The 121,896-nt window shown below is 40.2% G+C and overlaps 2 protein-coding genes across 3 annotated transcripts in view; one reads left to right on the top strand and one right to left on the bottom strand.

Annotated features, from left to right (window-relative positions):
- Positions 1-288: 288 nt before the first annotated feature.
- Positions 289-80,977, bottom strand: tgfbr1.S (transforming growth factor beta receptor I S homeolog). The gene is given in 9 exon segments (NM_001090615.1): positions 289-859; positions 1,705-1,835; positions 4,870-4,994; positions 5,898-6,054; positions 12,356-12,523; positions 25,361-25,591; positions 39,029-39,271; positions 44,236-44,478; positions 80,833-80,977. Coding segments are annotated over 9 exon segments (1,503 nt in total). The 5' UTR covers positions 80,912-80,977; the 3' UTR covers positions 289-733.
- Positions 80,978-120,830: 39,853 nt separating this feature from the next.
- The window catches only part of LOC121395076, a 15,247-nt gene continuing 14,181 nt past the window's right edge, over positions 120,831-121,896 (top strand). For both annotated transcript variants that reach the window (XM_041567617.1, XM_041567616.1), the window contains exon 1: positions 120,831-121,896. This exon is cut by the window's right edge and continues 870 nt beyond it. In XM_041567617.1, the coding sequence (XP_041423551.1) occupies positions 121,208-121,896 (689 nt within the window). In that variant the 5' untranslated portion in view covers positions 120,831-121,207.

The following is a 121,896-nucleotide window of genomic DNA, read 5'->3' as shown; positions in this document are numbered from 1 at the left end:
ATTTCAGTCTCCAACTTGTGTAATATTAAAAATAATGTACTCCCAGTTGTAAAATATGAGGGTATTAAAAGTCACCTTAGAGCTCCATGGCCTATATAAAAGCAATTTTGATATGGACTCCTTTTAATATATGTAAAATGTTTATATTTTACAACAGGCGCAAACCTTATTCCCTATATATTTCAAGGTTAATATTTCTTTTCAAATACAAACACAACTTGTACAATATAAATTGTTGCATAACTCTGATGGCTTATAGCTATATAAAACAGACCTGCATATGTCGTATTTCCAAAAACTGTGGTATAGGATTTTTTATTTTGTATGCAAGATATGTATATTTACACAAGCCTTTCAAAATATATTTCCAAAGGCTCTGAATATAATTAGACAGCATTGACAAAGGAACATTAAGAATTTCAGAAATGGTACTAATAAAACTCTTAAAAAAAAAATTATATTGGTAACAAAGGGTTTAAAAAAAAAAAATGAACAGAAGGCCAGCATTGGTGGCATTCTATTAACAGAAATACCTATAAAAAATTTACAAAATTTCCTGGGAAGATGTTGACCCCAATGCAAAATTATTTTGTATATTATATGCACAACACGGCCTACAACTTTTCCTTGAGGTTCCTATGATGTTTTAGAAAGGCAGTTCACTTGGAGAGGTAGAACAGTGTAACTTGGGATGGGGTAAATAAAGGACTAATGAATTTAGTTCAAAGACTTGTTACATTTTAAGGCCTTCCTGTTGGCTTAGTTGTGACAAAGTTTTCTTGATTCGTAAAGCTGTTAGACGTGCTGCTCCATTGGCATACCAACATTCACGCATTATTTTGGCCATCACACGCAGTGCCTGCCAAAAAGAGATCATTTTATTACTAGGTTCTGTTCTCACCAGACTCAGAATGTGGAAATAAAACATTAACAAAGTCTCAGATAAGTACATTATATTTAGGACTCAAAAGATTTAAGTATTAAGGTTAAAGGGAAATGCTAGGCTAAAAAAATTGTAAATATTGTTGGCACGGAGCAGGTTATTCCACATATTTGCCAGCAGTACCTCAAAAAGATATTTCAGCAAAAGAGTTAAAATAAAAGTTCAAATGAGGGAAATGTTTTAGCAGTAAACATAAGAACACATACTCCAGAAAGCTCCAAATTACAGGAAGGCCTTCTCCCATAGACTCCATTTTATTAAAATAAATAAAAATTTTTAAAAATGATTTCTTTATTCTCTGTAATAATAAAACAGTACATTGTAGTTTATCCCAGCTAAGATATAATTAATCCATATCAGAGGCAAAACAATCCTACTGGCTTTAATTCATGTTTAAATAATTTTTTAGTAGATGGAGATCCAAATTATGGAAAGATCCCTTATCTGGAAAACCTCAGGTCCCAAGCATTCTGGATAAAAGCCATATATTCTGGAAAATACCATACCTGTATTACATAATATAAAACAGAAAGGTAGAGCTCACACCTCCCTCCATAAACTGACAGGAATGGTTTGTGTTCAGATCTTCTATTTCATTCACAAAGAAAATATAATCCCCTAAATGGAAGGTGCCAGAAAGCACCATTTAATCATTTCCTAATGCTGGTAAAAAAAAAAAAGTTGTCATAGCTTTTTGAATTAATATATATATGTGTTTTGGATGATAGCATGCTATTTTATTATTGATGCCGAATACTTACTTCACAACTTTGCCATCTGTTTGGAATGTTCGGTCTTAATTTCTGTTCGCAAACCACTTTTTTCATTTCTTCAACAGATGGGTCAGAAGGTACAAGGTCATAATAAGGTAACTGATAATCTTCATGGATTCCTATTAAAAAATTGAACGTCAATCATTTAAAACAAAACACTCAATCAAAATGTTAACAGTTATGACCTAGGCTACCGTGTACGTTTAATATTACAGAAATACATTTTTAGTAGTTACTGACTACTATTCTTACTTGCAAGTTATATTTAAGTAATTGCACTTATAAGGTAGTGAAAACTACTGTAACTAGCAGCACTTACACTGCTATTGGTGTCTGTAGGTTACCCACCCAGTTAAATTGAATGCACTACAGGGCAGTAATCTCATTCCTCTTGTCTCTAACACATAGCACTTAAAGGAGAACTTAACCTCCCTTCTATATGGAAAGTCCCATCCACTAGCCCCCATTGCTTCCCCCTGTAGATATTTTTTATTATTCAGGCCTTGTTATAAATCAAAACTCAGAGAGAAGGCTATTCAAAATAAGTGAGGTCTTTTATTAGACAAAGAAAAACAATACAAGAATTTTGCTTAGGAAGTTGTCACAATCACACCACAGTGTAGCACTTAAGTGTGACAGAAGGGCTTCCCAAAGACACTCCTCTTACAACAAGCTCTTATACCTTTTACAGGTCATTTACCATAAATAAGAGCAAAGGGTACACGGATATACCATACATGCTGAAAACCCTCCTTCTATATTGGAAGGCATGTACGCTTACTATAGTAAATATTGCAATACCTATTGCACAATTTTATGGTTCCTCGATTCCAACATACACAAACCATAAAATATATGTTTGAGACAGGCTGGGCGTCAGCAGTTAGAGAAATCATGCAGTTTCAGAACTGCAGTTAACCCTTTGACTTCTGTCTGCAGAGTCTTGACATTTTGGTCAACATGCCATTGTATGATTACCTGAGACCACCATCTGCCCCCCTTTCACCTATCTGCCTGGGGTTCAGCCTCTGGGTATCAGGGGGGGTCTTAAGACTTGATATTTTATTTATATTATTAGACCCTGTATACCAGCTGTTACCCGTCTCGGATAGGGTGTTCTTATTATTTTATTGTCACCCCGCTCACTTCCTCCCTGCACAGCCCACTACGAAAGTGTCGCTAAATGTCACACAGACCTCTGCATGCAGCACAGCGGAGCTCCATGATTCCATCTTCGGTAACGTCAAATATGCTCAATAAAGGACCACAGAAAAAAAAATTTTTGTGCATGCGCAGTTGGAGCCAGTTTGCTGTTTGTGCTTACGGTGTATGCACCAGATAGCTGGAGAAATGAAGAAGAGCCGAAGATGGTGCCTGTGAGCTCCACTGCCCTACTCTGCATACATTGGTCTGTGTGACATTCTAATAGTAGTGAGATATGCGGGGTGGAAGTGAGCAGGGAGCCAATGAGGCTAGTGGATGGCACTCTCTCTCTCTCCTTAAGAGGGGGTTTAATTCTCCTTTAAAAACTTTAATGGAGCGATTTTGTATTTATTTATAATAAACAAGATCCTTGAATATCCTGTAAAATATATCCTTACAAACAGTGCGTGAATTTTCCACAATTGGCTGTGGTCATAACTTTTATGGTGTAGTTTTTAATACTATATTACACAAAAAAAGGTATATTATTTTTAAGTTTTAATAATAGTGTGTGGGCAGCCATCGCAGTATTTCAAACAGCTATTGCCCAGTAAATATTGCTCTTTAACCTTGAACCATAATATTGTGATGGGCTATGTGCTCCACCTGACAGAAAATAATGATTTTGTAACAGGACAAAGGGTGTGTATGTGTGTATGTGTGTATAAAAGACAACTGTATCCATTCATTGGCCGATGTAGCCTAGCATGTATCATAAATTATCAAATGGCACATACTACTAGAAAATTGTATTTTAATAAAAAATTGTTTGTTTAGAAGAAGCTGTGTTATTTACATAATGAAACTATGTCTGCATTTTTTTACAAACTCAAACATTCACTGTATAAACTGAAAAATATTTCAAGATTTTGCTTTCCTTTGAATCACTTAACTAATATCTAGTTGTATAATCACTTTCTGAAAACTGTTTCTGAGAACTGCTGCACATCTGTTTTACCTGCAGGCAACCACTTCTGGCACCTATTACATTTCACAATTCTTCTGCATTTCTTGGTTTTTCCTTGGAAACAGCATTTTTTATGTCACCCCTCAAGTTTTCTATTGGATTAAGGTTTGGGGATTGGGATGGCACTTTATAACGTCAATCTTGTTGGTCTGGAACCAACATGTTGCTTGTTGTGGCCCATAGACCCAAAAAGAGAAATCTTGCTTTCATCAGTCCACAAAATGCTGCGCCATTTCCCTTTAGGCCAATCAATGTGTTCTTTGGTAAACTGTAACCACTTCAGCACATCTTTTTCAACAATGGGACTTTGCAGGAGATTCTTGCCCGAAAGCTTGGCTTCACATAGCATAGGCATCTTCTAATTGTATATTTTCTACCAAAAACTGATTGATCAGGTTCGTCATGTCAGACTGCTAATATTCTGAACAAAACTATGTGGCATGAAAAGGCGCCAAAATGAAAATACCCCATGTGATCTTTTTCAGCCACTGCTTTACCTTTCCTAAATCATTCTCCCACTTTTCATTGGATAGCTGTGGCCTAAAAAAAGTTCCCATGGAGTGAAGCATTAGGTGAAATATTACCATTTGACAATTGGACACCGCTATATATTTTTCATAGTTTTTCTTTAACCTTTTCTATATCTATACGATTACCAAATCTTCATCCCTAATTGTATTAACATTTTTCTCATGATCTTAAGTCTAATACAGTACTGCATGCCTATTTTCACCAACCATGACATCTCATCCCACATTCTTCTTCTTGCGGGCCCACATTGACTGTTTACTTGGCCCTCCAGGCTAGGAACTAGATTTTCGGATTTGGTTCTGTGTTTAGTGGTTCCACTTGTTTGGCCACCTCACTTAACAACCAGATCTCAAAGTGTACAGCTATCTCTGTTCTGATAGAATTAAATGTCCCATAAGCTTTCAGTCTTACAATATAAGCCTTTATATAATAATGCAACAGATATCACTTACCTCCTACAAAACATCGCCGTGCGATTTCCCAGAAAACCAGGCCCATTGCATAGATATCAGCACGCTTAAATGATTCAAAATGTTTCATATTAATAGAGTCATCCAGAACTTCTGGTGCCATATATCTGAAACAGAAAAAAATTTGCTTTTCAATCATTTATGTAACAAAAAAATTTTAAGTATAGCCTTGCCTCAAATTCCTGGCATTGCCACTTTTGCAACCGTCTTCCAGTCTCTGACATGACCAGGAGAAATTTTTTCTACTCTTCCTTGCAGAAATATTTTAGCTGTGCAAAAATGAATGGTTTCATTGAATGCTTTTTTATATCCACACACAACATCTAAATGGGTCTGTCATTTCTTATTTTCAGCCATTTCTTGGTGGATTTATTCAAATGTAATCACTGTAATGTTGCAAGGTCCTCAGTCAGATTAAACTTATAGTTCTTACAATTTTCTTAAGAACCATAAGGTACAATTAAGAACTGATAGTTTTTTAGATAGGGTCAGTGACCCCAATTTGAAGGCAGGAAAAAGTCAGAAAAAGTAGTCAAATAATTTAAAAACTTTAAAAAATAAATAAAAATAAAATGAAGGCTAGTTCAAAAGTAATTTACAAATAGCCAGTCTATAACATAATAAGAACTTAAAGGTGAATCAGAATGACAACATTCTGACTTAATTCTTACTGGTTGCAAGACTGTACCTCTACAGGGGGTTGAGTAAGCAAGCAATGACTACCTGTATTCTGTAAGTCTAATAGAATTGTTTTGCCATCAATATGGACTTGTACCATCTCAGGATCAAAGTAAAAGTCACTATTTAGTACTGTAAAGGGAAATATTGAGAATTAAAAAATATATATAATTATTTGCTTAAAATAGACTCTCCGAGATGGTCTTCCTGTAAATGGAAGCTTATTGGATAATGAGTTTTTAGATAAGGGATCTCATTTTAACAACAACTAATCTTAATATATGTACCTCGAGTAGCAGCAAATTAACCAAAACTAATCTTAATATATGTACCTTTTTGTTCCAACTCTGTGATTTGGTGCAATATCTATTGTATCTGTAGCAGAATCATGCCTGACAGCCAGGCCCAGGTCAGCAATACAGCAAGTTCCATTTTTCTTAACCAGTATATTTTTGGACTTTAAATCTCGGTGGGCAATTGCTGGTTTACCTATTAAAAGATCAATTCAAAATTTCAGATTTAAAATGAAAAGTACATATACATAAAAATCCAAAAATGATAACGAGTTTAAATAAAGATACTGTAAATAACTTTTATAATAAGTCTCATACTAAGCAAATGTAGGGGTGATAATATAAAAAAATATATATATAAAAACTACATATGCATTTTGACCAAAAAAAATTCATCTAGATTCATTTGAACATTGTTATTAAAAAAAAAGTAGCCAAAAAGTATGTAGTCTCTGGCAAGTATTTTCTTATTATCATACTCTCTGTAGTTTAACTGTGTGTCAAAGAGTCGTGTTGCTTAAATAATATTTTCAGAAATATCTGTGGAGGACAGCACTTTTTTCCATCTTGTGTCGTCTTTTTTATTTTGCTAGCCAGCACAAACACAAAGATGCACTTCTTTATGTATTTTCATTGTTTCTCATTCATGTCTTACACAATTCTCAGAAATGAAACACATTTTTAACCCCGACATCGCAACAACAGGGTTAATGGTGGAAAATGGCGGTTTGCAGATCTGAAAAGCTAAAGCATCTAAACACTTGTTGTTTCTATTAGGAATTAACATTTTAAGTTTAAAACAGTTTTTACAGACAGACAGATGGGATAGATGGATGTATAGACGGGGAGATGGATGGATGGACAGACAGACAGATAAAGTGATGCATATACAGACAGCTAAAAATGCTTTTTCTAACTCCTAACGTTTTTTTTTAAATGCTACTTAGTAAGTAAGTGAAGTATAGAGTTGGTCTATGATAATTAACATTAAATAGATCATTACCATATGGACTGGTTACTGTTCATTGTTAAATGTATTATTTTGAGAACCGAATTGTAAAATGGAAATAAAAACAATATAAAAAAATCAAAGTTAATAAAATAAAGCTAAGGTTAAACAATTGAACTTGTCAGTAACATGCTATTAAAATCATTTTGGGTAAGTATACACAAACATATTCTTGAGCATTCATAAGTTTGAGCATTCAAGAATGTAACACACATTACATATCTTCTGTATACATTATGTATCTCACGTTCATTTACTTCTAGTGTACAAAACGGGATATTTTTTTTTCTGGGCGTTCTGTGCCAGCTATACAGTATTTCTTGGGACACTGTCTGTTTGACCAACTGTTTGCAGCTCCCCATTCAAGATTTTCAGGCTATCCCTTGCTATTTCAAATAAGTGGTTGTCTACACTGTACTCATATATTGGTTTGGCAACCCAATCTTTTTTGTATTTTGGGAATACAATATTAAATCTCTTCTCTCCCTGACAAAGAGTGGATTTTTCAGGAAATCGGATGGTGGCTTGGGGTCGGTTTACATTCCTGTTGTATTATATGATAGCCAATTCTTTGCGGGCGTGCATTACATCCATTTTGAAGGTTATCCTTTTCAGGCAATATTTGAGAACCTTACTGTAAAAATTCTCAAGATGTCCAGTATGGCAAAACTTTTCAATTTGTTTCATGTTTTAAAGCAATTTACGATCATTGATGACATTTGAGAAGGTGTTGTGTGCAGGATGTGCAGTAGTAATCTAAGTGGTATCGCTTTGCTGTTCCCTATTCATTGTTCCTGGAGAAATTAATGAACATTTGCTACATGATTAATGACTGATTTCCATTTAGCTCACAGGTTTGGGCAGTCTACCACAAATGGTTACAGACAGAAGGTGTCCACTTAGCAATATCTCTGTATTGTGATTTACTACTGGCTGCCAACCAACAACTTTTACATACATGCCACACGTCAAATTGGTGGTCTGTGTGTTTGTACTTTGTTGATATCTGTTTTCTGACAATCAGTAGCAACGATTGTAACATTAAACTTATTGGCCAAAAGGTTGTCTAAGCATACTTGAAAGGCTTCTAATTCCATACCAGGTGAGCTTTTACCAAGGCTACTATTTTTGCTCATTACCTACATAAAGGAGGAAATACAATATTTGGCTGAATGGCCCAGGCTGTCGAACTTCTGTCTCCTGCAATTACCACATCACTTAAATTCTAGCTCCTCTATATTGTTTTCTTTTTCAAGCTTCCAATGGAAATCAATAGCTGGGAAAAGATAGCTACGCTGATATGAATAAAAAGTTGTATGGGAAATGATATTTATTCCAAAGATTTTAAACATTTCCTGTGCCTTTGTAAATGGAGACTCACTCATCAAAATTGAGGAGGCCAGCATGAGATTGCCAATAGAAATATTATTACAGACAGGTTGGCTTTTCCACACTAAGGCTTTATGTCCATCCATACGGGTAAGTGTTACTATAAGCATGCTGCCTTCCAGTCTCTTTAGCATGTCAACAACTGAGGCTTGACAAAATACATTACCCTCAACAAGGCATTCCTCAAACACTATATATTTCTTCTGGCTAACCTAGTCAATTTGATTAAAAGAGTGCTGTATTTAAGAAAAGAGTCCAATGACACTCTAGTCTGCATGGGTCATAGGTGTAATCTTTTGGATTATCGATGGAAGGGCTGTCCAACTGGCGGCCCGCGGGTGGCCCTCCACATGACAGTCTGCCTGCTGTGTCTTCTTACCATGTGTAAATTTTAAAAGGTATCACTACAGAGATTAACTGGCCCCTGCATTGTTTAAACCACAAATTCAGACTGTAATCTCCTGTATTGTTCACTTGTAACACCTCTATTGTTCACAACCTAAAGCCCTGTACTGTTCACACCTGGGACCCAGACTAAAAAATGCCCACATTGTTCACCTTCTCACACCTTGTACAAAATGCTAATGTGGCACCAGCGCTGTGTCACTGTATGTAGTACATCTTAGAGTGGTCCTGATCAGTGGAAACTGTCTCCTGCCCTGTTCTGCATTCCCTATGCTCACTGTTTGTGCCATACTCTGTCTGCTCTATTCTTCTTAGGTTTGCCATACTCTGCCTTCACTATGCTCCCTGTGTGTGCCCTACTCTGCCTGTGAAACATAAGCCTGGTATTTGTTCTGGGGGTTTGTTAGCATTTGGAAATTATTGTTAGGGGTCCCTAAGGTGTTTAGTCATGTGCTGGGGGAGCTGTGTTATCCACAGGGGAGGAGACATATGGATTTTAAAGGAACAGTTCAATGTAAAAATAAGAACCATAAGACCAAATGATTGGTGCTCACTGCACGGATATCATTTTTCACTCATACGTGAAAAAAAATTCATATCAAAAGAATAGTTCAGTATAAAATAAAAACTGGGTAAATAGATAGGTTATTCAAAATAAAAAAAAAATCTAATATATTTAGTTAGCCACAAATGTAATGTATAAAGGCTGGATATCTAACAAAATAGAACAGAACATGACATCCTGCTTTGTAGCTCTCTAACTCTGAGTGAAAACCAAGAGAGCTGAAAAGCAGGAAGTAGTGTTCTGGCTATTATGTCAGACATCCAGTCATTCTAGCCTTTATACATTATATTTTTGGCTAACTATATTAGAAACATTTTTTATTTTTACAGCCAATTTACCCAGTTTTTATTTTTATACTGAACTGTTCCTTTAATATGACTTTGCTTTTTCAGATATCCCTGCAGCGAGCACCAATCATTTGGTCTTTGGGTGTGCTACCACAATTAATGTGTACATGGTCTTGTGGTTTAAAGTGTGTGTGGTTTAAAGTGTGTGTGGTTTAAAGTGTGTGTGGTTTAAAGTGTGTGTGGTTTAACGCGGGTGTGGTTTAACGCGGGTGTGGTCTAAAGTGGGTGTGGTCTAAAGTGGGTGTGGTCTAAAGTGGGTGTGGTCTAAAACAGGGAGCGGTCAACACTGGCTTCCATTATCACCCTCAACCATGAAGGCCAGAAAAATTGCGGGCCTCGGTACCACAGAAGTTGGACAGCACTGATCTATGGTATGGAAAGAGTTAAAATTTTCACTATCATCTCTCAAAGAAGACCGAGGAAGAACAGGTGATAATAATCTACGTGGGGTGGGGTTTTTTGGCTTTTTCAACGGTTGAATTCTCCTTTAAACAGTCTATAATTGGATGTTTTCTTCCCTTCCAAAATTTTAAAGCCATTGCATCCAAATCATTGCTAAATTGTCCAGATTGACCAAGCCAATTTTTGATGGTATGTACATTTTTAGGGAATGGATGCAATGTAACATCAAGGAATATAGATTTCTGTCCTGTTTTGTGATAACATGCCTTTACTATAAAGCTTGGCATGGTTGATTAACCCTAAAGTGATAAACAGATGGTTATATTTGGTGCAAACTGAATAATTGAGTATAGAATTGTATAGGTTTAAATAAGAATGAATCCCCAAGAAAAATATAACTGCATGGAGTTAACTATTTTTAGATTTGGTTAGTGTGTAACTGCCTATCCAAGTATACAGATGTGTGTGCTTCAACCACCTCATATAAGTTCTTTTCGGTCAGAGTGCAAAGCAGCGTACAGGCCCTTGCCATGGGCCAAATATATAGCAGAAGAGAAAAACTGCAGCACCTCTTGTATGCAAAATGTGAGAATTTATTACAATTGGTCAGTAACAGGCGTGTAACTGCCTATGACCAAGCTCATAACTCCCTGGGCTGCTGTTGATTTGCTCAGAGTTCATTGTAAAACATTTACCAGAAATTTGGGCTACTTTGGGCTTATTCTGAGAACCAGATCTTCATTACTAGACTAAACACTTGTAGTGAATCACATTGCACTTGCCTGTGTAAATACAACATGATAAGGAAGAGTAGGCTGTGTTTAGTCCTGCACTCCCCTCCAGTGAAATACATGCAGGAGAAAGCAGGGGTGTAAGGGGTCTTACAGGGGTTATTCACCATTGAGTAAACTTTTAGTATGTTGTAGTGTGATATTGTGAGACAATATGCAATTGTTTTTTTTAGTCATTATTTGTGGTTTTTGAGTTATTAAGCTTTTTATTCAGCAGCAGTTTGCAATTTCAGCTATCTGGTTGCTAAGGTCAAAATTACCCTTGCAAATATACATTGTTTTGAATGAATGACTGGAATATGACTAGGAGAGGGCCTGAATAGATAAACTGAGCAAAACAACGTAGCAAAATACATTTGTTGCCTTACAGGCATTTATTTTTTAGGTTGTGCCAGCAAACACAGAATGAAGAGAGTCAGAAGGCACATAATTCATGAAAAAAAGATACAATGAAGGCCAATTAGACATTCTGAAACATATCAAAAGTTAACTTAAAGATGAACCACCCCTTTTAGAAAGCTATAAGATGTGCCAATTGTTGGTTATGCTTTAGTTCTCCTTTAAAATGCATTTTGTAAATGTTTATGTGAGATACTTTGTATGTCACAGAATGTAATGTTCTTAGCTATTTGACAGGTGGTTTTGTTCTTGAAAAAAGAGACAGGCTGTGAAAAAAAAAAATCATGTCTTTAAACTGTAAATCAGTCAACGACTTTAAAAAAAGAGTTTGTTCAAAAGTTGTTTGTTCAAAGAGTGTCTACAGATTATAATGCATGTAATGCATAGTTAACATATAACTTAATGGAAATTTATACAATTTAAATCCAAGGACTGGTTAAGATTATAATGTAATACTGAATTAATTTTAGTATGTGAAAACATAGTAACATAGTAAGTTAGGTTGAAAAAAGACACATGTCCATCAAGTTCAACCTTCAAACTCTATTTTAACCTGCCTAACTACTAGCTGATCCAGTATAAGGAAAATAAAATTAAAGAATATCTTGATCTGATGGATGATTGAGAAGGAAAAATAAATTATAATTTCATACATCTATTGAAGAGCCTCAGCAGTAGAAAATTGTGCTCATACAAATACAGGAACACAGCAGCACACCTGCCAAATGAATCAATGTGCACGTTTAAATTTTACAGAGGAAGAATTTATTTTAACTTCATACGGGTTGCCATGGCAGTACTATCAAGAGCAACTTTTATTGGACATATGAAGAAAGGGGCAGGCAGCTGTGGGATCACCTATGAAGTTAACTTAGAGGGAGTCATTTCAGTGTTGCGGAAAAATTTCTCGACTGGGCATGCACGAAGTTAACTAAAAAGCTTAGTGCGTATGACCTAGTGTCTGGGACATGAAGACAAAAAAAACTGAAGTGGCTCTACATTGACAGAGGTACGGGGGTATTTGGAGAGGGATCTAGTTTCGTAAAATGTTTTGTGGTCATTGAGATCGCTCATTATACATAACTTGCCTATAGGTTGTTCATTAAAAAAAAACTTGTCCTTTAATAAATTTAGAAACAACAATCCTGTAATGGTATTAAAAGATGTAACATTTGTTTGTTGTAACATACCTTGTGTTCCAACTATCTCCATATGAAGATGAGCTAAACCACTAGCAGTGGATAAAGAAAGCTTCAACATTCCTTCTACGTTCACTGTATACCGATTTAGGTAATCAAATAGTGATCCATGTTCATGATAATCAGAAACCAACCAAAGCTGAGTCCATGTGCCATTATCTGTATTAAAAGAAAAAAACAGGAATTGTGTGAAATTTGTCTAATTCCTATTTCTTGTCCCCCTTTATTTTTATGGAAGATAGAGACATCTGAGGCAAATTTTATAGAAATTGTTCAGACAAAAATACAAGCAAAAATCTGCTTTCATAAGCTTTAGGTCTTTTGAAACATGTAAGCAAAGTGGTACTAAAGTACTAAAATATGTCTTTTTTTGCACTGGAAGTAGAATCTTGTACATAAGCGTTTCTTCATGCAGTTCCTTGTGGTGGATCTGCATTCCAGAAACTGACTGTTTTTTAAACTCACTTTGTCGCAGGTAAGTGCCAAAATTCAGGTGGAAGAATTCCCTGAGGCAGAGTAGAACCACATTGAAAAGTACAGGTTGTGTTTCTTTCTCCAGTGGAAAAACAAATGAAAGATGCACCGCAGGAAACACATCAAGAGCGTCTGGGTGCATGAGGCCTTACACGCCTGTAAAGAGACCGACCAGCTAAACAGCCTGTATAACATATGTTATGGTGCTGCTTCGCAAATCATGCATTGTTAGCCAAACAGAATGATCTGTGTTAAGGTGGCCATACATGGGCTGAAAAAACCTGTTGACAAAGTCGTCAGCTTGTTGCCTAGTGTATGGGGCCCTCAGATGGCCTTCCGTGATCAATATGTCGATCAGGCAGGCTTAATTCCTGTCGGGTCAGGAGCACATTGGTTTGTTGATGTGACCCTTGATCCCACCGCTGCATTACCAGTTGTGTGATCCAATAGGATCAGTCCGATATAGCTCGGCTCAATGTGAGATCCACTCATTTGCTGAGCTTGCAAAGTGAAAAGCAACCTTTAGGAAAAAAGACAACTTGTGGATGTGCAGTAGGGCTTGCTCCTTTCTTACAGACTTATGCTCTCCCTGCTGCTTATGTCTGCATCTACCCTGAAGCAGAACTGGGTAAGTGGTTTGTTTTAATTGAAAACAGAGCAATTTTTTAAAATTCATCACAATTAGAAAAGTTTGCAAAACTCTACCACTGCTGTAAAAGGTTAACATGCCATTTAAAGGATGAAAAAAGGTAAACAACGTCATAAGCAATGGCTTAGTAGCGTGCATAATCCTGGTTGATATGTATTAAGAAAACACAAAACTTGAAGTCTGCAAGCTCTGACTAAGTGTCTGTGAAGCCCCTTCTTCTTACTGACCAGACAAAGAGAAACAGAAGAAAACACAAGCTGCAGCCGTTAGACAGCTTGTCAGAGGTCTGAACTTAGAGAAACCAACAATTAAGGTTTTCACGGATTAATATATTGACAATAAATCTTTACCAAAAGCATGCACAGTGAAGCAAGTACCAGACCAGACTACAAATTTAGACTGTAAGGCCTACGGGGTAGGGTCCTCTAGCCTTTTGTTTCCTTGACACTGAGCACTTAATCTGTATTGTAATTATATATTTATGTGAATTGTATTTCTAATAATGCACTTACTGTTACTTTTTATTCCAATGACCCCTTGGTTGTTACTACTAATTTATTGTTTTGCTATACAGTGCTTTGCCCTTAAGGAGCACTTTGCAAATAAAAATATACATACATACATACATATACATAAATACAATATCCAATTCATGCGTAGATGGAGCACCAAGATGGCCAAAAATCGATTAAAAACTTAGATTTTTATTTCATCATATTAAAACAATCGACAAACAGCATGCCCTTGTAATCCCCTGGGTCATGTGCTCAACGCGTTTCGTGACAGCTCGTCACTTCCGTACCTTGGAACGGGAAATGAAACGAGAAATACGCCTATGGTGGGATATTAGCTCACTTGAGAATTATATTAAATGTGAGCGGATACCCCGCGGTTTAAGGATTAAGAAATATCCTACCTTTTCAGAGGTGCCGGCTGAATTCATTACGGCCTGGAATGCTGCACTTACAGACTGTTCTAACAAATTAATGGATCTCATTATTTCATTTAATAAACAACAGCTGGTGAAGGTGCAGAAAGAAGTAACTGAGAGCCAAGTATTGTTACAATCAAAGAAATGCGCAGGTTTTGACAAAAGTTTATTGGATACACTGAATAGACAGATGCAACAATTTGAGTATATGGTTAAGACTAACAAGAGGGACAAATTTCAACGAGATAAACGTGACTACGATAGTGGACAGGTGTATGTTTGGAGATCCAATAGTGTGCCCATGCGCTCCCCACATGGGGGAGGGGGACAGAATTCTATGCTCTCCGGCTCAGGACCTCGCTCAATACTTAAGAGGGACCGAGTGGTGCAGTTCGTGGGACACGAAAGCGAGATGCGGGGCATCCGTACACCTTCCCTTTCTCCTTCTTCTCCTTTTTTAAGGTCGGACCCGGAGGCCATGGACAACGACCGGATGGCGAGGCCGCAGTTATACAATCCAAGGTATCAGTCGACTCCGAGGATGGATCCTATGAAGACCCGCAGCTTTGGAAGGGGCAGAGGAGGAGGCGGAGGGGCGGACGGAGATACAGATCCATACCCCCAACAATGGTACTCGGGGAAAGGAGCACGCACCAAGCAGCGGTGAGTGGGCTACCCGACGGGGTCTCGTTTGGGACCGACGGGCAGATAACATCGGCTCCATTGGATGAGAGGGGTAAGCCTATTTTTGATAATATAATTAATCTGTCATCTAAGACTTTGACTTCGGATGAACTGTCAGTACTATCTAAGGGGCTTAACTTTATCCCCGATCTAAATTGCGATGATTTTTCTTTGATACTGGACTTGAATAGGTTTATACGGAACCTTACCCTGAAAAGACATTTTGCCCAAGAGGATACCGCCAGGGAGGACAATGATGATGTGACTCTGTCAGGGGCTGATACGCTGACACCTTCAGTTTTAACTGAATCGATGATTTCTTTACAGGATGGGGACTATAGAGTGGGACAGGGGGGTGATATTCATGATTTTGGTGATTTATGCACATTAAATGTCCTAAATGATTTATTGAATGAAAACATTGATGATGCAGATTTGGCAGTGAGACATTCAGGGATGACGAGAAAGTCAGACTTCTATCCAGTTAATTCTAAGAGCCCACAAATATCTATATTTCAGAAATTGGTCCAATCGGACATTGAAAAGATGGTAGGTACCGTTAAGGGCACAAGATGTAAGAATTTGACAATAAGAGAATTTAAAGCACTACGGGGATTGAGTAAAGATAAAAGCATTGTTATCAAGCAGGCAGATAAGGGGGGGTCTGTTGTGGTTTTGGATGTGGGAACATATGAGAATGAGATTTTACGTCAGCTTAATGACACCGATACATATTCACGTATACAATCAGACCCCACAAAAAAGTTCATGAACCAATTGGATTCGATTCTACTTGAAGGGTATGATAATGGGGTACTGTCTAAAAGAGAATGGGAAGGCCTTGGGTGCAAGTCCCCTATTATTCCCGTCTTTCATGTACTACCCAAGGTACACAAGTCCTTGACGGAGGTTAAGGGCCGGCCCATTGTGGCAGGTATTGGTTCCCTAGGTTCTAATTTGTCAACTTATGTTGATGGATTATTACGACCTTTGGTTGAACAACTTCCAACCTATCTAAGGGATACCACGATGTGTATCGATAAGATACAAGGTACGGTTTGGCGTCCGGGATATAGATGGTTTTCCATGGACGTTGTGGCCCTCTATTCTTCCATCAACCATCAGTTGGGGATTGAGGCTATAAGTTTTTGGCTACAGAGAGAACGGGTTTTTCCAAGAGAACAGTCGGAGTTTTTATTAGATTCTATCAATTTTCTTCTTAGGACAAACTATTTTCTTTTTGATGGACGTTTCTATTTACAGAAATGCGGGGCGGCGATGGGGGCGTCGTTCGCCCCCACATATGCCAACCTTTTTATGGGGTGGTTTGAACTACTCCATATTTTCGTCCCTGAGAACCCCTTTAAAGGACAATTAATCCGGTTTTTTCGCTACATTGATGATTGCATTGGCATATGGGATGGGGATGTAGATTCCTTAAATAAGTTTGTTGGATATTGTAATGAGAAGGTACAGGGATTGACATTTACTATGGATACACACGAAACTCAGATTCCTTTCCTTGACGTGATGTTTTATGTAAAGGAGGGTAAGATCGTCACTGATCTCTATAGAAAGCCTATCACACGGAACACTTTGTTACATTCAAGTAGTGCCCACCCCTCCAATTGCTTGAGGGGTATACCGGTGGGACAGTTCATACGCCTTAGAAGGATATGCTCTACATGGGAAACCTTTAATAGTCAGTCTATGCAACTTTGGGATCGGTTCCTTGAGAGAGGATATGATAATGAGGACATTAGGTCAGCCTATGAGAAGGCGGTGTCGATGGATAGAAAAATATTGCTACAAGGGAGTAACCATAGAGGGAAAGATAGGGGATTACAGAATAGACCCCTGAGATACTGTACTACTTTTGGTAAGGGAACAGGAGCAGTAACAAGGAGTATCAAGAAACACTGGGGGATTCTCATGCAAGATCAGGTGCTGGCAAAAGTCTTGGATGCCCGTCCATCGTTTGTATATAAGAAAAGCAGAAACATAGCGTCCTGGGTTTCGAAGAGCTTATATAGCTCCAAGGAGACGGTGGACAACAGCGTTTGGCTGAGGTACAAGGGTAACTATGGCTGTGGCAGGACCAGGTGTAAGGCATGTTCGTTTATACAGGTGTCTAAGGAATTTTCAGCTACGTACACGGGTAGGAGGTATACTATTGGAAGATATTTTAATTGCTTGTCGACGGGAGTGATCTATTTGATAAATTGCAAGTGTGGTGCCCAATACGTAGGCAAAACTATAAGAAAAGTGGGCACACGATTCCTAGAACACCTATCAGCGGTTAATAGAGGGGATTATAGATCAGCAGTAGCGAAGCATATTTTGGAGAAACATGATGGGAAGATCGGGATATCCTTTCAGGTTATAGATAACATTAAACTGGGAGTAAGAGGAGGGGATCTAGATAGGAAACTATTGTGCAAGGAAGCATATTGGATTTATCAGTTAAAGACTTCGGAGACCCTTGGGGGAATGAATAGGGAATGGGAATTATCTTGTTTTTATTAAATTAAATTAAATTAAATTAATTAAATTATAGTAAATTATATATGTACTCATGTTCTATTAAATCATTTCAATTTAATTATTCCTTTTCTAATTGATGAATTTAATGTAGATTATCCCTGTGGTTTCTATATATAAGTACTCCCGCATTTTGCTACATTTGATGTTTAGGGAGTTTTTGTTTCATTAATGTTACAATTTTTGTGGCAGTTTCTGAGTGATCAGATAATAGTAATAACATAGTATCTTTACATGTTCAGTGAGCTTTATTCTTCTTTTTTCCTTTTTTTTTTTGTTTCTTTATCAGTTATGTTTTTAATTGTATATATGTTTTAGGTATTGATTTTGTATAGACATTGTTGGGCTATGGATTACCTGTTGTCAATTGTGGGAGGGTGTTATAAACATACAACACCTACCTGGGTTGGTTGATTTTTTCACCCAGGTGTGCTGTGGAGTTCACGTTCCCTTTATAAATTGGTGTGGGTGTGTGCAGGGGTTAGCTCCTGAGGAAGTGACGAGCTGTCACGAAACGCGTTGAGCACATGACCCAGGGGATTACAAGGGCATGCTGTTTGTCGATTGTTTTAATATGATGAAATAAAAATCTAAGTTTTTAATCGATTTTTGGCCATCTTGGTGCTCCATCTACGCATGAATTGGATATTATACTTTCACCGATGGGACCTCGGTCGGATGTGCAGCACAAGCTGAGCCAGTGATCGGTGAGTGCTCCCACTACTTACCTTGTTTTGGACATATACATAAATACAGACTGGAATTTACTGTGCATGCTACTACCTGGCAATGGTGACCCAGAAGCAAGAAACCAAAATTGATGGTGGTTGCAAATCCAGTGTCAGTACAGGGTGACCCAGGGACTAATCAAAGAAGGCACCAATTTAATTCAAGTGACCAAGGGCAATCAGTTAAAATCTTGGGATGGGGGTTTCATTTTCCTTTAATTATCCAGACAAAATCTGAAGGGTAGACTCCAATAACAGCAGATCTACAGATTGTTATTAGAAAGTAGATGGAATGCTAAACTGTGGCTACTTATAGGCATCTTAAGTTATCACTGCTACTAATTTTCTTTAACAAAAAAAAACCTGTTTGTAGTGATGCTAAAAAAAAAAAGAAAAATTTCAAATTATCTGTAAGAAATTAATTTGCCCCTATGAGCAGGGTATTCTGATCCCATTTTTATTCTGTAACCTATTTTGTAAATATTTTAAGACCACTGATATAAAGTACTGTGACACTTGCTGGTGCTATATAAATAGCCCAGGAAAAATCTCTTAACAGATCTTTTAAGTTGGCCATCTACCATGTGGATGCTTAAAAACAACATCCTACACTGGTGTCTACAAATACTCCTGAGGAAATACTGTACACTTCACTCTACGGAGTAACCTTTAAAACATCCCCTTTAATTTTGACAGGTTTATCAGGAGGAACAACTGATTGTGTTTAATGCAATTATTAGCTTTATTTGGTGGTTCAGATTTCTATTTTTACCATTGTCTTTAATGGCACAGGCAAGACAGCCTAACATCAAATGGAGAAATCACCTGATCTGGTAGAGTTTCCTGATTAAAAAACACAGCATTATTTGCTGGAGAAGTTGTTTGAAGCTCTGTGATGTTACTTGTTTAGTGACATCAAAAGTCTGAATCACGGCATGTTATACTGAGTAAACAGATGTATCTTTTTTTTTTGCTCAAATTGGGTTTTATTAAAATAAATAAAAAGTAATACAGACATGCATGCATGTATTCATACAATTTGTGGTAAAATGCTTTGGTAAAACAAAAGGGAGTTTGTTACCTGTTTACATGGTTAAAAATTCCATAACATTTGACACTGGGTTATGCTAGACAAAGGGGCTGTAGGGTTTACCATAGTGTTTCCTCTTAACTGCTTAGCTGCCACCCGGGGAGGAGGGGACAGTGCCATTGAGACTTCCAGTCCAGCAGTGCCAGATTTGTATATATTTCAAGATTTGCCCTTTTTTGCCGCTACCTCATCCATAGCTGTGGTACATTCGTGGAATGATGGTGGGGAGATGTCCTTCCAATGAAGGGTAGCCTTCTGGCCTGAAATAATGCTTTTGCAATAAAAGTTGTGGTGTATTTGTCCAAGCTGTTGTCCAGGTCTAGTAACAGGAGACAGGCTCTGGCATTACATGGGCTCCTCCCCGGGATGGCATTAGATAACCAGGAATATATCTCCTCCCAATAGTTCTGGAGTTTTTCACAGCTCCACAGGGTATGAACCAAGTTAGCTACCTCAACATTGCATCTTTGGCACAGGGGGGATTGTAGGGCTTTCATTGCATGGAGTCTTTGGCCCGTGCAATAAGCCCTATTTATCAGGTATAATTGTAGTAACTTGTGTCTTTGGGAGATAGAGACTAACATGGGTGTAGTAAGAATCTGTTCCCACTGGTTGTCTGCAATTGGACTTATGTCCCTCTCCCAAGCAGCCCTAGCGGGTACCTTACGCTCAGTGTGCGTTGCTTTGTGAAGTTGCCTATAGATCAGTGAAAGTTTACCTTCCTGGCTAGGGCTCATCAGCATGTCTATAATAGAAGAGTTAGTGAGGGTAATAGTGAGGTTTTTTTCTGGGATTGTTTAGTCAGGACTTAGACAACCAGTGGTAGTACTGTGTACATTGCTTGGGGACTAACCCTTACGTGTACTGTACAAGGTCTAGGGGGAGGATATACTCACGGCTGGTGTATGGCGGGCACTCAACGTGCTTGGCCTGCTGGTATTCCTCTTGCATTCAGCCCTTTGTGGAGATCTTGTGGGGGGATAGGAAAAAATATGAACATGTACAGCACTTCGTAGACCATTCCTGCCGATTAGAGCCTGTTCTTGCCGCTTGGAAACCAGCCAGTTGCTTTTGGACCTCCATGGAGTAATCCGCATAGATAGATACTGTATGTTTGATGCTTGGTATTTCAGCTGACCCATTGCTCTGGCTAACGACAGGATCTTGTCGCAGTCCCGGGCATTCAGCAGCTTGGCAATCAGCGATCTTGGGGGGCACCTGGCGGGGCTTGCCTCAATGGTAAATGTGTTGGGAGAGTTGACTCAGGGAACCTCACAAACCTCAAGCTGTTACGTCAAAGTTGGTTCTCCGAATCGTCCGACTTATGCTGGCAGTCTGTGAGCAGCTTGCGTACCTCCCGGTACTGTTCCGGTATGTCACGGCAGGCTACTCACATGGGCTTCCACCTCAGTAGTTTTTGTAAGTCGCCTTTAATTAAAGATAAGTCGACACGGAATCCTCGGTCTTGGATTGTATCAGGGTTATGCAGGAGGTATTGGCTGCTCGTATCTCCGCCATCACGACGTGCAGTGTGGGGTCTGCTGGTAGTGTAGCTGGATCTTGCACTTGTGAGCTTAGCGCCGGAGGCTCGGTATCTTCCGTGGCTGCAGGCAGGCTGGGATTATTCTCTGCATGGTCTGAGGAGCTGCCATCTTTGGAGGCTTCCCGGGCAAATTTTTCCAACCGGGGCGCTGCTTCTGGTGCTCACTTTTGTGCTCTGGGGTGCCCCATTAGATGTCTCTGGGGTAGGGGTCACCAATCGGGTCTTTCCGATTGCAGATATATCAGGATATTTGTGGGTTTTTTTGGCGGACCACCTGAAAGTGTGTGCGTTCACATCAGTGGTCAGACCACAAAAAAAAAACTTCTCTACAGCACACAATTTACTTTTGAGGTCAGTAAGGATAGGAGTCTCACAGGCAGTATGTACATGATTGTTTGGCATCATATGAATCATATTAATATCTCCCAAGGCTTGTTTATATCAAAGGAACAATTCACAGAAGGGTCAGCTATCACTAAAATAAATATTACAGCTACGAATAAAAAAGAAGTAAAGTAAATGAGCAGACTAGCATAAATTATTATTTGCAAGGCCTAATTTCTGTTTGGCCCTAGGCACTGCACAGTGACTGTGCCCTATTTCACTAATCAGCTCAATACAGTCTACATATAAGCCAATTGTGAAAGATGGGGGGACCCATCTGTACTTTTGGATTTTGCTGTAAGTCTGGCTGGGGAATTTTTTCTAATTCATTTCCCATAGCCACTCAAAGAAGTGGCTGCCATTTTATGTGGATGCGCATGTGTGAATATAACCTGATTATTTGCAGGATTTACCAGCAAAGGTAAGCAGGGAATGCATGACCATGCTCTATAGAAGGCATGCACCCAGAAGCAGCATGACGCTCAACTGAAAGGCCTCTGCAAAGGCACAACATAACCCAGAGTTCTGCTTTTCTAGCCCGCTGCTTTTCACACTGAGTCCGCGGCAGTGACGTAATCAAAATATGGCAGCTACAGACCTGCGCATCTGGATCAGAGAACTGAAATTTCATTTTGAGAAAGAACATAAATGGAATGTCATGGCAGTCCACTAAATAATCCAGAACCCACCCCAACACACAAAAGCCCAATGGCAGGGATGCAAACCTTGTAAAACAAACTTTGCAATTGTTCTGTGACACAGGAAGCAGGACTTGACACTTCCAGGGAGCACAATCCAAAGAAGTGGCTAATATTTATGCAGCAAGGGACTATTATGTTGGAGTTGATTTCTTAGCAGAGGGGCAGAAACACTCTAGTTAAGGATCCCTGCTGGGATGTTAGGAAAAAGTAACATTAGCTAGAAAGTACATTTAGCAGGGAGGGTTCATAATGCATTTCAACAACATGGGGCAGATTTATTAAAGGTCGAATTGAAAAATCTAATATTAGATTTTTTTTTATTGTCAAAACTATGCAATTCAAATTGTGAATGATCCAAACTCGATTTGCGTTTTAATTCGAATTTCGAGATTTATCATACTCTGGCCCTTTAAGAATTGGAATTCAACTATTTGCCACCTAAAACCTATCGAGTTCACATTTAAATCAATGGGAGATGTCCAGGGATCAACTTGGACATGTTAGTAGCCTTCCTCACATTCAGGAGAAAAAACTTGAATTGAGTTTAGTCGAATTCAATTCAAGTTTTCGAGTTGGTAAAATTCATAAGAGTTTTAGATATTCTATTTTTTTTAATAAATTACGCCCAGTCGAAGTTCAAGTATATTCTAATTTAATACAGTTTTAAAAAACTCACATGAATTCGAACTTTGACCTTTAATAAATATGCCTCCATGTGTTACCTTTTCAATTGTTCAAAACCAAATGGTGATGTCACCCAGGTGGGGCGTTTTGAGGACATAGCGTGGTGTTACGCAGCAAATGAGCAAGGATTTCATTCAGCAAAAGTGACTGAAGGCTGCAAAATCAAGGATATAGTCCAGTTTTCTTGTTCAAGCCAGACAGCTGGCAGATCTATCTACTACAATCTGCTTAAGGGTAGGACTACATGGACGTTTTTGGTGAGACCTGATGCGCTGTGATAAAACGCCTGCAACAGAAATAAGATAAGCACGTCTGCATCTGACAGTCGTGTCGCGTTGGATCAACGCTGCGACTTCATCTGACATTTCTATCTCTTACCTTATTTATGTTGCATGCGACTTGTCGCAGGTGTTTTGTCGCAGCGCGTCGGATCTCACCGAAAACGTCCATGTAGTCCTACCTTTAGGCTACAGTCACGCACGTCTGTTTTTCGGCCTGTGTTTAAACGCAGGCCAAGAAGCAATCAATACACTTTGGCTTAGCCCAAATAAAAGGCACTGCACCTGTATGCAGATTTTTGTGGATGACAAGCTGTGTAACTTGTGGCTACTAAAGCAAAAAGTCTTTTTTTTTTTTTGTTTTTCACAAAATAGTAAATTAAAAAATAAACAATAACATACATAATTAGTAGCTCTTTCAAATTCTATCAACCTTTTAAATGCCACAGAACACACTGGGAAGTGAAGGAGAGGCTTTCAAAGCTGCTCCTTCGCTCCATGCTCATTCCCCCGCCCCTAGGCAACGAGCAGGAGGGGGAAACTAGCGTGCCTTGGGCGCGATTGCACAGGGGCCCCATAGGCAGCAGCATGCACATGCTGACCACGTGCCTGCTGCTGCAGCCAATTCCTGGACCCCCCCACAAGCCCCCCTTACCGGATCAGCGCCAAGATGGACTTCTCATCATTGTGAGACCCTCCTGCCTCTTCTGCAACCTACTTCAGCCAGCCTTCACCCAGGTTAGTGTAACACACACAAATACACAAACACGCACATACATTTACACACATACATTTTTGGGGGATCAGGGGGGTTTCACACATACACAACATTCATACATACTTTTATTGCCATTGTGAATAGTGTATTCGCTAACTGCACTGTGCAATACCTTTTGTACGTTATTCCGATGATTATATACAATTTTTGGTGATTTTGCTGCTTTTTTAGTAATTTTGTTTCATTTTCAGTGCTGTATAGGTTTTGTTCACTTGTTTCTGTCCTTAAAATATATTTGTTCAAGCCGACAGATTTAAATTGTGTTTCTGACTGTTGACTACATAATTAAAAAAAAAAAAGCATAGATTTTAGCGATTTTATTGTATTTCGCATTGTTGTTGGTTACTTGGTTTTGTTTATGGAAATTTTATCTGCTGTAAATCCATTTGGGCCTCTGTATGTTGCATAGTTTGGTAAATGTATGCATATGGGGCATCAAACTGTTCAGTAGACCCTTGAAGTTCATAATTAGGGTGCTTTATGCTGGTACGTTAATGAAATGTGAGGTGTGAGGTGAGGGTAAAATGCAAACTTTGTGACAACTTTCAGACATTTCATAAAAAGCTTTAGGTTTAGCATAGCTTAGAAGTTTTGTAGTTTGCAGTAGAAAGACGTATTTACCTGTTTTAGATTCGTCAGAATGTGAACTTTTGGAAAATATATGGTTTTCTAGGGTCTTCATACGTTTAGGGGGTCTTATGGTGCATAATACTTATATCGAGTGCTTATATTGTAACAGCCAGAGTTTCATACGTCAAAATTCGCATTCACTACTTTCATTTGGGGGTCTCTGTACATCACATTGTTTGGCATATCTATACATATTGGGCATCAATCTGTTCAGTAGAACCCTGGTCTTTATATTTAGGATGCTTTATGCTAGTAGGTTACGAAATGTGGTGTATATAATGGGGTAAAAAGCAAGCTTTGTGACGATATTCAAAAGTTTCATAAAAAGCGTTACGTTTAGCACAGCTTTGCAGTTTGGTAGTTTGCAGTAGAAAGACATATGTACCCGTTTTTGATTCAGCAGAATGTGTACTTTAGGAGAATATATTGTTTTTTAGGGTCTCCATACTGTTAGGTGGTCTTATGGCCCATAACACACATACCAGGTACTTATATTATAGCAGCCAGGGTGTCATACATGAAAATTCATATAGACTACTTTCATTTGGGGGTCTCTGTATGCCACATAGTTTGCTATATTTATACATATTTCGCATCAACCTGTTCAGCAGACCCCTGCTGTTCATATTTAGGATGCTTTATATGCTGGTATGTTACGAGATGTGGGGTATATAATGGGTAAAATGCAAGCTGTGTGACAATTTTCAGAAATTACATAAAAACCAAAAATGTTACCTTAGTATTGGCTGCTATACCTCAAAAATTCACAGCTTTAAAAACATATTATGCTCAGGCATACTTTTAATATACTGTCACTGTCCCAAAACATACAATAGGAATTCATTTGCAGCTCTATGTACAAATAATACTTCCCATTAAATATCAAGAGAAGGATACAAACCTTTATTGTCTGCTGCAATGAAACCAAGGATGTTCTCATGGCGCAACATGACTGTTTGATATATTTCTGCCTCACGGAACCAGGAACGCTCTTCTCTTGAAGAAAATATTTTTACTGCTACTTCCTCTCCCCTCCACTTTCCACGCCACACTTCACCAAATCGACCCTTTCCAATGCTTTCTTGTAAAACAATTGTTCTTGCAATTGTTCTTTGCACAAGTAAAGGTAGACCTGAAAAACCAAAATCAAATAAAAGTCATACCAGTACAATAACCACATTTTTGGGTAGTTAAAAATATGCTTCTGAACAATATACAGTTAGGTACACAAATACTTAGACAGAGACACGTTTCGCCACTGGCAAATAAATTTGCGAAGTTAGACGCCGGCAACAATAAATGGACACCCACTGACACAAAATTTTCGCCATTTTGGCAAATTATGCGGGAAATTTGCAACATTCGTGGCAAAGCGAAACGGGACCAATTTACCCATCACTAATCAGGTGCAGTTGAACTGCAGACTTTCATCTTTAATTCAGTGGCTTGAACTAAAAGATTGCATAAAAACGTGAGGAACAAAAGCCTTTATCACTTCATTTTTAGGAGCACAAAAGTAATTGGACAAATTAAAATACTGAAAATAAAATGTTAATTTCTAATACTTAGTTGAAAACCCTTTGCTGGCAATGACAGCCTGAAGTCTTGAACATTACCAGATTCTGGGTTTCCTCCTTTTTAATGCTCTGCCAGGCCTTTACTGCAGTGGCTTTCAGTTGCCGTTTGTTTGTGGGCCTTTCTGTCAGAAGTTTAGTCTTCAACATGTGAAATGCATGCTCAATTGAGTTCAGATCAGGTGACTCACTTGGCCATTAAAGAATATTCCACTTATTTGCTTTAATAAACTCCTGGGTTGCGTTGACTGTATGTTTTGTGTCATTGTCCATCTGTATTATGAAATGCCTCCCAATCAATTTGACTGCATTTAGCTGGATTTGAGCAGACAGTATGTCTCTGAACACCTCAGAATTAATTTGGCTGCTTCTGTCCTGTGTCACATCATGGATAAACACCAATGGCAGCCATGCACGCCCAAGCCATCACACTGCCTCTGCAGTGTTTTATAGAGATGTGGTATGCTTTGGATCATGAGCTGTTCCACACCTTCTCTATACTTTTTTTTTTTTGCCATCATTCTGGTCATCTGTCCAAAAAATGTTTTTGCAGAACTGTGCTGGCTTTATTAGATGATTTTTTTTTAGCGAAGTCCAATCTAGCCTTTCTATTCTTGATGCTTATGAGTGGCTTGCACCTTGCAGTGCACCCTCTGTATTTACTTTCATGCAGACTTCTCTTTATGGTAGACTTGAATATCGATATGCCTACCTCCTGGAGAGTGTTGTTCACTTGTTTGGCTGTTGTGAAGGGGTTTCTCTTCACCATGGAAATGATTCTGCAATCATCCACCACTGTTGTCTTCCGTGGACGTACAGGTCTTTTTGGTTGCTGAGTTCACCAGTGCTTTCTTTCTTTCTCAGGATGTACCAAGCTGTAGATTTTGTCACTCCTAATATTGTAGCAATTTCTTGGAGGTTTTTTTTTTCTGTTTTTGCATCTTAAGGATGGCTTGTTTCACCTGCATGGCGAGCACCTTTGACCGCATGTTGTCTGTTCACAGAAAATTCTTCCACATACAAGCACCCCCCTCAAATCCAGGGCTTTTATCTGTGATAATGACATAAAGAAGGAATTGCCCACACCTGCCTATGAAATAGCCTTTGAGTCAATTGTCCAATTGCTTTTGAGCCCCTGAAATTAAGTGATTTCTCCTCACGTTTATGCAATCTTTTTGTTCAACCCAATGAATTAAAGCTGAAAGTCTGCAGATCAACTGCATCTGAGTTATTTAGTTTAAAAGTCATTGTGGTAATGTACAGAACCAAAATTAGAAAAAAAGTTGTCTGTCCAAATATTTATGGACCTAACTGTACCTCTACCTGTATTTAGCATTGTACATAAGGAAAGCCAGAGCAAAAAAAAAAAAAAACAAACACTATGGCTTGAAAAAAGGATTGAGATTAATAAGAAAAGCATGCATTTAAAGGAAAACTATACCCCCAAAATGAACACTTAAGCAACAGATACTGTAGTTTACATCATATTAAGTGGCATATTAAAGAATAAAGTAAATAAAGAATAAAATAAAGTAAATCTTGCCCTTTTACATCTCTTGCCTTGAGCCATCATTTGGTGATGGTCTCTGTGCCCTCTCAGAGATCACCTGACCAGAAATACTACAACTGTAACTGGAAGAAGTGTTGAAGCAAAAGACAGAACTCTGTCTGTTAATTGACTCATGTGACCTAACAAATATGGTTTGTTGGTATGTTTGTGTGCACAGTGAATCGTACAATCCCAGGGGGTGGCCCTTATTTTTAAAATGGCAATTTTCTATTTATGGTTACCCAACGGCACATGCTTCTAGAAAAGTATATTATTATGAAAATGGTTTATTTACATGAAGCAGGGTTTTACATATGAGCTGTTTTATGCAATATCTTTTTATAGAGACCTACATTGTTTGGGGGGGTATAGTTTTCTTTTAAGTAATTCAAGTTAGCTCAGGGTCAGAGGAAACTTTTCTTAGGTACGCAAATGCCAATGGTGCATGCAAAAATGCAAACAGGAAAGATAAAATTGATTAAAGCTAAACAAATCCCAAATTTATTTTTAAATATATCAGTTAAAAAAACAAACAACCCCAAATAACCAGAGAGTATCTCCCCCTCAGTAATTTGCCTTTGTTCATTTTCTTTTCATGTAGGAGTCACAGTCTGATTAGATTTTTATTGACAGGTAAGTCTAATACATCTTTGGGGAGGGGGGAATCCCTTTTCCTAGATAATGTGATGGAGCCAATTGAAATAACCAACAACAAAACTACTGACTGGAACACATCCTGCGTGTAGAGAAACAGGATTTTTGTCAGAGTTTTGTTAACATGATTTCAAATACATCTTCTAGGGCGAAGTAGTAACCCCCACCCTAATTAGATCTGTCTATCAAAATCTAACTCAACTCCAGTATGAAAAGGCAGATGCGGAGAGGAAGATGTGAGGAACAATTGGATTATTTGAATAATAGTCAATCATTTTTAATGGATTACAATTGTAAAGTTTTTTTTTTATAGTGAGATGAAGCTTATCTTACATTTTTATTTTTGCAATAGTTCCCCTTTAAATGAAGACATCCTTTTTAATGGGATTCAGTCATGATTTTCACTGTGTAGCTTTTATTACAGTTATGGGATCCCTCATCTGGAAAACGATTATCCAAAATGGTGATCCACGATACAGAAAGATCCCTTATTCGGAAAACCCATCGAAGTCTAGTAAGACCCACCTTGGCTACATATTGTGGCCATGATTTGAAGCCTATGTGAACAGGTCTGTATACTTATTGTTTGATGTCTCCAACTTGATTCATATGTCAGAGACCATTTAGATGTGTGAAGTTACAATCGGCATCATCATACCCAGGGTCTTGGTTTGCATAATGTGGTGTGGAGGATTTTACTTATCTATCCCACACCAATTAGAAATAAGGTACTAAATAGTAATCTACAGGTAAATTGACTTTTGAATTTATTTTGACTTTGCTGACAGTTCCTCTGTGTGAGGAGGAACTGCTAACACTTATAGGCTTATTTATCAAAAATCTAATTTGTAAGGTTTGTAAAGTTTGTTCTACTTCGATTAAATGCACAATTTTTAAAAAAACTCGAATGTTTGCTTATTTATGAGAAAATACGAATGTAAAAAATTTAAAAAACATGAATACCTAAAATTTTACGAGCATATAAAAAAACTCAAATTTGTGAGTTTACAAACTCGAAAAAAATTACTTGAATTTTGCCTAAGATAATGCCCATTAAATTCTACATGACTGCACTAGCTTTCAGATTTTTTATTTTCATGTTTTCAATTTTTTTTGCTTAATAAATACCAGACATCAGAGTTTTTGAAAAAATAATTTGAATTTGTTCGAGTTTTTGCGCAAAAAATTTAAATTGTGGCAAAAATGTAAATTCAAACCTTTACAGTCTTTACAAACTAACTAAATGGTTTAGCGAAAAATGACAGCCATACAATCCTCAAAAAAAATGCCAGAAGAGGGTACTCCTGAGTGATAGGGAACAACTGCTGCGGCCTCGAGACCAGGGTACAGAAAGACTTCAAGATTTAAGGTTGGTTACTAAAGGGATCCTGTCATCGGAAAACATGTTTTTTTTTCCAAAATGCAACAGTTAATAGTGCTACTCCAGCAGACTTCTGCACTGTAATCAATTTTTCAAAAGAGCAAACAGATTTTTTTATATTCAATTTTGAAATCTGACATGGGGCTAGACATTTTGTCGATTTCACAGCTGCCGCTGGTCGTGACTTGTGCCTGCACTTTAGGAGAGAAATGCTTTCTGGCAGGCTGCTGTTTTTCCTTCTCAATGTAAGTGAAGGAGTCTCACTGGACATGGGTTTTTACTATTGAGTGTTGTTCTTAGATCTACCAGGCAGCTGTTATTTTGTGTTAGGGAGCTGTTATCTGGTTACCTTCCCATTGTTCTTTTGTTTGGCTGGGGGGGGAAGGGAGGGAGGTGATATCACTCCAACTTGCAGTACAGCAGTGTAAGTGATTAAAGTTTATCAGAGCACAAGTCACATGACTTGGGGCAGCTGGGAAATTGACAATATGTCTAGCCCCATGTCAGATTTCAAAATTGAATATAAAAAAATTGTATCTGTTTGCTCTTTTGAGAAATGGTGCAAAATTCTGCTGGAGCAGCACTATTAACTAATTCATTTTGAATTTTTTTTTCCCATGACCTCAAAACTTTTTTCCCTTTAACTTCAAAAGCTAGTAGCAAAGGATAAATATGATGGAGAAAATTAGGTAGTTTTAACCTTTGATTTTTCCTTACAGAAATGGCTTTCATCATACACATTGCATTATTACAGGATGATACTGTATATTGGGGATTGGCTAATTTCATTGAAGAGAGTATTACATTTTAAATGGGTTTTTCACCTTTGAGTTAACTTTTAGTATTAAGTAGAGAGTGGTATTCTGAGACAATTTACAATAGTTTTTCATTTTTTATTATTTGTGGTTTTTTATTTATTTAGCTTTTTATTCAGCAAATCTCCAGATTGCAGTTTTCTCACAGTCTGGTTGCTAGTGTCCCAATTACCATAGCAACCATGCATTGATTTGAATAAGAGACTGGAATATGAATAGGAGAGTCCTGAATAGAAATATGAGTAATAAAAGTAGCAATATCTATAAATGTGTAGCCTTACAGAGCATTTGTTGTTAGGTGGGGTCAGTGACCCCCATTTGAAAGCTGGAAAGCTTGAGAAGAAGGCAAATAATTAAAAAACTATAACATATAAATAATGAAGGCCAACGGAAAAGGTGCTTAGAATTAGTCATTCTATAACATACAGTCATATGAAAAAGTTTGGTAACCCCTCTCAGCCTGCATAATAAATGACCAAAAAAAGATAACAGTGGTATGTCTTTCATTTCCCAGGAACACCCGAGTACTGGTGTGTTTTCTGAACAAAGGTTTTTACTGAAGCAGTATTCAGTTGTATGAAATTAAATCAAATCTGAAAAACTGGCTCAGCAAAAATTTGGGTCCCCTTGTAATTTTGCTAATTTGAATGCACGTAACTGCTCAATATGGATTACTGGCAACACCAAATTAGTTGGATTAGCTCGTTAAGCATTGAACTTAATAGACATGTGTGTCGAATCATGAGAAAAAGTATTTAAGGTGGCCAATTGCAAGTTGTGGTTCTGTTTGCTTCTCTTCTGTAGAGTGACAGCATGCGAGCCTCAAAGCAACTCTCAAAAGATCTGAAAACAAAAACTGTTCAGTATCATGGTTTAGGCGGGGAAGGCTACAAAAAGCTATCTCAGAGGTTTAAACTGCCAGTTTCAACTGTAAGGAATGTAATCAGGAAATGGAAGGCCACAGAACAGTTGCTATAAAACCCAGGTCTAGCAGACCAAGAAAAATACAGACAACCCAAAGATCACCTCCAAAGACCTGCAAGGACATCTTGCTGCCAAAGGTGTATCTGTACATTGTTCTACAATTCAGCTCAATTTGCACAAAGGAAATCGGTATGGCAGGGTGATGAGAAATAAGCCCTTTCTGAAGTCACACCTTATAGAATAGCTTGTTGTATGCAAAAGGCCCCAGGACTAGTCCCTGGATCAACTTGTAGTATGAGCTATCTTACATAACCCTGTATTCCCTAACTAGCTAAAAAGTCATCTAACCCCTTCTTAAACTACCTAATGTATCAGCCAATACAATTAATTCAGGGAGAGAATTCCACATCTTCACAGCTCGCATTGTAAAAAAAACCCCTTCCGAATATTTAGGCGGAACCTCTTTTCTTCGGAATGGGTGACCTTGCGTCAGCTGTAAAGACCTACTTCTCCAGTGTGAACATCCCCAATTTGGCCAGTCTTTCTTTATAGCTAAGATTTTCCATACCTTTTACCAGCTTAGTTGCCCTTCTCTGTACCCTCTCTAATACAATAATGTCCTGTTTGAGTGATGGAGACCAAAACTGTATGGCATATTCTAGATGGGGCCTTACCAGTGCTCTAGAAAGTGGAAGAAAAACCGCTTCCTGCCGTGAATCAATGCCCCCTTTAATACAGCTCAAGACCATATTAGCCCTTGATGCTGCTGACTGGCATTGCTTTCTAAAGCCAAATGTATCCTCTACAAGGACTCCAAGGTCCTTTTCCATAATGGATTTGCCTAGTGCAGTCCCATTAAGTGTATCAGTGGCTTGGATATTTTTACATCCCAGGTGCATGACTTTACATTTATCAACATTGAATATCATTTGCCACTTAGCTGCCCAGATTGCCAGTTTGTCAAGATCCTGTTGCAAGGATGCCACATCCTGGATGGAATTAAAGGAGAAGGAAAGCTACCAAAGCCGTTTATTGCCAATAGATTAGCCACAATAGTGCAAGCTATAACACTATATTTATTCTGCAGAATACTTTACCATACTCGAGTAAACAGCTCTAGGAGCTCTCACTGTTTGTTCATGATAGCAGCTGCCATATTAACTCGGTGTGACATCACTTCCTGCCCGAGTCTTTCCCTGCTCACTCATAGCTCTGGGCTCAAATTACAGCAGGGAGGGGAGGAGGGAGGGGGAGAGGAGCAAACTGAGCATGCTCAAGCCCAAGCCCTGGTGGTTTAAAGGAGAAAGAAAGGTTAAAACTAAGTAAGCCTTATCAGAAAGGTCCATCTAAATATACCAGTAAACCCCCAAAGTAGAGCTGCTCCGAGTCCCCTGTCAAAAGAAACACTGCATTTCTTTCCTTCTATTATGTACACATGGGCTTCTGTATCAGACTTACTGCCTTCAGCTTAAACCTCATTGCCCTGGGCAAGAGCATGCTCAGTTTGCTTGTCTTCCCCCCCCCCCCCCCCTTCTCTACTGTAATCTGAGCCCAGAGCAGGGAGAGACTCAGGCAGGAAGTGATGTCACACCATGTTAATCCTGCAGCTCCTATCCTAAACAAACAGAGAGTTTCTAGAGATTTTTACTCAGGTATGGTAAAACATTCTACAGAATAAATATAGCATTCTAGCTTGCACTATTGCAGCTAATCTATTGGCAATAAAATGCCTCCGTAGCTTTCCTTCTCCTTTAAGGTGAACACAGGAAGTCTGATACAGAAGTCCATGTGTACACAATAGAATGAAAGAAATGCTGTGTTTCTTTTGATAGAGGACTCAGAGCAGCATTACTTTGAGGGTTTATTGGTGTATTTATATAGACCTTTCTTATAAAGCTAACTTAATTTTAGCCTTTCCTTCTGCTTTAATTGGGCTGGATAGTTTTGTGTCATCTGCAAACACTGATACATCACTTACAGTACCCTCTCCTAAGTCATTAATAAACAAGTTAAATAAAAGTGGACCGAGTACCAAGCCCTGAGGTATCCCACTAAGAACCTTACTCCAAGTAGAGAATGTACCATTAACAACCACCCTCTGTACCCGATCCTGTAGCCAGTTTCCTATCCATGTGCAAACGACTTAATTAAGCTCAACAGACTTTAGTTTAGAAAGCAGTCGTTTGTGGGGCACGGTATCAAACGCTTTGGAAAATTCCAAATAGATCACATCTGCTGCTCCCCCCCTACTGCCCAGCATCTTACTTACCTCATCATAAAAAGCAATCAAATTCGTCTGACATTACCTATCCTTCATAAAGCCATGCTGATTGCTGCTCATAATGCCATTCACTAGGACAAAATTTTGATTTTGAATGTGATCCCTTAACAAGCCAAATAATTTGCCCATCACGTCAAACTTACTGGCCTTTAATTGCTAGGCTGAGATCGTAATCCCTTTTTAAATATTATAATGACATCAGCTTTTCTCCAATCCATAGATACCATACCAGATGAAAGCAAAGAAAATCAGAAATAGGGGCTGGTCTAAAACTGAACTAAGCTCTCTTAGAACCCAGGGGTGTATGCCATCAGGCCCTGGAGCCTTGTTTACATTAATTTTTTATTAAGGCAACTTTTATTATGTTATAGAACCGACAATTCTAAGCAACTTTTCATTATTTATAGTTTTATAGTTATTTGCCTTTTTCTTCTGACTCTTTGCAGCTTCAAATGGGCATCGCCCGACTACCTTCTAAAAAAATGAATGCTCTGTAAGGCTACAAATGTATTGTTATTGATTTTATTGATCCTTCTATTCAGGCCCTCTCCTATTCATATTCCAGTCTCTTATTCAAATCTAGGGTAATTTGGACCCTAGTTACCAGATTTCTTAAGATGCAAATTGAAGAGCTGCTGAATAAAAAGCTAAATAATTCAAAAGCCTTCAATAATAATAAATGAAAACCAATTGCAAATTGTCTCAGAATATCACTCTACATCATATGAAAAGTTATCTCAAAGGTGAACAACCCCTTTAATAATTTCATTTATATTTGTTTCAGATCTGTGGCATCAAACTCTTTAATTGCCTCAGAATGTCGTTTCAGTGCACATCAGTCCAACTCGTTTCTCAGTCACTAAGTAATGAGCAGCATGGGGCAAAGAGTGGACAACGTGTGATCATCCCAATGTCCACAGATAATAGCAGACACATGTAAACCACATGTCTGCTGCCGTCTACACATCCTGCACCCTTCTCCTGTTCTGATGTCCCTTCGGCTTCCTCCTCCTGATTGTAAGCCTGCTTGTCTCATGTTAGTGTCATGCATACACAAACTTTTTAAACTAAAAAACACATTTAAAACACTGGTGTGTTTGGTTCAGAAACACTCCTATAGTTTATATAAATAAGCTGCTGCATAGCCATGGGGGCAGCCATTCAAGGCACATGTTACATAGCAGCTAACAGACGCATTCTGCAGAATACCACTGTATTTTATTACAGAGCTGATCTGTTATCTGCTAAGTAACCTGTGCATTTTCTCCTTTTTCAGTCTAAGGGTTAGTTCACATGAGGAGAATCGGGGAGATTGTCGCCTGCCGACTAATCGCCTCTTGTGCTAAAGCACACGTGGCCCTTCGTTTTCCGAAGTCGCCTCACGAGGAAACTTCAGGCGACTTCGGAAAACGAAGTGCCACGTGTGCTTAGCACAGGCGACTTTTCATTATACCGGATGTGAAGGCACGTGGAGACAGTTCGGGGAGATTGTCGCCCAGAAGAAGAGGCGATTAGTCGCCAGGCGACAAAATCTCCTGAATCTCCTTGTGTGAACTAACCCTAAATGGCTGCCCCATGGATACACAATAACCTATTCATATAAACTATAGTAGTTGTCTAAAGCAAACACATAGCTTTTACCAAAGCATTGCAACAGTACGTTATATTTTAATTACTTTAAAATGCTTTTCATTTTTGGTGTTACTGTTCCTTTAACTCCGAAAAAAAAAAAAAGTGGATCTACTATCTTAATACCAAACAGCCAAATAGGATCAACATGGAATTTGATGTTTCTTGTAATACTTGACCTCTATTACCAATTAGAATTAATTTTAGATTGCGATTTTAGCTATTCTCATAATTTTACACTAGAGTCTGCATAATGGAATATACATCTAATATTTTGTGTGTATGTATATTTGTAAAATGTTTTAAAAAACTGAACATAGAACATTTATGTAGTTAGAGACAACATTTTAATATATGTGGAATATTAGCAACTATTGTATCAACTAAATGTCCCAATTTAGAGCCCCCCCCTCCAGCGCTGCATTAAAAAGTGAAAAATGAAAATGCACATTTCAATATTAGAAAAATGATCACAAATAGAAAGTAAATGCAAAAAGTCTTCATTTCTGGTGAACTATCTGCAAAAAGTCTTCATTTCTGGTGAACTATCTGAAAACAACTAACTGCAAAAAAAGTGTTTGAAGGCGAACAACCCCTAGTAGAGTAACCCCAAGTACCCCAACCCCAAGTAAGATGCAAAACAATTTTGAAACTTCAGACGACTTCGGAAAATGAAGCGATACAGTGGGAAGGCATTTGGTGAGATTAGTTGCCTGCAGTAGAGATGATTTGTCACTTGGCGACTTATCTTCCCGTGTGCCACCACAATTAAGGCAATCAAACGTACCCTCTCTCTTGCTTGCTAGTAATGCTTGCACTCCCTTAGGTTTCTTTAAGTCTGTGGGGCACAATAAAGCTTTCAATGCTTTTCCTTGAGTAACTAAACAATGGCACATCGCTAACCAACTTTACCCAATGTTTTATCCTGGAGCACTATGGGCCAATATTTCCAGGGAAAGGGTACTTTTATTTGCCTTAATTTTGTGTGCTGCCCCTCCATTATAAAAGGAGACTCTGTTAACCATCCTTCACAAGGTTATGCCATTAGAGTAAAGGGTTTCTTTACTTGTGGTTTACCTAATAAAATGTCCTTGCGGTAAGGCCTATGTGGGAAAGACAAAACGTAAGGTAAAAGAAAGAATTAAAGAACACAAGGGCAATATTAGGAATTTTAAACCTAAAACGGCAACAGATACTTCGGTATCAAGGCTTTTGTTTTTTTTAAATGGGCCACAATTCAATGCAATTTAAATGGTTAGTATTTGAGCAAGTGAGATTACCACAGCGGGGTGGTGATATCGAATAAATAACTACTCCAAAGGGAGGCCTTTTGGATTAAAAAATTGAATACTCAAATACCAGAAGGTCTGAATGATACATAGAGATTAAATGTTTTCTATAATGTGAACATTGCCTTATATCTCTTTGTTTCCTTGCAGATTCTGGTGACTGCCATAGCCAGGAATAGAATGGAAGGGGTGCCTTCAAATAACAGGTATTCTAGGATAAGATTAGAAAAAATGACTGGCAGTCATATATATGTACATCTTGCATATTGTGTAAATGTTCCATTGTGTTTTTACCCAGGGTAGACCTGAAGGACAGTACCAGAGTAGAGTCCTGCAGCGGGTCGGGTACCTGCAAAAACCCGTGCAGGACTCTATACCAGAGTTCAAGTTAGATTTTGTTAATGTTTGATCTGGATATGCAACACATGTATGACACTTTCGTCTAAAGCTGGCCACACACTATAAGAGCCACTGGTTCGGCGACATCACCAAACAAGCAGATATTTACCTCATATGCCCACCAACGGCAGGGCTGAATGATTGAATTACAACGAGGAGCAATGGGCTCTGGCGGGTCGATCGACTGATATCGATGGGAAGGTTTCATTTTTAAATCGGGAAGACCCGTCGGAAGCCCCTATACACGGGCAGATAAGCTGCCGAATTGGTCTAAAGTGTATGGCCACATTAACAATGACTATTATTTACTTGGTATGATTTGGATGCACAGCTGTAACTAATTGAAGGGGAGGAGTTGGAGGAGGGTACAATGGCGGTGTTGGGTTATTTATCCTCACTTTTAAATTGAAACACTTACACTTGATAAAGGGTTTGACACCCGAAACATGTTGTGTAAATAAACACACTTTGCAGTAATTGCTGCTTGGGCTTGGTCCTTCCTTATGAATGTTATAGTTGTAATTTTCACTATTGTCTATTTTGTAGCTGTGACAAGTAGTTGCTGCTAGTAGCTCTGTGTGTCTTCACCCTTAGGGTGAAAATTATACTTTAATTCGAATAAATGTATTTTGTTAAATTGTTGCATAGGTATGCATCCCATTTACTCATGCACAATCCTGTGCTTTCAGAAACAATCAGCACAGTACAATGCAAGTTCTTTCAGCTCTTTTTTTCAATGTACTGTATGTACAATGTAAACTATAAAACAAAAAACCTTCCCCAGCCTTCAGGTAACCTGCTTTTTGGAAGAATGTGGTGGGGCTCTGTGGTGTCAGGACCCACCGACTCTCACTGTGTATAATGTATGTAGGATTTGAAGACATTAGAAGAAAAATCGCTGTATCATTACAGATATAAGACATATTATCCAGAATGCTCAGGACCTGGAGTTTTCCAGATAAGGGATATTTTCACATTTTGGATCTTTATACAATAAGTCAACTTAAAATGTAAACATTACATGAACCCAATAGGATTGTTTTGTCTTCATAAGGATTGATTATGTCTTAGTTTATATCATGTACAAGGTACTGTTTCTTTAGTACAGAGAAAAAGGAAATCAATTTTAAAAATGTGAATTATTTGATTAAAATAGAGTCTTTTGGAAATTGCCATTGCGTAACACTAAGCTTTCTGTTACGCAATGGGGTTTCTAGTTAACTGATCCCCTACCTGTATTAATATATATATATATATATATATATATATATATATATATATATATATATATATATATATATATATATATATATATATATATATATATATATATAGTCTCAGCATATACCGGCACTCACCATATAGCAAGTCATGTCCCGGGTGTTCCTCATTGTTAACCCCTAACAAATGGCTTTATTCAAATTTTCACAGAATCCCCCACATCTACGAACCATGTAGATGTGGGGGAATTTGTGAAAATTGAAATCAAAGAATCAGCCTGAAGATAATTGCATAGTGGGGTTCTTGTTCAAAAAAAAAAATCACAACTTTTATTAGCAGTATTAGCCACAAGGGCTGTGGCACACAAAACAGAGCAACTATAATGCCTTGGTACCACTCCTGCTAATATTAAAGGGGTTGTTCACCTTTAAATAAACTTTTATTATGATGCAGAGTGATATTTTGAGACAATTTGCAATTGTTTTTTTTATTATTTGTGTTTTTTAATTTATTTAGCTTTTTATTCAGCAGCTCTCCAGTTTGCAATTTCATCTGGTTTCTAGGGTCCAAAGTACCCTAGCAATCAAGTATTTATTTGAATGAGAGAATGGAGTATGAAAAGGAGAGAGACTAAATAGAAAGATGGGTTATTGAAACTAGCAAAAGTAGCTAGAAAGCGTCAGAAGAAGAAGACAAATAATTTAAAGACTAGATATTAAAAAAATTAAGACCAATTGAAAAGTTGCTTAGAATTGGTTAATTTTATAACATACTAAAAATATAACTTAAATGTGAGCCACCCCTTTAAATGAAAAGCACCTATACTTATTTAACATGTATAAAAGTTCCTTACCTGAGCCAGATCCTGAAGTTGTCATATCATAAATAAGATTTTTTAATGTTGTGCCCTCAGATATAAAAGGTCGATCTAACGAAGGATCTTCCTCATTAGGAACTCTATGATGAAGGACTGTGCGGTTATGACAAATATAAAGGGTCAACATCAGTAGAATGCAAACAAGGCAAACTGGGCCAGCTATAATAGCTGCCAACTCCACAGGCCCCAAGCCTTGGGTTGTCCTAGTTGGTGGTGAAGCTATTAAAAAAAAAAAAGAAACAAAATTAATTGTAATTTTGTTTGGGGGAGGGAGGCAGTTATCCACAACAACCAAAGAGTGTTTTAAATTTAAATCTATAACAAAAACTAACTAAAAGTTGAACTACTCCTTTGAACTGGAAAGAAGCATTTGCTTATCTTTTGTCCCATTAAAGGTATTATATGCCTGCATAATTCTAAATCCCAACTATATGACTTGATGGTAAAACTTATGTTCATATTCATACAGTGGTGCATACATAACATTGTAGGATGCGTTCAAGGCTTATCTCATTGGCTAGCTTGGGACTGAAATAAGTACATTTAAAAATAAGAGAATATGCTCAACAAAATCAACTAGAAAATAAATAGTATGGAACAGTATAGTTTAGTGTACGAAGTGTAATGAATATTTGTGTATCCCAAATGTAAAACCTTACATTTATCATATCAACGGAAACTAATCTGACACTCAGCAGCCCAGTCCACCAGTTTGTCCAAATCTTCCTGTAAGGATACCACATCCTGGATGGAAATTGATTTGCCTCATAATTTGGTGTCATCTACAAACACAGACTTATTGCTTAGAAAGTTGTCCCAAAAGTTATTAAGGGAGAAGGAAAGGTACCGAAGCAGTTTATTGTCAATAGATTAGCCACAATAGTGCAAGGTATAACACTATTTAATCTGTAGAATGCTTTACCATACCTGAATAAACAGCTCTATAAGCTTTCTCTGTTTGTTTAGGATAGCAGCTGCCATATTCACTTGGGGTGACATCACATCCGGTCTGAGTTTCCCTGCTCAGTCATAGCTCTGGGCTCAGATTACAGCAGGGAGGGGAGGAGGGAGGGGGAGATGAGCAAACTGAGCATTCTCAAGCCCTAGCCCTGGAAGTTTAAGATTAAAACAGGAAGTCTGATTGAGAAGTCCATATGTACACAATAGAAGGAAAGAAATGCTGTGTTTCTTTTGACAGAGGACTCAGTGCAGCATTACTTTGAGGGTTTACTGGTGTATTTATTTAGACCTTTCTGATAAAGCTTTCTTAATTATAGCCTTTCCTTCTCCTTTAATGAACAAATTAAACAAGAGGGCCCAATACAGAACCCTGGGAACACCACTAAAACCCTGGGGGAGCCAACATATATCTCTAACAAAAGAAACAGCACAGTGATGTGTCAGTAATTTTGATATGTTCCTTATAGTTACAGCATTGCATCAGCATCGCTTTGAATTTCTATTAGGTCAGTTATCCTTCACAAAACCATGCTGATAGTTTTCTTAGAATGCTATTCTCCAGAATAACAGAGTGTGCTAACTTAAACCTTCAAATAGCTTGCCCACAACCGATGTTAGGTACATTTTAGGTAACATATGTTCCAGTTACTTCTCATTCGGAGCCATAAATGCCAGCTCTCCTATTTTACCAGCCAAGATTCTAACATTTACCAAACCAACATTTGGTATACCCCTGAACACTGCAGGTCTCTAGAAGACTATATCACATAAATTGATGCGGAAGAGAGCAGATCTGCTTCTGCCTTCAAAAAGAAACAACACACACACACACACACACTGAAAGCAGAAGAGCCAGCATTCCTTATGCCCTTGGTCTAATGTAGCATGTGGATAATTATCGTTAGATAAGCCCGAGATACCCAGGAAATCTCCACTTTCAACATTTCACCTTTGATCTTAGTTGCTTGCCTATAAGAGTCATTTAGGCATTTAGAGCCCAGAACACTAAACACTTGCTCTTAAATAAATTTGTTACAATTTAAGATAAGCAAAGATACAAATGTAACTGTTTAAAGGGGTTGTTCGCCTTTAGATTAACTTTTAGTATGATATAGAGAATGATCGTCTAAGACAATTTGCAATTGGTTTTCATTTTTTATTATTTGTAGTTTTTGAGTTATTTAGCTTTTTATTCAGCAGCTCTCCAGTTTGCAATTTCAGCAATCTGGTTGCCAGGGTTAACATTACCTTAGCAAAAAAGCATTAATTTGAATATGAGACTGGGATATGAATAGGAGAGGCCTGAATAATAAAAAGTAGCAATAACAATCAGCGTAGTTTACAGAGCATTTGAAAAGCTGGAAAAAGTCAGAAAAAGAAGTCAAATAATTCAGTAACTATAAAATATAAAAAATGAAGGCCAATTAAAAAGTTGCTTAGAATTGGAAATTCTATAACATACTTATAGATCAGGGGTGTCCAAACTACGGCCCGCGGGCCAAATGCTGCCCGATATCCATTTTTAATTGGCCCGCAGCGTGCAAAAATCCCCCCCCCCTAAAAGTCTTTCAGAATCCAGAAAAAATGTTTTCCTACCACACGGCGTCATTGGGGGGGCGGAACCTACAGTGCTTCAGTGTAGACTCTGCGAAGCTTGTCCTAAACTCTGCCCTCCTCTCCCCGTGACTGAAGTTTAGTGTAGTGCGGGGAGGGAGGGGGGCGGTAAACAACTGAAAGCATGGCTCCATTCCCCTTCTACACTGCTGCCTAACCTGGGCTGGATTTCGTGCATCTGATGATCTGTGAGTAACTGGTTTGTGCTTGGCTTGGGGGAGGGGTGGATTTAGTGAGGCTGCAGCCGATCAAGGGAGTCAGTTACAGATCGAGTGTGTGAGTTAGTGTGTGTATCTGTCTGTATGTGTCACTGTGTGTGTATCTGTTTGTATGTGTCACTTGTGTGTGTGTGTGTGTGTGTATCTGTGTGTGTGTGTGTGTGTGTGTGTGTGTGTATCTGTCTATATGTGTCACTGTGTGTGTATCTGTTTGTATGTGTCACTTGTGTTTGTGTGTGTATCTGTTTGTATGTGTCACTTGTGTGTGTGTGTATCTGTCTGTATGTGTGTCACTGTGTGTGCGTATCTGTCTATATGTGTCACTGTGTGTGTATCTGTTTGTATGTGTCACTTGTGTGTGTGTGTGTGTGTGTCTGTTTGTATGTGTCACTTGTGTGTGTATCTGTCTGTATGTGTGTCACTGTGTGTGTGTATCTGTATGTGTCACTGTGTGTGTGTGTGTGTGTATCTGTCTATATGTGTCACTGTGTGTGTGTGTGTGTTTGTGTGTATCTGTTTGTATGTGTCGTGTGTATGTGTGTGTTTGTATGTGTCACGTGTGTGTGTGTATCTGTTTGTATGTGTCACGTGTGTGTGTGTGTGTGTCTGTATGTATGTATGTCACGTGTGTGTGTGTCTGTATGTGTGTCACTGTGTGTGTGTATCTGTCTGTATGTGTGTCACTGTGTGTGTGTATCTGTCTGTATGTGTGTCACTGTGTGTGTGTATCTGTCTGTATGTGTCGCTGTGTGTGTCACTGTATGTATGTGTGTCTGTATGTGTGTTTGTATGTGTGTGTTACTTATTTACAATTTGTAAAATGAACATGGTAATCAGGGGGTGTGGCCACAAAATGGGCGTGGCCACAGTGAGTGGCCCGGCTGTTTGTGTATTTTACCGCATATGGCCCTTGGTGAAAAAAGTTTGGACACCCCTGTTATAGATTATGTGGATTCACAAAAAATTGTATAACATGGAAGAACTTAAAATTAAGGTATGTAAAATGGAGGCTTCGCTGCATGTGTCCAGCTGTAACTAGAACTCGAGGGAATAACATTCTACAAACCACTGGCTAGTAATTGTGAAAAAAGTAGAAAATACCGAGTACTGTCCTGGCAAACAAAGAGCCTGTGTCATTAATAGCAGGCCTGGATTTGGGGAACGTCCACAAAGGCCCGGGCCTAGGGAGACAAATTATGAAGGGCGGCATGCTGCCCAGCCGCTTTATGGGGAGCACTGGAGACACACAGCTCCCTAGTGCTCCGGTGCGTGCGCTCATAAGGGGTTAGTGCGGGCAGGCGCTAGGACCTCACTGCCTAAGGGCACCCCCGCCAGGGAAATCCTGCCCTAAAAGAATGCCAATGCTATACACAATACAGTTACTGCTTAATATATTTATAAAAGCTGTTCTTAGGTTTGTGTGGAAAACAAAATATGGGAAAAAGTAATTTGTGTAATATGTTTTCTTCCTTGCCCCCCCCTCTCTGGAAAATTTTCTGTAGATGCCCGTGTTATAAAGTTTGTCAAATTTTGGGAGGTATTCGGTTACTACTGTTCCTTTAAGGCAGGTGGCTTTGGTGACAGTATGTCTAGTACAGAAGGAACAAATATGGCTAGTGATATTGGAAGGCAACAAATCCCCTAAGCAATAGAGTAGAGGAATCTACCCAAATCCTCTTCTGGTCTCCCGGGCCAACAACCGGAGTACTCAAAATGGGCCCTAGGGGGAAAACAATTGTGGCAGCCACCAACCATGGTCTCCCTACTTAACTACCAGCTCCTGATAGGAGTGGAAGTTTTACAAAAGTCCGTGGAAGCAGACTATGCACACACTGCAAAAACTATGATATGCTTAAAAATGTGGCTACTTTTTATGGTTAAACAAAAGTATACTGCCTATTCAAAAGACAATGTTTAAAGAAGAAATAATGCATTATTTATAAAAAAATATACTAAATATGAATGAATGAGGTTGTATTGAAAAGGGATATATTTTAAGGCTAATAAAAGAATGGGAACAAAAGTTTGTCATTGGCACAGACATATCAACTTACATTAAAATAATAAAAAAAAGCCATAATCTTAAAGATAGAAAAAGCAAATTAGTAAAAAAGTAACTTTTGTTTGAATAGGATGCAATAAGAAATAGAACTGCTGTGTGTCCCATATATGCACTCTGTTTAGCTAACATATTTGAAAAAGGAAAATATATTTTAACACAGAGAAAAAGTACAATTGGTTAAAGAAACACAGACATCTACAAAGTCTATTGAAGTGTTTCCTATCTCTCCCAACACTGAAATCATTCTGTTCCTTATTTGATTGCAATCAACAATTTCCCAAAAGTTAAAAAAAAAAAAAAAAAAAAAAAAAAAAAAAAAAAAAACTTACTTGGAGATGGTAGTTTCTTATTGCAGAAGTCAGTTTCACAGCAGTCCACTTTAATGTATATTGCAGTACTAGGGAAAGGTTCGCACATAATTGGTCTGTCTACAGGTACAAGTTTAGAGTTAGCAACGCATTCGCTGTTGTGGGTTTCTATGCCATCTTTGACGAAAATAGAAACTAAGCACATTCCATCGGTTATGCAGGTATGGTTTTCCTTCACACAGGTCTCGCAATGACATTTTAGGGCTGCAAATAAGAAAAACAATTTTAATCAAACGGTGTTCCTAAAAGTTTGCCTACTTGTATAAAATATTTTAGGATTGCTAGATGCATTTATGTGACAAAAGGAAGACTGTTATTGATTTGATTGATGATCCAACAATTCCTGATCCAACTAAAATGGCAAAGCAGCTAAAATATGCGACTTAAACGGAATATACAATTTGCCTTACACATTCATGTTGCTGTAAAAATGGTGCAACTAAGCACAATACAAACAACCTGCAGGTCTACAAGGTATGGCAGAGTTTTGCAGAAATTCCTTGCAAGTAAGCTGCTACTAAGCAGGCCTGGATTTGTGGCGAGGCCACAATTGCTTGGGCCTAGGTCTGCAAATTTTCACGGATGGCATGTCGTCCAACCGCATCATAGTGAGCACAACTCCCCAGTGATCTGCCACATGCGGGATGAGGGCAGTGCACGACAAAGGAGGTGGGCTCTAGGACCTGGCAACCTAGGGGCACCAGACAAAGTCCAGGCCTGCTACTAAGGTGTTGTTGGAGGGGCCCAATTGTACAAGCAAGTTGAGTGAGGAAGTTCTGCTTACACTTTTGGCACCAATACTATTTAACCAGGCTCTGGCTGTGTGATATAAGTTATAGTAAAAAGTGTCAGCCAGGTGAAACTTTCACTGGAATACAGCAACACACAGATTTCCAGAGAAGTGAATTTGCTGAAGTGCTTATTATTAGCCTCTGCTCTCCAATTATAAGTACATTTGTCGTGCCTCTTTGTGAAATGGAGAACAAGGTACATTGTATATTCTAGATGGGACCTTACTAGTCCTTTACATAGGTGTAGCATTATCCTTCCCTCCCTTTAATCTATGCGAACCAGCTCACTAGTGGACTAGCATTGCTTGCTGCAATCTGGTGTGCCTACTACCAAGTTTATTACCTTAACACAGCCAAACAAAAATTGTGCCTACTGCTTTAAGAAAAACAGTTTTACCTCAATACAGAACCTTTGCCAGTGGCTAATTGAGAGGTTTTGTCATTAACCAATAATTAATTGTCACAACTAGTTGTGGCGGAGAATTAAAATTTACACGGATTAATCAAAGGCCAAAGTAGGATAAGGAGGCATGTTAGTGCTGATGTAACCACATTCAATCTGTCAGAAAAGTTGCACATAAAAAGAAAAACAATGTCAGTTGTTTGGCGATCAACATAACGTCAATAAATAACTGGACAATAGACAATACTATCCACTTCCTGCCAAGCAGTTTTTAGACATTTTGTACTCTTTCACTTTAAGTGCCTTTCCTTGGGGGTCTTTTAGTTTACACAGGAAAACAAAATATTGTTTTTTTCATGACAACTTGAGCTTTCAAAATATGCTAAAATTTTGGTGTAATTCCACTTCTGTAAAAAAAATATAGGCTTCTAAGTGTGTACTAAAATGAAAAAAATCATGTTTCACATAGTACAATCACATATATCAGAAACATAATTTATTTTATGTATGAAAACACAGCTATTTTGGAAAATTCTATGTCTCCTGAACTTGCCAATACCTAATATATATATTTTTATGGAGATGTCTTGCATTGATCAAAATCTTTAAGTGGTACACTACCAAATTTTCAAAGCACCGCTCCACAAAACTGCATACTCCAGATTTCAAGGCCAAACATTCCACTAACAGTAGGTTTACCATAGAAAACTACCCATTATTAGAAAAATCCGATTCTGGAGAATCAAAAATGGATAAATATATCTATGTATATATTTTTTATAGAAATAAATTTTTTGAAAAATGACCTCAAAGCTTCCAATCTACAACATCATATCTCCCACACATCATTAGGTACCAATGTAAAACACCCTAAATATGAATGCCACTGAATAGTTTGATGCCCAATATGTATAGGTTTACTTAAGTAGGTGGCATATAGTGGCCCCAAAATGGAGACACCTCACTCAAGCTATCAGTTCTGTAATTCCAGATACTGCAAAATCAACAAATTTACATCATTGGGGGGGGGGGGGCAAAGGTAGAAAAAAGTACTTTCACCCCAGAAAACCATATATTTTCAGAAAGTACACTGTAAGGACTGCCGCTTACCCTGTGGTCTAGTGGCCGGCAGGATGTTCTCCCCTTCAGCGCTGGTTCTCCTATGGCGCGCGCTTCTGGGTTTATGCGCCGGCGTGATGACGTCACAGTGCATTGGGCCAAAATTTAAAGGTATAAATAGGGATTTCTGTATTGAAGTAATTGCCTGTTAGCTTGTTCCTGGCTGTATATTCCTAGTGAATCAAGATAAATCACCCCAAATATGAAAGCCTGGGGTCAGCTGAACAGCTTGATGCCCAATGTACATAGCTTTTTTGAAGTACATGGCATGTAAAGACCCCAAAATCTACCTTGTGCATACTTATTTGATGGCTTACATTTACACAAATCTATAGTTTTATGTGGGATAAAAAGTACAAAAAATTATGGTGACCCCTGAAAACCATGCATCTTTGGAAAGTGCACATTATAGCGAATCTAAAATAGGTAATTATGTCTTTCTACTCCAAACTACTATACTGCAAAGCTACGCTAAACGCAGTGGTTTTTATGAGATTTCTGAGAATCACCTAAAATATTGCAATTGGCCCAGGCCTGGGCCAAGCCAGCTGGGCGCCCAAGGCAACCCAGCCGGCCGGTTCGCCCCCTTGCCGGCACAGCTTGGACTGCTCATAAGTGTGTCCGGAACTGCGCATGCGCGCCCAATATTTAAATTCGTGGATGGGGAAGACAGCACGCACAGAAGTGCACTAGTGACTGCTAGTAGGAGAGAAAGGGTCCAGACCAGGGGTAAGCTGAAAGAAGAGGTACGTGCTTGGCGCCCCCACTTCGTTGCGCCCTAGGCACGTGCCTCTTCTGCCTACCCCTAGTTCCGTCTCTGAATTGGCTGCATTTATCTCACCCAATTTCTTCCATATAATTGTAAAACACCTGACACCAAGGGTCTACTGAAAAGTTTGATGCCCAGTATGCAAAGATATACCAAAGCAGCTGGCATGTGTGATGGCCCCAAATAAATAGTGCATATGAATTTTCTTAGCTGCCTATTTGCCTTCTGTGAACATAGACCCAGACTGCGTATTATGTGCCACAAGACCCTCCTAACAGCACAAAGACCCCCCAAAACCATATATTTTTGGAAAGTACATGTTCTGATGAATCCAATATATGTAATTATTTCTTGCTACTTCAAACTAACATACTGCAAAGCTAAGCTAAAGGCAGCAGTTTTTATAACATTTCTGAAAATCGCCTACAAATATTGCAATTGGTCGCATTTATCTCAACCAATTTCTTACATAAAATTGTAAAACACCCTTAATATTGACGCCAAGGGTCTACTGAACAGCTTGATGCCCAGTATGCATTGATATACCAAAGCAGCTGGCCCAAATATAAACAGTGTATATGAATTTTCTCGGTTGCCGATTCGCCTTATATGAACATAGACCCCCGACTGTGTATTATGTGCCACTAGATCCTCCAACAGCACAAAGACCCCCCCCCCAAGTGCAAATGACGCTAAAACAAAAACATAAGGAACAAACAATGCAATCATAAAAATTAAATACAAGCAAATCAATGAAACAAAATAGCTGATTTGACAGCGTGACTAGTGGTCAGAATGCTTGATCCAATAGTCACTCTGGGAAATCAACAATTTTTAGGGGAATAACAAGAAGGAAACTGATGAACTAAAAAAAAAAAAAAAAAAGTAAAAAAAACCTACAAGCGTGTGTTTGTGCATACATGTGTGTACAGCTCTAAAAAGTGTATAAATGTGTGTATGTAGATGTGACTCTGTAAAAAGCAAAACAAGCCAGAAAATTTAAAAAACAAAACAAAAAAACTACCTTTAGTTATGTGTGTACTTTGTATGTGTAAATGCATGTATGTATGTATGTATGTATGTATGTATGTATGTATGTGTTATTGCATGGATGTGTGTGTAGATGTGTAAAAAGAAGAGCACTTTCTCACTTCTAGGAGAAGAAGGAGTCAGAAGCAGAGCTGGAGAGTCCAGGATCGCAGATATCAGCAGCAGAAGTGAGTGGACGGAGCTTCACAAAAGGTCGGGTACAGGAAGAAGCAGCACTGGGGGAGCAGCATACAGCCCACAGGATTGGGTAAGAAGTCAGGTCCCGCGACAATCTTGTTGCAGGACCCACGTGGCAGCACCCTAGGCTCGTTGTCTGGGGGGTTGAGCAGCCAGGAGAGCCTCTCTGCACTTCAATTTTGCCAGAAGTGCAGAGAGGCAGCCCTTAAAATAGAGAACGTAGCTCCTACGTTCCTGGCGCTTATAACCTTCTTAGCATTTAAAGGGTTAAAACACTAACTTAATTTCTTAACACTAAAAGACTAACTTAATTTCTTTTTATGAGAAGGTAAGTAGAGACCTCGATTCTGGGATGGCAGTGGATGTGATTTACTTAGACTTTGCTAAAGCATTTGATACAGTGCCACACAAAAGTTTACTGGTTAAATTAAGGAATGTTGGCCTGGAACATAGTATTTGTACCTGGATAGAGAACTGGCTAAAAGATAGACTACAAAGAGTGGTGGTAAATGGAACATTTTCTAATTGGACCAGTGTTGTTAGTGGAGTACCGCAGGGCTCTGTACTAGGTCCCTTGCTTTTCAACTTGTTTATTAATGACCTGGAGGTGGGCATTGAAAGTACTGTTTCTATTTTTGCAGATGATACTAAATTGTGCAGAACTATAGGTTCCATGCAGGATGCTGCCACTTTGCAGAGTGATTTGTCTAAATTGGAAAACTGGGCAGCAAACTGGAAAATGAGGTTCAATGTTGATAAATGCAAGGTTATGCAAAAATAATATAAATGCAAGTTATACACTAAATGGCAGTGTGTTGGGAGTTTCCTTAAATGAGAAGGATCTAGGGGTCTTTGTAGATAACACGTTGTCTAATTCTGGGCAGTGTCATTCTGTGGCTACTAAAGCAAATAAAGTTCTGTCTTGCATAAAAAAGGGCATTAACTCAAGAGATGAAAACATAATTATGCACATCATCTGGAGTATGCAGTGCAGTTTTGGACTCCAGTCCTTAAGAGGGATATAAATGAGCTGGAGAGAGTGCAGAGACGTGCAACTAAATTGGTTAGAGGGATGGAAGACTTAAATTATGTGGGTAGACTGTCAAGGTTGGGGTTGTTTTCTCTGGAAAAAAGGCACTTGCGAGGGGACATGATTACACTTTACAAGTACATTAGAGGACATTGTAGACAAGTAGCAGGGGACCTTTTTACCCATAAAGTGGATCACCGTACCAGAGGCCACCTCTTTAGACTAGAAGAAAAGAACTTTCATTTGAAGCAACGTAGGGGGTTCTTCACAGTCAGGACAGTGAGGTTGTGGAATGCACTGCCGGGTGATGTTGTGATGGCTGATTCAGTTAATGCCTTTAAGAATGGCTTGGATGATTTTTTGGACAGATATAATATCAAAAGCTATTGTGATACTAGGCTCTATAGTTAGTATAGGTATGGGTATATAGAATTTAATTAAAAGTAGGGAGGGGTATGTGTATGGATGCTGGGTTTTCATTTGGAGGGGTTGAACTTGATGGACTTTGTCTTTTTTCAACCCAATTTAACTATGTAACTAACTAAAAAAAAAAGGCCTTTAGGTGATACCGTATGTAGGAGTTAGATCCAGCAGCAGTGTTAATTGTGCTGATAACTATGAAGATTTTCATTCATCCAGGTCATAGTATATCGAGTATAGGTAAATCTAAAAAAACACCAGTCAGTTGAACTGAAGAAGCTGCTCGGATGAGTAGTAAAACGTCTTCATTGATTACTCAGCAAGTCCAGTTGTTTTTAGATTTACCTATACTAGATAATTGTGCTGATGTGTTGGGTGGTCTTTCCAATATAATTTAAGCCACATGGCATTCAATACAGCAAACTACACTTTGTGTGGCACAATAAAAATATTCTTATGTTCTTTGTGAAATCAAAAATGATTTCTTACGTGTTCCTTATTACAAATGTGTGTACATTGCACAATCCACAAGGATACATGCCTATAACAGGAAGAGATTTCTTTGAGCTAGAAAAATGAAAGTAGACCCTGTAGGTTTCTACATCTCCGAAAGAAATAACCTACATTTATTGAAAGGACATTTTTCAGACATGGATCATATAACAAAAGTGGCCAACATTTTTATTAAAAGGACATTTTTCAGACAGATCAAATAACAAAAGTGGCCAACGTTTTTAAATAACTATTATAATCTACGAAGTGCACATGTTATAAGTGGAAATACATTTCACTTTCACAAAGTCTCCTTAGACTCTATATTGGGTTTTGGTATCAATAGAGAGGACTGGTTTGTTGTAAGAGTTCTATGATAAGCTTATTTCAAGAGGTGGTGAGCATAGCCGTTCTCAGTCTAGATTTCAATTCTACGGCTCTGTTCTTGGAATTAAACTCTGAATTCACACATAGCTGAGCAGTTTCTTCTGACCCTTAAAAACTCACCTATTGGTAATGATCGTTTTACTGTGGGATAGTAAAAACTGCTATAGTGTAAGATTGTATGAGTAGCTTTATCTCTATACGTTATAGGTCAGTGTAGATCTGCAGATTTGATATTGATATCGATATTGATCAATTGAAAAGGGCCTTCCCATACGAAGAGGATATTGTCAATATACCTCAACCGTAGAAGTGTAAAGCAGGTATAAAAATACAGGACATCACCAAAGACAGTATCCTACTCACAATGCCCCAATAAGTTGGCATAGATTGGGGCACATGTAGTGCTCATGGTAATGCCTTGTTGCTGCGCAGTGAATATAAAGTAAATTATGTAACACTAATGGGGTTATGTAATAAAAAGCACTAAGTTTGCCCAGGGGCAGTAATCCATAGCAACCAATCAGCATGTAGCATTTACTAGTTACCTGTTTGAATGCAAGCATCGTATTGGTTGTCATGGGTTACTGCTCCTGGGCAAATTTCGTCCCTTATATTACATATGGGGGTATTATTTGAAGGAGTAATACAAACTCATTATTGTCAGCATTATCAATGTCAAAAATTTATACAGAAACACATCGGCACAATTAACATTGTTGCTGTAGATATGCAAAATAAAACACTGAGCACAGAGGCTCGCCATTTCGATAACTCATAATAGCAATACAGAGGTTTGGAAATTTGGGTAGTGAAAAAAATGTAATACTCAAATGTCAGGGGGAATCAAACCCCCTTTCCTTTCAAAGAGAGAACGTTTCGATCTACCTCCTAGATACGTTACCACCTAGAGGACTTAAAGGGGAAGGAAACCTAGTTGGCGCAAAAACCCTCCCCCCCCGTGTGTTGCCCACCCTCTCTCCTCCCCCCTGGCCTACCCGTCCCGCTGGGCAAATGCCCCTAACTTGTTACTTACCCTTCTGCGCAGGTCCAGTCCAGAGAGTTCACAGACGACATCTTCTTCCACACAATCTTCTTCCTGCTTTGACTGGCGCATGCGCAGTAGGAGCATTTCGCCGGTACGATCTACTGCGCATGCGCCAAAAGTACATCGTGACTTTTGGCGCATGCGCAGTAGATCCGTACCGGTGAAATGCTCCTACTGCGCATGCGCCAAAACGCCGTTAAAAGCAGGAAGAAGATCGCGTGGAAGAAGATGTCGTCTGTGAACTCCCTGGACTTGACCTGCGCAGAAGGGTAAGTAACAAGTTAGGGGCATTTGCCCAGCGGGACGGGTAGGCCAGGGGGGAGGAGGGAGGGTTACACACGGGAGGGGGGAGGGTTTTTGCGCCAACTAGGTTTCCTTCCCTTTTAATAATAACTTTGGTTGTTGACGGGTTCCCTCACATGGGAAGTGTTTTGATTTGGGTAAATAATGATACCTATATAACACTCTATGTAGGGCATCCGTTTGTTTCTCCTGCCTTTGGTGATTTTTTATGTGGTTTTTGATTGTGTTTACATCAGTACTAACATGCCTTCCTGCCTCTCTTTGGCCTTCGATTCCGATTGGAAATCTCCACCCCAATTGGTTATGATGTTATGGGAGCTGATTGGACTCTTGGCCGATTGCAAGCTATGCCAAATTTTAGTTGCCTTTATAAGGGAGAAGCGAAACGTGAATCGACAAACTTCATTTTGGTTTTTGTTATCGTATCTTGGTCCCGGAAAGTATGGTGATGTTTTTCATGGTTGTAGGCACACCTCTGTGAAGCAGCAGGTGGTGAAGCAGTTGAAATAATGTGCATCCAGGAGGGAGAGGTCGTGCTTTATATAGAATATAAAAAGCACAGAGGTAAAAACAGTTTTTTCTTAAAGCAGTAGGCACAATTTTGGTAGTAGGCACAATTTTGGTAGTAGGCACACCAGACTGAAGATATTTTTAAACTTTGGTAAATAGCACACCCAGGTGAATACAGATGTTTACAGGTGAACCAAATCCAATGCAAACCTCCCAACATTTGAAAAAGGTAAAGAGGAACAAAAACAATCAGCGAATAGCGCGGAGAGATTTTTGACCACGCAGATTTTATGGCCAGACCCCCTAATTGCCATGTTTATTTTACAAAATTTGTCAGGTTATGAAAGTTTGAACACATTTCTGAAAGTTGTAGGGCAATGTTTTATGTGTTATAACAGTTATTCAGCACTGTATTCAAATGTTTATACTGCAAACCCATGGTCCAAGTTCCTACTTAAAGGGGAACTGTGGCGAAAATGAATATTTAATATAAGCTTCAACATACTGAAATAAGAAACTTTGTAAATACAATAAATGAAATATTCTGCATTGTTTCTTAAATAATCGAGTTTATGTTCACTATCTCTCTCTCAGCATCTGTTTCTCTTCATGCAGCAGTTGTGTGGACAGTTAGATCCAATATATCTTATAGGGGGGGGGCTTCCTTTCCTAGCAGATGTTTTCAAGCTCACGCAAATAACTGATTCCAGTACAAAAACATCTAACAAAATAACTGCCTTTTGCACAAATTCTGCATGTAGAGAGACATAATGACTGGTGATTTTAATAGAGTGAGCTCTAATACATCTTCTAAACAAAAGGATTCCCCCTATAAGATATTTTGGATCTGTCAATGGTTATCTGACACCCAACTCCTGCATGAAGACAGAATGAAGCTGAAAGATGCTGATAGAGGAATAGTGAAGATAAACTTGATTATTTCTAAAACAGTACATCATTTTTTATTGATTGCATATAGAAAGTTTCTTATTTCAGTATGATGAAGCTTATATTAAATTTTCATTTTTACGATAGTTCCTCTTTAATCATAAAGCAAAATGAAAACTTGTATAAAATGATCTGACCTTCATTACATGCTGATTATTACTCATAATGCTATTTTATTAACATGATGTCTTAAAGGGGTTGTTCACCTTTAGTAATATGTTTGCAGTGATATTCTGAGACAATTTGCAATTGGTTTTAATTTTTTTATTTTCAGTTTTTATTGGGTTTTTTAATTCAAACAAAATACAAAAGCAATTATATCATACTACTGTATTATAATAATACTGAATAAGTGAAGCAACAGAATTAAAAAAAAAAAAAAAACTAAAGGAAATAGAGGGGAAAGGGAAGATTGAGTTGAAAGAGAGAGAAGAGAGAAGAGAGAGGAGAGAGAGAAGAGAGAGAAAAAACAATGGGGAGAGTCAAATTAAAGCAAGATAATTATGTCATGAGCAAACAGTTATATATCAGTAGTCAGAATATTACTGCACATAATATGCATTCCATGGTTGCCGATATCTATCAGTTTTAGAGCTTGTTCCATGCCAGTACCGGAACTAGGTGGGAGCGGGCCCTGGTGGGGGCCGTGCAGCCCCCCCCACCCTCGTCCGTGCAAATTTACTTTGCGGCTGCAGCCGACTCCGGCCGGCTGCAGCATGCATGATCTGCCAGGAGCGCCCTGTGGGGGTGCGGGCCCTGGCCCAGTTGCACCCCCTGCTCCCCCTGTAGTTACACCACTGTTCTATGCTTTGTATAAAAGTGTTATACAACGTTCTCCATTACCTGGATATAGCTATTCCAGTTACAAACAAAATGTGATATAGCAGGTACAGTTTTGCATGCTTATATTGTAGTAATAAGGTGGGCTTTGTTATTCCCAGTAGAGCCAAGGTAGGGGGTCAGTGGAGTTTTGCCCTAGTAACAGTATGATCCTGCTGGGCTACTTGTTTCCATAGCAGCTGTAGTCTGCGACAGGACCACCAAATGTGTAGAAAATTGGTTTACATATTTTAATTGTGGTTTTTGAGTTATTTAGCTCTATACTCACTCCAGCCTGCACTTTCAGAAATCTGGTTCCTAGAATTCTATAAGGTCCTGGTGCCACTTGTGCTCCTTGTTGTAGTATTTATATTCTTTAAAAAAATAAATTTACAACATTTTATTATAACAGCACTTTCTAACTGTAATCCATCTGAGGAAGTTATCGGCATTCCTCTGATTAAGGAAGACACAAGAGATATTACATATCTTGTAACAAAATTAATTATAATAGTTAGGGATGCACCGAATCCACTATTTAGGATTCGGCCGAATCCCGAATCCTTGATGAAAGATTCGGCTGAATCCGAATTTGCATATGACGAAAAGTCACATGATTTCCCTACCTGCCCCTAATTTACATATGCAAATTAGGATTTGGATTTAGTTCGGCCAGGCACAAGGATTCGGCCGAATCCTGCTGAAAAAGGCCGAATTTTGAACCCAATCCTGGACTTGGTGCATCCCTAATAATAGTGCATTTTCTACATAGTATCTCAGAATCTTTTTTTTTTATTTTTTTAAATAATGAATGTAAATTTCAGAAGTCATTAAAATTGTAACGTTACTTATTTTCTTTCATAGTATATAAGAAATTCAAATATGGGGAGAGACCTTCCAATAGTAAAGGAGTAGCAAAAGTATTTATAAAATAAAAAAGACTTTATTAGGACATGTATAAGACAAACGAGTTTCGTGCCTATAGTGGGCACTTACTCAAAGGCTAATGGTCTTCCCTTGATACAATATTTTTAAAGGGGTGTTTACCAATTACAATTGACATATATTACTTCATAGTGGTCCTTAATAAATCAATTGGAGACCAGTAGAAATGCATTACATGTGCTGCATCATACTGAGCCGTATCCAATGGAGAAAAAAAGTCTAATCAGACAATCTAGTTAAAAAGAGAAAAGTACATAGTACAACAATCTATACAAAACAGTAATAGAAATAAGGATATGTTGCTCTTAGCTTTTATCACATAAGAAGGGTTGTGTGGGTTAAATTCTACCAATATAAAATATTTAAAGATCACTAAAACACTATTACATGAAAAATTCACCATATAACATGAGAGTATACAGATTCATCTAACCTGTATGACTAAAGTATTTGGCAAAGGTATTTAATAGGAAGAAACCAAATTAAAAAACCACATACATACTAAATAAGTGACATAAGTATCCAGAAAACATAGATGAACACTTGCCCATACAGAGGCTGGGCTCCAGTGGTTGTTATAAAATACTTCTTTTCTCTACACTCCTGGAATTTCGGAGACACTGGTGTTTCACTACCAAAGAGACCTTTAACGGCAGTAGACCACACACTGCCTAAAGACTGTATTCCAATGGGACATTTGGACTTACCACAGCCAAACAAGTAAGGCTACTCCTCCCACTGGTACGGAGCGAGAACCCATCCTGTTTGGTTACACTAGAGCCCCCTCGGTAATTATGTCAGGAGGCCCTTGCACACTACGAGCAATACTGAGTGTTTACTAATGTAGTGTACCTCCACCACAGTACCCTAAATGTAAGGGACTCTTTCCACAAAATAATTTGATATTTGAGTCAGGTCCTGCTGCTGCAGCGAACCTTAGGATCACCTGTTATGACTATATTATTTAGTTACCACGGAGACTCAAACTTTACACCTGTCTTACCTAGTGTTAAAGTTACCTGCCCTCGGTAACCACTCCCCCAGTTACAATGTTTTGGGAACAATACCTGCCAAGTTACTGGGTCAGGTTGGGAGGGAAGGGTTTTATGGGATGTTATTATATTGACTATTTTTGGTTGCTATGGTTCCTGCTTCGGCATATGACAAACGGTACTGTGATGAATATCTTGAATCAGCCCATGTGTACAATAGAATTCACAAATGCTAAACATGGGGGGCCCACTTAAGTTTCTTTCCTGGAACATCAGGGGGCTGAATTCAAGAGAGCCTTAATGTTTGACTATGCCAAGAAATATGCACCTGATGTTCTTCTCCTACAGGAAAAGCACCTGGTGGGCCAAAGATTAATGGATTAAGAAGCCGTGGGTCGCACATATATATTACGATACCTTTTCTACTCATACCAGGGGTACCACCATTCTGGTTCGCAAAGGTGTACAATTTAAATTGCTAGATATTATTACTGATCACTATGGCCGATATGTATTTATGGGGTGTACAATTTCCAACCAATTGTTAACCATAGCTAATGTGTACATGCCCCCCCCCCCCCCTTTGATAGCACGTTATTGGATAATATAATGAGAAAACTAGCAAACTTTCCACCAGCCCCATTGCACTTTATTGGGGATTTCAAAGCTTTGTTGAACCCCTCACTAGACAGGTTGACCCCAAGTCCCCAAACCACCTCTAGACTTTCTCTCTGGACCCAGGCCATCAATCTTATGGATCTCTGGCGCGGGAGTAATCCAGATACAATTGAATTCTCTTGTTACTCAGCTACCTATACCTGTATTGACCTCGCACTGGCTTCAGCAGAACTGCTACCCTGGGTGAACTCGGTGGAGTACTTACCTAGAGCTGTGTCTGATCATTCCCCCTTACTGGTACAACTAGCCCCATGACCCAGAGAATGTCTCTGGCATTCTTAGCCCAATTTGGTTAACGCAACTTAGCATTAAGAAAGCAAATGAAGCAGCCCTCATAGAATTTTGGGACCTTAATCCTGGAACGGCAACCCTGGGAACTGTGTGGGAAGCAGGTAAAGCCACAATGAGGGTAGCACTTACCTCAGCAATCAAAGGAGCTAGAAAAGAAGCTACTCAGGAACTAGAAGAAAAACAGAAAACACTGACTGAGGCAGAAGATAATTTTATTAAAATGTAGGGCCAGATACACTCCATACCAGTACAAATAGCACTAGAAGAAACTAGAATCAAAATGACCCATAAGAGGTTGCTGTATGCTTCCCAAAGATCATTTGATAAAGGGGAGAAGAATTGGAAAATCCTAGCATACCTCTCTAAATCCCAAACCCATCTCCAAAATTGCTTCCCCTTCAGGTAACATAGTAACTAACCCCTCTCAGATAGCGGATGCTTTTGCAACTTACTTTTTTTTGCAACCAAACTTTGTATGCCACCAAAGTCAACTACTCAACAGAACAATTAACAAATACCTAGATGCTATACAATTCCCTCAACTGTTACCACATGCAAATGCCCTCCTTAATTAAGTAGAAACGTGCAAGATGCAATAGCCTCCAATCAATCCAACAAAACACCTCTCTCTCTCTCCCTGGTTACACAAGACTATAATGCATGCCACTGAGGAAGACCACCTTCCCTCCTCCTTCAATGAGGCACTGATTGTGGTCATTCGGAAAGAAGGGAAGGACCCACTTAAGGTGGCCACTAATGGGCATGGCTATATCAGGGGTAATCTGAACATTCGGCCATGGTTCATGAGTAGTAGCATCAACTGGGTGCGGCTAAAGCATTTGACTCTATAGAATGGCCATACCTTTGGGAAATCTTGAGGAGATTTGGATTGGGGGACCAATTCATTAGATGGGTGAGGCTACTATATAAACAACCAGTAGCGAGAGTCAGCAGTAATGGTCACCTATCAGCTGCACTCAACCTTTATAGAGGCACTCGACAAGGATGCCCATTATCGCCATTCCTCTTTGCCCTGGCAATAGAGCCTCTAGCAATCCTTATCTGCCAGGCAAGCAATATCACAGGACTCCGCCTTGGGAGAGTGGAAGAACGCATCTCTCTCTATGCAGACGAAAGTTATATCTGCATGACCCAGGCAACTCCCTCCAGGCGGTCCTGAGTATAGTGAACCACTTTGGACGATTTTCAGGGCTAAAAATCAATTGGGAGAAATCAAGCATACTCTCTATTGACACCAACATTAACCCCAACTTATTCCCTCCCACCCCTCCAGTCTGGGTGGACTCGTTCAAATACCTTGGCATTGTGGTACATTTAGACGCCTTTATACCCTCTAATCTTGAGCCAATCCTCTCCATTTCAAACTGAGGCAGGATCAATCTCCTAAAGATGATATTTCTCCGCAAGTTCCTCTATATCTTCCACAATTCCCCATCCTCCGTTCCTTCTTTACATCTATTGAAACAGCTTTCCTTTGGGCAAACAAGCCCCCCAGGTTTGCTAGAGCCAAACTGCGGGCTCCAGTTAGTGAAGGGGGAATGGGCCTCCCACATTGGTACTTTTACTCACTGGCAGCCCAGATCTAATATATGCACTGGTGGCTTAATCCAGACCCATATAACCAATATAATAACTACCCACTACAAGCCACGCTAGCAAGCTCAGTCACTCTCATATATCCCATTTCACAAACCTCCCAATCTACATACAACCAACCCAGTTATAAAGACCCCATACAAAGTATGGGTGGCAGCACTTAAAGTTTGCAAACTTGCACTACCTCTACTATTGCTACATCTACCCCTATTGGGAAATTCCTTCTTCCCACACCTGCAACACATAGCGGAGCACAAAATATGGCAACACTGGGGCCTTTGCACGCTAGGAGACTTGGTTAAGGATGGAGTGGTATGCCCCAGGGCCGAAATAAAACAAACCCAGGAGGCTCTCCCCTGGTTCTCCTACTTCCAGCTGAGACAGACCACCAATACCCAATTTCAAGGGAAGACTATGAACCTTAAAACCTCAGACAGAATCAGCCCTTAGAGGCACCACCACCAGAAAACTTGTTACCAGGCTGTACTCACTTCTCATAGCTACCATTAAACCTCCATTTAACGCAGCGGGTACAGCCTGGAGTAGAGACATCCCAGAGTTGGAGGATGATGACTGGGAAGAAGCAACGGACAGGGCCTATGACTACCTTGTCTCAAGCAGAGATGGACTGATCCGATTAAAAATCCTACATAGACTCCACTTAACCCTAACTAGGCCGTATGAACAAACTCATAGGACACAACAGTGTCCTAAGTGTACGGTCTCAGAGGCATCTTACCTACACCTCATTTGGTCATGCCCCCGAATCCAAGCCTTCTGGTCCCAGGTTCTCAACTATATTCAGGAAAAAACAGCATTACCTAAACGAATAACCCCTAAGGTATGCCTCCTTGGTGTAATAGATGAGGTCACCCCAAGAGCAGCCATGAGAATACTTTTCCATACATTACTATTCTATGCCAGGAAATGTATCCTCCTGAATTGGATGTCCCCCCAATCCACCACACTTAATGGCTGGTTGAACTTGCTAAAAGCAACACTCACCTATATTGCAAGAGGTTGTCCCCAGAAATATGATTTGATGTGGCGACACCGGCTGGAAGCCACAGAGGAGCCCTAATGTCAGCGATGGCAAGCTAGTAGGAGCATAGCTATACATACTCATTGATCAAGCGGTCCAGGGGTAACAGATACAGAATCATAACTGAACCGAAATGTATACGAATGTACAGGACTCAAAAAATACGTATGCTGTACTGTAATAACTACAATAAGATGGAACCATGCACGTTTTAATGTTTATTTATTGTTATAAAATGAAAAATAAAAACCTTTAAAAAAAAAAAAAGTATTTGGTAGCCGGACATTGTTCCTTTATCTCAATTCTCAGATTAAAAAGCGGATATTAGGCCTTAGGGTTCATGATGTATTAAAGGAAAACTATAGCCCCAAAAGGAATACTTGAGCAACAGATTAATTATCAAATTAAGTGGCATATTAAAGAATCTTATTCAACTGAATCATATATTTGAGTAGATTTTGCTCTTTTCCATCTCTTGCCTTGAACCACATTTTGTGATGGTCTGTGTGCTGCTTTAGAGATCACCTGACCAGAAATACTTCAGCTCTAACTATAACAGGAAGAAGTGTGGAAGCAAAACAAAACTCTGTCTGTTAATTGGCTCATGTGACCTAACAAGTATAGTTTGTTTGGTATGTTTGTGTGCACCGTGAATCATACGATCCCAGGGGGCTGCCCTTATTTTTTAAAATGGCTATTTTCTATTTATAATTACCCTAACGGTCAGTCCACACAAGCAGATTCGGGGAGATTAGTCGCCCCAGCGAGAAATTGCCTCTTCTTCGGGGCGACAATATCCCTGAACTACCTTCCCTCTGTCCTCCGTCAGCTAAAATGAAAATCGCCTGCGGCAATTGACACGGGGCTCTTTGTTTTCCGAAGTCACCCGAAGTTGCCTCACGAGCCTGGGGCGACTATTCTCCCAAATTTGCCCGTGTGGACTGACCCTAAGGCACATACTACTAAAAAAGTATATTATTATGAAAATGGTTTATTTACATGAAGCAGGGTTTTACATATGAGCTGTTCTATGCAATATATTGTCCTACATTGTTTGAGGGGTATATTTTTCCTTTAAGCAGATTTATTGAAAAAAGCATGTTACGTCATATTCCTTATTTAAACCATCTGTATTCTCGTACGTAGAAAGAAAATTCATTTGGTCTCTATTTGCAAGAGTTTGGGGATTTGGTCCCCTCCCCTCAAAAATTTCCTTCTCAATTTATCAATGCCTGTTACCTTTAATTTATGTATGTCATCTTCACTGCATTGATTAAAGTATCTTGCCACATTTAAGTCACATGTCTCGATTTTTTAGGGGTCTGGTGGTTTGCCCACATATTGGATATTGCAATTAGAGCACTCCAAGAAATATACTACAAAAGGAGAGTTACAATTGATGTATTGTTTGATAGTATCGTGTGTGTGTGTGTGTGTGTGTGTGTGTGTGTGTGTGTGTGTGTGTGTGTGTGTGTGTGTGTGTGTGTGTGTGTGTGTGTGTGTGTGTGTGTGTGTGTGTGTGTGTGTGTGTGTGTGTGTGTGTGTGTGTGTGTGTGTGTGTGTGTGTGTGTGTGTGTGTGTGTGTGTGTGTGTGAGGACACTAAACATTTTGTTTTTTGGACATGTTCACAAGAGGTTTGGGGATTTGGTCCCCTACCCTCAGATCTTTCCTCAACATGCTCGCCCAAAGTTGCCTCACAAGGAAACTTAGGGCGGCTTCACAAAATGAAGTGCTCGGAGAACCATCATACTGGCGATTTACATTCTAGTCGGTGGGAAGGCTTTTTGGCCAATGCACTCGCGGCGCATCGATTTCCAAAGTTGCCTCACGAGTAAACTTCGTAAATCGAAGCGCCGAGAGTGCTTTTTCATTGAAGCTGGCTGAAGACACGGGGAAGCAGTTCGGGGAGATTAGTCACCCCAAAGAAGAGGCGTTTAGTCTAGGGCAAATAAATCTCCACGAATCTCCAGGTGTGCCCTTACCCTTAGCGTATGTCACCACCCTAAATCTTTGTTTGAGAATCTCAGACTGCTTAAGGAATTTGTTATCATCTATACATAAATGGTGTACATCAATTGCCCCACATGGCCACTTGGGATGACATGAAGTGACGTGAAGTAGTGAGTTAGCGGAGTTTGGTTTCCTGTAAATTGTAGAAGCTATTTTCTTGTTTATGTTGTAAAAAGTTAGGTCTAAAAAATTACGTTTTTTTCCCGGACGAATGTGTTAATTTTAAACCAATTTCATTGTTGTTTGAAAAGAAAACAAATCTCTCAAAATCATATCTTGATCCTTGCCAGATGATTATGTCGACTATATAGCTGCTGTAGTAGGCCAACAAATATTTAAAGGGGTTATCCATGTTATAGATGAAAAGGTCCTACCACCATCCCATCATAAGGTTAGCGTATGAGGGAGTGAATTTAGCTCCCATTTCTGTACCTTGTTTCTGTAAGTAAAATGTATTGTTGTACATAAACTAATTATGATTTAGTAGAAAAGCAGTGGCTTCTAATAGGAAAGATTGTAGTTGTGTTGGGTAAGTACTGTATTTTTGCAAGTGCTAATCAACCACTTTTAGACCTATATGATGGCATACAATGAGGAAACATTTAAAGAGGCCCATGTAAAGTGATTATTTCATTCAAGGGTAAACAGATTATCCTTGATATGTTGATTGTCCCTAATGTAGCTGGGTAGTTGGAGAACTAGGGGGTGCAGATATGTATCAATGAGCTGAAGGTTCTCCCAGGGACCCTATTCCAGATATTATAGGGCGTCCTAGAGGGGGCATGTCTCTTTGTGAACCTTTGGTAAGTGGTAAAATATTGGTATAGTGGGATGTTGCACTTTCAAAAAATCTATTTGATAAAAAGAACATTTTTTAGACCTAACTTTTTACAACTTTAAAGGACCAGTAACATCAAAAAATTTTAAAAAAAATTCGTTAGAAAACAACGAAAAAAACACCAAGACAAATTAAAATTTCAAAATTGCAAAGCCTTTATTAAGAAATAACTTACTGAAACTCCACTTCCTGTCCTCTTCTGAAACGGCGATATGGCGACCATCCATAGTGCGGTGCTGGATTTGTCCTCCCTGGCTAGCTCCCATAGGCTTCTGACAGCAGGAAGACGGTGCTGGAAAGCAGACGGCTGGATGAAGAGCTGAAGTGCCCGGTGTGCTCCCGGAACATCCTTGTGCAGAGCAGCGCGCCTCTGGGGAGATCTTGCACGGACTCCTACTAATCCAGCCCTGCAGCAGCAGGCGATTCTTATCGAGTGCCCCAGGCGGGTGGCAGGGCACACAGACATCCCCTCTGGGCGCATCTATCAGCACAGGAGCGTTACATCGCAGGAGCGTTACAAGCGGTGTGCGGCTGGTGCCGGCCGGTGTCTGTGTGAGGCGCAAGAGTGAGCGCACACTGACAGCCGCACACTTTTTTCACAGGCAGCAGCAGCACTCGGCCATTCTAATGCACGGATTGCATCGCGCCGCTGCTCGGAAGCCTCCTTAGTCCCGCTCTGGAGAGATGCTGCTGGGATTGTACCGGTTCCAAGTCGGAGCGATAGAGGCTGTCAGTGTGCGCTTACTCTTGCGCCTCACACAGACACCGGCCGGCACCAGCCGCACACCGCTTGTAACGCTCCTGCGATGTAACGCTCCTGTGCTGATAGATGCGCCCAGAGGGAATGTCTGCGATGTCTGTGTGCCCTGCCACCCGCCTGGGGCACTCGCTAAGAATCGCCTGCTGCTGCAGGGCTGGATTAGTAGGAGGCTGAGTCCGTGCAAGATCTCCCCAGAGGCGCGCTGCTCTGCACAAGGATGTTCCGGGAGCACACCGGGCACTTCAGCTCTTCATCCAGCCGTCTGCTTTCCAGCACCGTCTTCCTGCTGTCAGAAGCCTATGGGAGCTAGCCAGGGAGGACAAATCCAGCACCGCACTATGGATGGTCGCTATATCGCCGTTTCAGAAGAGGACAGGAAGTGGAGTTTCAGTAAGTTATTTCTTAATAAAGGCTTTGCAATTTTGAAATTTTAATTTGTCTTGGTGTTTTTTTTCGTTGTTTTCTAACGAATTTTTAAAAAATATTTTTTGATGTTACTGGTCCTTTAATAGCTTCTACAATTTACTGGAAACCAAACTCAGGTAACACTACTTCAAGCCACTTCATGTCATCCCAAGCATGTGATTAAAGCTATCCCTGTGGGGCAACTGATGAGCCCCAGCCGTTTATGTACAGATGATAAAAATTCCTAAAAGATTTGATAATCTAACTATTGCAATTAGAGACCAAATTGATTTTCTTTCTACATACGAGAATACCAGATGGTTTAAACAGTGAATATGATGTAACATGCTTTTTTTTCAATAAATCTGCTTAATACATAATGAACCCCAAGGCCTAATATCAGTTATTTAATCTGAGCATTGCGATAAAGCAGGGGTGCCCAAAAGGTAGATCAGGACCTAACAGAATACCTTTAGCTGATGATCAGTAAATCTCAAGAAACGGTCAACAAACAGCTTGTATAAACCACCCTCCTATTTCATTCTTTTCTTTAAGATATTTATTATAGTTTATTAAAGTTACATAATAAATAGTTGTTAGGTAAATATAGCAATATACATTTGCTCATAAATCTATTTAATATTAAGTAATGTTTTCAATGAAACAGAATGCTAACAATGCTTTTATCAATGTAATGTACTGCAAGTAATCATGTAAAGCATTTCTCCAATTCTGAAACGTCTATTCTGATTTGTTAAGGACCACTATGATGTAATGTATGTAAATTTTAATTGGTCAACACCCCTTTAAAATGATTTTATCAAGAGGAGACCATTAGTCTATGATTAAGTGCTCATTTTAGGCATGAAACGTGTTAGGCTTATACATTTCCTAAAAAAGTCTTTTTAATTTTCTAAATACTTTGGCTACTTCCCGGTGAACCGGTTCACCGGGGTAAGAGACCACCTTATAAACGATATAATTAATATTATTCTATTCCTTTTTTGATTTTTGTTTCAAGCCACACACCAATCTCTATGCGATTATTATTTTTTTTCACCTCTTTATTGTATTCAAAGAAAGCCTTAGCACCATAATTAATTGCCTTTCAATTGCACTTCCTCAAAGGCACCCCTGCACATGCAGTTAACTAGCTTTTAAATGGAAGTTCAACCTAAAAAATATTTTTTATTTATTTATTATTTTTTCGCATTATACATTCATTACAAATTATTTGTATAAGCATTACTATTGAAAGCAGTGTCGCTCTGTCCCTCTTTATTTTCTGCCCTCATGGCTCAGCCAGCTGATTAAAAGCAAGGCCAGACATGGCGTTTTACGCTGCTGAAACCACACTTGACCGTCAACATGCGTTTTTCAGCACGTGGGTTTCTTTTCCCAACAGGCATTTCTCATTATTCTCGTTCCCCATAATTCCGCTGGCTGGAAATAGAAAATAGGAAAGCTATTTAGAAATAGAAAAACTATTTACATGCAAAATGGAGAAGGAATGGTCGCCAATATGCAACACAATTACGTCACCGGTCCTAAAAACGTATATGCGCCATATATCTCGCAAGAATTTGGACGCCATATTTAAAATACACTGCGTATTTACGTAAAGTGTGGTTTCAAACTTGCACATCCCATAGAGTCTATTGATTTGGTAGTTTCTTGACGTATTGGCATTTCTGCTAAAAAAACGCCAATACTGGCGTCCCCTGACCGCAATCGTACGAAAGTTATGTCCAACAAAAGCTAGTGACAGTCTCCCACTAAAAATCTCACGATCGGCAATACATGCTGCGATGTTATCTGCAGCCGACAGAAATCTTTTAACAAGTCAGATCGTCCAAACGACCAATCTCTGCTGGACGAAAAATGACGGGACCCTCCACACACGGTCCGAAAATCGTACGAATCCTCGATTCATACATCAGATCTTTGTGTCTATGGCAAGCTTAAAGGTCACTATTCTTTACTAATCCTTCTAGATCTCTCTGCAGCCTGGACACAGTTGACCACACTCTCCTCCTAGACATTCTATACTCAGCTGGCATTTGTGACACTGCTCTTTTGTGGTTTACATCTGATCTGTCTGACCGTTTCTTTAAAGTTGCCTTCTCTAACTACGTTTCCTCTCTCTGTCTGTTCTAGGCTCTCTGCTGTTCTCGCTCTATACAACTTCTCTAGGAAAACGTATTCAGTCATTTGGACTTCAGGATCACCTTTATGCTGATGACACCCAACTCTACTTGTCTACTCCTGATCTTTCTAATTCTGTCCTTTCCCAAGTTGCAGACTGTCTCTCTGCGGTCTCCTCCTGGATGTCACAGCGCCACCTGAAACTGAACCTTTCAAAAACAGAACTCATATTTCCTCCAAGATCTTCCCCTGTCCCTCAGATATCACTTACAGTAAACACCACCACCTTTCATTCCGCTACACAGGCACGCTTGCCTAGGAGTTATCCTAGACTCGCATCTGTCTTTTTCACCACACATTTAAACACTTGCAAAATCTTGTCATATTCAACTGCGCAACATTTCCCGGATAAGACCATATCTAAGTTCAGAATCAACTAAAATACTGATTCTCTCATCATCTCAGGTATTCCACCAAGTAACCTTTCGCAACTCCAATCTGTGCTAAATGCTGCTGCTAGACTCATTCATCTATCTCACCACCCAACATCAGCTACTCCCATATGCATGTCCCTCCACTGGCTCTCAATCAACTCTAGAATCAAATTCAAATTACCAACACTCACATTCAAGGCCCTTAATAATGAAGGCCCTCCCTATATTACATCTCTGATCTCCAAATACACCCCTTCACGCAACCTTCGCTCTGCTTCTGATCTTCGCCTCGCTTCTCCTCTCACTTCTGCACATTCTCGTCTACAAGACTTCTCTTGGGCTTCTGCTTTTTTCTGGAATGCTCTGCCTCGAGCTGTCAGACTTTCTCCTTCTTTCCAAACTTTCAAGCGCTCCTTAAAGACCCACCTGTTTAAAGAAGCTTATTCACCTGTACCTTCAATCATTGCTGTATCAAAAATCACAATTTTTTTTCTAAAATCCTAAATATCTCAATTGTACCCTAACCTTTAGTTTGTTAACTCTAATTTGTAGGGCCCTCTAATCCTGTCTTATTGTACTCTGTAAACCCTAGTATGTTATCCACCATGTATTCCCTGTTTGTTATAACTAAGGTAAAGCATTTACTAAGGTAAAGCATAATGATTTGCACCAAATTTTTGTTATTTGAGAAAGTTCTACATGTACGCGTGTTTTTACATTTATCACATGCAAAATTTGCATTTATATTGATTTAAACTACACAATGGACTGGAAAAAGGACCAAAGTCCATCAAGTTCAAACCCATATATATTTATACACACACACACACATTAACTGTAAATGCTAAGATCACAATAGCCTTGAATATTATATTAGGTTGTTTCAAATATATATTCTGTTCCTGTAGCCTAGGAGGTCCCCAACCTTTTTTTCCCTGAGCCACCTTCAAATGTTAACAGTTAGGGAGTAGGGATAGGCGAATTTTTTCGCCTTATTTAACCGCGGAAATGACGCCCATAGACTTGTATGGCATAGCGAGTCAAAACAAAATGAAGTGCGTCAAAAAAAAAATTTGCTGCGCCAAAAAAAAATCTCAAAGCGTGGTCTCTTCGCTTGATTTTCTTGTGGTAGGAACACACTTTTTCCACCTGAAACCTTCTTTATAATTGCGTCAAGCTTTTCTTCAAACAACATCTCACCTTCAAAAGGCAACTGACACAAATTAGTTTTTGAAGCTGTATCAGCTGCCCACGTCTTCAGCCATAAGGCTCTTCTGGCTGCCACCTACAGCACCATAGATCTTGCCGAAAAATGCACTAGGTCTATCGAAGCCTCGGATATAAATTCTGTTGCCTTTTTACAATCCGTCAACATCTCCAAAAGTCTTGGTCTCTTCACATTAGAAGATATTGCTTCTCCAAGTTCCAACAATCACACCTTCAAAGCTCTAGACACTGAAGTCAGTGCAACTGCTGGTTTACAGGCTGCCCCTGCGGCACCAACAGCTTTCCTTAGATTAAATTCTATCTTTTTCTCCATCGGCTCTCTAAAGACTGCCGCATCATCTACTGGAAGCGTAGTTTTCTTAGCCAGCCTCACCACAGCAGCATCCACTTTAGGTGGTGAATCCCAGGTCTTAGAATCTTGTTAGTCAAAAGGATACTTTTTGTTGAATTTTCCAATTGTCTGAGCCCTTTTTTCAGTCTTCTTCCATTCCGACGCAATAATCTCTTTTATAGACGAATGTACAGGAAAGCATGCAATTTCTTTTTTGATGATGGAAAGAGTTTATCTGCCAACGATAACTTTGTCAACTCTGTCAGAAAAGTTAGTCTGTCTGACTGCTTTTATTAACGGATCAATCACCGCTAAATCAAATGTTGATTCTTCTTCCGAATCAATTTCGCCCTCCTCTGATCCTGCCTGAGACAGGACATCTGAGTCAAATGACAAGTCTCCCTCTGACACCTCTGAAAAAGACTCCCCTTGTATGATGATGATGATGGTGTTTTGGTCTTTTCTTAGTGCCTGATACCTACTGGAATCTTTGAATAACTGCCTGTTTTATCACTGAGGCTAAGGACTCCCCATTGGTTTTCTTGTGACACAGAGGATCCAGGCTCCTGTTGTTTCTCTCCAGAAGTTGTTTTCTCTGGAGACTTGACTTTTTTACACATACGTGGCAGGAAGGCTGCATAAAATAACAACACTGTAAGAAACTGAGCCCTCTATCCCTGCCATATTCTCTTTGACATCATACATCACCTTTTCCCTTTAGAGTGAGAGGCTTTTCCCTTTATACCAGGTTCCATTGGAAAAACTGGTTAAGAGAATAGATAAAATAAAAGTAATCAGCCACTGGTTCTTAGAAACTCTAGCGGATATCCCCCACATACCTGTGTACATAAATGTTCAGCTTAACTGATGGCAAAATGGCACCCACAGGAAGTCTATACTGCTTTAAATAAAGCAGGCAGGACTGCATAAATCAATCTTTTCCTTTCCTGACTGCCTCAAATATCTCTTCTGCCTTCTCCAGGCTAGGACGCTGGCGTTTTGGCGCCAAATATCGCCTCCATAACTTCCTCTTGCCAACTTAGAATTTTTTTGCGTTTTGGCCCTCATCCAAGATGGCCACCGTGTCACTTCCGGTCCAGGGCGTTCTCCAAGCCCTGCAGTAACCGTCACGCAGCTCCTGGAGCACTTCCACTCTGTCTTCTGCCTCATCTGACCAGCACAGCCGGAGGATCAGCCTCCAAACATCGCCTATCGCGGCCATGCTTCCTCCGCATCCCCCTAACCCAAACACGGGAGGAGAGACACGGGCATGTAAGTGAGCCCCTGCTGACCCCTCTCTGGGGAGCTATTTTTAGGCCCTTACAGTCGTCCATTCCTAGTAGCCACGTTTTCTTCACCCAAACAGACTATCCTCTCCCTGCCCAGGCAGGACAAAAAAGAGTAGGGGGTAAGGGAGGAGGTGGAACTTTTAATTGATAGTGGGAGGTCCTGTCAGCTGGCCTGCAGGGGGAAGTTAACCCATTGATGAATGCTGACCATGGGTGACTTGGGGAAAATTACCCGCAGACAGCGTGCTGAGTTGACAGGATTAATGAGCATGCCATCAATAGAGATGGTAAATAGGGGAGTAGGATCAGGCTTAGGTGGAAAGAGGACTAGTTCAGTTTTAGTTAGGTTGAGTTTGAGGTGGGGCTGGTTCATCCAATTTGAGATAGCCAGGAGGAGTTAGAGATTTGAGCCTCTGTTTTAGCTGTTAATGAAGGGATGGATAAATATATTCGGATATCATCAGCATACAGATGATAATTAAAGCCAAATAAACGGATGAGATCTCCCAAAGACAAAGTGTACAGGGAGAACAACAGCGGAACAAGTACAGAGCCTTGCAGCACCCCCATATTAAGTGGAACTGGAGATGAGGTTTTGTTATCATAGGAGACAGTGAATGATCAGTTAGAAAGGTAAGAAGAGAGCCAAGATGCAGCCTGGTTACGGATTCCAAGCGAATACAGAATATGCATCAGGAGAGAGTGGTCAACCGTATGAAATGCAGATGATAGGTCAAGGAGGAGGAGACGTGACCTTTGGCAACCTGAAGATTGTTTAGGGATACTGTCGTGGAAAAACATGTTTTTTACAAAATGTATCAGTTAATAGTGCTACTACAGCAGAATCCTGCATTGAAATCCATATTTCAAAACATGAAATGGATTTTTTTTATATCTAATTTTAAAATTTGCTATGGGGCTAGAAATTTTGACATTTCCCAGCTGCACTCAGGTCATGTGACTTGTGCTTTGAAACCTCAGTCACACTTTACTGCTGCACTGCAAGTTGGAGTGATGTCATTGCCCCTCCCTCCTACAAGCTGCTGGAATGTAAATAGAGCTTTGTCTGCTGAGCCTGTCAATTGAAAAATAGGCAGGTATCAAGATAAGCTCCCACTGACACCACTTCAGAAGGATTGAAATGCTGCATACAAACATTTATGGGAATACAAAAAAGGATAAAATAAGGAGGACATACATCCAGGAGAACCAGGAAAACTTAGGAGGAAGTCTAAGAAGGGTTAAAATAGCTCAGGAGAAAGGAGCCAGTAAGTAGTTTATGAAAAAATAAATATTGCAGGCAGGAAAGGAGCAAGGTCTGTGTGAGGTGGGTAGCAGAGGGAACTCACAGCTCCTTTACCTCATCTAGCAACCAGTAAAACAAACTAGGAAGGCAGCAAGGAGAGAAAGATTCCCCCCTCCAAAGGAATGCAGGGAACAAACTTACAGAACTGCAGGAGCTTTGATAGTTGTCTGTGGGAGGAGGGGCTGCTAGCTATAGAGCAGTCAGGGAAGTGAAAGTAGTGGTTTCCCTGCAAACCATGTGACCGCTCTCCTCCTCACACGCATGGGCAGAGAGGGGAGGGGGAGTGTACAGCTAGATTCTCATGTACGGAACGCATTTTAGGCAGGGTCAGACTGGGGGGCCCGGGGCCCACCGGGACTGCTGTCCAGGGCCCCCCCACAACCTACTTTGAGCCGAAGCGCCGCTCGGCATACTTGGCCAGGCGGCGTATCGCGCATGTGCAAAGATAACTAGGCGCGCATGCGCAAACAGAGCTGGGTGGGCATGCGCAAATGGCGCTGCGCCATTTTGAAAAACTGTTTGGGAGAGGGGGTCTGGCCCAGCGGGGGCCCACTAGGTATTTTCCCGGTGTCCCGTTGGGCCAGTCCGACACTGATTTTAGGATATCCTGCGGCTAAATACCCGTCCTTCCTGCAATATCCTATGCCTTCTGAATGGCGCATCGAGTGCTTTTACGTCACTCATCGTCCAAATCTGCACTCCCACCTCCGTCCTGTATCCTCCCTTCTCAGCCGTCAGCCATGCTAACTCCGCCCTCAGCCTTTCGTCCTCTGAGGGCGGAGTTAGCATGGCTGACGGCTGAGAAGGGAGGATACAGGACGGAGGTGTGAGTGCAGATTTTGACAATAAGTGATGGTAATAGCACTCGATGCACCATTAAGAAGGCATAGGACACCGCAGGAAGGACGGGTATTTAGCCGCAGGATGTACTAAAATGCGTTCTGTACTCATGTCACAGTGCGACTTGGCTTTTCAATACAGAGTGGTTGCCTCCAAGCACACATGTACTGCTATCAGAATAATGTATATAGTATCAAGGCAGTTTTTTCAAAACTGCAAGTGTTTCATTTATGAGCAGTGTCAACACTACATGTTTCGGGTATAACCCTTTTTCAAGTGTATTGGAGTGCCAGGTATCATGGGATTAAATACCCTCCTCCAACCTAGGAACCTCCCCCAATCATATCGGTAAGTACATTCCGATAGATCAAGCAATACAGTGCACGACATTAACCATTTAAAGTCTATAATCCTTTTGGCGATCAAATCCTGTGTGCTGAAGTGTTCTTTCCCCTGTGCAAGTGATGTACGAATGTCTTAAAAAAAAAAAAAGGTATTTTTTTTAGAAAAGAAGAAGAAAGGAGCAGCTCACAGAGAGAAGAGAGATCCCAGAAAACCGACACCCAGGGACCCTTACCCTCGCAGAGAGAAGAACCACAGGAGGTAAATAACCTGGTTGTAAACCTATCCTCTGTCTCTCTTACCACTGCAGAAATTGCTGTTATTAACAAGGGTTTGGGATTTGTACCCCTCTACAAACCAGACCCATTTGGGTGGGAGGTTGATTTTTTCAAATTTATCAGAATGTTGAAACTAAAAATGTACTTTAAAGACACGGTTACACTACCTAAAAGGCTGGCCAAAAAAATCTGACTCTATACCAGATGTGAATAATGACAGTCTAAATACATTTTCCAGAGTGGTAAGCTCTGAAGTGAGTAAAGTCTGGGCAAGTGGGAAAGGCCATGGTAAACCCAACCTAACCAAGAAGGAGAGGGAAGCACTTAATGCCCTTAAGACCAATCATAATATTGGCACGGTAGTGGTAATGGACAGAATTAAATATGAGGTTGAAATAAAATAACAAATTGATACCCCAGGTCATTACACATGACCCAGTCTGGGACATTAAGCGACTGATCAACACCATGTTAACGGATGCATTACATAATGGAACAATTGACAAAAATGCTCATGATTTCCTGATCAATGAATATTCCAGGACACCAGTATTATATATTCTACCCAAGATACATAAAACATTAATTGACCCCCCGTGTAGACCAATTGTTTCAGGGGTTGGTTCTATTTTAGAACCACTGGCTAATCGGTCGATCAGTATCTGCAAAAACTTGTCCTTGCTATACCCACATGCTTGAAGGACACCACAGACTTCCTGTAACAACCTTACCTGGTGGTCTAGCGGGAGGGGGTCTGCAGGGACGCCTGCAGCCCCCTCGGCGGGGACGCCCGCCACGTTGCTCTTCTGGGCCGCAAATAGGGAATGGTTAGGGCGCGCGCTTCTCCCTGATTTATGTGCGCATGTGCGCTGGCGCGTGATGTCAGCGCGCAGTGGCGCGAAATTTAAAAGTATTAAAGGCACAGTTTGGATTTTTCACATTGCCCGTGATAGGATTTTGTTCCTGGTGCTTCTGAGCCTTGTGCTATATTCTGAACCTGTTTGATTCCTGTTTTTGACCCCTGCCTGGCTATTTGACTATTCTGACTTCTGGATTCTGACCCTTGCCTGATTACCGACTACCTCTTCTGATTAACCCTCTGATTGACTTCCTGGTTTGACCTTTGCCTGCCTGATAACCTTTATTCTCTGCCTGCCTCGACTCTTTTGCCTAAACGCCTTGTCTTCTGTCCAAAGACTTTGCTTTACTGTCGTGCCCCTCTGCTTATCCAGAACCCTCATCCTCTCGTTTAAGTCCAGGTGGCATCCAAGTAAGCCGAGGGCTCCTCCCGAGGCCCAAAGGCGGTCACACTACTGGTGAAGCACGAGCCGAGACCAGGGTGCCTGGTGTTTTGTTCTGGTGTTGGGTGCTGACCGTGACACTTCCTTAATCGTCTTAATGACATTGGTACACCCAATGATGATGTTTCTTTGTGTAGCATTGATGTCCAAAGTTTATACACATCCATACCACAGGATGAGGGGGTAATGTATGTTGAAGAAGCTTTGTTGAATACCACCTTACCCAACAGCCTGGTCTACTTCTTGATGGACTGCCTGGAAATTGTATTAAAGAAAAACTACATTAAGGTTAATGAAAGATTCGATTAGCAGACCCAGGGGACATCAATGGGGTCTGCAGTAGCTCCTTCTTTTGCAAATATCTTTATGCACCAAATTGAGACTAACCTTTTCCTGAAACAACCATATACACAACACATTAAAAAGTACTATTGCTTTGTGGATGACATTTTTGTAATTTGGGATGGGCCTATTGAATTATTCGAATCAATGGTGACAGTAGCAAACACATGCCACAAGACAATTAAGTTCACAACAGAACATTCAAAAAGTGATTTTTGGATGTGAATGTGAAATTAGAAAAAGGTAGTTTCATCACAAATCTGTACCGTAAACCCATGGCCCGCAACAACCTATTACATACTGGGCGTTTCCATAACCCTGGAATCATCAAAGCCATACCCAAAGGCCAGTATTTAAGAGCCAGAAAAATAGCCTCTAACGATTTACTATTTGAACAAGCTGCAAGTGATCTTACAAAATGCTTCAGCTAAAGAGGTTATTCCAATAAAAAACTTAATAAGGTACTGGAGGATGTAAGGGCTATCCCACGGGAAGATTTATTAACCCAGAAACAGAGACATTTTGACTCACAGAGACTAACTTTTGTTAACAAATACAGTAACCATAGTCAAGAAATCGAGACTATTGTAAAACAATTTTGGCCACTACTACAGATGGACAAGGAATGTGGTCATTTATTTAAAGATTCCCCACAATTTTCATATAAAAGAGGCTCCACACTGAAGGATTTATTAAGTCCCTCCGAGCCGAGACAAGAGGGCCAAAAGACAAACAGTAAGACAGGAACTTTTCCCTGCCACAACAGCAATTGTTGTACAGCTATAATCAAAGGCCCTAACATCCACCATCCTAGGCACTGAAATTAATTTGAGAACATTTGCAACCTGTATCAGCACTCATGCGGTTTATGTGCTTAAATGCCCATGTGGTATGTTGTATGTGGGGAAAACCATTAGAACTGTAAATACCCCAATTAAGGAACACAAAAATTCAATCCGCAATTTTGAACTGGATACGTATACTGACACTTCAGTATCTAGGCACTTTTTTGAGGCTAAACATAACTTAAGCCAGCTGAAATGGAAGGTACTTGAAGTGGTTAAGAAACCCCCAAGGGGAGGAGACTGGGATAGACTCTTGCTTCAATGTGAAGCACGATGGATAGTGAAATTAGACGGTATCAAACCAAAAGGCATGAATGACCACAACAGCCTCAAATGCTTCCTGAAATAATTTTCTTTTATCAACCCTTAGCAATGTTGTTTATTTGACTATGTTTTCTTCTCTCCCAGGAACTAAGAACCAGGTAGCCGGTTAAATTGTCACGGAACTCCTGCCGTGTAAGTAATAACAATATTAAGAATATTGAAATAATTGGATACATATATTATATTGATACAGGAGCTACGTTTATCACTATGCTGGTGCTGGCATACTTAATGTAATTGATACATACATGCTTCCAGTGACCCTTAAGTAGGCATTTCTATGCAGTACTTTTGATTTTTTGTATCGCTACCAGGGATAGGCAGAGATGGCAATTTCCCTGTCATGGATCTTTTGTGAAAGACTCTTTCTTCTTCTTTTCTAAAAAATACCTTTTTTTTTTTTGACATTCGCACATCACTTGCACAGGGGAAAGAACACTTCAGCACAACGGATTTGATCGGCAAAAGGATTATGGACTTTAAATGGTTAATGTCGTGCACTGTATTGCTTGATCTATCGGAATGTACTTAATGATTGGGGGAGGTTCCTAGGTTGGAGGAGGGTATTTAATCCCATGATACCTTGCACTTCAATACTAGATTCTGACCTGTCATTCACTCCTCATATCCAGTCACTTATTAAATCATGTCACTTCCACCTAAGGAACATATCCAAAATTTATCATTTATCACCCAAGAAGCTGCAAAATTCTTATTCACTCTCTCATCACATCGTGTCTAGACTACTGTAACTCTCTTTTAATTGGCCTCCCCCTCCAGAGACTGTCACCTCTCCAGTCCATAATGAACACTGCTGCAAGGCTCATACACCTCAGAAACTGCTCTCTCTGCCTCGCCATTCTGTCAATCCCTGCACTGGTTTCCGTTACCTTTCAGAATCAAATTCAAATTAATGACACTGACTTTCAAAGCACTTCATAACTCTGCCCCACCCTACATCTCTGAACTCATCTCTTTATACTCACCCAATCGCTTACTACGCTCCTCTACTGACCTGCTACTCAACTCTTCTCTCATTACCTCCTCACATGCTCGCATTCAAGACTTTGCAAGGGCTGCACCCCTCCTCTGGAACGCTCTCCCACGGTCTGTCCGACTTTCTCCCAACCTTTCTGCTTTCAAGAAATCTCTGAAAACGCACTTCTTTCGAGAAGCCTACCCTCGCTCTGCTTAAGTACCAAACGCAACACCGCATACAATACCACATTTCTCACCCACTTAATTCGATCTTGCCCACTCCCACACCTTGTGTATTACTCCCTTCTCTTTATGCATAGGGCCTTCCTCACCTTTTTGTACCTGTATTGATTGTGATGTTTGTTACTCCATATGTTCTATGTATGTAATTCATGTGGTGTAGTTGTATAATCACATTTAGTTTACAGTGCTACGCAATATGTTGGCGCTATATAAATACATGTTAATAATAATAATAATACACTGTTGACACTGCTAATAAATAAAACACTTGCAGTTTTGAAAATACTGCCTTGATGCTGTTTATTCCTACAATATACATTATTCTGATTACTTTGGGGAGTGTGACACAGGCTCCTTGGAATCTACAGTAATATATCATTTGGAACTGCACGCTGAAATCAGCAACTTGCCTTACATGTACTGCTGTGCCTGCTGTTAGTACAGCACAGGAAGAATGTATAATGAGCAGAAACGGAAGCCCCCATGACAAAATACAAACTAAAATAACTTATGCATGGATTTGTGGATTATCATTTTATTTGCCAGACAGTGTTTATGGATGTGTGTTTTTTTATAAAAATGCAAAAATAAAAATAAAAAAAAGTTTAAAACGACGACAGATTCCCTTTTGTAACTCTACACAAGGCAGTCTCAGTAGAGTAACCAGGCCGTAAACCAGATTGCAGAGGGTTCTACAGATCATGGGTGTGTAGAAAGTTATTAATACTGGAGAACACAATACCCTCTAGGAGTTTAGGGGCAAGTGGTAGAAGGGAGACAAAGGTAATTTGAAAAACAGGATGGGTCAAGCATGGCCTTTTTAAGAATAGGCTTTACACAGGCCTGTTTGAAAGGAGAAGGGAAGGTTCCAGAAGCTAGAGAAGAATTGAAGATGTGAGTAAGTAGTGGTATAAGCTCTGCACTACAGTGTTTGAGCAGAGAAGAAGGCATAGGGTCAAGGGGGCAAGTTGTGAGTGGGGAGGACAAGAGAAGCATGTGGACTTCAGACATTGTTACTGGAGGGAAGGAATGCAGAAGGGGGCTTAGGATGGAGGAGCTGGTTTACATTATTAGAGGTAGGGATCTGATTGCGGATGGACTCTACTTTGTCTTTAAAGAAATCAGCAAAGTTCTGAGGAGAGTGTGTCTGTTGACTGATACTGTTGATGAGGGATGGAGAAGAGTATTGAATAGAGAAAACAGGCATCATGGGTTGGATTTGTGATTGTTTATAAGGGTACTGTAGTACTCTTGCTTGGCCTTCACAAGGCAGAATTGAGGCAGGACAATAGAAATTTATAGCGAATAAAGTCTGCTTGCGTAAGGGAATTCATCCACATACGTTCAGCAGATCTTGTACAGGAGCGTAAGAATCTGGTTTGTGAATTCAGCCAGGGCCGTGGGTTCTGAGCACGTGTACGCTTAGCCTGTTAAGGGGCAAATGAGTTAATGGTTGAGGATAGTATGTGATTATACTCACTTACCAGGGTATCAGGATCAGACATTTCCTTAAGGGAAATGAGACTAGACCTGAAAGACTGAACTAAGACTGGAAGGTCAATGTCTTAGTTCATGTATTCCGAACTAAGACAGTGGGGGAAGAAGCAGGTGGGTACAGAGAGTGAGAGATGAAAAATGTAACCAAATTGTGATCGGAAAGGGGGTAGGGTTCACTGTTAAAACCAGAGAGAGAGAGAGAGAGAGTTTTTTTTAGTAAACACTATATCCAGAAAGTGGCCATACTTATGAGTAGGGGTGTTTGAGCTCAAAGGAGGAGGTTAGGTTGAGAAAACAAGAGGGTCAGGGTTGTGAAGCATCATCAATGTGGAAGTTAAAATCCCCAAGAATGATTGCAGGGCTGTCAGTGCAGAGGAAGAAAGAAAGCCAGGTATCAAAGTCAGAAAGGAAGGCAGCAAAGCAGGAGGCTGATGGGGGTCTCTAAATGACCGCTTCACGCACACAGAGAGGGTGGAAAATCTGAAGGGCATGCACCTCAAAAGAGTTAAACGAGAAGGCTGGAGGAATAGGTTTGAACCGACAGCGAGAGGAGAGGAGAATTCCAACTTTCAGGTAAGGTTTCAGGTAAGTAAATGCAATTACTTGGGATTGCCTAACATTTGGCACCCCCAATTGGTAAACGACTTTCCTTCTCCTTTAATCAAAATGCTTTGCAAAGTAGCAGCATCCTGCATGAAAATTATGGTTTTGCACAATTTAGTATCATCAGCAAAGATACAGTACTTTCAATTTCAACCTTAAGGTTATTAAACAACAAGTTAAAAAGCAAAGAGCCAAGGACCCCCTGTGTTACTCTACTAACAACACTGTCCAATTAGAAAACACACCATTTTTTGTAATCAAATCCTCAGGTAGCTCTCTATCCAAGAACAAATATGTTCCAGGCCAATATTCCTTAGGTTAATGTCAGATAGGGCTGAAAATTTGCCTACAGAAATATGCAGAAAGAAAAGCAGCCCCTATGATGGCATTGGAATCTTGTCCTGCGTGCACCTGGAACAATTGTCCTGCAAACACTTGTGTATCTTCACCAAAATCAGCCAAGTGTTCCTGCACCAAGGCTGACATAACTGATCCAGGTGCAGACAGGACAGGATGCTAATTCCAGCATAGGGTCTGATTCTTGGCCTGCGTAATTCAGCAGGCTGTTTCCAGTCCTGTCTGGAGTTATCCTTAATGTGACCAGTAACATTCTGTTTGGTAGTGTATCAAATAATTTAGGAAAGTCTAAGGAGATCACATTCACTGCCATCCCAGAGTCTACATTCCTAAATACCCCTTCATAAAAGGCAATTAAATTACAATGCATCATGCTGGCATATAATATAACTAGTATTGTGATTTGCAATGTTTCACGTATCTTAAAACATAACCCCTTCCAAAAGCTTTCCTACCGTTATGAAAAACAAACAGGTCTATAGTTTTCAGGCTGAAAATATATTAAATTACCTATAATAATCAATATTGCTGAAATGAAGATCAAAGCTCTGTGTTTGTTTCATCATATTTTATGGGGCTTACTTATCGATTTGCACTGAGTAAAAGTGCAATTTCAGACAATATTTTAAAATTCAAAATGTAGCAATCCACACAGGGAGTTGCAGCAGACGCAATTGCAACATATGAATCAAAATGTATGCACCCGAGTTTGCTTTGCTTTGAATTGCACAAAATGTTTTCAATGGTGTCACTTTCAGCACTCACAATGAAAATGACATATAAGTCCAATTTAGGTGCAACTTTGCTGCTCGGACACATGTCAATGTATGCGGTAATAGCTCCAGGTTTTCTCTGCATCATGAAGGAGCTTTGAATTCAAGCACCTTTAAAGAATGGAATTTCATTCATACCTTCGAAGAACAGAAACTTTGTGAGACAACCACAGGTGCTGTAAGTAAACAATCTTATGCCTTATCAGACTTTCACAAGAGTAAAGAAAGTTCTGTCTAGTTTTTAATGTCACTGTACAGTACTTCTTCTAATGCATACAGACTCCCACGCAAATTATAGAAATTACTTAATTTACAGTCCTAATTCACATTGAGTTCAAGATAAGTACAGTCTTATTTATAACATTGACTATTTAGCAGCTTTTACCTTGGTACATAAAAGACATGATTATTTCTATTAATGACGTACCTGTGAAGAAATGTCCACTAAATTATTAATTAGGATACTGTTATTCTGATAACTGTAATAGGAAAATACAAACACATATATATATATATATATATACACACACACACAAGTCTGTGGACAGCACCAGCTTTCCTCTTAGCTACCTTGTAGCTGCCCCTGTGCACGGTGATACAGTGTATACACAGAAAAGAACAAAAAACCAGCACCAAGGGTCTTCATGTGATGAATATGCAAAACCGACATTGGGACCTTTATCAATATATATATATATATATATATATATATATATATATATATATATATATATATATATATATATATATATATATATATATATATTAAATACCTGGTGTATGCACCCAAACTGCTCTCTTTTATTTGAGGGTGCAGGGTCAAATTGCAATATACACTAGTTCAGAAGGACCTGCACTCCATGTACCATGCATTAAACTTTTTCATTAATCAAACAATTACACACACACATACATATTTATATATACACACACATTATTACATATTTTTCTACTCTTCATCATTTAAGAAATATAATTTTTGTTTAACTGTTTTTTGCATATTCCAATGAGTTAATCACTCAGCCAATGTAAAAGGTAGAAAAACAAACCATTCAAAATGTAGGTAACAACAACTTTTCCAGGTAAAGCAACGAATATTTTAATACGATAAAGTGAAGGCGCAACGATGTACGAAAAAAATTAGAGGAAACAGTGTATTTTCATTTGCCCAACATACAACTCGCACCACCCCCCATTTAATTTTACGGCCATGTTGCTCAACCTGGACAAAATATGCCTTGTCGTCTCCCCAAATACTTACCCTCGGACCAACGTATCAGTGCAACCAACAAAAGCACGAAGAGCCTTGGCAGTCTCAGATAAGAAGCCGATACAGACATCGCATCAGTTTATTCTGTCTATGTTGGTAGCGGCTAGTTCCTATCCACGGAAGGGACATCCGTGACGTCACCGTCATGTGGTCATATCATGTGACGGGAAACTCCGTGACGTCACCGTCATGTAGTCATACCATGTGACCGCTCCATTGCGCATTACCCATTATTGAGCGGTACATTCAAACAGGTAGGAGCGCTAATGGATTCTACTGGCAGGCAGCGAATATTTCACAGGACCTGCAACTTTTAGTCTCCGTGGCTGGCAACTTGTAATGTAGGATTAGTACAGGCTGTAACCTCTACTCTAGATTTTGGGGCAGTTACTTTGTCACTGGATATTTCATCTCACTGTGCCTTTGATTTTCTTTTGGCTGTGGGGGGGGGGGGTATCACTGTGCCTCTGATTTTCTGTGGGATATGGGGGGGGGGGTAATCACTGTGCCTCTGATTTTCTGTGGGCTATGGGGGGTATCACTGTGCCTCTGATTTTCCTTGGTATTTGGGGGGAGGGTATCACTGTGCCTCTGATTTTCTGTGGGCTATGGGGATGGGTATCATTGTGCCTCTGATTTTCTGTGGGCTATGGGTTATCACTGTGCCTCTGATTTTCTGTGGGCTATGGGGGTATCACTGTGCCTCTGATTTTCTTTGGGCTATGGGGGGTATCACTGTACCTCTGATTTTCTTTGGGCTATGGGGGGTGTCACTGTACCTCTGATTTTCTGTGGGCTATGGGGGGGTATCACTGTGCCTCTGGTTTTCTGTGGGATATGGGGGGGGGGGGTTTCACTGTGCCTCTGATTTTCTGTGGGCTATGGGGGGTATCACTGTGCCTCTGATTTTCCTTGGTCTATGGGGGGGGGTATCACTGTGCCTCTGATTTTCTGTGGGCTATGGGGTATCACTGTGCCTCTGATTTTCTTTGGGCTATGGGGGGTATCACTGTGCCTCTGATTTTCTGTGGGCTATGGGGGTATCACTGTGCCTCTGATTTTCTGTGGGCTATGGGGGTGGGTATCACTGTGCCTCTGATTTTCTGTGGGCTATGGGGGGTATCATTGTGCCTCTTATTTTCTGTGGGCTATGGGGGTATCACTGTGCCTCTGATTTTCTGTGGGCTATGGGGGTATCACTGTGCCTCTGATTTTCTTTGGGCTATGGGGGGTATCACTGTACCTCTGATTTTCTGTGGGCTATGGGGGGGTATCACTGTGCCTCTGATTTTCTGTGGGATATGGGGGGGGTTCAGTGTGCCTCTGATTTTCTGTGGGCTATGGGGGGTATCACTGTGCCTCTGATTTTCCTTGGTCTATGGGGGGGGTATCACTGTGCCTCTGATTTTCTGTGGGCTATGGGGTATCACTGTGCCTCTGATTTTCTTTGGGCTATGGGGGGTATCACTGTGCCTCTGATTTTCTGTGGGCTATGGGGGGTATCACTGTGCCTCTGATTTTCCTTGGTCTATGGGGGGGGTATCACTGTGCCTCTGATTTTCTGTGGGCCATGGGGTATCACTGTGCCTCTGATTTTCTTTGGGCTATGGGGGGTATCACTGTGCCTCTGATTTTCTTTGGGCTATGGGGGGTATCACTGTGCCTCTGATTTTCTGTGGGCTATGGGGGGTATCACTGTGCCTCTGATTTTCTGTGGGCTATGGGGGTGGGTATCACTGTGCCTCTGATTTTCTGTGGGCTATGGGGGGGGTATCACTGTGCCTCTGATTTTCTGTGGGCTATGGGGGTATCACTGTGCCTCTGATTTTCTGTGGGCTATGGGGGGTATCACATGCCTCTGATTTGCTATGGGGGGGTTTCACTGTGCCTCTGATTTTCTGTGGGTTATTGGGCTATGGGGGGGGGTATCACTGTGCCTCTGATTTTCCGTGGGCTATGGGGGGGCTATCACTGTGCCTCTGATTTTCTGTGGGCTATGGGGGGCTATCACTGTGCCTCTGATTTGCTATGGGCTATGGGGGGTATCACTGTGCCTCTGATTTTCTGTGGGCTATGGGGGGTATCACTGTGCCTCTGATTTTCTGTGGGCTATGGGGGTGGGTATCACTGTGCCTCTGATTTTCTGTGGGCTATGGGGGGGTATCACTGTGCCTCTGATTTTCTGTGGGCTATGGGGGTATCACTGTGCCTCTGATTTTCTGTGGGCTATGGGGGGTATCACATGCCTCTGATTTGCTATGGGGGTGTTACCCGAAAAAATCGACAGAAAGAATTGGCTACAAACAATAGGGACCTATAAGTGTGGGGCCAACATTTGTAAATGTTGCAGATTTATGAATGTTTCCAAAAAAATACAGAGTACAGTGACAGGACAAACATACCAAAATAAGACATATGCGAATTGTCGTACTACAAATGTAATATACCTTGCTACATGCAGATGTAGAAAACAATATGTAGGAAAAACATCTAGGAAAGCTAAAGACAGAATATTAGAACATATAGCCTGCATAAATAGATCTGACATATCCTCAGCTATAGCAGCACATATAATTAATGAACATAGTGCTAATGAGAATTTTATCTCTTTTCAGGTTATAGAAACTGTAAGACTGGGAAAAAGGAAAGGAGACATAGACAAATTGTTATCTAAGAGAGAAATCAAGTGGATTTCATTATTGGAGACTGTAGTACCATATGGTTTGAACAAAGACTGTGAGATTAGGTTTTTCATTGATTAAGGGAAGTAAACCATATTTAATATATCTACAGCCCTATGAAACAATTTCCGTAATAGCGTTTAGGTAAAGAGGAATTTTAAAAATAAAAAAAATACTAGAATTTGAATATTAATTAATACAATAAATGTCCTCTGAATATATTATTCACAAAATAAGTTATGAATTAATATAGAACCTTATCCATTGATATTATATTATATAAATTATATTTATTTTACAACATCACTACTTGAACGTGTTAAGAAATAACAACACAAAAATTGCATGATGGGTGTTTTCATTTCAACATCTTTATTTTATCAAATTGATTATCTTTAAGATGCGGAAAAATAATAATGTAAACAAATTAAATAGATAAGACAGATAGACATGTTTATTGATATTAAATTCACTGTATGTATATATAACTTTGATTATGAGCAATTATATGGGAATTCATGTAAAATTAACAAAAAAAATTTTTTAACTTTTTTTATATAATTCATAAATTGTGAACACAAATCAAATCATTTTATTTACTATATACAATATAAGCACTTGCACTTTAACAATAGATTTTATGCATCTTGATGTATTTTCATGAATGTACACATTATTATTAATTAATTGCACTATTGCACTTTTAGTCTCGAAATGATATGCACTTTGACCTTATTTGATCCCATTTAAACACTGAGACACGTGATGTAATTGTAACCCTGAGGAAGTGTCGTTTACCTAGACACGAAACGCGTAGGTTTGCACAGCACACCCACTGAAATTGTAACTCCGCACTGTGTGTACTAATAAAGCCGAATGATATTAAACAATGGTATTCCTTCCGTTGAATGGCCGGCGCTGCTAGCGAGGAATCTATAGTGTGAAGATTGGAGTATCTGGGGCTAATACCCGAAGTCTCGCGATAGCTGCGACCAGGAAGGGAGCACTGAACGCCGAGGTGAGCTCCGCCATAACCGCTTCTCCAATTGTTTTTATTGGGTTTCACTGTGCCTCTGATTTTCTGTGGGTTATTGGGCTATGGGGGGGGTATCACTGTGCCTCTGATTTTCCGTGGGCTATGGGGGGGCTATCACTGTGCCTCTGATTTTCTGTGGGCTATGGGGGGCTATCACTGTGCCTCTGATTTTCTGTTGGCTATGGGGGTATTACTGTGCCTCTGATTTGCTATAGGGGGTATCACTGTGCCTCTATTTTCTGTGGGCTATGGGGGGTATCACTGTACTTCATTCCCTCTGGGCCATGAGGGGGGTATCACTGTACCTCTGATTTTCTGTGGGCTATGGGGGGTATTACTGTGCCTCTGATTTGCTATGGGGGGTATCACTGTGCCTCTGATTTTCTGTGGGCTATGGGGGGTATCACTGTGCCTCAGATTTTCTGTGGACTTTGGGGGGTATCACTGTGCCTCTGATTTTCTGTGAGCTATGGGGGGTATCACTGTGCCTCTGATTTTCTGTGGGCTATGGGGGGTATCACTGTGCCTCTGATTTTCTGTGGGCTATGGGAGGTATCACTGTGCCTCTGATTTTCTGTGGGCTATATGGGTATCATGTGCCTCTGATTTGCTATGGGGGGTATCACTGTGCCTCTGATTTTCTGTGGGTTATTGGGCTATGGGGGTGTCACTGTGCCTCTTATTTTCTGTGGGCTATGGGGGTATTACTGTGCCTCTAATTTGCTATGGGGGGGTATCACTGTGCCTCTGATTTTCTGTCTGCTATGGGAGGGGGGGCATCACTGTGCCTCAGATTTTCTGTGGGCTATGGAGTGTATCATGTGCCTTTATCATGTGCCTCTGAGTTGCAATATGTGCTCAGCTACAAGATTGTCTTTGTCTGATTATTTTGTGCTGTTCCATGAGGAACATTCTCTATATCCAGTCATTTTCTACGATTTTAAATTCGGTGCTAATTTTGCAGCTGGCTTTTAGGTAGGGAAGGAAGGATAGCTGAGGGGGAAGGGGGGAAAAGGGAGGAAGAAAAAGAGACTTAAAGGGAGAAATAGTTATTTTAATTTCAGTATATCATTACCAGACGTCATCCTATCTATTACCTAGTTCAAGTGGTTCCAGAATCATTGAGGGTAGGCCCCGATTGGGTTCTTTCCAAGTATTGGGCCCACGGGTACCATTCCAGCTCACCCTCATAACTCCTATCTAGGAGCCTGTCTCTGATAGATTCCATCTCTCTTGTCCAGTTCACTTTGGTTATGAGCGATTGTCGACCAGGTAATTGTGGTCTTTTCCAATTTGCTACTAGGAGAGATCTTGCTGCTGTCAGGATGTGTGTAGCTAGTTTGTGAGATTGTTTGGATTGTATGGCCACAATTTTCATGCCTAAAAGAAATGTATGTGGAGTTGCCGGAATTGTGCTACGTAGAACCTCGGAGAGCAGAGTTGCTACCATCTCCCAGAATTCTTGGGCCACTGTGCAGGGCCACCATGACCACCCTAGTTCTCCACTAAAGCAGGTGGCGTGTTCCGGATTACCACTCAGTTTGCTAATGCGTGTAAGAGTGAGGTATCATCGAAAGATTATTTTATAAGCTCTTTCACTGGAGGTTGCGCATACAGACGTTTTTTTTGGCGTTGTCCCAAACATATGAAGATGTCTTATCTGAGATTGTGAGATCTAAATCAGTTTCCCATTTTGCCATGTAGGGCTGATCTAGATCAGTGGTATCTGATGACAGTTGGTTATATAGTGAAGATATCAAATGTGCTGGATATAATCTTTTGGAACAAATAGATTCAAAGTAGGTCATGGTCTGGGCGTTTTGAAGTTTGAGTTCTGTGTCTACATAGTGCCTGATTTGTAGATAACGGAAAAATTGTGATTGGGGAATGTTACTTTGCTCTTGGTGTTGCTGAAATGATAAAGTGACTTGATCTGGCCGGAAAGCTGCAAGTGTGAGGGTGTTTGCATCTATCCATGTTGAGAAGGGGCAGCATCCTGGTAGAAAGTTCTTATTACAGAGAATTTTTCTATATCTGGTGTTAGATGTGCTCAATTTCATCTTAATGGCTACGGAGTCCAATAGGTCTAGCGCTTGTTGTGAGGAGGGTAAAAGTTCTCTGTAGGTGACAATATTTACTTTAGGAATCCAAAGTAAGTGTGCAAATTGCAAGGGTGCTGTAAAATGATTCTCACTCTCTTTCCATGATTCTACTGTAGGAGCATGTATGTGAATCATGACCTCTAATCTATTTGCCAGGTAATATCTATGTATATGTGGGACTCCCAGTCCCCACAGTGCTTTGGACTTAGTCATTATTGGCGCCTTAATTCTGGGCCTCTTCCCTCCCCAGATGAAATCCGAGATAGCTCTTTGAAGAGAGAGAGCTATTTTTTCAGGAAAATTGATTGGTAAAGTTCTAAATAGGTACAAGAGGCGGGGTAATAGTGTCATCTTTACAGACGCTATTCTGCCAAACCAGGAAAGGTGGTATGTGTGCCAAATAGATAAGTCTTTTTTAAGTCTTTCTATCAGTTTGGGGTAATTTGCTTTGTATTAGGTATCATAGGACGGCGTGAGATTAATTCCTAGGTATTCTAGGGGGCCCATTTACTTAGCTCGAGTGAAGGAATAGAGGGAAAAAAACTTCAAATTTCGAATGTTTTTTTGGCTACTTGGACTTCGAATCGAATGATTCGAAGGATTTAATCGTTCGATCGAACAAATTGTGGTAAATCCTTCGACTTCGATATTCGAAGTTGAAAGATTTCAATTTGGCAGTCGAATATCGAGGGTTAATTAACCCTTGATATTCGACCTTAAGTAAATTTGCCCCTTGGTGTTCACTTTCCCATTTATAATCAAAGTTGAGTTGAAGTTTCAGTTCTAACTTGGGTATTTTTAAGGGAAGAGCGTGTGTCTTTGTAGAGTTGATTTTATAGCCTGAGATCCGTTGGAAATGTTCTAGGGTGTGTAGTAGGTTAGGTAAAGTAGTTTGGGGGATGTGAGCGTAAGGAGAATGTCATCTGCAAACAAATTTATTTTATGCTCCTCATCTCCCACCTGGAAACCTCAGATGTTTGGGTTGTGTCTAATGGTATTGGCCAGGGGTTCTAGGGATAATGCAAAAATTAATGGTGACAAGGAGCATCCTTGGCATGTCCCTCCCTTGATCTCAATAAAATTGGTAATGAAAGAGAGATTGAGTTGTAAAATTCAGTCTATAACAGATTCGAGAAAGAGGGGAAAAAAAGAAGAGGCAAAAAGCAAACACCGTACAATTCAAAGTAAAACAATTTAAATTAAAATATAGTCTCACAAAGTGGGAGACTATGTCCTTGTCCTTGAGGATTCCAAAGGGGGGATAGAAGCAATTTTGTTCCCTGCTAGGATAACCTCTAGTATGGGGGGTCACGGGTTGGAGACTAAATAGATAGCCTGTCCGTATCGCCCGCAAGGAGTAGGGTATTTACTCTCCTGGGAGATTTGTTTGATAAACTCACACTTGTAATCTGGTAAACTAAATTAACTTTTAAAGGGATCCTGTCATCGGAAAACATGTTTTTTTCAAAACGCATCAGTTAATAGTGCTACTCCAGCAGAATTCTGCACTGAAATCCATTTCTCAAAACATGGGGCTAGACATTTTGTCAATTTCCTAGCTGCCCCTAGTCATGTGACTTGTGCCTGCACTTTAGGAGAGAAATGCTTTCTGGCAGGCTGCTGTTTTTCCTTCTCAATGTAACTGAAGGAGTCTCAGTGGGACTTGACTTTTACTATTGAGTGTTGTTCTTAGATCTACCAGGCAGCTGTTATCTTGTGTTAGGGAGCTGTTATCTGGTTACCTTCCCATTGTTCTTTTGTTTGGCTGCTGGAGGGGGGAAAGGGAGGGGGTGATATAACTCCAACTTGCAGTACAGCAGTAAAGAGTGATTGAAGTTTATCAAAGCACAAGTCACATGACTTGGGGCAGCTGGGAAATTGTCAATATGTCTAGCCCCATGTCAGATTTCTAAATTGAATATAAAAAAATCTGTTTGCTCTTTTGAGAAATGGATTTCAGTGCAGAATTCTGCTGGAGCAGCAATATTAACTGATTCATTTTGACAGTATCCCTTTAACTTTGACACACATTATCGTATATGTAGTTTTAAACGGACATCTAGCTATATGCTACAATAATGCTGGTATGCAGACAGCCATACTAGAAGATATATCTATAAAGAGGTTTCTCAAATTCGGGATGTCTCAGTCTTAACTTCATCTGTCTTGAAGTCGAAATCCCTTAGGTTGAACTCAGCTACGTTCACCACTACATTAAATGCCGTCGCCAGCAGATAATGTTCTAGGACATGAGAAATCTTTCTAATGCCTCTTGACGTCTGCACATATGTAGTTTTATTGAGTCCTCTAGTCATATGTTGTTATCGTGTTGGCATAATTTCTGTCAGATCAGAGGAAGTGCCCATAAGGAATTTTCTCAAGATCAATTCTTCTCGATCCTATGCTTCATCTGTTCCTGAGTAATGATCTGTTTGGATGAACCTAACCATGTTCTCTACTAAGTGGAATATCATAACCCTCAGTTAGAATGTTCTGGGTCATGCAAGTCCTTCCTAGCGTTCCTTATTGTTCAAATAAGCCTTTTAGTCCTGTTCAATTGGTTCTTGAATCTCTGCTTCTGGGGAGGCAGGTGAAGGATCCTGGAGATAAGGAAGTGCATCCTCTATGTCGTTAGGGTGTCTAACAGTATACTTCAGACCATTGTGCTGGTATGTGAGGTCTTTCCTCTTCTGTAGGGTGGTTGAGGCTAGGTCAGCATAGATTTTCGGTATTATTCAGTCTAGTTCTATCTGATTTGTCCGAGATGCTTTCAGAATGGACTCTTTAGTTTGAAAATAATGAAAGCGCACTATTACGTCTCTAGGTGGCATATTAGGTTTAGGTCTAGCCCGTAGTGCTCTGTGTGCTCTGTCTAGGAGAAGGAACCTGTCCTCAGTTCCTGGTATCACAACCTTGAAGTATTTGGTAAGAAAAGTGTCCGATTGTACTGTTTCAAGTATATCTCGAAGACGTAGATTATTCCTTCTAGTTCGGTTTTCCAAGTCCTCATGGGCGTCCTGAAGATCTCTTACTTGTGAGGTCTTGGATCAGGATGAGGTTGTTTCTTGCACACAGTCTTGGGTTTGTTCCAGTTGGAGGACTCTCTGGTCCAGTGCCGTAATTTCTGTTCTGACTTCCGTAAGTGAATTGCGAATTTCAGTTTGAATCTCATCTTTGAAACAGAAGAGGAGAGATTTTAGTTCATTTATATCTTTTTGGTACATGGAGATTCCAACTCTTGTTCCATGGTTGAACTGAGGTGTTTTGTAGCTTTTGCTGATGCACTTCTGCTCCTAAAAAAATCTGATGTCCCCTCAGAGGGATTATTTGCTTGTTTCTGTCTGCCTCCCGTCATGATAATGGAAAAGGGATAAATTAAGAGACTTTAATACAGCTTATATGGGCCGCGGTTCCGATTTCTGGTCCTGGCTGGAGTTGGGCTATCAGACCTGGTGTTGTGAGAGTCAAGTTTGGTCAGCTTTGTTTAGCTTGTTAAGACTGTTGGTGTATGTGTGGAGTGACACCCCAGTCTGTAGACTCTTATACGATTCGACTTTATGGTATTGCCCTGTAGATGTAGTAGGGCTAGACTGCCGTTCTAGCCCTTATTATTGCAGTGTCCGTTACTTAATTGGTGCCTCATATATAATGTCTGTGGGCCAAGATTGGTGGAGGGAATGCCGTCGCAAGGGGTGCTTGTCTTGTGGGATTCACACTTTATTGGTGAGATGACCCCTCTACCGACTTCCGGAGAAACCCGGTCCTCGGTTAATGAAAAATCTCTCTTAAGAGAGGGCTCTCTTAACGTTTTGCCACTCTTAGGCCTCAGATGCGTATACCCTATATGGGAAACGCTTGTAGGCCTTATGTTTTACCGGTCGGGGAGTTGTTGCACCACCCAAACCCTTTAACCGCATATGTGCTCCGGAGTTCCGTCGCAGTGCAGAGTCCAATTTGCGGCACTCTGTACTCCATTGAGGACGCGCTCCAGCCTGCTCTCTTCTCGGTCTCTCCGTTCGGCGGGGGACCAACGGGTTCTGGATAGCGGATCCTCCGGAACACGAGCGGCTGGTCCACCACAATAGAAGCCTGCTGCTTCGGGATATCTCTGCTGTGTCTGGCCGCGAGGTAAGCTCTGCTCTCAGGGTGTGTCGGCAGGCGGTCCTCTTCACCTCGTGGTTGTCGGTCACCGTGGCTGTTGCTCAGTACAGATTTCAGGCATTCACTTGCTCTTGGTACCAGGGGATATTGGGGGTCCCAAGGAGACTTTTCGGAAGTTTAATTATTAAATGCTGGGTGCTAATGTAGGCTGTTGGCGGGCTGTACTGGAGGAGCTGTTAGATTAGACAGCCATCTCTTTCAGCGTCCAGGCCACACCCCCTATTTTTTTAATTTTTTTAAACTAAGCCATTATATTCTACCGAGCTCATCTGTTAATTTTCTCTATTACCCCTATGGCTATACAATAGCTTAGTGATATAAACTATAGTAGCTTTTCTAAACACATCCGTTTTGCGAGTGCAGGGAACAGTACATTATATTTTAATTAGTTTAAAGCACTCATTTTTTGGTGTTACTATTGTCTACTTCTGGGATGTTTAGCTTGAAAATGATCTAGCTTTGGAATATGCTTAATTCTGCATTTTAATTTAAAAAATGTTTTAATTTAAATTGCCTGACTTTTCTGAATGGGAAGATATAAAAATGAGTAGTTGTTTAAATATGGCTTAAAATTAGGTAACACAGACTTTTTGATTGCTGTACCAAGTTATGAAGTACAAATGGAGGATCACCGTGGATCTGAGGATGGCTTTTGGCCTGTTTATGAAAAATTCTCACTAAAATTCTCAGAAAGGTTTTAAAAGCTAAGGGCTATGTTGCAGTTTTTTAAGTGCAATCCCCAAAGTTTTCCCTGTGTGCATGGGTAATATACAAATGCTTTTTCAGTTTTACATATTAGCCTGATGCTGTAAAAATTCACTTATTTCTAGATGGTTACCTGTAGTACATGCAGTAAAGCAGGGGTGTCCAAACTACGGCCCGATATCCATTTTTAATTGGCCCGCAGCATGCAAAAATCCCCCCCCCCCTAAAAGTCTTTCAGAATCCAGAAAAAATGTTTTCCTACCACACGGCGTCATTGGGGGGGCGGAACCTACAGTGCTTCAGTGTAGACTCTGCGAAGCTTGTCCTAAACTCTGCCCTCCTCTCCCCGTGACTGAAGTTTAGTGTAGTGCGGGGAGGGAGGGGGGCGGTAAACAACTGAAAGCATGGCTCCATTCCCCTTCTACACTGCTGCCTAACCTGGGCTGGATTTCGTGCATCTGATGATCTGTGAGTAACTGGTTTGTGCTTGGCTTGGGGGAGGGGTGGATTTAGTGAGGCTGCAGCCGGGCAAGGGAGTCAGTTACAGATCGAGTGTGTGAGTTAGTGTGTGTATCTGTCTGTATGTGTCACTGTGTGTGTATCTGTTTGTATGTGTCACTTGTGTGTGTGTATCTGTTTGTATGTGTCACTTGTGTGTGTATCTGTCTGTATGTGTGTCACTGTGTGTGTGTATCTGTATGTGTCGCTGTGTGTGTATCTGTCTATATGTGTCACTGTGTGTGTGTGTGTGTTTGTGTGTATCTGTTTGTATGTGTCGTGTGTGTGTGTGTGTGTGTTTGTGTGTATCTGTTTGTATGTGTCACGTGTGTGTGTGTATCTGTTTGTATGTGTCACGTGTGTGTGTGTCTGTATGTGTGTCACGTGTGTGTGTGTGTCTGTATGTGTGTCACTGTGTGTGTGTATCTGTCTGTATGTGTGTCGCTGTGTGTGTCACTGTATGTATGTGTGTCTGTATGTGTGTTTGTATGTGTGTGTTACTTATTTACAATTTGTAAAATGAACATGGTAATCAGGGGGTGTGGCCACAAAATGGGCGTGGCCACAGTGAGTGGCCCTGCTGTTTGTGTATTTTACCGCATATGGCCCTTGGTGAAAAAAGTTTGGACACCCCTGCAGTAAAGTCTCAAATTTAGGTTAATGGTTTTCAAGACCATAGCACTCCAGCTAAGCCTCCATAGCTTGGTGGAAAGTGTTGGCAGATGTGAAATAGCTAAAATAATACTAATTCTTATGTTATAAGTACTTATGTTCAAAGTACTTTGGAAAAGTAACCATTGACTTAAAACTTAAATAAAACAATGGTCAGAATAGTTTGTATTCTGTCTGTTACCCCAAGTGTCCAAACTAACCAAGCTAAGCTTACACTAAATGGTCTCTGTAATAGAAGTTTGGAAAAAATACAACCAAATAACTAGTTGGTTTCCAACATGCACACTACTTAAAATTATATGTCACCAGTTCTATGAATCAAAACTCCCCCAAAATAAAATGGTATCAATACTCAGAAGTCAGACATAAATATGTCTACGACAGTTGCCACCCAACTCTGAAAAGTTCTATTAGAGTAAAACCATAAACTAATGGACCGTCCAATCAATGTAACTGCTCGTCTCCCTGCCTTCCCTCGCTTCCCTTTGTGCTGCTCGTCTCCCTCCCTTCCCTTTGTGACGCTCGTCTTCATCCCTTCATGCCGCTCGTCTTCGTCCCTTCCCTTTGTGCTGCTCGTCTCCCTTCCCTTTATGATGCTTGTCTCCCCTCTCTTCCCTTTGTGCCGCTTGTCTCCCATCTCTTCCCTTTGTGCCGCTTGTCTCCCCTCTCTTCCCTTTGTGCCGCTTGTCTCCCCTCTCTTCCCTTTGTGCCGCTTGTCTTCCTCCCTTCCCTTTGTGCCGCTTGTCTTCCTCCCTTCCCTTTGTGCCACTTGTCTCCCCTCTCTTCCCTTTGTGCCGCTTGTCTCCCCTCTCTTCCCTTTGTGCCGCTTGTCTTCCTCCCTTCCCTTTGTGCCGCTTGTCTTCCTCCCTTCCCTTTGTGCCACTTGTCTCCCCTCTCTTCCCTTTGTGCCACTTGTCTTCCTCCCTTCCCTTCATGCCGCTCATCTCCCCTCTCTTCCCTTTGTGCAGCTCATCTCCGTCTCTTCCCTTTCTGCCGCTTTTCTCCCTTCCCTTTGTGCAGCTCATCTCCTTCTCTTCCCTTTGTGCCGCTTGTCTCCCTTCCCTTTGTGCCGCTTGTCTCCCTTCCCTTTGTGCCGCTTGTCTCCCTTCCCTTTGTGCCGCTTGTCTTCTTCCCTTCCCTTTGTGCCGCTTGTCTCCCCTCTCTTCCCTTTGTGCCGCTTGTCTCCCAACTCTTCCCTTTGTGCCGCTTGTCTCCAAACTCTTCCCTTTGTGCCGCTTGTCTCCCAACTCTTCCCTTTGTGCCGCTTGTCTCCCCTCTCTTCCCTTTGTGCCACTTGTCTCCCCTCTCTTCCCTTTGTGCCGCTTGTCTTTCTCCCTTCCCTTTGTGCCACTTGTTTCCCTTCATGCTGCTCATCTCCCCTCTCTTCCCTTTGTGCAGCTCATCTCCGTCTCTTCCCTTTCTGCCGCTTTTCTCCCTTCCCTTTGTGCAGCTCATCTCCTTCTCTTCCCTTTGTGCCGCTTGTCTCCCTTCCCTTTGTGCCGCTTGTCTCCCTTTCCTTTGTGCCGCTTGTCTCCCTTTCCTTTGTGCCGCTTGTCTCCCTTCCCTTTGTGCCGCTCGTCTCCCTTCCCTTTGTGCCGCTCGTCTCCCTTCCCTTTGTGCCGCTCGTCTCCCTTCCCTTTGTGCCGCTCGTCTCCCTTTCCTTTGTGCCGCTCGTCTCCCTTCCCTTTGTGCCGCTCGTCTCCCTTCCCTTTGTGCCGCTCGTCTCCCTTCCCTTTGTGCCGCTCGTCTCCCTTCCCTTTGTGCCGCTCGTCTCCCTTCCCTTTGTGCCGCTCGTCTCCCTTCCCTTTGTGCCGCTCGTCTCCCTTCCCTTTGTGCCGCTCGTCTCCCTTCCCTTTGTGCCGCTCGTCTCTCTTCCCTTCGTGCTGCTCGTGCCCCTCCATCTGTGCTGTGCTGCGCTACTCATCTCCTTTTGTCCTCTTCTTTTAAAGTCAGTGATGCCGGGCCATAGATCGCAGTCTATCAGGAACATTACCAATATCTACTGGTAGACCGTGATCGACGTCCTGGGTACCCCTGCTGTAAATTGTTCTAAATTGATACATTTAGTTGATACATTTCTTATCTTTGGCCCTGCTGAAGAAGAATTCCTGAGTTTCACTACAGGCAGCTGTTGCTAATACAATAGTTGATACAATAGTTGCTAATATTCCATAGATGCTGCTGAGAAATGTATCAAGAACATGAAATGTATAATTATTGCAAAATTGTAACAGTTTACCGTCTGCACCTGAATTACTGAGCTGCAAGACTCAAACACCAGAGACAGGGACTTAAACTTAGATTTTAATAACAAGAAAAAGTAAATGAGTAATTGAAAAAAGTCTTTATTTCTGGGGAACAATCTGAAAATGACTGAACTGAAAAACAGTTTGAAAGGTGAACAACCCCTTTAATGGAATTTGAATGTGACAGCATAAAAGCAGAGCAAGTTGCATTTAAAACAGAAAAAAACACAGAGATTGAACAAGCTGCGTTTAAGCATCGTAACATAGCTTAGAAGATTTTTTTTTCTTTCAAAAAGGCCACATGCCAAATGTCCAGTGAATAATAAATGTTTATCAGTGGGACCCATCAGAACCCTAACATTCTGCTTAATCCGCTAGGACAGATTGTCCCCCTAGCACCCAAAGCATGGTATTTTCTTATGCACTTAATAGAAATAACAGCATCTGTGTAATTAGTGTGTGGGCTTCATCGCATGGAACAGAAAACATGGCTCATTTATATCTACAAGTGTAATGACATTGGTAGGTTTGCCACCTGTCCGCTTTATAACACAAAGGTAGAATACTCTAATTAGAGGTAGGACTACACGGACGCAGTCGCATCGTGTCGGATCAACGATGCGACTTCATCCGACATTTCTATCTCTTACCTTACTTCCGTCACATGCGATTTGTCGCAGCACATTGGATTGGGGCGGAAAACCCTAAAAGCAGGATTGCAATATAGCATCGTGCTATATTGCAAACAGGTGAGGAAGCGATTTTCTTCAGTTAGAAACCAGTTTATTTAGTGAACAGCTGCTCTCTCGCGGGTGCATCTTCAAAGGGCTGTAAGCTGCGGTCCAGGGCTAAAATGTCGTTGTTTGAGTGATGTCAGCACAGATCCATTTCTCTCTCCATTAGATTGCAAGCTCTGGTTCTGTACCAACAGTAACTGGCCAACAAAAAACATCCAGTTTCCCCGCTTTTACCCGAATTTTCCTCCTATTACTCGCTCTCTTTTTAATAATCGGGCCTGCCTGGCTCGCCTTACCTTTGTGCAGTTCCCTGTCCCACACGGTGACCCGTGAATGTTTTCTATGGTGATTGGTGAATGAGCCACAGGGACAGGGTCTGCACGCTTTGCTGGGAATTACTCAGCTCTGATAGTTTCTTCTCCAAAGCCACCTCTGAGAAAGCAGACATCCACCACCTCGCTTTGCGTCTCCCGTCCAGTAACCCTGAATGGCTATAACCACTCTCCCAGTAAGGAGACTGGAGCCTTGACAGCGCATCCCACACTTTTTTTTACAGTCCCTGTGCCCACCTAGATAACGCAAGCAAAGATACAGGGCACTTTCACTCCACTAGCGAATTTAAAAATATGACTAAGTACTCCCTGCTATGGAATGACATTTACATTGTGTTCTGTTTACAGTTGTGTTCCACTCGGCAGTCTGAGGAAGCAGAGACGAGGTAAAAGCGGAATTTCGTCAGCTACGTCCTCTAATGAATGTGGACTAGCCCAATTACTACACCCGTAATTCTTTAGCTACTTGCAAGCATTACTACTGCCACCTAGTGGCCTCTTGCTCACAATCCTACCTCTCACTGGGTCAAAGCTGCAAAAAGTATAACGAGGTTTAATCACATTTGGGAACCCTGAATAAGAAAATACCCTTCTTGCATCTTCATCGTCATTTATTTATATAGAGCCGATAAGATACGCAGTGCTTTTAGCATTTGGTCTTCCCTTCAACTGTAGTAGTATTACTAATATTTAATAATGGTTAGGGTTCGATATGCTTTAACTTTTATCTTTCTTCAGTTTCCCCTTACTTGATGGCAGCAGTGAGCTACATTTTTGATAGTACCAAACAGCCTATTGCACTCAGCTTAGCTAGGTCCTTATCCCTGATGATGAAAAAAAATTTAAACTGGAATATATTTAAATAAATGTTGTCATTTTACATCCCTTGGGCCCCATGTTATGATATTCTCTGTGCATTGACTCATGTGACCTAACATGTATGGTTTGTTTGTGTGCACTGTGAACATATGATCCCAGTGGATAGCCATTAAGTCTTAAAATGGATAATTTCTATTCAGGATTACCCAAAGGCGCATACTACAAAAAAAAAAAATAACAGTTAATTCCAACTCTCAAAGTTGGGGGACTCCTCAGCCAATAAACTACATTTCAGTGTGTCAGTATGCGCATCAGCCAAATGGATACTACATTATCTTGCTATAGGATTAATTTACCTTGATGCTGTTCTCCCTCTTGAATCACAGGCTAATCTGCCAATATGTGTAGTTTTATTATTTCCAGCCAATCTGGATTATGGAATATTATATTAAATTTGCTGATTTTGGAGCAGGTTTTGTAACGGTGAGGTTCTGCTAGAATGTATATAGTTCCTGGTTCCTAACATGTACAGTATATAACTTTTTATGGGCCTATTTACTAACATTCAGATTTGTTTTTTTCCACAAATCTCAAAAAAATTATGGTTTTTCTATGTTTCTTAACAGCATAAATTTAAATTTATTAAGTGTAAAAACCATAAAAAAATTCCAATATACAAATTCTCTGGGTAAAAGTTGTCTGTGTCCTATAGAAGTCAGTGGGAGTTGAGCTGATCCTATTGGACCTTTTTATTCAATTAAGGCTTTTAGAGGTTTTCTCATTTTTTTTCTAGATATTGTCAAAAAAATTATTTAGATATTTTATAGGTACATGTATTTTTTCAGATTTTTTTTTCATTCTAGTTGTTTAAATTTGGATCTTTTAATAAATGGCATTGCATTCTGGGGTTTTAGAGAAAGTGAGTTCAGTTGTATTTTCAAAAACTTCTAAAACCACTAAAATGAGACTGTTGATCAATAGGCCTCCACAAGTTAATTCCAAATCTCAAAGTTGGGGACTCTGATCTTCAGATGATAAAATGCATTACAGCTAGTAATGGGCGAATCTACTCGACAGGCGCGAATTTGCAGCGAATTCCCGCGTTTTGGCATTGGCGAATAAATTTGCGAAACCGCAGCGAAAATTCATCTGCGAAAAACAATGGACTCCAGCAAATGTGTGCTGGTGTCCAAAAAAGGATGCCGGCATCCAAAACAAGACGCCGGCAGCGTTTCATGAATTTTTCACCGTTTCGAGAATTTCAAATTCGCTAATTTTTCGCCAAAGTGAAACGGGACAAATTCGCCTATCACCGATTACAGCATGTCAGAATGTGCAGAAGCCATTGAAGTGACTACAATATTTTGCTATAGGATTAATCCTATATAATAAAGTTGAAGTGTCTCTGCGTCCAGTCCCTGTGTCCGTGGGATTGCGCTACTGCGCATGTGCCCCACGGACCGTCTCTGGGGAATTTACGCTAGCGAAGTAGATAGACGCGCAACTTCTGTTTTTATAAATGTTTGACTACATATGTTTTATTATATTTTATTTTACAACTGGCAGTGCTATAAGCACAACATATAAAGAGAGCTCTGGGCTTACTGCATGGTCAAGGCAGGTTTTAGTTACAAGGATACTTTGCATAGAAATGGGTATCACCATTTACCTTATTTACCAAAGTAAGTATAACTGGCGAACTGTTAGAAAAATATATCTTAATTATGCACAAAGGGAAAGATATTTGCACAGATATAATTGTTTATATTGCCAATGTTTTTCCTCTAGCAAAATTTATTATTAGATTACAAGGATCTCTGTATAAGGTACTGATTGAAATGATCTTTAAAGTTCTGTGCAAAACTGTTGCTGCAGTCCTCAATAAACATAATCATTCTGTGGCAATAACTATCAATAAAGTTCGCCACAGAACTCATAATAATAATTTGCATTAATGAAAAGTTAATTCATCTCATATGTGCACAGCCAACATGACTTGTTCATGCACATCTGGCAAGAGCATTAAAGATGTTCTGTGTAGTAGCTCCATCTTCTGTTAACAATGAGAAATTACATTTATTGCTCTGGCAGAAATATTTGTTTTTAGCAGATGACAGCAAAGTTAATTGTGCATAGTTATCTGGGCAACAGATTTTTACCATCTGTTTACAGTATGTAGTTGGGCCTACATTTAATTTTTGTCAAGAGATCTTAGGTGCATTGAACACCAGGGACAAAGCTTGAACTCCCCCTCCCCCCACACACATTTTTTGAAAGTGAGATTTTTGCTTATATCAAGTAAGGCTGCAATATCCTGGGGGAAATTATTGGCAGGGAGCAGATTCGGGGAGATTTAGTCGCCTGGCGACTAATTGCCTCTTCTGTGGGGCGACAATCTCCCTGAATTGCCTTCCCCTTGCTATAATGAGAAACCGCCAGCGCCAATGCACTCGTGGCGCTTCCATTTCCGAAGTCGCACAAAGTTGCCTCACAAGGAAACTTCGGGTGACTTCGGAAATCGAAGCATCGCCAGTGCATTGGCACTGGCGTTTTCTCTTTATAACATGCAGGGGGAAGGCAGTTCAGGGAGATTGTTGATCAGGCAACAAATCTCCCCGATCCTGCCCGTGTGCCTCTGCCCTTACTCTATTTTAATCTGCCTAACGTCTAGTTGATCCAGAGGAAGGCAAAACAACCCTATTGAAAGCCTCTCCAATTGGAGGGGGGAAAATCGTTCCTGACTTGTTCTATGAGCTATCTTCCATAACCCTGTATTCCATCCAACTCCTTTTTTTATATATATAACTGTTTTATTGTGTTTTCAGAAATAAAATACATTAATGTAACAGAGGTAACCTATCAAGGACCATGCATTGTCTGTTGGTTGATATACGCATACGTGTTGTAGGTGTTTATACTCGATTTGCAGTGGTAGTCACTTGTCGCATTACCCCTTTTTGACTCCGAGCTGCACGGTATCATACATTTGGCATGAGAGTAGCAATTTACAAACAAAGAACAATGAGAGTGGAAGGGGGAGAAAGAGAAGGGGGGAGGATATGTTCCTTTTCCGTGTCTGTCGTACTCTTCTCAAGGCGGGTCACCTTGCGTGGGGTTTGAGCATTGGAGGAGGACGCAAGTTTTTTTTTTCTTTTTTTTTTTGCGTTCATGAACTTTCATGTAGTTCTCCCCTGAGGGAAGCTTCTGCCCACCATTTAGTGTATCGGAAGGGTGCTATCAGCTTATGGTGGTTTTGTCCCTTCAGTGTGAGTCTAAATATTTGTGCCAAATGTCAAAGAAGTGGGAACCTTTGGATTCCTTGTCTTGCAGTGCTAGAATCCATTGGAGTTGCATCGTGTATAGTACTTTGTGCTCCCACAGCTATGTTGGGGGGGGTTGTGTGTTGGTCCAGAACTCTAGGATGGCCTTAACTGTGGTTAATACCATTATGTCAGCTAGTCTGATATTACCTTTGATAGTATTGTTGGTGGGCGCTGAGTTTAGTCCTAATAGAATTTGCAGATTTATCCGTGTTTTCTTATTATCACACAGGTTTGTGACTGGGAACTGGGTGGTTACACTTTGTGCAATTTGGTGTCTGCGTTAGGCCTATCTTGTGTGCTATTTTTGGCGACAAATATGCTCTATGATGGAGCCATGTCCTGGAAGTATTCCAGATACTGCAAAACCAACACATCTGCATCGATTTGAGGGGGGGGGGGGCAAAGGTATAAAAAAGTACGTTCACCACAGAAAACCATATATTTTCGAAAAGTACACATTCCCCCAAATCCAAATTGGGTATGCATGTCTTTCGACTCCAAAGGACCAAGCCGCAAACCTTTCCTAAATTTGGCGATAAATGCAGTGGTTTTTACATTTCTGAAGATCGCCTAACAATAGTGCTATTGGCCACATTTATCTCTCCCAATTTCTTACATAAAATTGGAAATCACCCTAAATATTGATGCCAATGGTCGAGTTTTCTCTGCTGTCGATTGCCTTCTCTGAACAAAGCCCCCTACTTTGTATTATGTGCCACAAGACCCTCTTGACAACACAAAGACCCCCCAAAACCATATCGTTTTGGAAAATGCACATTCTGGTAACTGGTGTAATTTCGCCAAGAAGATAGATTCTTGCGCAACTTAGCACTCTAACGCTAGGCGAATTTACGTTCTGGCGAAAGAGCGTTACTAAGCAAATTCACTAAGTTTTTGATTTTACTTACCCTTACCTCTATCGCCAGACTTGCCTTCGCCCCTCAGAAGTGCAATAGAGTAGATAGGAGTTCCTCAAAAAAAAGTTGAAAATTTTTCTAAGTCCCAAAAAACGCTGGTGTTTTATCCTATTTAAAGGGTGATAGACTGAAAAAGATCGTACATTTTTTTTTCGGGGATCCTCTGTCCCCCCCTACATTTGCTAACATATGGCACCTAAACTATACTGTGGGCACATGTGTAGGGCATTATAACAACTTTTATATAATTTTATTAAGGTTCCCTGGCCTTGTGTAGTGTAATGTATTTGCTGCAGCATATACGGCCATTGTACCTAACTGCACGCCGTATGCTAATTAGCCAACGCTAGCGTAACTTCAAACTGCTGAGCGTAATTTCGCCAGCGTTCGGTATCCTGTGCGCAACTTTGGATCTTAGTGAATCAGCGTTGTCCAGGCTAATTTACACCTGGCGAAGTGTTGCGATGTGCGCGAAGCCATCGCTGGCGAATTTTCGCCTGTTAGTGAATTTGCCCCTAGGTCTTTCTGCTCCAAACTACCAAACTACTGCGCTAATGGCACCGGTTTTAATGACATTTCTGAAAATCGCCTAAAAATATTGCATTGCCCACATTTATCTCACCCAATTTCTTACATACAACTGGAAAACACCCAAAATATTGACACCAAGGGTCTACTGAACAGTTTGATGCCCAATATGCATAGATATACAAAAGCAGCTAGCATGTGTGGACCCCAAATAAAAATAGTGCATATGAATTATCTCCGCTGCCGATTGGCCTTCTGTGAGCATAGACCCTTGACTTCATATTATGTGCCTCAAAACCCTCCTAAGAGCAAAGACCCCCCCAAAACATATCTTTTTGGAAAGTACACATTCTGATGAATCCAACAAAAGATGAAGATGTCTTTCTACACCAAACTGCAAAGCTTTCCTAAATGTAGAGGTTTTTACGTAATTTCTAAAAATCATCTAAAAATGTTGGTTTGCCGCATTTATCTCACACAATGTTTTATGTACAAAGTCATCCTTAATATGGACGTCAGAGGTCTACTGAATAGTTTAATGCCTAATATGCATAGATTTACCAAAGTATGTGTTATGTATGGACCCCAAATGAAAAACGTGCATATCAACATGCGGATCAAACTAAGTAAAATATATCTTTCTAAATCAAAGCACCAAACAGCAAAACTATACTAAAGATACATAAGGAACAATAATGCAGGGATGAAATTGCAATAAAACCACAAAAATAGTGTAAATCAATGAAATAAAATAACTGTTCCAACAGCGTAATTAGTGGCCAAAATCGATTATCCAATAGTCCCACTGCCAAAATAAACAGTTTTTAGACAAAAAAACAAAAGAGAAGAGAAGTAAAAATTTTGTGAATTTTTGTGTATACATGTTTGTGCACTTCTAAAAGTTGTCTTGAGTGTGCAAATATATGTAAATAAGTGTTCAAAAGAGAGCAAGTGTGCTAAAATAAAAAATACCAATCTTTACTATAATGTGGATGTAAGTGTATAAATGTACTGTAAGTGTATATGTGTGCGAAAAAAAGTGCATTTACCATTTTGGAGCAGGAAGATCGCTGACATAGCTGTAGGGCCCTGAAGATTGTGTCTGCACAGTCGTTGCGCAGCAGGAAGTGCCTGGGCGGCTCTGCAGGGAGGAAAATGGTAAGTGTAGTAGACGCTCTTTGTGATGCATTTGCTACTTTCAAGTCGGATCTGCGGCAATCGCGTTGCAGGTCCAACTTGACAGCATCATTGCCTAGGGGGCTGTCTTCCCTCGCCACTCTCTGCGGAGGCGACAAAAGCCGCCGACACAGAGAGAATAGCTCGGCTGCTAAAAGAAGTATGGGGTACATGCTTGGCAGATACAACAATATTCTCGCGTTCCAGGCACTGATCCGGTACACCAAGAGAAATCCCCATAAGGAACTTTTCTACTCCAGAATTGACTTTAGATAAAAAGCAATGGTTACATAACTTATAAAAGCTAAAAAGTGAAAATGTAAACAGATTAAAAAGATACATAAATATATACAACAAAATGCAACATTATACAATAAAGTAACACTGCTATTCTTCATAGGAAAGAGAGATGTTTATTTTATTTTATATTTATGTCTATGTGAAATTAATGTTTTTAAATATTATATAGTTCACTTCACTAGTAATGCAGTTTAGAATTTTTGTTTTCACATATTGTAAGTATGAGCTGCACAGATATTTTAAACACTAATGTGAATCACATACGTTATTTAAATGCACCTGTATTTTAAGCACTGATGATAGTCACATATGCTATTTAAATCTTGAGTCATGTGATTTTCACTGACTCTGAGGAAGTGCCGGGAGATCTGGCAAGAAACGCGCAAGTCAGCCCAGCAGACCCACCGCTAGATTTCCCCCTGTGTGTTTGTTTTAATAAAGCTGACAATTTATCACGAACGCTGATTTCCTCACTTGGTGTCCCGGATCAGCACCTGGAACGCGAGAATATTGTTGTATCCGCATTGAATACCAGCAAGAAGTGATTGGCGTCTCGCGAAGGCAGCGACTGGGAAGGCACAGCATCTCTGGGTGAGCTCTGATGCGATCCGCATCATTTCTAATCATTTAGGTACATTCTTGGCAGCCTGAGCATTTGCCTGCCAGCACATACGCCGTACGTGCTTGGCAGGCAAAGGGTTAAAGCGAGGGTCTGCTTTGGCATCTTGGAACCGGTTGTTGTTTAACAGAGGGAGGAGAGTGTTTCTGATTGTCTGCCAGGCTTCAATTGTTGTATAGATCAGCGGGTTTGTTTGGCAATGGGAGGGGATTTTTGAGGGTAAGACGTGGAGTAGGCAGGATAAGGAGAGGTTTGGTGTGAAGTTTTGGTCTCTATGGACATGTGTATGTATTTGTTTTGGTTGTGTAAATGTTGTTGTTTTCGTTTGGCTATGCAAGAAATGATATGACCAGGTAATGTTGCTTTGGCCGTCTGTCAGAATAGTACTGGGGTTTCACTATGTGCCTTATTGTCTTCTTTGCATTGTGCCCAGGCTTCTAGGAGGCTATCTTTGAATCTCTGGGAGTTAATTAGGAAGTTCGCCATCCGCCATCCGTATGGTATGCGCGTTGGGGTAGTTGCTGCATGTGTTAAGGTGCAGGGGGCATGATCTGAAATGATTATGTCATGTATCTTTATGCGGCTTGCATGTGGGAGTGCTGCTGTTCTTGTAGTTTAACCATTTATTGTTTGTTTTGCAGCTCGCCTCCTCCTGTCTTTCGTAGGCACTGGGGGGAAGACTTAAGTATGAAAAGGAAAGGTAGAAGAAAATAGTTTAACATATTATTAAAAATAAACTGAAACATTATAGTGTGACAAACAGATCACCAACTTTAACCTTAATGAACAAATAGTTCTAAGCCAACCCTTTCTTAAAGCTATCTAATGTATCAGAATAAATATAATAAGAATATGACTTGAGTCCCAATTTCCGATGATTTTAATATTATTCTTACTGGGTTTTTATTCTGATTTTTATATGTTTTATTTTTTATGTCTTACAGAGATATTTACTATAGACATTTTGTCGAACTTGCTTCAAATGATATTGAACACTTGCTTGCCTATTGTTCTAGACACAGGTTGTTAAATTGGCAAATGTATAAGAATTATTTGTTGATTGACCACTAGATGGTGTAATAGAGTATAAGTAGTACTATTGAATCACATGCTGGTTAGCTTGATAAAAGACCATATGGTCTGAAACGTTGCTGTAATGCCCTTGCACCAATAAAGGCTGTTTTATTTAAAACTGCGGTTTCTGGACTAATTTCTTTCCCCTTATATATTTATACATAGTTATCACCCCTTAAACCCCTGTATATACTGTAAGTGGTATAAGTGGCTTGGATATTTTTACATCCCAGGTGCATGACGTTACATTTATCAACATTGAATCTCATTTGCCACTTGGCTGCCCAGATTGCCAGTTTGTCATGATCCTGGATGGAATTAATTGGGCTGGATAGCTTTGTGCCATCTGTAAACACTGATACATTAGTTACAATACCCTCCCATAAGTCATTAATGAACAAGTTAAATAAAAGTGGACCCTATACTGAGCCCTGAGGGACCCCACTTAGAACCTTACTCCAAGCAGAGAATGCACCATTAACAACCACCCTCTGTACCCTATCCTGTAGCCAGTTTCCTAGCCATATGCAAATTACTTCATTAAGCCCAACAGACCTTAGTTTAGAAATCAGTCGATTGAGGGGCATGGTATCAAATGCTTTGGCAAAATCAAAATAGATCACATCTACTGCTCCCCCACTGTCAAGCATCTTACTTACCTCATCATAAAAAGTAGTCAAATTTGTCTGACATGACCTATCCTTCATAAAGCCATGCATAATGCTGCTCATATGCCATTCACAAAGACAAAATTCTGGATGTGATCTCATAACAAGCCTTCAAATAATTTGCCCAATTTAGAGTCGCATGTGATCTAAGTGCTGCATGTGAATTAAGTGTTAAGCAGTGATAAAAACCTTAAGGCGTGTAAAACTAAAAAGGCATTTGTGAGGAATTGCACTTGGGAGACTGTAAGTATCCAGTGTAAATATGAGTGCAAGTGGGTTTGCTGGTTCCATGCAATATTTACATGTGAAAGATGTTGGTGGGTTTTTATCTTGGAATCTGAACTGCAGACTCTAAGGGGGGAACTTGCAGCATTGAGGGCAGCAGCAAATGTGGGGGAGGAAAGGAGGCTCACAGAGTAACCACTGGCAGAAGCGTGTGAAGTAGGGGAAGGAGAAGGGACAGTGGAGACTTATGAGGGAGGCAGGTTTGTTACAGTTACAAGGGGACGTAGGCGGCAGAAGGGTAGGGGGGCTGGTCCACAGCTTGTCCAAAACAACAGATACACCATTTTGGCCGAAGATGCTGGGAAGGAAAGCTCTGAACGGGTGTGTATGGAGCAGGCTGACTCTCAGAGCACCCTGGGAGGCAGTGGCTCTAATATTGGTGGGGGGGGGAGTGCAAGGAAGGAAAGGCAGGTATTAATTATAGGGTATTCAATTATTAGGTGGATAGGGTAATCTGCCGTAAGGACCCTTCATGCCGAACAGTCTACTGCTTGCCTGGTGCTAGGGTGGTGGAACGAGTGGACAGATTATTGGGAGGGGCTGGGGAAGACCCAGTGGTCTTGGTATACATAGGTACCAATGACAAAGTTAGAGGAGGTGGTGAAGTCCTCAAGAATTTTAAAAAACTAGGAGTAAAGTTGAGGGCGAGGACTTCCAAGGTAATTTTTAGCTACGCTAAGAAGACAGCGGGAGATTGGTGTAGGGAGGAGGGTTTTGGTTTTTGGAGAACTGGGCTGTAATAAAACCTACCTGCCCTGGTGGTCTAGTGGGGACGATGCGTGTTGTTTATAGGCACAAACACGCTGGCATGTTTGTGCCAGTGCGTTTTGGCGTGAATGTGCACGTTTTTGGCGCAAATTCTTTTCCCTATAAAAGGCCCATTCTGACTGCAGACAGATGCCCATGATAGAACTTGTTTTCTAGTGGTTTCCTGAGCCTTGTGCATCTGATCTGCATCCTGTCTTTGATTACCTGTGTTTGACCCAGCCTGTTCTTGACTACTCTGCATTCTGTATCCAGACCCTTGCCTGCCTAGGACAACTCTTCCTGCTTAACCCCTTGATTGACAACCCAAGTGACCCTTGTCTGCCTGACGATTCTGATATCCGCCTGCCTCGACCCAGCCTGTCTGACCATCCTTCTGCCTAATCCTTTTGTACCGTGACCTTCGGCCCAAAAGACTTTGCTAACAGCCGTGCCCCTTTGCCAGCCAGAACATCTCGCCTTGTACCCCTCATTAAGTCCAGGTGGCACCCAAGTAAGCTGAGGACTCCTCCCGAAGCCCAACGGTGGTCACACTACTGGTGAAGCCGAGCCGAGACCAGGGTGCTTGGCACTTGTTCTGGTATTAGGTGCTGGTCGTGACATGGGCTGATTTCTCAGTCGGCTACAGGCTCTTTGCTAGGGATAGGCTGCAGCTCAATGATGATGGTGCAGCTGTTTTAATGGTTTAAAGGGTTGGTGGAGATTTTAAACTAGGTGTGGGGGGGAGGGTTCAGTAAAAGATTCAGTGGAGGACAGGTTAGATGAGATAGTGGGCAAAGTAAGGGAAAACAGGGGTGGAGATTTGGTTTACTGTTTATTTGGGGTACTGTTAAGGATAGGGAAGACCACTTGTCATATGTTCAATATTGTACCAGTATTAAATGTATGTTTGCATATACAAGGAGTCTGACTGGTAAAATGTGAGAGCTGGAGGTGCTGGTGGGAAAATATGATGTGATTGGTGTGACCGAAACATGCCTGAATGAGTCGCATGACTGGGCAGTTAATATCAGCAGCTATACTTTGCTTTGGTGGAACAGAGGCAATAAAAAAGGAGGAGGGGTATGTGTTTGTCCAGCAAATTAATTGTAGGAGTATTCTATAGACCCCCTAATGTAAGTGAGGAGGCTCCTGATGCAAATATAAAAGGCTGCTAGTCTGGGTAAAGTAATGATAATGGGGGCTTTTAATTACCCAGATATTGACTGGAGCAACATTACTGTCAGATCAGTTAATGGGAACATGTTCATAAACTTGCTGCATGACAATTTTATGGCACAGGTTGTTGAGGAGCCAACCAGAAAAAATACTGTTCTGGATCTAGTGATCTCAAATGACCAGAACTAATAGCAAATGTGCAAGTCATTGAACCCCTGGGTAATAGTGACCATAATGTTATATAATTAAATGTCTAGTGCAAAAAAAAAAAAAATATACACTGGGGCAACAAAAACCATAAATTTCAGAAAAGCTAATTTTAGTGCTTTGAGGGCTGCACTTCCGAGCATTGATTGGAGCATTATGTTTTCAGCTAAAAACACAGAACAGAAATGGTTGTCATTTAAAATGATATTAAATTGTTACTGTTCTCAATGTATTCCCTTAAGGAGTAAATGTAGAAGCACTAAGAATCACCCTATTGCTTAATATAGAAGTAAAGAAGTTAATAGGAAAGAAGAGAAAGGCATTTAAAAACTACAAGTCTGTGGGGACAGAAGCTGCATTTAATGAATATAAACATAATAAATGTAAAACAACAATCCGGAAGGCAAAGAAAGGAAATGAAGAGTGCATAGCGGTGGAGGCTAAGACTTACCCAAAAAAGTTTTTTAAGTATATTAATAGTAAAAAGATGTGGGTTGAGAGTGTTGCTCCTTTAAATAATGGTAGCAGTATGGCTGTAACAGATACAGAAAAGGCAAAGGTGCTAAATCAGTTCTTTTCTTCAGTGTATACAAAAAAGGAGTCGGAGTTCCCAGGCTCACTTCATAGCTGCACTGATGGCTCCGCTCAATCTAGTCAGTGGCTGACTCAGGATATGGTTCATAAAGCTTTAATAAAAATTAATATAAACAAGGTTCCAGGGCCTGATGGCACACCCCTGGGTTTTAAGAGAGCTTAGTTCAGTTTTAGACCAGCCCCTTTCTGATTTTCTCAGATTCGCTTTCATCTGGTATGGTACCTATGGATTGGAGAAAAGCTGATTCCAATATTTAAAAAGGGATTGTGATCTCAACCTGGCAATTATAGGCTAGTAAGTTTGACATCTGTGATGGGCAAATAATTTCAAGGCTTGTTAAAGGATGACATTCAAAAATTTTTCCTAGTGAATGGCACTATGAGCAGCAATCAGCATGGGTTTATGAAGGTTAGGTCATGTCAGACAAATTTGATTTCTTTTTATGATGAGGTAAGTAAGATGCTGGACAGTGGGGGCGGGGCAGTAGATGTGATCTATTTGGATTTTGCCAAAGCATTTGATACAATGCCCCACAAACAACTGCTTTCTAAATTAAGGTCTCTTGGGCTTAATGAAGTCATTTGCACATGGATAGGAAACTGGCTACAGGATAGGGTACAGAGGTTGGTTGTTAATGGTACATTCTCTGCTTGGAGTAAGGTTCTTAGTGGGGTCCCTCAGGGCTCAGTATTGGGTCCATTTTTATTTAACTTGTTCATTAATGACTTAGGGAAGGGTATTGTAAGTAATGTATCAGTGTTTACAGATGGCACAAAGCTATCCAGCCCAATTAATTCCATCCAGGATGCGGCATCCCTGCAACAGGATCTTGACAAGCTTGATAAATGTAAAGTCATGCACCTGGGATGTAAAAATATCCAAGCCACTTGTACCCTTAATGGGACTGCACTAGGCAAATCCACTATGGAAAAGGACCTGTACTTGTAGATAATAAACTTGCATGTAGTAAACTGCCAGTCAGCAGCATCAAGGGCAAATATCGTCTTGAGCTGTATTAAAAGGGGCATAGATTCATGGGAGGAGAGGGTCATTCTTCCACTTTATAGAGCACTGGTAAGGTCCCATCTAGAATATGCCGTACAGCTGGGGTGTCCAAACTTTTTGCAACGAGGGCCAGATTTGGTGAGGTGAAAATGTGTGGGGGCCAACCATTCAGTCTGACATTCTTTGAACCGTTAACATCATTTAACTCATTTAAACAAGGAATCGCATAGCCGTAGTAATAATATTTGGGCACATTAGTGAAATGATTTGCCACTTGGTCTAGTATGCTAGAAGTATGCGAGAGCGGTACATCACTATGCCAGTAAGTGTCTATTACTAACACCTTCAGCACACAGGCAGCAGTATAGACCAAGTGGCAGATCATTTCACTAATGTGCCCAAATATTATTACTACGGCTAGGCGACTCCTGATTACACTGTGCTGGCGGGACGCATTATCATTAATTTCATGATGGGGGCTGAGGGCCGGTGGAAATGTGAAAACGGGCCGCATTTGGCCCCGGGCCTGACTTTGGACATGCCTGCCGTACAGTTTTGATCTCCAGTGCTCAAACAGGACATTATTGAATTAGAGAGGGTCCAGAGAAGGGCAACTAAGCTGGTGAAAGGTATGTAAAATCTTAGCTATGAAAGACTGGCCAATTGGGGATATTCACGCTAGAGAAGAGGTGCTTAAAGGAACAGTAACGTCAAAAAATAAAAGTGTTTTAAAGTAATGAAAATATAATGCAATGTTGCCCTGCACTGGTAAAACTGGTTTGTTTGCTTAAGAAACACTACTATTGTTTATATAAACAAGCTGCTGTGTAGCAATGGGGGCAGCCATTCAAAGGAGAAAAGGCTCAGGTTACACAGCAGATAGCAAATAAGCTCTGTCTGTCTAATGGTGTTATCTGTTATCCATTAGTTAACCTGTGCCATATAGCCGTTTTTCAATTTCCGCCAATGCTACACAGCAGCTTGTTTATATGAACTATAGTAGTGTTTCTGCATACAGATCAGTTTTACCAGTGCAGGGCAACAGTACATGATATTTCCATTACTTTAAAACACTTACTTATTTGGGGGTGATATGATAACACTGTATAAATATATAAGGGATCATATATTAATCTCTCTAATGCTTTATTTACCAGTAGGTCTTTCCAGCTAACACAAGGTCACCCATTCCGATTAGAAGAAAAGAGGTTTGGCCTCAGTGTTTTCTACAGTGAGAGTTGTTAAGATTGGAATTCTCTCTCTGAATCAGTCATACAGGCTGATACATTAGATGGTTTTAAAAAGGGGTTGGGTGGAATGGAAGATAGCTCATAGTACAATTTGATCCATGGACTAGTCGGATTGCAATTTTGGAGTCAGGAAGGATTTTTTTCCTCCTCTGAGGCAAATTGTAGAGGCTTTTTTTTGCCTTCATCTGGATCAACTAGCAGTTGGCAGGTTAAAATAGAGTTCAAAGATTGAACTTGATGGACCTGTGTCTTGTGGAATTCTCTGCTTGAATCAGTCATACAGGTTGATACATTAGATGGCTTTAAAAAGGGGCTGGGTGGCTTTTTAGCAAGTAAGCTCATCGTACAAGTTGATGGACTAGTCCGATTGCCATTTTGGAGTCAGGAAGGAGTTTTTCCCCCTCTGAGGTAAATTGGAGAGGCTTCAGATGTTTTTTTTTTTTTTGCCTTCATCTGGATCAACTAGCAGTTGGCAGGTTAAAATAGTTCAAAGATTGAACTTGATGGATGTGTGTCTTTTTTCAACCTAACTTAATATGTTACTATGTTACCATAGATGTCAAACTTATTGACCTATACTTGCCAGGCTGAGATCACAATCCCTTTTTAAATATTGGAATGACATCAGCTTTTTTCCAATCCATAGGTACCATACCAGGTGAAAGGGAATCTGAGAAAATCAGTAACAAGGGCTGGTCTAAAACTGAACTAAGCTCTCTTAAAACCCTGGAGGTGTATGCCATCTGGTCCTGGCACCTTCTTTACATTAATTTTTATTAAAACTTTATGAATCAATTCCTGAGTGAGCCATTGAATAGATTGAGCTGAGCCATCAGTGCAGCAGTGAAGCTTGGAACTCTGACTCCTCAAATTGTATACACTGAAGAAAAATAATTTAGCACACTTTTTTGTATATGTTACAACCATACTGGTGCCATTATTTAAAGGAGCAGCACTCAACCCTAATCTTTTTACTATTAATATACTTAAAAAACTTTTTGGTGTTATGCTTAAGGTGGCCATAGACTCCAAGATCCGCTCGTTTGGCGACATCGCCAAACGAGCGATCTTTCCCCGATATGCCACTAAACTGCGTGGCAATATCGGGGGTAATTCGAACGTTCGGCCGTATGGCCCAACGATCGAATTACGATGCGCCAAGCGGCTCCAACGGGTCGGTCGGGTAAAAATCCAACCTTTCCGATCGATATCGTGGCCAGATATCGGTCGGGAAGACCCGTCGGAAGCCCCCATACACGGGCAGATAAGCTGTCAAATCGGTCCAAACGACCGATATCGGCAGCTTTATCTGCCCGTGTATGGCCACCATTAGCCTCGGCCGCAATATGTTTTCTTTCTTTGCCTTCAGGATTGCTGTTTTACAACGTTTATCATAGTGTTTATATTCATTAAATGCAGCTTCTGTCCCTACAAACTCGTAGTTTTTAAAAGCCTTTCTCTTCGTTCCTATTAACATCTTTACTTCTATATTAAGCCACATAGGGTGCTTCTACATTTACTCCTTAAGGGAATAAATGAGAACAATAAAAATGTAATATTCTGTTCTGTGTTTTTAGCTGTAAACATCTATGCCCCAATCTATGCTCTGAAGGGCAGCCCTCAGGGCACTAAAATTAGCTTTTTTGAAATTCATGGTTTTTGTTGCCCCAGTGTATATTTGTTTTTTGTACCAGACATTAAATAATAACACATTATGGTCACTATTACCCAGGGGTTCAATTACTTGCACATTCGCTATACATTCTGGGTCATTAGAGAGCACTAGATCCAGAATAGCATTTTTTTCTGTTTGGCTCCTCAACAACTTGTGCAACAAGTTTATAAACTTGTTACCATTAACTGACCTGCCAGTACTGTTGCTCCAGTTAATATCAGGGTAATTAAAATCCCCCATTATCATTACTTTCCCCAAACTAGCAGCCTTTTCTATTTGCATCAGGAGCTTAGCCTCCTCCTGCTCACTCACATTAGGGGGTCTATAGCATACTCCTACAATTAATTTGCTGGACTGATTCACAATTGGTGAAGCGTTTCACCCATAAGACTTCCACCCCCTCATTTTCTAGCATCACCTCCTCCTTTATATTAGCTTTTAAATCCTGCCTAACAAATAGAAATCCTGCCTAACAAACAGACATACCCCTCCTCCTTTTCTATTGCCTATGTCCCTCTGAAACAAAGTATTGCCACTGATATTAACTGCCCAGTCATGCGACTCCTTCAGCCATGTTTTGGCCACACCAATCACATCATATTTTCTCTCTAGCGCAAGCACCTCCAGCTCTCCCATTTTACCAGTCAGGCTTCTTGCATTTGTAAACATACATTTAATACTGGTACCATATTGAACATATGATGTGTTATCCTCCCTATCCTTAACAGAACCCCCAACCAAATCTCCTCCCCCATTTTGCCTTCCTTTGCCCATTACCTCATCTAACCTGTCTTCTTACTGAACCCTATTCTATTCTTTTTCAAGGGGACTGGACTACCATTTTGAATATTTTAACAAGGTAAAAATTAGTTAAAATAGTAGTTTTTAGCAGTGGCCACACTGATTCTAGCCTGGCAGTAAAATGATTACATTTTACTAAGCAATAAAGGGTTCTGAACAAGCAGTCTGCTCCCTCTATAGTTTTTAGAGATTCCCTCTCCCTAACCGTTGTCCTACCTAGCACACTGTGGGGGATGCAAGTGTGGAGTGGCCAGGGATAAGGGTTGCTCTACACACCAGACCTCTTTGAAGGCCGAGCATGTTGTAGTTATGCCACTGTTATGTCAAAAATGTGAGGTTCTCTGCCAGAGAGCAGAGTGGTCTCTCTGCTTGGCCATTTAGTGCTGATGAGCTATAATGTACAAGCTGTAGTATACCGGTCCTTTGTTGAGGACAAGGTATCCTGAATGAACAGGCTGTTGTATAGAGAATATATTAATTGCACACTAATCCATATATTTCATTGAATAAAATCATTACAATTCAGTTTACATTACTAGTTGTTTTAAGTTAGGGTCTATTAACAGAAAACACTTGATGAACTGAGAGATATTTTTACTATAATAACAGATAGAAAGAGTTGTTTCGACCATGAAGGGAGGCTCTTTAACATCGAAATGATACTGAACTCAGAACTAACCCCAGTTATAATAAAAGGCACTACATTTGGCCAGGATGCAGTAACCCATAGCAATGAATAAAATGCTTGCAGGTGACCAGTAAATTCTTCCTGCTGATTGGTTGCTATAGACTTCATTACCCCAAAATGCTTATGTAACTCGTCCATAGATGATGTCAAATGTAAAATTAAAAACCTTTCATCGAGGGGGTTGCTGGTTAGAGGAGTGCAATCAGCAATACTGGTTCACATTGTTTAGGACATTTCTTTACAGCAATTGCTGTTTTGCTAAGTGTAATTTCAGATTTTGCCTGTCACTGCACCCTGTCTCTGAAACAGTTTTGGGCATAAGTTTGCAAACATCAACACATTAGAGGTTCAGAAAGAGAGCTAAAATTTAAGTATTTGCTCAAAGAAAGATACATTAGTAACACTTGAAACATAGTTAGTTTTTGTGAGCGATTTTTTTTTGAGTTATTATGTATTATTGTATTATAGTATATTAACTGACATCTATGATGTAAGTACTTACTGTGACATGTGTAAATGGTAGTAGCTTGGTTTTTACGTCATCGTTGCTGCTGCCAGTACATAGATTTAAAGCACGATTATTGTCATTTTGGTACTTTAACGTTTCTGCCTACCCTAAGGCCTTTCTCAGTCTACAACCTTTATTAAACTTTTTTTTTTTTTTTTTAAGTCCTGTGAGGGCGGCTCATATGTGGGACATGTTGTATGAATTGCTGATTCAGCCCCAGGCAAATTAAACTTCTGTTATCAAGAGTGCCGGTATCTTGGTGGAATATATATATGCAACGCTTTCGACACCCCTTTGTTGTTGTTACACTCCACTTGTGGCGCTTACCTGATGGTATGGGACAAACCTGAGCCACTCAGCAGTGGTATTGGGGGAGACTGGGTACCTGGTACTTACAAGCGCAGTGCCTCCACCTATTGGGATCCGGGAATGCACCTACGGGTGGCCCCACTAGGAATACAGTAATAAAACACACTGTATTGGTTAAACTAAATAACGTTTTATCATATAATAAATGGCCAACTAGTACATCCAGCACTCCTAACCGTGGCAATAGGGCCTCACTAATTAACTTGCTAGCGCAAAGCTGTCTAGCTAACTATAAAGGCAAAGTCCTTTAATGTCCTTTAATGTCCCTTCAATAACAGTGTCTTTTTATCTTCAGCGCTCTTTAGGGTACTGTCCCTTTAAACAGGATACTCACACAATCCTCTTAGGATACTTTAGACTTCTCTTCAGGTGAGTCCAGCACATTTAGACATACAGTGCGACTACCAGCCCCTTTGGATGTTCAGATAGGAATCTCCTGCCGGTAGCTCCTCCAGTCTGAATTCCTTTCACACTCTCTGTCTCTCCAGGCACAGTATCTGGCTTCCCTGTGCCAACCTGATCCAAATGTCTGCTTTTGGTGGAGCCTCTCAGCTCTCTGGGCCCACCAGCAGCTCTCTGGCTTCCTTCTCTGTTCACCATGCGGTTCTCTATGCCAGGCTTTCTTCTTTGCCAGTCTCTGTGACTTCCTCTTCCGGCCAGCTACTCACTAGCTGCTGTGTCACTTCCTACTGCACTGAACAGCTGGTTGCTAGGTAACAGCTTATAGCACACAGACACCGGCTCTGTGCTTCTGCCCTTACAGTGATAAGAGCAAGGGGTATGCACGAATTCCCTACACACTCACACTCACACTCACACACTTTTTTTTTTTTTGCAATACAATGAAAGGCATATCTTCAGGATGCATAATACATTTTTCAAGGCAAATGTCAGGGAGCCGGGAGCTCCCTCCAGGGAGGTAGCCTGGATCAAGGAGGAAGCTCTCTTGAGGGAGCAAGGTCGCGGTATCCAAAGGGTTAAGCAGAATCAGTAGTAGTGGTCACAGGCAGGAGTAAACGAGGGCAGGCAGATCAGAAACAAATATCAAGGGGCCGATTCACTAAGCTCGAGTGAAGGATTCGAATGAAAAATACTTCGAATTTCGAAGTATTTTTTGGGTACTTCGACCTTCGACTACGACCTTCGACTTCGATTCGAACGTTTCGAACGAAAAATCGTTCGACTATTCGACCATTCGATAGTCGAAGTACTTTCCCTTTAAAAAAAACTTCGACCCCCTACTTCGGCAGATAAAACCTACCGAAGTCAATGTTAGCCTATGGGGAAGGTCCCCATAGGTTTGCTAACCTTTTTTTGATCGAAGGATTTTCCTTCGATCGTTGGATTAAAATCCTTCGAATCGTTCGATTCGAAGGATTTAATCGTTCGATCGAACGAAAAATCCTTCGATCGAACGAACGTTTAGCGCTAAATCCTTCGACTTCGATATTCGAAGTCGAAGGATTTCAATTCGAGGGTTGAATTTCGAAGTATTTTTAACTTCGAAATTCGACCCTTAGTGAATCTGCCCCCAAGAGTTCAGGCAGGGGGTAAGAACCAAGGCAGGAGCTAGAAACAGACTGGGAAAGGAATCAGGCTGGGAGCTGGAAACAGGCTGGAATCAGGAAACACAAACAGGAACCCAGGATTAATGGCAGCAAATCCTATTCTTGGGCACCGTCACAGTGTTTTGGGCGCCCTTTTATGACGATATCCCGGCACCAGTGATGACATCATCATGCAGCGACGCTGCAGCCATGTGTTCAGCATGGGCGCCACCATCTTGGATCTTCACTGTGAACGCCGGGAATGTAAACAGTGCCGTCAGGTACTTCTGGGTCGGGTACTTCTGGCAGTCCTGACAGCAATATAATTTACTTTTTACTGTCACATTTTATTTTCTCTTAAATGTAGCTATTGATTACACTACTAAAGAACACATACATATTTAGTTTGTGGTTCCTTCATCATGGAGAGCATTTCAACAGAATACATCTGTTTTGCACTGTAGCTATACAGGTTTTGATAAATAGAAATATATTAAAGCTGCTAGAAAATATTGTGCTAGATATCATTACATGTGGTAAAATCATTAATTTAAACTTTTCTACTTATTCTGGCAACATAATGCACTACAAAATAAATTATTTGTAACATTTTGTAAGCAGAAAAACAAATGTAGTGTGAATTTGTCATTGAAACAGGCAGCCACTTTATGATATAATTTTGTTTTTCTTTAATGTAACACAAACAGTACTCCTGCTATTTCTGGTCTCACGAGAAACGAGAACCAATGTATCCAATTAACTGAACACCCAAGAACATAAGGGCAAACAAACTGATGAAATTGGAAATCACCTAGAACAACTTCATTCATACGTTTTGCTATTTAACTCCATTGCTAGTAGCACTTAGCAAGCATGTTTATCCGTATACACGTAATATAATTGCATGTGTCAAAGTTAAGTCTTTTTTCTAAACACCAAAAAATGAGTAATATCATTTTCATTTAGTTTGAAATAATGTAATTGTATCCTGTCCCTACTCTAGACAGATTGCTTTGCAATGGATCCCCTTGTCAACATGGAGAGGTTTAAAAAAACCCTGAGGCCTCTCTTTTTAATAGTAGGTTGAAATACAATATGGCCCAAAACATAGATACTGAAGTAAAAAAAAATGTAATTTACAAATCGAGTTAACCTAAAAAGTATCCCATATTGCTACTACCATGTACATCTTTTGGCACTACTTGATTACAATATATATATATATATATATATATATATATATATATATATATATATATATATATATATATATATATATATATATATATATATATACACACACAATATCTCCTGGAGAAAAATTATCTTAATGTTGTATTGAAAGAAATGATTGTTCTGAATTTCCTTTTATATTTACAGTACATACTTGCATAATATTAAGAAGTTCTAAAGAGGAATATAATAGCACACTAATCCATTTCTAGCATTTCTTTTGGCACCAGATAAAACCCATCAACATTTTGTAATCTATTGCCATTGACTTAACAAGCTTCCAGATGCCAATGTTTTACATTTGAGAATTTCAAGTTTTTTCATTTAATAAATAACTTATTTATTATTCAAATTCAAAGAAATCTGAATAATGGAAAATAAATGCAAAGGCTGACTCAGTTTTCCTGCATGTTCCTCCCACTGTCTGTTTTGTCTATTTATATTTTGAAAAAGGCTATTGATTTAGCCAAAACATCTTGATTTATTCAACCTGGAATAAATCACCCACTTTTAAGACATGTGAGTGCAGAGTTCTTTTTGTTGGATTATATATATGTGTGATGGACTTTGGACTGGCTGAACCTTTAAACATGAGTTCCGGTTGTACTATTGTACTTCTAACTATATATATATATATATATATATATATATATATATATATATATATATATATATATATATATATATATATATATATATATATATATATATATATATATATATATATATACTTCTTTGATGAGTATCCGCACTCCAAGGCAATGGATAAATAGGGGTGCACGGTAATATTAACATACAGCAAAACTTTCCAGACCAGCACTCCCTTTTGGTGAAAAATCAACAATCTTTTATTGTGACATGGTATCTTATTCCAACGTTTCGATCCCAATAGGGATCTTTTTCAAGGAAGATCCACAGTGCTAACAAACAAAATCTTAAATACCCAAGTGCTACACAACAGACCAATCCATATCCTGGTGTCTCTTAATTGGTTAATTGATTAAAATTTAAATCTGTGATAACATTTAAAATCATTTGTATATGTGCAAAACATCATCTTTTAAAACATATATGTGTAATTTACACTTTAATCGTGTGTTTCATATAAATATATAAATATATAAAATCTTACTGTTTAAATCTTTTCGTGTCAGTGTGAATTTTTTATCAACATATAAAACTGTAAAACCTTAGTGTCTCCACAAGGTGTCATCAGTGCATTCTATTAGAGTTCGTGTTACAGTGTCCAAAAGTGTCCATTAGTCATAAATCCTAAAAAGAGAAAAATAAATTTGTAACAATTAAAAACATTACTGTAACTACCACATCGGAATCTAGGCATCATTTTTGTATCCACTGAAAAGGTTTCCAACTGCAATAATGTTATTTTGTAAAGTTTCCATTTGCATTACAACAAACAACTAGGAAAAAACTGCTACCTGATCAAGTCAAAAAACAACTCAAATTCATTTGCCCATTCATGCCATTCGGGGACATACAATTTAATTCATGAATCCAAAATGCTTCCCGTTTTAGAAGCATTTTTTCAGTGTCACCACCCCTAGGGTGTGCTTTAACGTGCTCTATTGGCATGCACCTAAAGGAGGAGGCATCATGTCTGGCCTCAGCCCAATGCTTCGCAACTGGCTGTTGGGCAATATCTTGTTTTCCCTCTCTTGCTATCCTTTCTGGATTCAAAGCTGCCCTAATGCTAGATCGGTGCATGCCAATTCTCTCTTTTAGTTGCCTCACCGTTTTTCCACAGTACAACAACCCACAGGGGCATTTTATAATATATACCACCATTGTGGTTTCACAACTCATCCGCTGTCTAATGCTATACTTTTTGCCAGTGTGTGGGTGTGCGAAACCTGTGCCTAGGATCAATGTCCCACACATAACGCACCCTTTGCATTTGAACACACCTGGCTGAATTGGGATCATAGAGATATTACTTTTCTTGCTATACTTGTCCCTAGGGTCAGACGGACTAAGTTGTTCTTTTAAATTCATAGCACGTGAATAGCTGAATTTAGGCCTTCTACATAGCTTTCCCTTTAATTGCTCGTCAGTGTGCACAACATCCCAATGTTTGAGTATTATGTCCTTCACTTCTCTGCTTTTTGTGCCAAATTGGCTTACATAGTAGATCTCACCCTTATGCTGACTTCTACTCGATCCTACAACCTTATCCATCTCTTTTAACAATTGCCCTCTATTTAAGCCTTCTGCCCATTTCAATGTTGTATCAACCAATTGTCTCGGGTAGCCACGTGAAACAAATTTTTCACCCATAATTTGCAGATCCTGTCTCCTCTTGGAGATCTCGCTGTCTATTCGGGCTACTCGTAACATTTGTGATTTGGGCATTGAGTTTAGAAGATGTCTGGGGTGATGGCTGTTGTAGTGCAAGATGGTGTTTCTATCCGTAGGTTTCGTATAAATACAGGTTTGAAATTTGCCTTCATTTTTATACACAGTCACATCCAAGAAATTTTCCTTTTCTTTACTGTAGCTCATCTTGAGTTTAACCGGACTCTCCAATTGGTTCAAATTATCAACGAACTCCACTAACTCACCAATGGGCCCCAACCACATAAAGAAGATATCGTCGATATAGCGCCTATAAAAGGCGCCATATCTTCGAAATTTATCATTTGTAAAAATGTGTTGGGTTTCATACTCCCACATATATGCGTTAGCATATGCGGGAGCGACTCGTGAGCCCATGGCGGTACCTGTACGTTGGAGATAATATTGATTTTCAAATTTAAAATAATTTTTATACAAGATGAACTCCAATAACAACAATGTGAATTCGATTGGGGGGCCCACATAATCTGCATTTTCCGTAATCAGATGTCTCACAGCATTCAAACCCTCTTGATGCGGTATACACGTGTACAAGCTTTGTACGTCTAGCGTCACAAATACTACATCAGCTGAACTCAATTCTACACTCTGTATTATCGAAGATATGGCGCCTTTTATAGGCGCTATATCGACGATATCTTCTTTATGTGGTTGGGGCCCATTGGTGAGTTAGTGGAGTTCGTTGATAATTTGAACCAATTGGAGAGTCCGGTTAAACTCAAGATGAGCTACAGTAAAGAAAAGGAAAATTTCTTGGATGTGACTGTGTATAAAAATGAAGGCAAATTTCAAACCTGTATTTATACGAAACCTACGGATAGAAACACCATCTTGCACTACAACAGCCATCACCCCAGACATCTTCTAAACTCAATGCCCAAATCACAAATGTTACAAGTAGCCCGAATAGACAGCGAGATCTCCAAGAGGAGACAGGATCTGCAAATTATGGGTGAAAAATTTGTTTCACGTGGCTACCCGAGACAATTGGTTGATACAACATTGAAATGGGCAGAAGGCTTAAATAGAGGGCAATTGTTAAAAGAGATGGATAAGGTTGTAGGATCGAGTAGAAGTCAGCATAAGGGTGAGATCTACTATGTAAGCCAATTTGGCACAAAAAGCAGAGAAGTGAAGGACATAATACTCAAACATTGGGATGTTGTGCACACTGACGAGCAATTAAAGGGAAAGCTATGTAGAAGGCCTAAATTCAGCTATTCACGTGCTATGAATTTAAAAGAACAACTTAGTCCGTCTGACCCTAGGGACAAGTGGGCTCACGAGTCGCTCCCGCATATGCTAACGCATATATGTGGGAGTATGAAACCCAACACATTTTTACAAATGATAAATTTCGAAGATATGGCGCCTTTTATAGGCGCTATATCGACGATATCTTCTTTATGTGGTTGGGGCCCATTGGTGAGTTAGTGGAGTTCGTTGATAATTTGAACCAATTGGAGAGTCCGGTTAAACTCAAGATGAGCTACAGTAAAGAAAAGGAAAATTTCTTGGATGTGACTGTGTATAAAAATGAAGGCAAATTTCAAACCTGTATTTATACGAAACCTACGGATAGAAACACCATCTTGCACTACAACAGCCATCACCCCAGACATCTTCTAAACTCAATGCCCAAATCACAAATGTTACGAGTAGCCCGAATAGACAGCGAGATCTCCAAGAGGAGACAGGATCTGCAAATTATGGGTGAAAAATTTGTTTCACGTGGCTACCCGAGACAATTGGTTGATACAACATTGAAATGGGCAGAAGGCTTAAATAGAGGGCAATTGTTAAAAGAGATGGATAAGGTTGTAGGATCGAGTAGAAGTCAGCATAAGGGTGAGATCTACTATGTAAGCCAATTTGGCACAAAAAGCAGAGAAGTGAAGGACATAATACTCAAACATTGGGATGTTGTGCACACTGACGAGCAATTAAAGGGAAAGCTATGTAGAAGGCCTAAATTCAGCTATTCACGTGCTATGAATTTAAA

This window comes from Xenopus laevis, chromosome 6S, assembly GCF_017654675.1.
Source record: "Xenopus laevis strain J_2021 chromosome 6S, Xenopus_laevis_v10.1, whole genome shotgun sequence".
Taxonomy (NCBI): Eukaryota; Metazoa; Chordata; class Amphibia; order Anura; family Pipidae; genus Xenopus; species Xenopus laevis.
The sequence above is the reverse complement of the archived record's forward strand: the minus strand, read 5'-3'. Positions and strand labels throughout refer to the sequence as shown.